At 50.5% G+C, this 117,452-nt stretch overlaps 8 protein-coding genes across 8 annotated transcripts; 5 read left to right on the forward strand and 3 right to left on the reverse strand.

Annotated features, from left to right (window-relative positions):
• Positions 1-5,973: 5,973 nt before the first annotated feature.
• On the reverse strand, positions 5,974-6,900 carry LOC311216345 (olfactory receptor 14C36-like; the record flags this gene model as incomplete). The annotated part of the gene is made up of 1 exon (XM_084297890.1): positions 5,974-6,900. The coding sequence occupies one exon, from the start codon at positions 6,898-6,900 to the stop codon at positions 5,974-5,976; it is 927 nt and encodes a 308-aa protein (XP_084154016.1).
• Positions 6,901-14,252: 7,352 nt separating this feature from the next.
• Positions 14,253-15,299, forward strand: LOC311216346 (olfactory receptor 14C36-like; the record flags this gene model as incomplete). Its single annotated transcript, XM_084297891.1, has 1 exon — positions 14,253-15,299. The coding sequence occupies one exon, from the start codon at positions 14,253-14,255 to the stop codon at positions 15,297-15,299; it is 1,047 nt and encodes a 348-aa protein (XP_084154017.1).
• Positions 15,300-23,805: 8,506 nt separating this feature from the next.
• Positions 23,806-24,738, reverse strand: LOC311216347 (olfactory receptor 14C36-like; the record flags this gene model as incomplete). The annotated part of the gene is made up of 1 exon (XM_084297892.1): positions 23,806-24,738. The coding sequence occupies one exon, from the start codon at positions 24,736-24,738 to the stop codon at positions 23,806-23,808; it is 933 nt and encodes a 310-aa protein (XP_084154018.1).
• A 14,554-nt stretch (positions 24,739-39,292) lies between these two features.
• Positions 39,293-100,105, reverse strand: LOC311216348 (olfactory receptor 14J1-like; the record flags this gene model as incomplete). The annotated part of the gene is made up of 2 exons (XM_084297893.1): positions 39,293-39,993; positions 99,868-100,105. The coding sequence occupies 2 exons, from the start codon at positions 100,103-100,105 to the stop codon at positions 39,293-39,295; spliced, it is 939 nt and encodes a 312-aa protein (XP_084154019.1).
• On the forward strand, positions 51,210-52,139 carry LOC311216614 (olfactory receptor 14C36-like; the record flags this gene model as incomplete). Its single annotated transcript, XM_084298146.1, has 1 exon — positions 51,210-52,139. The coding sequence occupies one exon, from the start codon at positions 51,210-51,212 to the stop codon at positions 52,137-52,139; it is 930 nt and encodes a 309-aa protein (XP_084154272.1).
• LOC311216615 (olfactory receptor 14C36-like) lies at positions 57,520-58,461 on the forward strand (the record flags this gene model as incomplete). Its single annotated transcript, XM_084298147.1, has 1 exon — positions 57,520-58,461. One exon carries the CDS (start codon positions 57,520-57,522, stop codon positions 58,459-58,461), a length of 942 nt encoding a protein of 313 aa, XP_084154273.1.
• On the forward strand, positions 67,784-68,725 carry LOC311216616 (olfactory receptor 14A16-like; the record flags this gene model as incomplete). Its single annotated transcript, XM_084298148.1, has 1 exon — positions 67,784-68,725. The coding sequence occupies one exon, from the start codon at positions 67,784-67,786 to the stop codon at positions 68,723-68,725; it is 942 nt and encodes a 313-aa protein (XP_084154274.1).
• A 12,642-nt stretch (positions 100,106-112,747) lies between the features above and the next one.
• Positions 112,748-116,361, forward strand: LOC311216349 (olfactory receptor 14A16-like; the record flags this gene model as incomplete). Its single annotated transcript, XM_084297894.1, has 2 exons — positions 112,748-113,125; positions 115,798-116,361. 2 exons carry the CDS (start codon positions 112,748-112,750, stop codon positions 116,359-116,361), a joined length of 942 nt encoding a protein of 313 aa, XP_084154020.1.
• Positions 116,362-117,452: the final 1,091 nt, after the last annotated feature.

Genomic DNA, 117,452 nt, shown 5'->3' on the forward strand with positions numbered 1-117,452 from the left:
CAGGGCGGCTGCTGCAGGGGCAGGGAGCTCAGCATGGTCCTTGCAGCCCCCTGCCCTGGGCCTGCCTCTGCCCTTGGGCTCGGCCCCGGCCTTGGCTCTGCTGGCAGGAGGGCTCTTGCCATGCACTTCCTGGCCTCCCCTCGCCTGCGCACAGCTGCTGCCCACTCCGGCTGCTGCCACAAACGTGTCCTCACAAGCAGCACCACCCCTTGGGCTGCTTCTGCTGGCCTCCCCCACCACGCTGCCTTGACTCCTTGTCTCTGCTGGGCCCCAATTCCTTCACCGAAATTCCTTCACTCACTGTCAGCACCCTCTCCCCTGCCATGGTGGGATGTGTTTCCAGTGGGCTGTTTACCAGACACAGTTATAAATACGACAAGCAGGTGTAGATGAGTCCTACTTCCAGACAGGGGCAGGCAGAAAGAAAAGCGACAAACAGATTTACTGGACTGTGTATATTTAAGGGCCTGGCACATCAGACCCATAAATGTATCAGGCTCTACTGGACACCGGTGCACAGTGTACCCTAATGCCATCAAGCTAGAAAGAGGTAGAACCCACCTGTATTTCTGGAGTGACAGGGGGATCCCAACAGTTAACTGTACTGGAGACTGAGGTGAGTCTAACTGGGAAGGAATGGCAAAACCACCCCACTGGGACTGGCCCAGAGGCTATGTGCATCCTTGGCATAGACTGCTTCAGGAGAGGGAATTCAGAGTTCCAAGAGGACACCACCAGTGGGGCTTTGGCAGAGCTGCCTTGGAGACAAAGGACATGAAACAGTTGTCTACCTTGCTTGGCCTTCCACAGAATCCTTCTGTTGGGGGTTTGCTGAGGGTTGAAGAACAGCAGGTGCCAATGGCTACCACGGTGGCGCACCTGAGGCAGCGTCGCGCTAACCGAGACTCCCTGATTGCCATCCATGAGCTGGGTCATCGACTGGAGAGCCAAGGTGTAGATGTAGAGCTTGGGAGTGTGCTTTAGTGAAGGACTTGTCAGCACTAAGGTAAAGTTGCCTGACCTGGGTTACACATCCCAGGGTAGTGTCAGGCACAGTGCAATTCTTTTTGCCTTCTACATCTATAGCACAGGAAGTAGGACTTTGCCCTACTCCATTGAATGGGCAGGTCTTTTCACTCTACCCAATGTAGGTTTCTGTGTCTGGAAGGGGCAATTTCCCAAAAGAGGCCAAGTTCATGGGTACAGCTACAGCCAATAAAGATATATTTTCTTTATTTTTCACCCTGAGTTTTCCACAGAAGACTCAAGAGAAACCATGGATGTCCAGGTGTGTACTGAGATTCAGGCTGAATTTCTCAGATTCCAAAATTCATTTCAATTTTATTTTATTTTATTTTATTTTATTTTATTTTATTTTATTTTATTTTATTTTATTTTATTTTATTATTTTCTAAGCACACCCCTGACTTATCTTATAAGGGTTTCATGTACTGGGCTGGACTTCAGTTACAGGGACAAAGACCACTGCTGGCAGTGGAGGTGTCAGACCAGCAAACTCTGCTCTTTCTCCCGATGAAGGTCTCCAAATAAGTCACCCTGGATGAATAGCAATAGGAGAATGATGCTCCAAACTGAAATGCAGCAAAATTCAGCCTTTGAAACAAGAAAATATTTTTATTGTTAACTCTTTGAAATCTTCTTCCTTAATTACATCATGCAAGCTCTGGAATTAGCTGCACAAGGTGTGAAGGCTTGAAGAATACTATGGAAGAGATGTTAGGAGTTTCTGCATTTTAATGAGTTCCATTTGGATTTTGGTACTGAGTCTATGAAGCTCAGGTACTGAGAGGTGAATGATGCAACTGCTAGAGAAAGTAAAGTCAGAACGAAAAGTTGAAGAGACTTGGAATATTAATGGGCCCCACTGAGGGCTGTTCCTAACAAAGCCTCCCCAGGGCCTTGTTAGGGCAGGTAATTGGAGGCCATGGTTACAGACAGGCAAAGCACTGTGCTGAGAAAAGTCTTGCTTGGCTTTGGTGAAGATGAAAAGGCCTGACCCCAGCTACCTGGAGGAGAGATCCTGCATTCCCATGTCTGCCTCAAGGCTGTTCCTGGGGTCTGTGGGATGGGGTGGTCAGTGTGATGCCATGAGAAGAATAATGGTATGACACCTCCGAGGTGCTGCACAGGGTTGCAAGGAATACATGAGGCCCCATCACAATGAATATAACATCTCTCCTCCTAAGCTCGAGCCAAGGGGACAAGAAGTTCACACATGTTGGGGCCCTCCCTTTTTACCAGCACACTCTGCCTTCTCCTCTGCAGGCTTTCCAATGCTTTCCCACACATTGCCCTATTGTCTTGAAGGCTTCAGGCACCCACCTCTGTTCACCATCTTGCTCTCATGCCTTGCTTTCACTGATGCCTCATCAGCCCTCACCAGCTGTTCCTTGAAACACAAAGCCAGGGTCTGATCAGAGGGTGACCTCTGGCACCACAGAATGACCCTTTGAGAGACATTTCTTCCTCCTCGTGACCAGTGCCAGCCTTCCATGGAACACTTTGTGGCAGTTTTTTCTTTCCCGCTCTTTCCTATTACCACAGAAATCTCCATCAGGGTGGAAACCCCTCCTGAAGTAGGCATCCCAACCCATCAGCCTTCTTGCATCCAGTCAGCCAAGCAGACACAAGTCACCTCAGCAGCGTCTTTCAAGCCAGGGGCCTGCTGCTGGCCTTGCAGCTTCTTGTGGAGACACAGCCAAGCCTTGTGCCTGCTGCTGTGCAGTCATGGACTCAAGCAGAAGGGACAGGACAACCCATCTGGGGGCCTTCTTTCTGCCTGGGTCGTCCTGGCTCTGGAGGCAGAGGGGATCCCCCAGTCAGCATGTCAAGCAGGTGCCTTCTGCTGGCCTAGCAGGGCCACTGCCAGATGTCAGCCCAAAAGTACAGATCTCAGGGAGAAGTCAAGGCTGACCTGCCACCTCCAGACACAAGTGACCTCACAGTCCCTTTCTGTGACACGTTCCTACTGCTGCCCTATCAAGTGCAGAGACAGAAGTGACCTCACTGTCCCTGCCCCAGTCACATTCCTGCTGCTGGTGCAGGAGATCCTGAGGCAGAGCTGAGCTCCTCAGAGCATTCCCACCCATCTCCTCCTTGTGGTCCACAATCTGATCAGATCAGGGTGAGCGAGAGAGTAAAGATAAGAGAAAGGGGCTATGGGCTGAGTTTTGGCTTGAAGGGATAGTTTTAGGTCAGGCATAAGAGTCGTGGATTCCTATCAGGGTGTGGAGTAGCATTTAGTTTTGAGGATTAATGTCACTTATTTGGGGATTAATGTCACTGGTTAGAGTAGGGGAAGGGCTTTACATGACTGTTTTAAGGCAGCGTTACAACAGAATCAACATTGCCTGATTGTTCTAAACTCACAGAAATCATTAATTTCTGCTGGCCAAACTCTTTTTCCCTCCCCCAAATCTCACATCTCTCCTGGCCAGGTTTCTCCTGATTTCCCCGTATCAGTCATTTTCTTAGGGGCAGCTTTCTGATAACTTTCATGATCTCAGAGTATCTGCATTATATCTGTTGGCTACTCCTTTCTTGAGACTGACATGGCACCTAAGTCAGGATGGAAAAGAACACAAAGGCTGTAGGTGAACCCTGCACAATGTGCCCAGCAGCTCTTGTACCACCCCAAAATTTGGTTTCCTGCCTCCAACTTTTGGATATGGAATGGCTTCTGTGCACGCAGGGTACCTTTTTCCAAACCCTCATGCATGGTTCAGTTTGCCCCAAGCATCTTGGAGGCAGTGGCCCCCTCTGTGTAGAAAACTGAAAGCAGTCCTAAAGAATGACTTCAGGCAAAAGCTGACACCTCTGACATGACAACCCCTACCCAAGACCTCTTCCTCTATGGGGCCTACCAGCTACTTAAAAAAAGCCGATCTCAGAAACCACATGCACAGCAAGTGCCTTCTGCTGCCCTACCATGGACACTGGCAGATGTGAGCCTAAAGGCACAGATCCCAGCCAGGAGTCAAGGGTGACCTGTCAGCTACTTCAGAATGCAGTCACCTCACAGGCCATTTAACAACCAGTCGCTTCCCGCTGGACTTAGTGCTTCTGATGCACCACTGAGCTTATAATACCACACCTACAAAACACCCCCTTTTTGGGCCAGGACCTGCCCAGGTAGAAGTGATCTGGTTGTGATCCACCAAGCTCATGACACACCTGCTGGGCTCCCATCCTCTCTGACACACAGGAGCCAGTTCCGTGCCAGTCCTGTGAGGTGCTACGGCAGGAGGGACCTTGCAGGCAATGTTCCAGCCCCATGCCTGTTGGCGGTCTCTCAGCTCCTTGTGCACAGTGAAGATCACTCTCAAGTCCAGAAGTCTGAAGCTGGCCTAGAAGACACTCATGTGAAGCATCCTTGAAGCCCCAGCCCCAGCTGGTGATGCTGCTCTGCAAAGTAAGGGGGCTGTGGTGCCTGGGGTATGGGGGCACTCTGCAGGACTGTGCTGGGCAGGCTGGGAGGCAGACACAGCTCATGGGGTCACTGCCATTGCCCCAGGGCTGCAAGGAATCACTTGCCAGGCTCCTTTGCTGGGGCTTTTTTGAGCCGTGGGGCTGCAGGGCTCTCCTCTGCCTGCTCACACAAGATTGAGCACTTGAGCTCTGGTCAGTCCACCTTGGAGGAGATCCCTCCTTAGGAAGGAAGTGCTGCAGTGGAGGCCAGCTGTGCCACTGCCGTGCCCACTGCCTGTCCCTGCCTGCAGTCCCAGCACAGCCCCACAGCAGCACTGGCACCAAGTGAGAGGAGCAGCCGGGCCTGACCCCACCAGCAGGGCTCAGCAGGACAGGGCGGCAGTGGCAAGAGAGCAGCTCTGCATGCCCCAAGCGCTGGTGCTCCCTGGCCGTGCTGTTGGGATGGGACTCTTTTCCTCTGCACCCCTGCACATGGGCACTGCCCCTGCAGAGCCAGAACAGGTCTCAGAGGAAGGATGTCAGACAAAAAAGCCTATTGAACTTTAACTTCCTGAAGTTTAAATTCATAGAGATCATGGTTTCACATGCACAGAGTCTATGAGCTATATTCAACAGGTACATCCATATCATTTTAATGGGTGTTATTAGCTGAATTGATGTAATAAGAATATACAGAAGCACAACCACGAAAAACAAAACAAAACAAAACGCCACAGGTATATTGGCTATTCATATAATTATTGACATTACAAGTCATGTGCAGAAGCAGATCAGAAATTTGCATCCAAGACACATCTAGCCATCTATTTCCACAAGGCATGCTTGAGCTCCTGGCTCCTCATGCTACAGATGAGGACGTGCTACACTACAGACACCACTGAGTACAGAACTGCCACCACCAGGTACAGGGATGGGGAGGAGATGGAGGGGGGCTTCAGGCAGGCAACCATGACAGGCCTGAGGAAGACGGACACCATGGCCAGGTGAGGGAGGCACGTGGAAAAGGCTTTGTGCTGGCCCTGCTATAGAGACGATAGGACTGTCACCTAGATCCACAAGGTCTAATCCAAGTACACTGTTCCTATGCGTGGCAGCTGGGCTCTTGGCCCTGAGCCCCTTCAGGATGCTGAGGATGCTCCCCCAGCTCCAGAGGAGATGGAAAGAGAAGGATACTGAGACTAATGAATTTCCACTGGTATCTTTATTGTCTTTAACAACAAAGGAAACATGATCTCTGTGTATATTAAATGATATGGTAAAAACTAAGACAAAATGTAACATTCAGAATGCTGAGAACTACACTACAAAAAAATAAATAAATAAATAAATAAAATAAAATATTAACAGAGAAAAATAATTTTTAAAATGTTGTGTCATTTTCCCGAATACCCTTTTATTTCTGTTAGGATTATTATTAATGAAAATGTTATGATAACACTAATAATGATAAAAATGATACGATATAGTATGAATCAAAATATTTGCATATTATTAAGAATACATTCTCTGAATACATAACAGATGCTAAAGAAGCAAGTATGGAAACAATTTCCTCACTGCATTCTTGAGCTCCTGATTCCTCATGCTGTAGATGAGGGGGTTCACTACTGGAGGCACCATTGAGTACAGAAATGCCACCACTAGGTCCAGGGATGGAGAGGAAATGGAGGGAGGCTTCAGGTAGGCAAATATGGCAGTACTGACGAACAGAGAGACCACGGCCAGGTGAGGGAGGCACGTGGAAAAGGCTTTGTGCTTGCCCTGCTCAGAGGGAATGCTCAGCACTGCCCTGAAGATCTGCACATAGGACAGCACAATGAAAACAAAACAACCAAAGGCCAAAAAAACACTAAAAACAAGTGCTCTAACTTCCCTGAGGTAAGTATTTGAGCAAGAGAGCTTGAGGATGTGGGGGATTTCACAGAAGAACTGGTCCACAACAGTGCCATAGCAGAGGGGCAGGGAAAATGTGTTGGCCGTGTGCAGGACAGCATTGAGAAAGCCACTGCCCCAGGCAGCTGCTGCCATCTGGGCACAAGCTCTGCTGCCCACGAGGCTCCCGTAGTGCAGGGGCTTGCAGATGGCAACGTAGCGGTCGTAGGCCATGACGGTGAGAAGGGAATACTCTGCTACAATCAAGAAGACAAAAAAGAAGACCTGAGCAGCACAGCCTTGATAGGAGATGACCCTGGTATCCCAGAGAGAATTGGCCATGGCTTTGGGCAGAGTGGTGGAGATGCAGCCCAGGTCGAGGAGGGCGAGGTTGAGCAGGAAGAAGTACATGGGGGTGTGCAGGCGGTGGTCGCAGGCTACGGCGCTGAGGATGAGGCCGTTGCCCAGGAGGGCAGCCAGGTAGATGCCCAGGAAGATCGCAAAGTGCAGGAGCTGCAGTTCGCGCGTGTCTGTGAATGCCAGCAGCAGGAACTCACTGACTGAGCTGCTGTTGGGCATTTGCTGACATTAAGCACAGCTGCCTGTTGAAGATGAGAATGCAGATCAAAGTTAGAACAGACTTAAATGAAGAAAACGTATTCCCTATCTTAGCACACCCCCCAGGCGATCTTCTCTCTTTACAGGAGAACCTGTCAGAATCTCATTGTTTCCATTCTGATCTCTCTGTGCAATACTCTGGGATTCTCAGTCTCCTGTACAATCCTGAAAACAAAGTACCCTCAAACTTGCCTCCTCTGCAGTGCAGGAATCGGAAAGCACTGAACCAAAAAAAAAAAAAAAAAAGCCTTCTCCTTCAGATAAACAAAGCCTCAATCTTCTTCTGAAACTGACCCCTTATAAATGCCATTCTCTAAAGCATCTTCCACTCCTTTCTGGAGAAACAGAGAGACCCATCCTGACAGATGCTATCAGCCATCAGATGTGCCAGCTGTAGGAGACCCCTCTGGCAACCCCACCTGCAGTGCCCTGCTGCCAGAGCCTCACGGTGTCAAGAGCCTGCAGATGTGTCCTGCCACACTCTGCCCTCTGTTGTTGCGCTCCTCAGTGCCTCCAAGCCCTCTCTCCTCTCCTCTCTGTGTGCCAGCTGCGGTCAGAGCCCCCAGCCCTGCTGCGCTGTGCAGAGGAGCTGCTCCTGGGCACAGCTCTCTCTCTGCAGCACTGTCCTCTTGCCAGGAGCTCTGCTTGGGCCCAAGAGCCCAGCCCAGCTCAGCAGCACAGCACCCAACCATGGCATAGCTTACTCTGTGCCCTTGGGCTCCCTCGAGGTGTCCCCAAGGCCTCAGGGCTGACAGCTCCCCAAGGCAGCAGGGTCTCTGCTGGGGTGTGCTGATTGAAGGAGACTGAAGTCATCACTGACCTCTTCTCTCTGTAGATGCCAGAGACTAATTTTTTAAAGTGTGATTTGTGCTTTGGATTGTGGTTGTCAAGCATGTCGTGCTTTGTCCTGGCATACAGCTCAGCACCACGTAGCTCATCCTCACCCCTGAAATGCTAATATGTTGAGATAAGGACGGTTTGATTGCAAAAGGAAAGGAAGAGATGTTGCTGCTGCTGCTGATGATGATGGTGATAATGTAGTTTAATAAATCAAGCGATGCACAGTGAAGTTGCTCACCACACACTGAACAATACACAGCCCGTCCCCAGGCAGGGGTCCCCCTGAACCTGGGCAGCCTGCCTCAGGATCTCCTGTGTAGGTCCTTTGATCTTGCTTTGTTTTATGTCAAAATCAGCAGTGGTGGGACTTCATTCAGTCCACAGACGTCCACCATTATCTTCCACTCCCCATTAGAATTTTGCACTGTCCGTATGGGACTATTAAAGGGTGAGAGAGCCTTGCTGATCACTCCTTGGCTCTCCAGTCAATGAACCAGCTCATGCAGGGGAGTCAGGGAGTCTCTGTCAGTGCAATACTGCCTCAGGTGCACTGTTGTGGTAGCGATTGGCACCTGCTGCTCATTGGCCATCAGCACCTCCAGAGCAGAAGGGTCCTGTGAGAGAGTGGGCAAGGTAGACAACTGTTTAAAGGTAAGCCTTTGGATCTTTGAAGTACCCTTTCCTGAAGGAGTCTATACTAAGGATGCACAGAGCTTCTGGGCCAGTCTCAAGGGGTTGCTTTTGCCACTCTTTCCCATTAGACTCACATCAGCCTCCAATACAGTTGACTACTGGGATTCTCCCATCATTCCAGAAATACAATTGGGTTCTGGCCCTTTTAGCTCAATGGCATTACACTACACTGTGCATTGGTGTCCTTTAAAACCTAACACCTCCTGTGGGTCTGTGTTAAGCAAGTAATCCTCAAAGTCCAATACACCCAGTTGCCTCCTTCCTCCCCCCGGTTGGAGGTAGAACCCCTCTAGTCCCGCTCATAGTATTCATTACTCTGTTTGGAGGACTGCCCACTAGAAACAGGAGCAGCAATTTTCTCAGAAGAACCACTTTTTGTGAATGTTTTTCCTTGTGCTTCATGTATCCATGCCTCTAGGATGGAGGTAGATTTTCCATCCCATTTACTCATGGCTTCTCCGTGATCACACAGTTAAAACCACAGAGCTGCACGTGGTATGTACCCACTATATCACCTTTCTTGAGTAGAGGGACACTTATACCTGAGAGCTGAGGTATTGGTTCGTACAGGTGGGGAGGAAGATGTATTCTCTTGTAGTTCTTGGACCTACTCAGACAGTTTCTCCATAGACGAGACACAGGTTTGTAGGGAAGAAGAGAGACTTTCTTTGTAATGCCATAGCTGGCTAGCCGATTCATCCACCATGGGTTCCTCTTGGTCTTTCCTGGTCATTACTGCCAACGAATTGGTATATGATTATGGTGCGCTCTCTACAAACTTCTGTCACATGGGTCATGTGCAGTTGACTTCATCGGGATCTTTGGACAGCTGTTAGTTTTCTAGGTTTCTACAAATCACCTTCAGCATGGGTAATTCCCTCAGGTACAGGATACCCCTGTGCATGGTGGTCCACTTGCCTGGTTGACATAGAAGATCTTCCTTCAAGGGATACCTTTCTTTCAGGCCTGAGAGGATTAAGTTCCTTGTGCCCTTTTCCACTGGCTTTCTCAATCACCCCTCACCTACAGGAGGATCCCAGCTGCTTGGCTTCCCTGCCCTCTAAATCCAGACTGTTAGCCCCCTTCTCTCAGCACTGGAGCAGCCAGCTGACAATGTGCTCACCGAGATGATGGCTAAAATATTTTCCCATGTCTCGTAGCTTACATTGGGATAGGGATCACATGGTTTCTGATGCTTATATGACCTCTTCTTCTTCGTCATCCTGCTTCCATGATGGCCCAGCTTAGGAGAAACCTGCCTCTTCTTCCTCTTCCTTTCTTGTCTCGGTGCCTGAGTTTCTTTCCTTTCTAAAGAAAAACTGACTTTTACACCCATTGTTTTCTCTTGCATAAAGAGGCAACCGATACTGGCACAGGCTGGTTCTCTGGCCCAGCCATGGGGCCCATTGCAGGTGCTGGAGTGGCTGCAGGGCCCATCACTGGAGTTGTTCTGGCTGCAGGGCCTTTTGGATGAGTTGGAGTGGCTGCAGGGCCTATCGCAGGTTTGGGAGTAGCTATAGGGCCTGTCACGAGTGTCAATTTAACTTTAGGCCCACCTCTAGGAGCTGGAGTGCCTGCAGGGCCTGTTGCAGGGTTTGGAGTGGCTTTGGACAGGCCATATGCCTGTCCTGGAGGAGAAGGGGGATGTGCAGGAGAAAGAGAGAGGGAAGAAGTGGTGAAAAGCATCCCCCACTGTCCATCCCAGTTCCACACACCCTGCATAGGTTTACTCCCCAAGGACAAAAGGCAAAGAGTTTAAAAGAGTGTAATTCTAAATAATTTCTATGAGATGAAGAGATGGTTCCTGAGGTATGGAGGAGCAATTATTTTATCCTGTCAGAAGTCAGCGTTATCCAATACAGCAAAACAGTAACCTTAAACCAGCCCCCAGAACGGATAAAGAGCACGCCATGGATGACAATTAGTAACGTGCTGTACAACACAATTCTGAAAACAAGCACCACAGACCCCGGATCAAAAATATCAATGCTGTGATCAGCAACTGTTAAACTGATCTAATGCTTATAACAATTTACTTTTAAAACGCTGTGGTCAGCTCTGTCATCTCAACCTTTGTGCTCCATGCTAGGCACCAAAAAGCCTTGCTGTGGTTTGACCCAGCAGGCAGCTCAGAACTGTACAGATATTCATCCAATGGACTGCAGGAGAGAAGAGGGAGAAAAAAAAAAGTAAAAGTTTATGAGTTGATATAAGAGCAGATTAATAGGACACAAAGGAAATAATAATAACAACAATAGCAATAAATTGTTGTTATTATATATTTCACTATTATTATTATTATTATTATTATTATTATTATTATTATTATTATTATTATTATTATTATTATTATTATTATAGACACAGATATAATTATTATTATGGCCTGGCACATCAGACCCACAAAATATACCAGGCTCTAGTAGACACCAGTGCACAGAGTACCCTAATGCCATCAAGCTAGAAAGAGGTAGAACCCACTTGTATTTCTGGAGTGACAGCAGGATCCCAAGCGTTAACTGTACTGGAGGCTGAAGTGAGTCTAACTGGGAAGGAATGACAAAAGCATCCCATTGGGACTCGCTCGGAGGCTATGTGCATCCTCAGCATAGACTGCTTCAGGAGAGGGAACTTCAAAGTTCCAAGGTAGGGCTTTGACATAGCTGCCTTGGAGACAAAGGACATGAAACAGTTGTCTACCTTGCTTGGCCTTCCACAGAATCCTTCTGTTGGGGGTTTGCTGAGGGTTGAAGAACAGCAGGTGCCAATGGCTACCATGGTGGTGCACCTGAGGCAGCGTCATGCTAACCAAGACTCCCTGATTGCCATCCATGAACTGGGTCATCCACTGGAGAGCCAAGGTGTAGATGCAGAGCTTGGCAGCGTGGTTTAGTGATGGCCTTGTCAGCACTAAGGTAAAGTTGCCTGACCTGGGTGACACGTCCCAGAGTAGTGTCAGGCACAATGCAATTCTTTTTGCCTTCTGCATCTATAGCACAGGAAGTAGGACTTTGCCCTACTCTATTGACTAGGCAGGTCTTTTCACATTACTCAGTTTAGGTTTGTGTGGCTGGAGGGGGACAATTTCCCAAAAGAGGCCAATCTCATGGGTACAGCTACAGCCACAGGAAGATTTTTTTTTTTTTTCACTTTTCACCTTGAGTTTTCCACAGAAGACCCAAGAGACACCCTGGATGTCCAGTTGTTTACAATATTCATTTTAAATTTCTCAGGATCCAACGGTCATTTCAAATTAATTTAATTTAATTTTATTTTATTTTATTTTATTTTATTTTATTTTATTTTATTTTATTTTATTTTATTTTATTTTATTTTATTTTATTTTTTATTTTTTCCCTGATTATCTTAAAAAGTTTTCCATGTGCTGAACTGTGCTACAGTTACAGGGACAAAGACTACTGCTGGCAGTGGAGGTGTCAGACCTCGGGAGGTTTTTCTTCCCGATCAAGGCCTCCAAAGAAGTCACCCTGGATCAATAGTAATTGGAGAATGATGCTCAAAACTGAAATACAGCAAAATTCAGCCTTTAAAACAAAAAAAAAAAGTTTTGTATTAGCTGTTTTTATGAAATCTTCTTCCTTAACTACTTCATCCAAGCTCTGCCATTAGCTGTACAAGTCTTGAAGTCATGAAGAAACCTATGGAAGAGATGTCAGGAGTTTCTGCATTTTAATGAGTACCATGGTGTATTTTGGTCTGATGCTATGACGCTCAGGTACTGAGAGGAGAACAATGCAACTGCTAGAGAAAGTGAAGTCAGGAGGAAAAGTTGAAGTGATTTGGAGTATTAATGGGCCCACTGAGGGCTGTTACTAATGAAGCCTCCCCAGGGCCTTGTTAGGGCAGATAATTGGAGGCCATGGTTACAGACAGGCAAAGCACTGTGCTGAGAAAAGTCTTGTATTCTTCTGATGAAGCAGAAGAGCCAAGGCCTCATCCCTGGAAGTGGGAGGGGAGATCCTGCACACCCACGTCTGTGTCAGGGCTCTTCCTGGGGTCTGTGGGATGTGGTGGGCAGTGTGATGCCATGAGAAGAACAGTGGTATGACACCTCTGAGGTGCTGTACAACGTTGAAATGAATCAATGAGGCCCCATCACAATGAGTATAACATATCTCCTCCTAAGCTCTAGCCAAAGGGACAGCTATGGCTGTTGTCTCTGTTACTCAGGTTTATGAGGACACTGCTTCTCATTAAAACACCAGGACCTCATTGCCTCCTTGCCGCCACCCATGAACCAGGCAGGGCTCGTACCATTCTCCTCACTTGGCCATGCACATCCCCATCTCCTACTGACCAGGAAGCGTCCTGTGGAAGGTGTGAAGGGAAAGGATCTCCATTCCCAGAGGACAATGGTCAAGGCCTGGCCCTTGTGCTTGCTGACACACATCCACTTTTCTTACACATAGTTTCACCTTCGCATTTGCCTTTGTCTCCTTGTCCTCACTGCCTCCAGGGTTCTGCTCTAACGAGCTCCAAGGGAGGCTGTGTCAGTGCTGACCCTCAGGGGGACACTGCAGGAAACTTGCCTCTGACTTGCACTTCTGGAGAGATGTCTTCAATTGTCTCTGAGTGCCTGAGGTTCGTGGGCTCATCAGCAAAGCCCCCAGAGGGGTGATTGCAGTGCCTTGGGCTGGTGCTGTGCTGCTGAGCTGGGCCGGGCTTGTGGGACAGAGAGAGCTCGTGTCAAGAGGGCCCTGGTGCAGAGAGACAGCTGTGCCCAGGAGCAGCTCCTCCGCACAGCGCAGCAGGGCTGGGGGCTCTGACCGCAGCTGGCACACAGAGAAGAGAGAAGGAGAGAGGGCTTGGAGGCAGTTGGCAGTGGGAGGATGCTGAGAGCTGCCTGCAGGAGAAACCTGCACAGCCCTTGACAAGGTAAGGGTCTGGCTGCAGGGCCATGCAGCTGCAGGTCCTGGAAGGGTCTCCTGCTGGGTCTTGTTTCTGGGAGGGCAGTGGGTAATGCAGTAGGCTTTGAGAGTCCTGCTGGGTTGCAGTGCGAGGTGAGGAAGTCTGGCAGAAACCTCAAGTATAGCCATAGGCCAGGTCTCCCTGGTCTGCCCAGAACACCCTGCTCGAGCAGGCCATGTCAGGCTCTCTGTCAGCTGCCTCATAGTTCTTGCAGCCATGGAAAAGAAGACAAGCTCCCAAGCTCTGTCTGGCTTTCTGTGGCCCTCCTCCCTCAGCAGCCTTCTCCAGTGTCTTCTCCAGTTTTTCAGAGAAACAGTCTAATGGGATGGTCCTGCAACTCACATAGGGGTGACACAGGGCAGGTAAGAACAGGACTGGTGGGCAGAGCTGCTCTGCTTGATCTTCACCAAGGGACACTCCCACAGGGTATCAAGAGGAATGCACAGGAAATGTGAGGACTTTCAGCAACCCAATACCTGTCCTAGGCATTGCAGGGCCTACTGGGATAGAATAAAGCAAACAAAATCCCTACAGCTCAGCTCAGCACTCAGATGAGTTGTTTGCAACAACTAACAAGAAGAAGGCACTTGAGGTTCCCTCATGTTCCTGCTTCCCTCCTGCTGCACAGGAGGAAGGAATGCTAGGGAGCCCACAACTACCCATTCTTCCAGTGCCACTCTCAGCTAGCACCAGCCACAGCTCAAGCATGAGAGCTGCAGAAAATGTCTTCACATACTGAGGCTTGGTCTGGGGTGTACTCTAAGGCTTGCAATAGTTCTTCCTCAAAGAAATATTTTCTAACTTTTTCTACCATTTTCTCTCAAATAGGCAGCCATGTTCAATGTCAGAAAATGCCCAACATCAGCTCTGTGAGCGAGTTCCTCCTGCTGGCATTCGCAGACACGCGCGAGCTGCAGCTCCTGCACTTCGCGCTCTTCCTGGGCATCTACCTGGCTGCCCTCCTGGGCAACGGCCTCATCCTCAGCGCCGTAGCATGCGACCACCGCCTCCACACCCCCATGTACTTCTTCCTCCTCAATCTCGCCCTCCTTGACGTGGGCTGCATCTCCACCACTCTGCCCAAAGCCATGGCCAATGCCCTCTGGGACACCAGGGCCATCTCCTATCAAGGATGTGCTGCACAGGTCTTCTTTTTTGTCTATTTTATTGGAGCAGAGTTTTCCCTTTTCACCATCATGGCCTATGACCGCTACGTTGCCATCTGCAAGCCCCTGCACTACGGGAGCCTCCTGGGCAGCAGAGCTTGTGCCCAGATGGCAGCAGCCGCCTGGGGCAGTGGCTTTCTCAATGCTGTCCTGCACACAGCCAACACATTTTCCCTTCCCCTCTGCCGAGGCAACTCTGTTGACCAATTCTTTTGTCAAATTCCCCAGATCATCAAGCTCTCCTGCTCAGATGCCTACCTCAGGGAAGTTGAGCTACTTGTTTTCAGTCTTTCTTTTGTATTTGGTTGTTTTATTTTCATTGTATTGTCCTATGTGCAAATCTTCAGGGCAGTGCTGAGGATGTCCTCTGTAGAGGGCCGACACAAAGCCTTTTCCACGTGCCTCCCTCACCTGGCCATGGTCTCTCTGTTTGTCAGTACAGACATCTTTGCCTACCTGAAGCCCCCCTCCCTCTCTTCCCCATCCATGGACCTTGTGGTGGCAGCTCTGTACTCAGTGGTGTCTCCAGCAGTGAATCCCCTCATCTACAGCATGAGGAACCAGGATCTCAAGGATGCCTTGAGGAGACTGATGACTAGAGATGTTTCAAAATCAAAAAAAATAGCCCATTTTCTTCTGCATATGACCCAGAATGCACTGCACAGATACACACATAGAGAGATGAACACGAGCGAGCACAAAAGCCATCAGCCATTCCTACAAGTCTCATGAAGGCCAGTGGGGCAGACAGTGTCACGAGGTTAATTAACATGCCTTGGGAAGTCACCTTTATCCAGCTCTGAGATGTGCTTCCTTGAAGCAAGGTCCCTGTGATCACTCCTCATGCCGTGGGGCATCTCAGAGGAGGGCAGAGCAGGGCAAAGCACTGCAGGGCTGAGGTGCCTCCCAGCCTCTGGCAGTGGCTGCAGGAACCAGAGGGACACTGCAGGCACTGCAGTGCACTGTGCGTGGTGTGCAAGGCAGAGACTCGTGTCTCGCAACAGCCCTGTGTGTATGAGGAGTGTGGGAGGCCAGCTCAGATGTGGACACCTCACAGAGCGCTGTCGTTGCCCTGTGTGACTCCAGAACCAACCCCCAGTGTCTCTGTGAGATTTCTGTAACCTCCCTCTCACAGGTTCATTACAGATACCCCTCTCTGCTATGTCACACTACCCTGCCTTTCTGGACCAGGCCATCAAGCGTTTGGATCAGAGAGATTTCTGGGGACTTGGAAAAAGCAGACAGCAAACTTGTCTTCAGGAAGGACAAGAAAAAGGACTGGGAGATTTGCAGTTGTCACCTCTGCCCATGGGAACATGATGGGGAAAGTCCTGCCGCAGGTGAAGCAGTAGGGGAGGGGAGAGAAGGGAATGTGGTGAACCTGGATTTGGCAAGGCCTTTGCCATAGTCTCCTGGAGTCTCCCTTTAGCCACATTGCTGATATTCACACTGAAGAAGGGGACGAAGTTGGGGAGGGGAGAAGTTGGCTGGACATTAGTAGTACAAAGTGCTCCTGCCAGCCAGTTACCAGCAGCACCCTTCAGTCATGGGCACTTGGGCCAACACTGTTGACCCTTTTTTATCTCCCTTTATGTTGGCATGGAGCACTTTTCCCAGTCTTGATCTTTTCAACATGAGTTGAAACAAAGGATCACTGAGTATTCTGAAACTCAATACCATGTTGTTGTTGTTGTTGTTATTATTATTATTATTATTATTATTATTATTATTATTACTTTCCCTCTGAAGCACAATCACAGAATCATACAATGGTTGAGTTGGAAAGCACCTTGACGATCATCTAGTTCCAGCCCCCCTGCCATAGGCAGGGACACCACCCCCTAGATCAGGTTCCTCAGGGCCTCATCTAACATGGCCTTGAACACCCCCAAGGATGGAACATCCACAGCCTCAGCCACTGCATTCCACTCCCTGGAATGCAAGTCATCAATCCCATAGACTTGTACTTCTTGAGCTTCTTCAGGTGGCCTCAAATCTTCTCTTCACTTACAACAGGTGGGAATTTGCACCCCCAGCCACCAACTATGGGTTCAGGGAATGAAAGACTTGTGAAGCCTGACTGGCAGGGAAGACTGAAGAAAAGAAGTTGTTGAGTCCCTCAGCCTTTTCCATGTCTGTCATTACCAGTTCACTCTTCTCATTCATCACAGGGGGTTCAATGTCCTTGGCCTTCCTTTTCTGAGCAAGGTACCTACAGAATCTCTTCCTGTTATTCTTTTCATCCCCTGCTAATCTCAGTTCCATCCATGCCTTGGTTTTCTTTATCCCATCCCTCCACATCTGAAACTGAAACATGTGAGAGGACCTGGAAAAAGTAGACTAGGATCCACAGAAGGCACTTGGGAAACAAAACTTGTACATAGGAAGCATGATTTTGTGGAGGTGCAGAGCTGATGGGCACATTGCTCAGGATGCGCCTAAAGACCTTTGTGCCCTTTTCCCTCCTGACTACAATGCTACTTCCTTCTCAGGAATGAAGGAGCCAACAGAGGTGAGACAGATACACTGAGATGTTAAATGTCATCAGAAAGCTGATCCCAACAAGATATGGGGAGGTCAGGAGCAGCAGTGAGATTATGGGGTGGGAAGAGGAGCATGGCCAGCAGAAATTAATGATTTCATAGAGGTAAGAGCATTCATGCAATGCCAGTAGTGCAGTAACACTGACTTAAAACAGTCACATATGGCCCTTAACTTACTTGAAACAGTAATTTTATTCCCCAACCTAAATACTAATATAATACTCTGAAATGAAGCAGTTTTCTCTCTTGATTACCCTAATCCCTTCTGTCAACACTAACATTAAAATGCTCTATTTAACCCTAGACTTCTTGGCAGACCTAAAACATCCCTAAACCACAGAGCTTGTCTGTACCTTAACCACAGAACTGTCACCACAAGCAGAACACCAAACACTCCCACTAAAACTTTGCTTAATCTCTAACCCAGAAAGTGAAAAAGAGGTACCGAGGAGACGAGAGTGAGCTCAGCTCTGTCTCAGGATCTCCTGCCCCAGCAGGAGGAATGTGACTGTGGCAGGGACTGTGAGGTCACTTCTGTCTCTGCACTTGATAGGGCAGCAGCAGGAACGTGTCACAGAAAGGGACTGGGAGGTCACTTGTGTCTGGAGGTGGCAGGTCAGCCTTGACTTCTCCCTGGGATCTGCACTTTTGGGCCGACATCTGGCAGTGGAAAGGGGACATTCAGCAGGGTCTATGTAATCAACATGAGTTTTGTGCCTGGAAGATGAGGGAGGGAGCACACCATGATAGAAAAGCAATGACAATGCAACTACAGGTGAACACCAGTATTTCTTCTCCTGGGATGAATATGCATCCTGAAAAATCACATTTCTTCATGATAGAAATTACACTTCACATGAGACATTTTACAGAAAGGATTGAGTCTTTTGAGCCGATGAGTTGTTGCTTTATCATTCAAGTACTGAAAAAAATACTGGGTATTCTGGCAGAGCTTTGCTGTCTGACCATAAGCAACCAGGGTGTGTTGGGTCTGTCTGAGCTGGAGTCACCTTTTCCCTGCAGCAGCCCACACAGTGCTGTGCTCTGCACTCGTAGCTGGAACAGCACTGATATCACTCCAGTGTTGTGTCTCTTGCTGCATAGTGCTGGCACAGCATCAGGACTCCTTCCAAGCCCCCAGGAGCCAGCAGGCTGGGGGTGGGCAAGTGATGGGGAGGGGACATTGCTGGGGCAGCTGACCTAAACCAACCAAAGGGATATTCCATAACACCTGAAGTCACACTCAGCAATAAAAGGGGGGCTCTCGTGGGGGAGGGGGCTGTTCCTCCTGAACAACCACTACGCGTTTGAGGCCCTGCTACCCAGGACGTGGCCAAACACCGCTCGCTGACGGGAAGTAGAGAATAATTTTTTCTCTCTCTGTGCTTCCGTGCAGATTGATTGTTTCTTTTGTCTCTGTTTTTCCTCCCCATTCCTTTTCCCTTTAATTAAACCTTTCTCATCTCTAACCTCTAGTTCTCTGTGTTGTATTTTCTCCCCCTTCCTCTTTGAGGAGAGGGGGAGTGAGAGAGTGGTTGTGGTGGAGCTCAGCTGCCCACCTGAGTAAAACCACCACACATGGCCAGCGGAAATTAATGATTTCATAGAGGTAAGAGCATTCATGCAATGCCAATGCTGCAGTAACACTGACTTAAAACAGTAATGTATGTCCCTTACCTTACTGGAAACAGTGATTTTAATCCCTAAACCTAAATGCTAATACAACACTCTGAAAGGAATCAATTTTCTCTCTTGATAACCATAATCCCTTCACTTACCACTAACATTAAAATGCTCTATTTAACCCTAAACTCCTAGGCAGATGTAAAACACCCGTAAACCACAGAGCTTGTCCATACCTCAACCACAGACGTGACAGAAAAAGCAGAACACCAAACAATCCCACTAAAACTTTACATAATCTCTAACCCAGAAAGTAAAAAGAGATACCAAGGGGGCTAGAGAAAGCTCAGCTCTGCCTCAGGATCTCCTACCCCATCAGCAGGAATGTGACTGTGGCAGGGACTGTGAGGTCACTTCTGTCTCTGCACTTGATAGGGCAGCAGCAGGAACGTGTCATGGAAAGGGACTGGGAGGTCACTTCTGTCTGGAGGTGGCAGGTGACAGTCCTGTGTCTTGACATAGAACTGGGATGTGGACTTTTGGTCTGACATCTGGCAGTGGCCCTGCTAGGCCAGCACAAGGCACCTGCTTGGCATGCTGACTGGGAGATCCCCTCTGCCTCCAGAGCCAGGAGGACCCAGGCAGAAAGAAGGCCCCCAGATGGGTTGTCCTGTCCCTTCTGCTTGAGTCCATGAGTGGGCAGTAGCAGGCACAAGGCTTGGCTGTGTGTAGCCAAGAAGCTGCAAGGCCAGCAGCAGGCCCCTGGCTTGGAAGCTGCTGCTGAGTATCTATGACGTGACCTTAGCTTCGTTTTTCAAGGAACAGCTGGTGAGGGTTGATGAGACAGTGAAATGATGGAAATGCTGGGATGAGAGCAAGGTGGTGAACAGAGATGGGTGTCTGCAGACTTCCAGGAAACAAGACAAAGTGTGGGACAGCATATGAAAATGTGCAGAGGAGAAGGCAGAGAGTGCTGTCAAGAATGGAAGGACCCAACAGCCCTGTCACTTTAGCTAGAGCTTATCAGAAGACGACATATAGTCATTGCAGTGCAGCCTCTTTGCTTCCTTGCAACCCTGTGCAGAGGCAGGGTGGTGTCAGACCAGTGTTCTTCTCATGGCATCACACTGCCCACCACATTCCTCGGACCTCCAGAAAAAGTCCTGAGCCAGACAGGGGGGTGCAGGATCTCCCCTCACAGTTCCAGGGGTCAGGCTTTAGACCTTTTGCTTCACCAAAACCAACCAAGACTTCTCTCAGCACAGTGCTTTGCCTGTCTGTAATCATGGCCTCCAATTATCTGCCCCAAGCAGTCCCTGGGGAGGCTTTGTTAGTAACAGCTCTCAGTGGGGCCCATTAATACTCCAAGTCACTTCAGCTTTTCCTTTTGAGTTTGCTTTTTCGCTCAGTTGCATCATTCTCCTCTCAGTACCCAACTTTCATTGACTCAGCACCAAAACATACAATGGAACTCATTAAAACACAGAAACTCCTAAGGAGCCATGTCTCTTCCACCGTTTTCTTCAAGTATTCAAGACTTGTTCAGCTAATTGGAGAGCTTTCATGTTGTAGTTAAGGGGGAAGATTTCAAAGAGTACCTAATAAAAATCTTTCTTCATTTTAAAGGCTGAATTTTGTTGTGTTTCAGTTTAGAGCATCATTCCCCTGGTTATATTGGTCTAGGGTTTCTCCTTTGAAGCCCTGCTTAGGTGGGAAGAACAGGAGTTTTCCTATTTCAAAACAAACAACAGGAAATCATGCTGCAATTTAAAAAAAAAAAAAAAGTTCAAGTTCCTTATTTTGTTGCCTCCAGTGATGTTTACCTTCCCAAAAGGATGACTGTACATGATGTATTTTACAGTGATTTAAATATCTGTGTTAATATTAATCCATATCATACTAATTCAATGATAAACGAGGAGGGTCTTACTAAGGAAACCATTAGACAGACTGCTGAGAGATGGGCGACCTTGAACTCACTGAAACTCCAAGCAGCAACTGGGTCACTGAGAGTGGTCTGAATGATTAAACGGTAAGAGGAGGGCAAACCAGGAGAATGATGGGAAGTGCATAGGTCCAGACAGGCAGCTGGAAAGGGGGCATTCAGCAGGGTCTATGTTATCAAGATGAGTTTTGTGCCTGGAAGATGAGGGAGGGAGCACACCATGATAGAAAAGCAATGCCAATGCAACTACAGGTGAACACCAGTATTTCTTCTCCTGGGATGAATATGCATCCTGAAAAATCACATTTCTTCATGATAGAAATTACACTTCACGTGAGACATTTTACAGCAAGGATTGAGTCTTTTGAGCTGATGAGTTGTTGCTTTATTATTCAAGTACTGAAAAAAATACTGGGTATTCTGGCAGAGCTTTGCTGTCTGACCATAAGCAACCAGGGAAAACCTCCAGTGGCCCTGTTGTGTTTGAGGCACTTCCCCGGACCAGCAGATGTCAGAAAAGACCTGCAGAAGGCCAGAGCCCTTTAGGAAAATCAGGTGGAGCCAGGTGGAGTTCCCAGGGCACCTCCACTGCCAGCAGTGGTCTTTGTCCCTGTAACTGCAGCCCAGCCCAGCACAGGAACACCCCTTCAAAGACAAAGCTCTTCTTCAGTGGGTTCCTTGGATTGACCTAGATTTGAAATGGCCACTGGAAACCTGAGATACTCTCCCTTACTTAAACTAGACACTTGAACATCTGTTGATGACCTTCCTGGGTCATCTTTAGCAAACTCAGGCTGAAAAACTCAAGTATAGCATGCTTCAAATGGCTGAGGCAGAACCCATCAGCTTGCCCCACTTTGGAAATGGCCCCCGTCCAACTAACATTTTGAAAGCAACAAATACGGAATGACCCTGCAGGTCAATGTGCAGAGTAAGGGAAAGTCACACATATTGTGCTGGAGTAGCAGAAGGCAAAAAGCATTGCATTGTGCCTCAGAATAATCAAGGAGACCTAATCCAGTTCATTCATGAGGAAAAGCAGAGAGAAGGACGTTGATTTTGGCCTAACATGAAGAAGGATGTGCATCATTGGTGAAGGAACCGTCATTTGTGCCATCACCAATGTGAGTTACACAAGCACCACTGCACCTAATGGTAACCTGTCCGCCCCAGATTAGTATTCCCACAGGGCAGGGGAAAGGGAGACAACAGCCAAGGGACACATCTGAGTGTTGAAGGTGGGGCCCAGCAGAGACAAGGAGTCAAGGCAGTTGGTTGGGGAGGCCAGGAGAAGCAGCCCAAGGGGTGGTGCTGCTTGTGAGGACACGATTGTAGCAGCAGCCTGAGTGGGCAGCAGCTGTGCGCAGGCAAGGGGAGGCCAGGAAGCGCATGGCAAGAGCGCTCCTGCCAGCAGAGCCAAGGCCGGGGCCGAGCCCAAGGACAGAGGCAGGCCCAGGGCAGGGGGCTGCAAGGGCCATGCTGAGCTCCCTGCCCCTGCAGCAGTCGCCCTGGCCCTCAGCAGATGTGCTGGCCGGCATGCACGGGGAGGTGCTGGCGTGCATCAGAGAGCAGCAAGGAGGGCGCTGGAGAGGGCTGGGGCCAGGCAGGTGGCAGAGCCACTTGCAGGGGCTGGCTGGGGGTCCCCTCTGCTGCAGCCAGCGCATGCAGCGTGGCAGGAGGAGGACAGGCAGGGCTCGTGGCCACAGGGCATAGCCTGGCCCTGGGCTGTTCCTGATATCCCTGCAGGTCCTGTCAGGCTGTGGTGAGGGGACGAATGCCCTGGGCCCACTTCCTTCTCTGCCCAGGCCAGCAAGGGCCCAGAGAGGCCTCCTCTCCCCTGCCCCTGCAGCTCTGGGCTCCCTTTATGCAGCCCTGGCTCTACAGCACCAAGCCCTGCTGGGACCCCTCCCCTTCATGCTGCCACTGCTCCCTGATGCTGCTGTTTCCCTCTGCCGGGCACTGCCCAGCCCAGCCCAGCCCCTGCCCACCTCTCCCCAGGTCCCTACCCTCTCCCCAGCCCAGCCCAGCAGCCCAGGCTGTGCTGGCCCCAGGGCAGTGCCCACCGCAGGCTGCTGCAGGGCTCTGGGCACGGCCACCACAGCCCCAGCCCCTCAAAGGCACTGCAGCTGCTGGCACAAAGGCGGCTCTGGACCTCCCCAGCAGCCCTGCATTCAGGAGATGGAGGTCCGTGAAGCTGCAGGAGCCCTGCTCTTTTGCCTGGGAGATCCCCAGCACACAGTGCCTGTGCCCCGCAAGGCCAACCCCACTCCCTAGGCCAGCACAAGAGGCCTGGCCCAGCCACAGAGCAGCTCCACATTCCTCTCCAGCATGCCATTTGCCATCAGATCCAACAGCAGTGGACACTCCCAGGCATGACATAAGCCAATTATTGTTTGCTGAGCCATGGCCAGCCAAGAAGGGAGCTGCCAGTGCAGCACTAAACTGAACACTCTGAAATTCTGATCCATGGTGAAGACCTGAAAAGCAAGAGGCCCATTCATGCAGCAGTTCCTTGGGTATATTCCTTCTACCAACTTTGGAAGAGCTGTGCAAAGAAAGAGATGCCCCTTTACAGACAATTAGACTGTCAGTAAGATGCATGAGATCTCAGTGGGAGAACACAAGCGAACAATGTGGAAGCCAAAAGACAACAGCAGTGAAAAGGCCACATCATGCTGCAGGCCATGGCCATGGCTCCAGGGAAGCAGCAGCCCCGACCCAAAGGCAGCAGAGAGGCAGAGCCCAGCAGGCAGTGAGGGGAAGCTCCAAGGGCCACCGGGGCTGCTCCTGCATGTGTCAGCTGGGCTCTTGGCCCTGAGCCCCTCCTGCGTGCTGGGGCTGCTCCCCCAGCTCCAGAGGAGATGGGAAGAGATGTCAGCTCAGACATCTCATGCATTCTCATGCATTTTTTTATTGTCTATATCTACTGAGGAAGCCTAGTTCTATAGGTAAATTAGATTACCTGATCAAAGTAATTAAAATAATAAACAGGTAGGCTGCTAAGATTAATATTTAACTCAAAATGTTATCATGTGTTTGCTAAACTAGTTCTAAAGTATATTAGAAATGAAAGATTATCTCAACTCTTTTTGGATATGCTAGAAGAATGGATAAATTGATGAGAACTTTAGTGATGCTTTAACAAATGTTTAAATTGTTTGTTTATAACATCCTTCAATTCCTGGTTCCTCATGCTGTAGATGAGGGGGTTCACTGCTGGAGGCACCACTGAGTATAAAAATGACACCACCAGGTCCAGGGATGGGAATGAGTTTGAAGGGTGCCTCAGGGAGGCAGACGTGCCAGTACTGACAAAGAGGGAGACCACAGCCAGGTGAGGGAGGCACGTGGAAAAGGCTTTGTGCCGGCCCTGGGAAGAGGACATCCTCAGCACTGCCCTGAAGATCTGCACATAGGACACCACAATGAAAACAAAGCAACCAAGGACTAAAGAAACACTAAACACAAGTGCCCCGACTTCCCTGAGGTAGGCATCTGAGCAGGAGAGCTTGAGGATCTGGGGGATTTCACAGAAGAACTGATCCACAACAGTGCCATAGCAGAGGGGCAGGGAAAATGTGTTGGCCGTGTGCAGGACAGCATTGAGAAAGCCACTGCCCCAGGCAGCTGCTGCCATCTGGGCACAAGCTCTGCTGCCCAGGAGGCTCCCGTAGTGCAGGGGTTTGCAGATGGCAACGTAGCGGTCATAGGCCATGACAGTGAGAAGGGAATACTCTGCTGTGATAAAGAAGACAAAGAGAAAGACCTGTGCAGCACAGCCTTGATAGGAGATGGCCCTGGTGTCCAACAGAGAATTGGCCATGGCTTTGGGCAGAGTGGTGGAGATGCAGCCCAGGTCAAGGAGGGCGAGGTTGAGGAGGAAGAAGTACATGGGGGTGTGGAGGCGGTGGTGGCAGGCTACGGCGCTGAGGATGAGGCCGTTGCCCAGGAGGGCAGCCAGGTAGATGCCCAGGAAGAGCGCGAAGTGCAGGAGCTGCAGCTCGCGCGTGTCTGCGAATGCCAGCAGCAGGAACTCGCTCACAGAGCTGATGTTGGGCATTTGCTTTGGACATGGAGACTGCAAAATGAGAAACAAATATACATATATAGAGTCTTATGATTAAAGTCTTTGACTAAAATTCAGTAAATTCCCAGTGAAAGCCTTACATTCCCTGTTTCCAAGAGCACCTTTATCTATCTCCTTGTCTGGAGCCCTGCTTTGTATTTGCTGAGTGTCCTGTACACAGCAGCCACTTCTGCCCATCAGCCCCCAGTGGGACACATGCTCCACTGCACTGACAAATGTCATTGCTGTGGGGGCAAAGCTCAGCCAGAGGGCACATCCAGGAGGGCTGCTCTGTCCATCCCCTGGTGCCCAGCTGTTGGCTCCTTGCAGCACTCACCTGGGGGATGGATGCACACAGAGGCTGTGTTGAAAAACCACATCCCCTTGTCTGCAGGACCTAAAGAAGAGCTCAGAAAAACCCTGGTGCAGTGTGTAAGCAGAGTGAAAAGAAGGGATATTCTCACGTTCATCACTAACCTGTTTGTGTCTCAGTTCAATGCAATAGGAAGCTCAGTCACCAGTGCAAATCCAGCTACCCCATTAACACAGAGCCTGCCCCACAATCAGAGCAGGAAGAGGCAGGCAGAGAGTGCCGAAAGTGCCTTCTCTTTGCAGGCAGCCCCTGCACTGCCCTTCCTTTGCCCAAGCCCCTGGGCTCCCAGGCAGGCTGAGTGCAGGGACCCTGCTCTGCACCACAGCCCTGGGCAGCCCTTCCTGCACCCCCGGCTTCTCCTTCCTCCAGGATCTACAGCTGCATTGCCCTCCAGCCAGAGACTTACCGGGTTCAGGGCTGGGAAGTGCTCTCCCCCAGTGAGCTCTGTGCATCCTGCCACTTCTGCCTGCCTTTAAGCACTCTGTCTCTGCAGGCAGTGCCCCCAGCACTGCTGCGCTGTGCAGAGGAGCTGCTCCTGGGCACAGCTGTCTCTCTGCACCAGGACCCTCTTGCCACGAGCTCTCTCTGTCCCATGAGCCTGGCCCAGCTCAGCAGCACAGCACCAGACCAAGGCACTGCAATCACCCCTCTGGGGGCTTTGCTGATGAGCCCACGAACCTCAGGCACTCAGAGACAATTGAAGACATCTCTCCAGAAGTCCAAGTCAGAGGCAAGTTTCCTGCAGTGTCCCCCTGAGGGCCAGCACTGACACAGCCTCCCTTGGAGCTCGTTAGAGCAGAACCCTGGAGGCAGTGAGGACAAGGAGACAAAGGCTATGTGAAGGTGACACTGATGTGTAGGAAATATGGATGTGTTTCACCAAGCACAAGGGCCGGGCCTTGTCCCTTGGCCCATAGGAAAGGAGATCCTTTCCCTTGACAGGTTGCTCAGGGCTCTTTGTTGGGCAGTAGGAGATGGGGATGTGCATTGCCAAGTGCAGGAGAATGGTACGACCCCTGCCTGCTACATGGGTTGGCGAGGAGTTAATTAGGCTCCGTTGCTTTGATGATTAGCAGTCTCCTTATAAGGCTCAGTGGCAGAGACAACAGACATAGCCATGAACACAAATATCTCATAAGGCAGCTCTGTAGGAAGCTGGCCTGGTTCCTGGTGAGCAGTCACCACTGCTTGTATGGCATCCCTCGTGGTGCCTAAGACCCTCCTCAACCTGCGCACTGCTCACTCAGCAGGGTCCCAGTCTGCCCCCATGTGTGGGGTTCCTCTTCCTCTGCTGCATGACTGGGCTCTTCTTCTTGTAAATGTCAAGAGGTTTCTCAAGGCAAAATCCTTCAGTTTCTAAAGATTCCCCCACACTGATTCTGTCAGCCATTCATGGCTGCAAGCAGACAGTTCAACCTTTGTGTCATTGTGCTATCTCTGAGAAGACAGCAGCATCAGGAGCTGCAGGAAAGTTTGGGTTATACAGGAGTAACCAATTGAATGGAATTGCAGCACAGAGTCACAGAAGGTAGGGGATGGAAGGCTGCCAGGTTCCACCTCTTCTGTGCTTCCTTCTCATGCATGCCGCCAGTTTGTCTGAAGCAGTGTCCAAAATGTTTGGGGCTCTGCAGGTGAAAATTGGAAGGGCCAAAGACAAGGTGGAGCTCAATCTGTATATGACTCTCAAAGACAAACACTGTTGAAAGAACTACTTTAAAAAAGGAGGATTAAGGAGAATCATCATCCTTTATTGGATGTGGGGGAAATCTGGTAAGGATCTCGAGATAAGGTAAAGGCTGAGGTACTTAATTCATTCTTTACATCTGACTCTACCAGCAAGACCAGTTGTTGCCTTGGACATTTCTTCCTCCTCATGGACAGTGCCAACATTCCAGGGCACGCTTCGTGGGTTTTTCTCCTCCCCTTCTCTTTCCTACTACCAAAGTAAACTCCATCAGGGTGGAAACCAATCCCGAAGTAGGCATCCCAACCCAGCAGGCTCCTTGCGGCCTCTCAGCCAAGCAGACACAAGTCACCTCAGCAGCAGCTTCCAAGCCAGGGGCCTGATGCTGGCCTTGCAGCTTCTTGGCTAGACACAGCCAAGCCTTGTGCCTGCTGATGCCCAGTCATGGACTCAAGCAGAAGGGACAGGACAACCCATCTGGGGGCCTTCTTTCTGCCTGGGTCCTCCTGGCTCTGGAGGCAGAGGGGATCCCCCAGTCAGCATGCCAAGCAGGTGCCTTCTGCTGGCCTAGCAGGGCCACTGCCAGATGTCAGCCCAAAAGTGCAGATCCCAGGGAGAAGCCAAGGGTGACCTGCCACCTCCAGACACAAGTGACCTCCCAGTCCCTTTGCGTGACACGTTCCTGCTGCTGCCCTATCAAGTGCAGAGACAGAATTGACCTCACAGTCACTGCCACAGTCACATTCCTCCTGCTGTGGCTGGAGATGCTGAGGCAGAGCTGAGCTCATCAAAGCATTCCCAGTCATTTCCTCCTTGTGTCCCACAAACTGATCAGATCCATGGCCCCTCACATTCAGCTTTGAATGCCATTTGACTACACAGCAACCTCAGTTCCTGCCTTGCCCCAAGGTGCCAAGCGTCTTAAGGTAAGGTTTAGGAGGGGTGTTGAAGCTGAGAAGGTTAATGCACAGGTACAGGGACTTTCAATGTTATTTGTACATGTATGGTATTAGGGACTATGGCTCACCTATCTGAATTAAAGATTAAGGAATAATTAGTTTTTTGTGTTACCGAGTGTTTGGTATTTTGTTTAAGGTGTGACATCTGTGGTTAGGGTATTGTCAAGTTTTGTGGTCTAGGGTTTGTTTAGCTGTGTTAAGAAGAATGAAGTGATCTTTAAGGTCCCTTTGAACCAAAACCATTCTATGATTCTGTGATCCGATGTTTCTGTGATTACCTGTGACACTGCTACCGTTGTCCTTACAAAGCTCATAATGTCTCTCCTCAGAGATTTTAACCAAGATTTTTGGTTAGTCCAGCTGGCATCCTCTTACAAGTAGTGTCCCCCAGGGGTCAGTACTGCGACCTATCTTGTTTAAGGTCTTTATTGATGACCTAGATGAGGGGATTGAGTGTACCCTCAGTAAGTCTGCAGATGACACCCGGTTGGGAGGTAGTGTTGATCTGTCTGAGGATCTGTAGGTGGCCCTTCAGAGGGACCTGGAGAGGCTGGATTGCTGGGTTGAGGTGAATGGGATGAGGTTGAACAAGGCCAAGTGCAGGGTCCTGCACTTTGGCCACAATAACTCCATGCAACGCTATAGGCTTGGGGCAGACTGGCTAGAAGACTGTGAAGAAGAAAAGGACCTGGGAGTGTTGATGGATGCTCGGCTGAACACGAGCCAGCCGTGTGCCCAGGTGGCCAAATAGGCCAAGGGCATCCTGGCCTGTATTAGAAATAGTGCAGCCAGCAGGAGCAGGGAGGTGATCGTCCTCCTGTACTCAGCTCTGGTGAGGCCACACCTTGAGCACTGTGTTCAGTTTTGGGCCACTCATTACAAGAAGGACATCGAGGCACTGGAACATGTCCAGAGAAGGGCAACCAAACTGTTGAGGGGACTGGAGCACAGGTCTTATGAGAAGTGGCTGAGGGAACTGAGATTATTTACTTTGGCGAAGAGGAGGCTCAGGGGACACCTCATTGCACTCTACAACTCCCTGAAGAGAGGTTGTGATGAGGTGGGGGTCAGCCTCTTCTCTCAGATAACTAATGATAGGACTCGAGGAAATGGCCACAAGTTGTGTCTGGGGATGTTTAGATCAGATATCATGAAAAACTTTTCTAGTCGGGAACTGGAATGGTCTGCTCAGGGAGGTGGTGGACTCACTGACCATCACAGTGTTCAAGAAGCACCAGGACAAGATGCTAGGAGATATGGCTTAGTAGCTTAGTGGGTACTCTTAGTGATAGGAAGGTTGGACTAAATGATCCTGTATGTCCTTTCCAAATTTGTGTTTTTATGATTTCTATGACTCTATCATAGGACAAGGGGAATGGTTTTAAACTTCAAGAGGGTAGATTTAGATTCGATAGTCAGAAGAAATTCTTGACTTGGAGGTGAGGCACTGGCACTTGTGCAGTGGGTCGAGAGGTCACCCAGAGGGAGTTTGGATCAGCCCATGCCCTTGTGTTTGAAGGAACAGCTGGTGAGAGTGCAGAGGCAGCAGTGAAATCATGGGAACACCAGAGTGAGAGCAAGGTGGGGAAGAGAAGTGTCTGTCTGCAGCCTTCAGAAAAGTGTGGGACAGCATAGGAAAGTGTGCAGAGGAGAAGGCAGAGGGCTCTGACAAGAATGGAAGGCTTCAGCTGTACTGACAACTTTTTCCCCTTGGCCTTGGCTTAGGAGGAGATGTGTTATACTCATGGCATTGGGACCATGTATTCTCCTTTCAACCTTGTGCAAACACCGGGAGGTGTCATATCACTGCCCTTCACATGATATTGTGGGCATCACACTCTACCCCACAGACCCCAGGAAAAGTGAGACATGGGGATGCTGGGGGTGCAGGATCTCCCCTCCCAGTGGCTGGGGTCAGGCCTTCACCTTCTGATTCACCAAAATAAACAGAGATTTTCTCAGCACAGTGCCTTTGTCTCTCTGTAATCATGGCTTCCAGTTATCTGCCCTAACAATTCCCACAGGAGGCTTTGTGAGTAACCGAATAAAATAGCCAACAGAGTATTGAGTATTCTAATACTACAGAATAGTGTAGCCAACAGAGGTGAGACAGGTACTCTGATATAATAACAGCCATCAGAAAGCTGATCCCAGTTAGGTGACTGATATGGGGAGGTTAGGAGTAGCCTGGGCAGGAGAAATGTAAGATTTGGAGGAGGGAAGAGGAAGGGAAGAGGAGCTCGGAAGCTTACCTTTGTAGAGGTAAGAGGGTTCATGTAATGTTGATGCTGCTGTTAAAACTGACTTCAGTCTTGTAAAGCCTGTAAACAATAACAATAATCCCTCAACCTAAATGTTAGTCTAACATCCTGACAGGAATCCACTATTGTAAAGCAGAACTCAAAATACCACGTGAAGAAAAACTCAGCGCAGAGCCCCTGTCCCTTCCCTTTACTCTCTTGCTCACCCTGATCCCTGCCCTTAACACTACCATTAAATGCTCTATTTATCCCTAGACTTCTTGCCAGACCTAAACAAAACCCTAAACCATAATGCTTGCCCATACCCAGACCACAGACTTGACACCACAAACAGAACACCAAACCTTCCAACTAAAACTTTGTTTACTTTCTAAACCAGAAAGGTAAGCCGCAGTCCATAGAGGACAAGAGAGAGGTGAGCTCTGCCTCAGTACTTCATGGCCCAGCAGGAGGAATGTGACTGTGGCAGGGACTCTGAGGTCACTTCTGTCTCTGCACTTGATAGGGCAGCAGTAGGAACGTGTCACAGAAAGGGACTGTGAGGTCACTTGTGTCTGGAGGTGGCAGGTCACCCTTGACATAGACCTGGCATCTGCACTTTTGGGCTGACATCTGGCAGTGGCCCTGCTAGGCCAGCACAAGGCACCTGCTTGGCATGCTGACTGGGGGATCCCCTCTGCCTCCAGAGCCAGGAGGACCCAGGCAGAAAGAAGGCCCCCAGATGGGTTGTCCTGTCCCTTCTGCTTGAGTCCATGGCTGGGCAGCAGCAGGCCCCTGGGTTGGAAGCTGCTGCTGAGGTGACTTGTGTCTGCTTGGCTGAGAGGCCGCAAGGAGCCTGCTGGGTTGGGATGCCTACTTCAGGAGGGGTTTCCACCCTGATGGAGCTTTCTTTGGTAATATGAAAGAGCGGGAGAATAATTTGCCACAATGTGTGCCCAGGAAGTTTGGCACTGGTCACAAGGAGGAAGAAATGTCCAGGGGAACAGTTGGTCTTGCTGCTAGAGTCTGAAGCAAAGAAGGAGTTAGGTACCTCAGCCTTTACCTTATCTCTAGATCATCACCACACTTCCCCCACATATAATAAAGGATGATGATTCTCCATAATCCTCCTCTATTTAAACTATTTCTATAAACAGTTTCTTATTGTCTTTGACATAAATATACAGATTGAGCTCCAGCTGGGCTTTGGCCCTTCTAATTTTGACCTGAACAGCCCCATAACATTCAAGACACAGCTCCAGACAAACTGACAGCATGCATGAGAAGGAAGCACAGAAGAGGTGGAACCTGGCAGCCTTCCATATCCTGTGCTTCTGTTACTCTGTGCTGCAGTTCCATTCAACTGGTTATTCCTGAATTATCCAAATTTCCCTGCAACTCTTGCTGCTGCTGCTATCTGGTCAGAGATAGCACAATCACAGAAAAGTTGAACTGTCTTCCTGAAGACACAAAGAGCTGACAGAATGGAGCATCAGTGTGGGGAAACCTCAAGAAGCTGCAGGATTTTGCCTACAAAAGCTGCTTCACATTTACAAGAAGAGCCCTGTCCTGCATCAGAGGAAGAGTAACTCCATACATGAGGGCACACTGGGACCCTGCTGAGTGAGCAGTTCTCAAGAAGGAGGAGGGCCTGGGAACCACAAGGGATGCTATACGAGCATTGGTGCCTCCTCACCAGGAAGCAGGCCAGCTTCCTACAGAGCTGCCTTATGAGATATTTGTGTCCATGGCTATGGTTATTGTCTCTGCCACTAAAGCCTATGAGGAGACAGCTAATCACTAAAGCAACAGAGCCTAATTGCCTCCTCGACCAACCATGAAGCAGGCAGGGGTTGTACCGTTCTCCTGCACTTGGCCTTGCACATCCCCATCTCCTACTGCCCCACAAAGAGCCCTGAGCAAGTTGTGAAGGGAAAGGATCTCCCTTCCCAAGCGCTTGGGGTCAAGACCTGGCCCTTGTACTTGGTGAAACACATCAGTTTTCCTACACATCAGTTTCACCTTCACACTGCCTTTGTCTCCTTGTCCTCACTGCCTCCAGGGTTCTGCTCTAATGAGCTCCAAGGGAGGCTGTGTCAGTGCTGGCCCTCAGGGGGATGCTGCAGGAGACTTGCCTCTGACTTGGACTTCTGGAGAGCTGTCTTCAATTGTCTCTGAGTGCCTGAGGTTCGTGGGCTCATCAGCAAAGCCCCCAGAGGGGTGATTGCAGTGCCTTGGGCTGGTGCTGTGCTACTGTGCTGAGCCGGGCTCGTGGGACAGAGAGAGCTCGTGGCAAGAGGGCCGTGGTGCAGAGAGACAGCTGTGGCCAGGAGCAGCTCCTCTGCACAGCGCAGCAGGGCTGGGGGCTCTGCCTGCAGAGACAGAGTGCTGAAAGGCAGGCAGAAGTGGCAGGATGCACAGAGCTCACTGGGGGAGAACACTTCCCAGCCCTGAACCCGGTAAGTCTCTTGCTGGAGGGCAATGCAGCTTTTGGTCCTGGAGGAAGGAGAAGCCGGGTGTGCAGGAAGGGCTTCCCACGACTGTGGTGCAGAGCAGGGTCCCTGCACTCAGTCTGCCCGGGGAGACGAGGGGCTTGAGCAGAGGAAGGGCAGTGCAGGTGCTGCCTGCAAAGAGAAGGCACTTTCTGCACTCTCTGCCTGCCTCTTCCTGCTCTGATTGTGGAGCAGGCTCGATGTTAACAGAGTGGTTGGATTTGCACAGGAGACTGAGCTGCTACTGCCTTGAACTGAGACATAAACAGTTTAGTGACGAACCTGAGAATATCCCTTCTCTTCTCTCTGCTTACAGACTGCACCAGGGCTTTTCTGAGCTGTTCTTCAGGACCTGCAGACAAGGAGATGTGATTTTTCAGCACAATCATTGAGTGCATCCATCCCCCAGCTGAGTGCTGCAAGCAGCCAGCAGCTGGGCAGCAGGGGATGGACAGAGAAGCACCCCTGGATATGAACTGTGGATGAGGTTTTACCCCACAGCAACGACATTTCCCACTGCAGTGGAGCAGAGGTGGCTGCTGTGTACAGGACACTCAGCAAGCACAAAGCCGGGGTACAACCAGGGAGAGACACAAACGTCACCTTGAAAGGAAGATGATGTAAGGCTTTATTGAGAAAATAAATGAGTATTTTTCAGGGAAATTTCCCCTAACAGTCTGTATTTTTCCTTCTTTGCAGTGCCCTTGATGAAAGGCAGGACATTCCCAACAGAAGCTCAGTGAGCGAGTTCCTCCTGCTGGCATTCGCAGACACGCGCGAGCTGCAGCTCCTGCACTTTGCGCTCTTCCTGGGCATCTACCTGGCTGCCCTCCTGGGCAACGGCCTCATCCTCAGCGCCATAGCCTGCCACCACCGCCTCCACACCCCCATGTACTTCTTCCTCCTCAACCTCGCCCTCCTCGACCTGGGCTGCATCTCCACCACTCTGCCCAAAGCCATGGCCAATGCCCTCTGGGACACCAGGGCCATCTCCTATCAAGGCTGTGCTGCACAGGTCTTTCTCTTTGTATTTTTGATGTCATCGGAGTATTCCCTTCTCACCGTCATGGCCTACGACCGCCATGTTGCCATCTGCAAGCCCCTGCACTACGGGAGCCTCGTGGGCAGCAGAGCTTGTGCCCAGATGGCAGCAGCTGCCTGGGGCAGTGGCTTTCTCAATGCTGTCCTGCACACAGCCACTACATTTTCCCTGCCCCTCTGCCATGACAATGCTGTGGACCAGTTCTTCTGTGAAATCCCCCAGATCCTCAAGCTCTCCTGCTCAGATGCCTACCTCAGGGAAGTTGGGGCACTTGCATTTAATGTTTCTTTAGGCTTTGGTTGTTTTGTTTTCATTGTTTTCTCCTATGTGCAGATCTTCAGGGCTGTGCTGAGGATGCCCTCTGAGCAGGGCCGGCACAAAGCATTTTCCACGTGTCTCCCTCACCTGGCTGTGGTCTCCCTGATGGTTAGCACTGGCATGTTTAATGGCCTGGCACATCAGATCCACAAATGTATCAGGCTCTACTGGACACCGGTGCTCAGTGTACCTAATTCCATAAAGCTAGAAAGAGGTAGAACCCACCTGCATTTCTGGAGTGACAGGGTGTCGTGGTTCCGCTCGAGTGGGCAGCCGAGCTCCACCACAGCCGCTCTCTCACTCCCCCTCCTCAAAGAGGAATGGGGAGAAAATATGTGAAAAGGGCTCAAGGATTGAGATAAGGACGAGAAAATCACGCAATAATTATTGTAACGGGCAAAACAGACTCGGCATAAGGAGATAGTAAGATTTATTGCCTACAACTAACAAGCGAGAGAAGTGAGAAAACAAAGGAAAAAAAAAACAAAAGCACCTTCCCCCCCCATCCACCCTCTTCCACCTCCTCCCCCCGAGCGGCGCAAGGGAACGGGGAATGGGGGTTATGGTCAGTCTACAGCACTTCTTCTCTGCCGCTCCTTCTCGGTCACTCTCGTCCCCTGTGCTGTGGGGTCCCACCCACGGGATGCAGTCCTTGATGAACTGATCCGGCGTGGGCTTCCCACAGGCAGCAGCTCTTCCAGAACTGCTCCAGATATGGGTCCGTACCACGGGGTCCATCCCTCAGGAGAAAACTGCTCCAACCTGGCTCCCCTACGGGCAGCAGCTCCTGCCAGATCACCTGCTCCTGCGTGGGCTCCTCTCCACGGGCTACAGGTCCGGCCCGGAATCTGCTCCGGCAGGGGTCTTCCACAGGCGGCAGCCTCCGTCGGTGCAGGGCCACCTGCTCCACTGTGGTCTCCTCCACGGGCTGCAGCATGGAACCCTGCTCCACCGTGGTACTCCATGGGCTGCAGGGGGACATCCTGCTTCACCATGGTCCTCACCACAGGCCGCAGGGGACTTCTGCTCCGGCGCCTGGAGCACCTCTCCCCCTCCCTCTACACTGACCTTGGTGCAAGGCTGTTCTCTCGCTCCACTGACTCTCCCGGCTGCTGTGTGGCGCAGCGTTTTTTCCCTGTCTTAAATATGCTCTCACAGAGGCGCAAAACAACATCGCTTATTGGCTCGGATCTGGAAAACAATGGGGCCCTTCCCAAACATGGGGCAGCTTCTAGATCTTTCTCACAGAAACCACCCCTATGGCTCCCTGCTACCAAAACCTTGCCACGTAAACCCACTACACAGGGGGAACCCAACAGTTAACTGTACTGGAGGCTGAAGTGAGTCTAAATGAGAAGGAATGGCAAAAGCACCCCACTGGGACTGGCCCAGAGGCTATGTGCATCCTCGACATAGACTGCCTCAGGAGAGGGAATTTCAAAGTTTCAAGAGGGCACCACTGGTGGAGCTTTGGCAGAGCTGCCTTGGAGACAAAGGACATGAAACAGTTGTCTACCTTGCTTGGCCTTCCACAGAATCCTTCTGTTGGGGGTTTGCTGAGGGGTGAAGAACAGCAGGTGCCAATTGCTACCATGGTGGATCACCTGAGGCAGCGTCGCAGTAGCCAAGACTCCCTGATTGCCATCCATGAGCTGAGTCATCGACTGGAGAGCCAAGGTGTAGATGTAGAGCTTGGGAGCGTGCTTTAGTGATGTCCTTGTCAGCACTAAGGTAAAGTTGCCTGACCTGGGTTTCACGTTCCAGAGTAGTGTCAAGCAAAACACAATTCTTTTTGCCTTGTGCATCTACAGCACAGAAAGTAGGACTTTGCCCTACTCTATTGACTGGGCAGCTCTTTTCACTTTACTCAATTTATGTTTCCGTGGCTGGAAGGGGCAATTTCTCAAAAGAGGCCAATCTCATGGGTACAGCTACAGCCATTTGAAGACATATTTTCTTTAGTTTTCATCCTGAGTTTGCCACAGAAGACGCAAGCGAACCATGGATGTCCAGGTGTCTACTAAGATTTAGGCCGAATTTCTCAGATTCCAATGGTCATTTCAACTTTTATTTTATTTTATTTTATTTTATTTTATTTTATTTTATTTTATTTTATTTTATTTTATTTTATTTTATTTTATTTTATTTTATTTTATTTTATTTTATTTTATTTTATTTGTATTTATTCTATTTTTTTCCCAAGGAATCCCTGACTTGTCTTAGAAAGGGTTTCATGTGCTGAACTGTGCTGCAGTTACAGGGACAAAGACCACTGCTGGTAGTGGAGGTGTCAGACCTCCAGAATCTTCTTTTCCTCCTAATGCAAGTCTCCAAAGAAGTCCCCTTGGATCAGTAGCAATAGAAGAAAGATGCTCTAAACTGAAATGCAGCAAAATTCAGCCTTTGAAACAAGAAAATATTTTTATTAGTTGCTCTTTGAAATCTTCCTTAATTACATCTTGCAAGCTCTGCAATTAGCTGCACAAGGCTTGAAGGCTTCAAGAAAACTATGGAAGAGATCACAGAATCACAGAATCACAGAATCACAGAATTTCTAGGTTGGAAGAGACCTCAAGATCATCGAGTCCAAACTCTGACCTAACGCTAGCAGTCCCCACTAAACCATATCCCTAAGCTCTACATCTAAACGTCTTTTGAAGACTTCCAGGGATGGTGACTCCACCACTTCCCTGGGCAGCCTGTTCCAATGCCTCACAACCCTTTCAGTGAAGAAGTTCTTCCTAAGATCTAACCTAAAACTCCCCTGGTGCAACTTTAGTCCATTCCCCCTCGTCCTGTCACCAGGCACGTGGGAGAACAGACCAACCCCCACCTCGCTACAGCCTCCCTTGAGGTACCCATAGAGAGCGATAAGGTCGCCCCTGAGCCTCCTCTTCTCCAGGCTGAACAAGCCCAGCTTGTTCAAGCCCACAAGCTGATCAGATCCATGGCCCCTCACATTCATCTTTGTATGCCACGTGACTGCAGAGCAATCTCATGATTCCTACCCTTCCTTATGGGCCAAGCACCTTAAGTGCTTAAGAGTAGGGTTAGCAAAAGGGTTGGATGTGAAGAAGTTAATGCAAAGGAACCGTGACTTTGGGAGTTAGGCTTTCATGTATGAGATTAGGGACTAGGGCTCACCTTTCTGTGATAGAGATTAATCAAATGCATAGTGGAAGGGTTTGGTGTTTGGCTTGTAGTGTCAGGGCTGTGGTTAGGGTATGTACAAGTTCTCTGGTTTAGGATTTTGTTAAGGTCTGCAAAAAATCTTGGGCTAAATAGAGTGTGTTAATCATGGCATTAAGGGCAGGGATCAGGGTGAAGAAGAGAGTAAGGGTGATGTAATGGGGCTACGGAGTAGTTTTGGCTTCAAGAGGTCTTGTGGTCAAATATTAGAGCAGTGGATTCCTGTCAGGGTGTGGAGTAGCATTTAGCTTTATGGACTAACGTTACAGGTTAAAATAGGCAAGGGCCTCACATGACTGCTTTAAGTCTGCTTTATGGTAGGATCAACATTACCTGAACATTCTTACCCTGCAAAATCATTAGCTTCTGCTGTCCACGCTCCTTTGCCCTCGCACAAATCTCACATCTCTGTTGGCCAGGCTTCTCCTGACTTCCCCATATCAGTCATCTTCTTAGGGGAAGTTTGGAGAATCAGCATGGAGAAGGAGAGAAACGTCTGTAGGAGCACCCTGCACAATGTGCCCAGCAGTTTTGCAACACCACAGAAGCAGGCCTGAAGGATGAGTTTAGGCAAAAGCTGATACCTCTGACATGACAACACCTATTCAAGACCTCTTCCTCTATGGGGCCTACCAGGTACTTAGAAAGAGGGGATCTCACAAACTGTTTGCAGAGCAGGTGCATCTGTTGTCCTGTCATGGAGACCAGCAGATGTGAGCCTAAAGGCACAGATCCCAGCCAGGAGTCAAGGGTTGAGCTGTTGGCTACTTCAGAAAGAAGTCAACTCACAGCCACTTAACAGCCATTAGCTTCCTACTGGGCTGACAGCTTCTGAGGCGTCTCTGCCATCATAATACCAGACCTACAAAACACCCCCTTTTTGGGCCAGGACCTGCCCAGGTGGAAGTGATCTGGTTTTCATCCTTCAAGCCTGCTGGCCTCCCAGACTCTCTGACACTCAGAAGCCAGTTCCGTGTCAGTCCTGTGAGGTGCTAGGGCAGGAGGGACCTTGCAGGCAATGTTCCAGCCCCATGCCTGTTGGCAGTCTCTCAGCTCCTTGTGCACAGTGAAGAACTTGTTTGTATCCAGAAGCCATGAGCCTGAAGCTGGCCTAGAAGACACTCAGGGGAAGCACCCGCCCAGCACCAACCCTAGCCCCAGCCCCAGCCCCAGCTGGTGGTGCTGCTCTGCAAAGCGAGGGGGCTGTGGTGCCCGGGGCACAGGGGCACTCTGCAGGGCTGTGCTGGGCAGGCTGGGAGGCAGACCCAGCTCATGGGATCACTGCCATTGCCCCAGGGCTGCAAGGAATCACTCGCCAGGTTCCTTTGGTGAGGTTTTTGTGTGTTCTGGGGCTGCAGAGCTCTGCTCTGCCTGCTCACAGCAGACTGAGCACTTGAGCTCTGCTCAGTCCACCTCGGAGGGGATCCCCCCTTAGAAGGGAAGTGCTGCAGTGGAGGCCAGCTGTGCCACTGCCATGCCCACTGCCTGTCCCTGCCTGCAGTCCCAGCACAGCCCCACAGCAGCACTGGCACCAAGATCCATTATCAGCCGGGCCTGACCCCACCAGCAGCACTCAGCAGGAGAAGCACGTGCTTTGCTGGAGGCACCACTGAGTACAGAACTGCCTCCACAAGGTCAAGGGATGGGGAGGAGATGGAGGGGGGCTTCAGGTAGGCAACCATGACAGGCCTGAGGGAGTCGGACACCATGGCCAGGTGAGGGAGGCACGTGGAAAAGGCTTTTTGCCAGCCCTGCTATAGAGACAAGAGGACTGTCACCTAGATCCACAAGGTCTAATCCAAATACACTGCTCCTACCCGTGGCAGCTGGGCTCTTGGCCCTGAGCCCCTCCTAGATGTTGGGGCTGCTCCCGCAGCTCGACAGAAGATGGGAAGAGAAGGAAACTGAGACCAATGAATTTCTGCTGAGTTCTTTATTGTCTTTCTCTACCAAGAAAGCCCGGTTCTGTATGTACAATAGATGATGTGGTTAAACCTTACTAAAGATGTAACATGCAGAATGGTAAGAATGAGATTATTAAAGACAAAATGAAATATTGTTAAAATACTAACAGAGATTAGTAACAGAGATTAGTAAAAAAATGTTGTGTCATTTTCCCAAATACACTTTGATTTCTCTTGGGATTCTTATTAATGACAATGTTATGATAACACTAGTAACGATAAAAATGATATGATACAATGTGAATCAAAATATTTGCATATTATTAAGAATACATCTTCTGAACACATCATGGATGCCTAAGAAGAATGTATGGAATCAGTTTCCTCACTGCATTCTTGAGCTCCTGGTTCCTCATGCTGTAGATGAGAGGGTTCAGTGCTGGAGGCACCACCGAGTACAGAAGTGCAACGACCAGGTCCAGGGACGGCGAGGAAATGGAGGGGGGCTTCAGGTAGGCAAATATGGCAGTGCTGACAAACAGGGAGATGACAGCCAGGTGAGGGAGGCACGTGGAAAAGGCTTTGTGCCTGCCCTGCTCAGAGGGCATCCTCAGCACTGCCCTGAAGATCTGCACATAGGACACCACAATGAAAACAAAACAACCAAAGCATAAAGAAACACTAAACACAAGTGCCCCGACTTCCCTGAGGCAGGCATCTGAGCAGGAGAGCTTGAGGATCTGGCGGATTTCACAGAAGAACTGGTCCACAGCATTGCCTTGGCAGAGGGGCAGGGAAACTGTAGTGGCTGTATGCAGGACAGCATCAAGAAAGCCACTGCCCCAGGCAGCTGCTGCCATCTGGGCACAAGCTCTGCTGCCCACGAGGCTCCCGTAGTGCAGAGGCTTGCAGATGGCAACGTAGCGGTCGTAGGCCATGACAGTGAGAAGGGAATACTCTGAGCCAAACAAGAAGAATAAAAAGAAGACTTGAGCAATACACCCTTGATAGGAGATGGCCCTTGTGTCCAACAGAGAATTGGCCATGGCTTTGGGCAGAGTGGTGGAGATGCAGCCCACATCGAGAAGGGCAAGGTTGAGGAGGAAGAAGTACATGGGGGTGTGCAGGCAGTGGTGGCAGGCTACGGCGCTGAGGATGAGGCCGTTGCCCAGGAGGGCAGCCAGGTAGATGCCCAGGAAGAGTGCGAAGTGCAGGAGCTTCAGCTCACGCGTGTCTGCAAATGCCAGCAGGAGGAACTCACTCACGGAGCTGATGTTGGGCATTTGCTGTCCATACACATGCTTTCCTGGTAAAGAGCAAAATGCAGAAGAATGTTAAAACAGAGTTCTCTGAGGAAAACCTATTGTGTCTCTTAAAGCACCCTGTAACCTGAGCCTCTCTCTTTGCACAAAAATCTTTTGGCATCTCTCCTGCTTGAGCTCCGGCTGGTGCTGGCTGAGAGTGGCACTGGGAGCAGGGGCTGCTGTAGGCTGCAGAGGAGTCCTCTCTGCTATACAGCAGGAAGGAAACAGGAACATGGGGGAAGCTCAAGTTCAGTTCACTGGTCAGATCAATGAGCTTTTCAATGTTATTTCAAACAACTCATCTGAATGCAGAGTTACACAGGTCACTGCCCACAAGTCATGTTCTAATCTACCCTGTATTTCCTATCTTTGAGCCACAGGACCATCCAACTCAGGTGTTTCCTTGAGAAGAAACTGTAGAGAACTGAGAGCAGAGAAGCCCCAGTCCAAGTGCAGCTGGACAGAAACCTCACCTGAGGTGAAGTTCTCACACAGACAGAGCTTGGGAGCATCTCTTTGAGCTCTACCTTCTCTTCTACCCCTGCCTGCCCCACAGCCCATGGGCTGCAGGGGGAGAGGAGGCCAGGGAGGGGCTGCTCCAGGGGAAGGCGTCTGCACTGCAGGGCATGGCCATGAGGTGCCCGAATCCCCCCTGCCACGGCGTTTCTGCCAACAGCTCCTTCTGGCCGCCTGCCCCTCTCTCTGCTGCCTGCAGCTGTCCCTGCCGGGAGCTGCTGCTCTGCGCCCACCTCTTCTTTCCCCCTGCCCGTGCTCACAGACCCCATCTCACTCGGCTGTGCTCAGCGCTGCCCTGCAGCACCCTGCCACCAACAGGGCCCTGCCAAGGGGCACCTCCATGGCTGCAGGAGCTACGGGGCAGCTGACAGAGAGCCCGGCATGGCCAGCCAGGGCAGGGTGTTCTGGGCTGACCAGGGGCACCTGCCTTAGGGCACTCCAAGGGGCTTCTGCCAGACTATCTCACCTCACACTGCAACCCAGCAGGACTCTCAAAGCCTACTGCATTGCCCACTGCCCTCCCAGAAACAAGACCCAGCAGGAGGAGACCCTTCCAGGACCTGCAGCTGCATGGCCCTGCAGCCAGACACTTTACCTTGTCAAGGGCTGTGCACATATCTCCTGTAGGCAGCTCTCAGCATCCTCCCAATGCCAACTGCCTCCAAGCCCTCTCTCCTTCTCTCCTCTCTGTGTGCCAGCTGCGGTCAGAGCCCCCAGCCCTGCTACGCTGTGCAGAGGAGCTGCTCCTGGGCACAGCTGTCTCTCTGGAAGAGGATCACTTTTGAAATGAGTTTTATCTGTCACAGGAGCCCAGCCCAGCTCAGCACCAGAGGCCTAGATCAAGGTACTGCAATCACCCCTCTGGGGGCTTTGCTGATGAGCCCACGAACCTCAGGCACTCAGAGACAATTGAAGACAGCTCTCCAGAAGTCCAAGTCAGAGGCAAGTTTCCTGCAGTGTTCTCCTGAGGGCCAGCACTGACACAGCCTCCCTTGGAGCTCGTTAGAGCAGAACCCTGGAGGCAGTGAGGACAAGGAGACAAAGGCAATGTGAAGGTGACACTGATGTGTAGGAAACCTGGATGTGTGTCAGCAAGCACAAGGGCCAGGCCTTGACTCCCTACTCAAGGAAGGGAGATCCTTTCCATTCACACCTTGCTCAGTGCTCTTTGTGGGGCAGTAGGAGATGGGGATGTGCATGGCCAAGTGCAGGAGAATGGTACGACCCCTGCCTGGTTCATGGGTGTGTGTGAGGAGGCAATGAGGCCCTGGTGCTTTAACGATCAGCTGTCTCCTCATAGGCCTCAGTGGCAGAGACAACAGCCATAGCCATGGACAGAAAGAGCTGAGTCCTGATGGGACTTACAGCCTTGCCACAGCCATTGCTTCTCTCCTCACCAGGCTGTCTGAGGGACTCCAGGACTTCCAAATCTTCCACTGCCAGATGCAGACCCTTCTGTGGGTAGTGTCACGTTCGATCTGAGCTGAGTCTGATAACTCAGATCTTCTTGGTGTTCCTGATCCTCAGAAGGGAGCTCTGTAGGAAGCTGGCCTGGTTCCTGCTGAGCAGGCACCACTGCTCGTATGGCATCCCTCGTGGTGCCCAGGCCCTTCTCCTCCTGGACACTGCTCACTCTGCAGGGTCCCAGTCTGCCTGCATGTATGGGATTCCTCTTCCTCTGGTGCAGGACTGGGTTCTTCTCCTTTTAAATGTCACGAGGTTTGTGTAGGCAAATCCCGCAGTTTCTCAAGGTTCCCCTGCACAGAAGCTCCATTCTATCAGCTGTTAATGTCTGCAGGCAGACGGCTCACCGTGATTGTGCTGTTTCTCACAAGATAACAGTAGCAGGATTTGCAGGACAGTTTGGATAATAGAGCAGGAACTAGTTGAATGGAATTACAGCACAGAATCAGTGAAGGGTGGGGGATAGAAGGCTGCCAGATTCCACTTTTTCTGTTCTTCATTCTCATGCATGCTGTCAGTTTGTCTGGAGCTGTGCCCTGAATGTTACGGGGCTGTGCAGGTGCAAATTAGAAGGGCCAAATGCTAGCTGGAGTTCCATCTCTATATTACTGTCAAATACAATAAAAACTGCTTATTAAAAACTGTCCCTCAAAGTGTCATGTTGTGGTGCCAGAGGTCACCGTCTGATCAGTGATGGTGAACAGAGATGGAGGTCTCCAGACTTCAAGAAAATAGGGCAATGTGTGGGACAGCATAGGAAAAGCTACAGAGGAGAAGGCAGAGGGTGCTGGTATAAAGGGAAGGCCCAATAGCCATCAAGGTTTTTCCCCTTGGCAGTAGCTTAGTAGGAGATATGTTATAGTCATTGCAATGAGGCCTCATTGATTTCTTGCAACCCTGTACAGCAGCTCAGAGGTGTCATACCAGTGTTCTTCTCATGGCATCACACTGCCCACCACATCCCACAGACCCCAGCAAGAGCCTTGAGCCGGACGTGGGGGTCCAGGATCTCCCCTCCCAGTGGCTGGGGTCAGGCCTTGGAACTTTTACTTCACCAAAACCAACCAAGACATTTCTAAGCGCAGTGCTTTGCCTGTCTGTAACCATGGTCTCCAATTATCTGCCCTAACAAGGCCCTGGGGAGGCTTCATTACTAACAGCCCTTAGTGGGGCCCATTAATACTCCAATTCACTTCAGCTTTTCCTCCTGACTTTACTTTCTTTAGCAATTGCATCGTTCTCTTCTCAGTACCTGAGCTTCATAGACTGAGCACCACAATCCACCATGGAACTCATTAAAATGCAGAAATTCCTAACATCTCCTCCATAGTTTTCTTCAAGCCTTCACGCCTTGTGCAGTTAACTGCAGAGCTTGCATGACATAGTTAAGGGAAAAGATTTCACAAAGCACATAATAAATATATTTTCTTGTTTCAAAGGCTGAATGTTGTTGCATTTCAGTTTGGAGCATCATTCTCCTATTGCTATTCATCCAGGGTGACTTCTTTGGAGACCTCAATCAGGAGGAAAAGCAGAGTCTGGAGGTCTGACACCTCTACTGCCAGCAGTGGTCTTTGTCTCTGTAACTGTAGCCCAGCCCAGCACATGAAACCCTTTCTAAAACAAGTCACATGTTTTTTTTGGGGGGGATAAAATAAAATAAAATAAAATAAAATAAAATAAAATAAAATAAAATAAAATAAAATAAAATAAAATAAAATTGAAATGACCATTGAAGCCAGAGAAATTCAGATTAAATATTAGTAAGTACCTGGTCACCCATGGTCTCTCTTGGGTCTTCTGTAGAAAACTCAGGATGAAAAGTAAAGACATTTACTTTTTTTACCCTACTCTATTGTCCAGTCAATAGAGTAGGGCAGTCCTACTTCCTGTGCTGTAGATGCAGAAGGCAAAAAGAATTGCATTGTGCCTTACACTACCCAAATACGTGTAACCTAGCACAAATCTTACAAGGAGCAGCTGAGGGAGCTGGGATTGTTCATCCTGGAGAAGAGGAGGATCAGAGATGACCTTTTTGCTCTCTACAGCTACCTCAAAGGAGGCTGTAGAGAGGTGGGGGTTGGTCTGTTCTCCCACATGCCCAGTGACCGGATGAGGGGGAATGGGCTAAAGTCATGCCAGTAGCTATGAACAGCCTATGTAGCTATCATGTAGCTATGAACATGCCAGTAGCTATCAACAGCCGTAGCTATGGACACAAAGACCTGAGTCCTGTTGGGACTTTCAGCATTGCCATAGCCCTTACCCTTCTCCAAACCATGCTGTCTAAGGGACTCCCTGACCTGCACCTCTTTACTGGCTAGTTGTAGGCACTTGTCTGTGTGGTGTCACACCAGGTCTCAGCTGAGTCTGATAACTCAGATCTTCTTGGTGGCCATGTTCCTCGTAAGGCAGCTCTGTAGGAAGCTGGCCTGGTTCCTGGTGAGCAGGCACCACTGCTTGTATGGCATCCCTCGTGGTGCCCAGGCCCTCCTCCTCCGGGGCGCTGCTCACTCTGCAGGGTCCCAGTCTGCCCAGATGTGTGGGGTTACTCTTCATCAGAGCAGGACAGGGCTCTTCTTCTTGTAAATGGCACGATGTTCCTTTAGACAAATCTTGCAATTTCTCAAGGTTCCCATGGACTGACGCTCCATTCTGTCAGGCGTTAATGTCTGCAGGCAGACAGTTCTAATTCCATGTGATTGTGCTATCTCTGACAAGACAGCAGCATCAGGACTTTCAGGAAAGTTTGGATAATACAGGAGTAACCAGCTGAATGGAACTGCAGCACAGAGTCACAGATGTGTACGCAATGGAAGGCTGCCAGATTCTACTTTTTCTGTTCTTCATTCTCATGCATGCTGTCAGTTTGTCTGGAGCTGTGCCCTGAATGTTACGGGGCTGTGCAGGTGCAAATTAGAAGGGCCAAATGCTAGCTGGAGCTCCATCTCTATATTACTGTCAAAGACAATAAAAACTGCTTATATAAATACTTCAAATAAAGGAAGATAAGGGAGAATCAACATCCATTATTGGATGTGGGGGGAAACCTGGTAACAAGAAAGGAGGTAAAGGCTGAGGCTCTTAACGCCTTCTTTGCCTCTGACTCTAGCAGCAAGACCAGTTGTTTCCCTGGACATTTCTTCCTCCTCATGGCCGGTGCCAACAGTCCAGGGTGCACTTTGTGGCATTTTTTTTCTCTCCTGCTCTTTCCTACTACCACAGAAAGCTCCTTCAGGGTGGAAACCACTCCTGAAGTAGGCATCCCAACCCGTCAGCCTTCTTGCATCCAGTCAGCCAACCAGACACAAGTCACCTCAGCAGCGGCTTCCAAGCCAGGGGCCTGCTGCTGGCCTTGCAGCATCTTGGCTACACACAGCCAAGCCTTGTGCCTCCTGCTGCCCAGTCATGGACTCAAGCAGAAGGGACAGGACAACCCATGAGGGGGCCTTCTTTCTGCCTGGGTCGTCCTGGGTCTGGAGGCAGAGGGGATCCCCCAGTCAGCATGCCAAGCAGGTGCCTTCTGCTGGCCTAGCAGGGCCACTGCCAGATGTCAGCCCAAAAGTGCAGATCCCAGGAAGAAGTCAAGGCTGACCTGCCACCTTCAGAGAGAAATGACCTCACAGTCCCTTTCCGTGACAGGTTCCTGCTGCTGCCCTATCAAGTGCAGAGACAGCAGTGATCTCACAGTCACTGCCACAGTCACATTCCTCGTGTTGGGGCAGGAGATGCTGAGGCAGAGCTGAGCTCCTCAGAGCATTCCCACCCATCTCCTCCTTGTGGCTCACAAGCTGATCAGATCCATTGCCCCTCACATCCATCTTTGAATGCCATGTGGCTGTAGAGCAGCCTCACAGTTCCTGCCTTGCCCCTAGGGAAAAAGAACCTAAATTTAAAGGTTAGGAAAAGGGTTAAAGATGAGGAGATTAATGCACTGGAAGACAGGCTTTGGATGTTTGTTGTTCATTTATGGCATTAGGAAGTACAGCAAACTTTTTTGGGTTAGAGATTAAGCAAATTTTTAGTAGGAGGGTTTGGTGTTCTGCTTGGGGTGTCAGGTCTGTGGTTAGGGTATGTGCAAGCTCTTTGGTTTAACATTTTGTTTAGATCTGCAAGAATACTAGAGTTAATTAGAGCATTTTAATGCTAGTGTTAAGGGCAGGGATCAGGCTGAGCAAGAGCCTAAAGATAATGGAAAAGGGGTTTGGACTAAAATTTTGGAAGCATGACTGACCTCATAATACCATACCTACAGAACACCCCCTTTTGGGGCCAGGACCTGCCCACCTACAAGTAATCTGGCTGTGATCCTTGCAGCATTGATGATGGGCTCCCAGCCTCTCTGAGGAGCCAGTTCCGTGCCAGTCCTGTAAGGTACTGTGCCTGTTGGTGGTCTCTCAGATCGTTGCTCTAAGCGAAGATCACGCTCACATCCAGAAGCCCTGTGCATGAAGCTGGCCTGGAAAACACTTGGGGAAGCACCTCCCAGCCCCAGCCCCAGCCCCAGCCTCAGCTGGTGGTGCTGCTCTGTAGGGCAAGGGGGCCAGGGTTCCCGGGGCATGGGGCACTCTGCAGGGCAGTGCTGGGCAAGCTGGGAAGCAGGCCCAGCTCATGGGGTCACTGCCATTGCCCCAGGGCTGCAAGGAATCACTTGCCAGGCTCCTTTGCTGGGGCTGCTGCATGCCCTGGGGTTGCAGAGCTCTCCTCTGCCTGCTCACACCAGATTGAGCACTTGAGCTCTGGTCAGTCCACGTAGGACAGGCTCACGCTCTGCAGGCTCCATTCACTGCTGTCTCCTGGGCTCACGCTGGCCTGACAGAGGAGGCCAGTGAGTGATTTTTTGGAGCCGTGGGGCAATGGCAGTGACATTTCTATGTTTCTCACAAACTTCACACAATTGTTTCTCCTAGCCCTCCCCACTGCCCAGCACTGTCTCTCGGGTGGCACTCGGTGACCCTTCAGAAGGGCCTTTGGGCTTCCTCAATTGTCCTGGTGCTTATTAGCACCTTCCTGGCCGCCTTCCAAAGCTTCTTATCCATTGTGGGGACACTGATTCTGGCTGGGACAGAGTTCTTCTGTAGTGCAGCCCCTGTGGTGCTGTGTTTTTGATATGTGACCAAAGCAGTGTTGGTCACCCACGGCTGTAGTCGCTGTTCCTGTGCAGTGTTTGCACAGCATCAAGGCCTTCTCTGCTTCTCACTCTGCCCCACCATCGAGTCAGCTTCCACTAGACAAGGTTGCTCAAAGCCCCATCCAACCTAGCCTTGAATACTTCCAGGGATAGGGCATCCACGGCTTCCCTGGGCAGCCTGTTCCACTGCCTTACCACCCTCTAAGTCAAGAACTTCTTTCTAATAGCTAATCTAAATCTACTCTCTTTCAGTTTAAAACCATTACCGCTCGTCCTATCATGACACTGATGAAGAGTCCCTCCCCAGCTTTCCTGTAGGCCCCCTATTGGTACTGGAAGGGCTCTTTAAGGTCTCCCCAGAGCCTTCTCTTGTCCAGGCTGAACAAAACCATCTTCCTCAGCATGTTCCTAGGAAAAGGGCTGCAGCCCATTGATCGTCCTCATGGCCCTCCTCTGGACTCCTTCTAATAGATACACATCCTTATTGGGGCCCCAGAGCTGAACACAGTACTTGAGTTGTGGCCTCACAAGACCCCCTAACAGATCAACATTCACTCCAAACTTGGTGTCGTCCGCAAACTTACTGAGGGTGCACTCGATCCCCTCATCCACATCATTGATGGAGATATTGAAGAGACCTGGCCGCAGTACTGGGCTCTGGGGGACACTAAGGACAGGCCTCCATCTGCATTTATTTGCATTTACCATGACTCTTTGGGCCAGTTTTTAACCCCACAAAGCGTACACCCGTCCAAGCCTTGATCAGCCAGTTTCTCTGGAGAATGTTGTGGGAAAAGATCGAAAAGCCTTACTGCGGTCTAGTTAGACCACATCCACAGCCTTTCCCTCATCCACTGCGAGCATCACCTTGTCACACCTTGAGATCTGATTTGCCAAGCGGGACCTGCCTTTGAGAAACCCATGCTGACTGGGCCTGATCACCTGGTTGTTCTGGAAGCGTTGTGTGATGGAATTCAAGATAATCTGCTCCAAGAGCTTCCCCAGGACCGAGTTCAGACTGACAGGCTTGTAGTTCCACGATCCTCCTTCCAGCCATTTTGTAGGTGAGCATCACAGTTGCTAGTCACCAGTTGACTGATAGCCAGGAGTGCCGATAAATGATGGAAGGCAGCTTGGTTGAGCACTTCTGTTAGCTCCCTCAGCACCCTCGGATATATCTCATCTTGCTCCATAGACTTGTGAACACCCTCCATGAGGGATGCCGTACGAGCAGTGGTGCCTGCTCACCAGGAACCAGGCCAGCTTCCTACAGAGCTGCCTTACGAGGGGCCTGGCCACCAAGAAAATCTGAGTTATCCGACTCAGCTCAGATGTGATGTGACACCACATGGACAAGTGTCTACAAATAGCCAATAAAGAGGTACAGGTCTGGGAATCTCTAGGCAATCCTGGTTTGGAGAGGATTAAGGGCTATGACAAGGCTGAAAGTCCCAGCAGGACTCAGGTCTTTGTGTCCATGGCTATGGTTGTTGTCTCTGTCACTGAGCCCTATGAGGAGACAGCTTATCATTAAAGCACCAGGGCCTCAATGCCTTCTCGCCTGCACCCATGAAACAGGCAGGGGTTGTACCATTCTCCTGTACTTGGCCATGTACATCCCCATCTCCTACTGCCCCACAAAGAGCACTGAGCAAGGTGTGAAGGTGTGAACGGAAAGGATCTCCCTTCTCACAGGTTCAGGGTCAAGGCCTGGCCCTTTTTTTTGGTGACACACATCCAGTTTTCCTACTCATCAGTGTCACCTTCACATTGCCTTTGCCTCCTTGTCCTCACTGCCTCCAGGGTTCTGCTCTAAGGAGCTCCAAGGGAGGCTGTGTCAGTGCTGGCCCTCAGGGAGACACTGCAGGAAACTTGCCTCTGACTTGGACTTCTGGAGAGCTGTCTTCAATTGTCTCCGAGTGCCTGAGGTTCGTGGGCTCATCAGCAAAGCCCCCAGAGGGGTGATTGCAGTGCCTTGGGCTGGTGCTGTGCTGCTGAGCTGGGCCAGGCTCTTGGGCCCAAGGGCAGCTCCTGGCAGACAATGCAGAGGGACAGCTGTGGCCAGGAGCAGCTCCTCTGCACAGCGCAGCAGGGCTGGGGGCTCTGACCGCAGCTGGCACGCAGAGAGGAGAGAAGGAGAGAGGGCTTGGAGGCACTGAGGAGCGCAACAACAGAGGGCAGCGTGTGGCAGGACACATCTGCAGGCTCTTGACACCGTGAGGCTCTGGCAGCAGGGCCATGCAGGTGGGGTTTCCAGAGGGGTCTTCTACAGCTGGCACATCCGATGGCTGATAGCATCTGTCACGATGTGTCTTATTTTACCTGTAATGTGGCACAGAAGATGTTTTAGAGAATGGTATTTTTGAGGGGGCATTTTAATAGGAAGACTGAGTCTTGGTTTATCTGAAATGGAAGACTTGTTTGGATTCTGTGCTTTCAGATTCTTGGTGTGGAGGAGAGGCAGGGTTCATGACAATGAATTGTCTGGATTTTACAGGAGACTGAGACTCCAAGAGTATTGCAGGGAGAGATCAATATGGCAGCAATTAACGTGATCAAATCCCTTCAGGCACCTCAGCCTAAAGACTGAAACAACAACGTTTGTTGTCTCCTCAGGGCTTATCAGGTCTTTAGGAGCTGCAAACCCTGTGATGTCCTTTATTCAGGAAGCACACAGCTTCTCAGATGGGGTCTGTGAGCAAGGACATGGCAGATACATGGGGACAGAGATCCTGTTTCCAGCAGGGACATAGGAAGGCAGTAGAGATATGAGCAGGGCAGGTGGTGAGAGGGAGCTGCTGTCAGAAATGCTTTGTTAGGGAGTGCTCGGGCACCTCCCTGTGATCCCCTGCAGGGTAGGTGTCTTCCCTGGGACACCCCCTGCTCTCCTCTCCCTCCAGCACAGCCTCTGCCCTCAAGCCCCAGGTGTCCCCTGCAGGAGCTGCCTTGTCTGCAGGCAGAGCTGCAGCACAGGAGGGTCTGCTGAGTGTCCGTCTGTCCCTCCCTGGCCTTGCCTCCCCTGGCAGCAGCACGCTGGCATTCCTCCTGGCTTCTCCAGCTGGCCGTGCTGCTGCTGGTCTTGTTCCCAGGCTGGCTGGGGATGGGGGTTTCACATTCACATGGGGAGAGCCCTCGGTGTGCTTGGGGGAAGGGGAATATGGGGACAAGGTGAGGCGTCTAGAGATGGGCACTTTGAGCCTGGATTCCTCTGCTCTCAGCAGTGTCTTTGTTCTTTTCAATCAAACGTGAGTAGAACTTTCCTACAGCTTTCATGGGGCAGCTGAGACTGTACTTGATGGACAGACTGGCTGTCCTCCCCGAAGAACACTGTGCACTAAAGTGACAGTCGCTTTTTCTCTGATAATGATCTACAAGGATTCCCTTTGAGTCCGGCAGAAATAACCAGGATCTGTGGCTTAGAAACACTCCTCAGGAGTTGTGGGACAGCGGAAAGAAAAAACTCAAAATACAAAAATTTAAAATAAAATTTAAAAAAAAGCATGCACAACTCTGCTCTGCAGATTGGTGAACTGGGAGCAACACTGTGAAAAACTCTCTGAGATCAGGAGGGAAGAGAAACTGACATTTCCCCATGTTCCTCTTCACCTCTTGCTGTAGGACAGGACTGACTCCTGCATTGCCCACAGTAGAGCCCCCTGTTCCAACAGACACCGTCAGGCAGAATTAATCAGGATGCATGAAAGGGATCTGCCAAATGTCTGCCAGAAAGTGCACAATATAGGCAATGATTTTAAATGAGAAATTGAATTTGTTTCCCTCTGATAAATTTATTGTACTTTATTACTCTCATCCTCTACTTTATTCAGGACCATATCCCGAAAAAAGCAGATGTCCAACAGAAGCACCATCACTGAGTTCCTGCTGCTGGCATTCGCAGACACGCGCGAGCTGCAGCTCCTGCACTTCGCGCTCTTCCTGGGCATCTACCTGGCTGCCCTCCTGAGCAATGGCCTCATCCTCAGCGCCGTAGCCTGCAACCACCGCCTCCACACCCCCATGTACTTCTTCCTCCTCAACCTCGCCCTCCTCGACCTGGGCTACATCTCCACCACTCTGCCCAAAACCATGTCCCTCTGGGACACCAGGGCCATCTCCTATCAAGGCTGTGCTGCACAGGTCTTTTTCTTTCTCTTCTGCATATCAGCAGAATATTATAACCTTACTATCATGGCCTACGACCGCTATGTTGCCATCTGCAAGCCCCTGCACTACGGGAGCCTCCTGGGCAGCAGAGCTTGTGCCCAGATGGCAGCAGCTGCCTGGGGCAGTGGCTTTCTCAATGCTGTCCTGCACACGGCCAACACATTTTCCCTGCCCCTCTGCCAAGACAATGCTGTGGACCAATTCTTCTGTGAAGTCCCCCACATCCTCAAGCTTTCCTGCTCAGATTCCTATCTCAGAGAAGTTGGGGCAGTTCTGTTTAGCATTTTTTTATCATTTGGTTGTTTTGTTTTCATTGTTTTCTCCTATGTGCAGATCTTCAGGGCAGTGATGAGGATGCCCTCTGAGCAGGGCAAGCACAAGGCCTTTTCCACGTGCCTCCCTCACCTGGCTGTGGTCTCCCTCTTTGTCAGCACTGGCATATTTTCCTACCTGAAGCCCCCCTCCATTTCCTCGCCATCCCTGGACCTGGTGGTGGCATTTCTGTACTCGGTGGTGCCTCCAGCCCTGAACCCCCTCATCTACAGCATGAGGAACCAGGAGCTCAAGGATGCAGTGAGGAAACTGTTTCCATACATGCTTCTTAAGCATCCATGATGTGTTCAGAAGATGTATTCTTAATACTGTGCAAATATTTTGATTCATACTATATCATATCATTTTTATTGTTACTACTGTTATCATGACATTATCATTCATAATAATACTAAAATAAATAAAAGGGTATTTGGAAAAATGACACAACATTTTTTAAATTATTTTTCTCTGTAAAAATTTTAACAATATTTCATTTTGTTTTTAATAATCTCATACCTAGCATTCTGAATGTTACATCTTGTGTTAGGTTTGACCACATGGTCTAATGCATATACAGAAGCAGGCTTCCTTGATAGTTGTCGTGGTTTAACCCGGCCGGCAGCTAAACACCACGCAGCCGTTCGCTCACCCTCCCCCCTCCCTCTCTGGGACGGGGGAGAGAAATGGAAAGTGAAGCTCGTGAGTTGAGATAAAGACAGTTTAATAAGACAGGAAAATAATAGTAACAAAATAATAATAATAATAATAATAATAATAATGATACAATGGTGATAATAGGAAAGTAATAATAATGTGCACAAACAAGTGATGCACAATGCAATTGCTCACCACCCGCTGACCGATGCCCAGCCTAACCCCGAGCAGTCCGGCCCCCTCCCCCCGGCTAGCCACCCCTATCTATTGTTTAGCATGACGTCAGATGCTATGGAATACCCCTTTGGCTAGTTTGGGTCAGCTGTCCTGGGTCTGTCCCCTCCCAGTTCTTACTGCACCCCCAGCCTGCCTGTTGGCAGGACAGAGCAAAAGGCTGAGATGTCCTTGGCTTGGTATAAGCACTGCTCTGCAACAATGAAAACATCGGCGTGTTATCAGCACTCTTCTCATCCTAAGCCAAAACACAGCATTCCACCAGCTACTAGGAAGAAAATTAATTCTGTTCTAACTGAAACCAGGACAGTAGTTAAAGACAAGAAAGAACTCAGTGGAAATTCATTGGTCTCAGTATCCTTCTCTTCCATCTCCTCTGGAGCTGGGGGAGCAGCTCCAGCATCCGGGAGTGGCTCAGGGCCAAGAGCCCAGCTGGCACAGGTAGGAGCAGTGTATTTGGATTAGACCTTGTGGATCTAGGTGACAGTCCTGTTGTCTCTATATCAGAGCTCTGGCACAAAGCCTTTTCCACGTGCCTCCCTCACCTGGCCATGGTGTCCACCTCCCTCAGGCCTGTCATGGTTTCCTACCTGAAGCCCCCCTCCAATTCCTCCCCATCCCTGGACCTGGTGCTGGCATTTCTGTACTCAGTGGTACCTTCAGCACTGAACCCCCTCATCTACAGCATGAGAAACAAGAACTTAAAGTATGGAGTGAGGAGACTGCTCCTATACATGCTTCTTAAACATCAATAATGGGTTTATAATATATAGTCATAATCATGTGAAATTACTGTGATTCATGTCAGTTCACTTTTATCATTATTTCAGTAATGTTATCCTTAGCATCCTGCCTGTTAATTAATTTATTTACTTTGACCAAATCATCTAATCTACCCATAGGACTAGTTTTCCAGTGTAAATAAAGACAATAAAGAAGCCATCAGAAATTCACTGATCTCAGTATCCGTATCTTCCCATCTTCTCTGGAGCTGGTGGAGCAGCTCCAGCACACAGGAGGGGCTCAGGGCCAAGAGCCCAGCTGCCACATGCAGGAGCAGCCCCGGTGGCCCTTTGGGGCTGCCCCTCACTGCCCGCTGGGCTCTGCCTCTCTGCTGCCTTCAGGTCGGGGCTGCTGCTTCCCTGGAGCCATGGCCATGGTCAACAGCAGAACGTGGTCTTGTAAGGAGTGGAACCTGAGCATGAAATAAATGGTATGGAATAAGGGGTGGATAGATATCCTAGTTTCAGTTAGGACAGAGGTAATTTTCTTTCTAGTAGCTGGTAGGGTGCTATGTTTTGGCTTAGGATGAGAAGAGTGCTGGTAAGACGCTGATGTTTAATTGTTGCAGAGCAGTGCTTATACTAAGACAAGGATGTTTCAGCTTCTCACTCTGTCTTGCCAACGGGCAGGTTGGGGGTGCAGCAGGAGCTGGGAGGGGACAGACGCAGGACAGCTGACCCAAACTGGCCAAAGGGGTATTCCATACCTTCTGACGTCATCCTAACAATATATAGGGGTGGGTAGCCATGGGGAGGAGGGCTGGACTGCTCGGGGTTAGGCTGGGCATCGGTCAGCGGGTGGTGAGCAATTGCATTGTGCATCACTTGTTTGTACATATTATTAGTAGTAGTACTATTATCACCATTATTGTTATTATTGTAATTGTTATTATTATTTTCCTGTCTTAATAAACTGTCTTTATCTCAACTCACAGGCTTCACTTTCCTGTTTCTCTCCCCCATCCCAGAGAGGGAGGGGGGAGGATGAGTGAATGATTGTGTGGTGTTTAGCTGCGGTTGGATTAAACCACAACACCTGGACATGAGAATTTTGATCTTTGGGGGTGGTAAGAGGAGCATGGGCAGCAGAAAATAATGATTTCATAGAGGGAAGAAGCATCATGTAATGCAGATTGTGCGGTAACACTGACTTGTACAGTCATATATGGCCCTAACACTATTTTAACCGGTAGTTTTAATCCCTAAATCTAAATGCTCCTCTAACACTCTGACAGGAATCCACTTCTGTAATGCTTGAACACAAAGTATCCCTTGAAGCAAAGCTCAGCCTATAGCCCATTTCCCTTACCTTTACTCTCTTGCTCACCCTAATCCCTTCCCTTAACATTAGTATTAAAATGCTCTATTTAAGCCTCGGCTTATAGGCAGACATAAAAATGAACTAAACCACAGAGCCTGCCCATCCTCTAAACACAGAAGAACACCAAACCTTCCCATTAAACCTTTGTTTACTCTCTAACCCAGAAAGGTGAGCCCCAGTCAAGTGGGAACTAGAAAGTAGTCAGCTCTGCCTCAGGATCTCTTGCCCCAGCAGGAGGAATGTCACTGTGAGGTCACTGCTATCTCTGCACTTGATAGGGCAGCAGCAGGAACGTGTCACGGAAAGGGACTGGGAGGTCACTTGTGTCTGGAGGTGGCAGGTCACCCTTGACTTCTCCCTGGGAGCTGCACTTTTGGGCTGACAGCTGGCAGTGGCCCTGCTAGGCCAGTGGAAGGCACCTGCTTGGCATGCTGACTGGGGGATCCCCTCTGCCTCCAGAGCCAGGACGACCCAGGCAGAAAGAAGGCCCCATATGGGTTGTCCTGTCCCTTCTGCTCGAGTCCATGAGTGGGCAGCAGCAGGCACAAGGCTTGGCTGTGTCTAGCCAAGAAGCTGCAAGGCCAGCAGCAGGCCCCTGGCTTGGAAGATGCTGGTGAGGTGACTTGTGTCTGGTTGGCTGAGAGGCCGCAAGGAGCCTGTTTTGTTGGGATGCCTACTTCAGGAGTGGTTTCCACCTTGATGGAGCTGTCAGTGGTGAGTGAGCAGTGCCCAGGAGGAGGAGGGCCTCGGAACCACGAGGGATGCCATATGAGCAGTGGTGCCTGCTCAGCAGCAGCTAGGCCAGCTTCCTACAGAGCTGCCTTACGAGGAGCATGGCCACCAAGATCTGAGTTATCAGACTCCGCAGAGATCCCGTGTGGCACTACACAGAAGAGGGTCTGCAGCCATCAAGAAAAGACATACAGGTCTATGAGTCCCTAGGACAGCCTGGTTTGGAGAGGATCAAGGGCTTTACCAAGGCTCAAAGTCCCAGCAGGACCCAGGTCTTTGTATCCATGGCTATGGCTGTTGTCTCTGTCACTGAGGCCTATGAGGAGACAGCTGATCGTTAAAGCACCAGGGCCTCATTGCCTCCTCGCCCCCACCCATGAACCAGGCAGGGGTCGTACCATTCTCCTGCACTTGGCCATGCACATCCCCATCTCCTACTGCCCCACAAAGAGCCCTGAGCAACCTGTCAAGGAATCTCCCTTCCTTGAGTTGGGAGTCAAGGCCTGGCCCTTGTGCTTGGTGAAACACATCCAGTTTTCCTACACCTCAGTGTCACCTTCACATTGCCTTTGTCTCCTTGTCCTCACTGCCTCCAGGGTTCTGCTCTAACGAGCTCCAAGGGAGGCTGTGTCAGTGCTGGCCCTCAGGGGGACACTGCAGGAAACTTGCCTCTGACTTGCACTTCTTGAGAGATATCTTCAATTGTCTCTGAGTGCCTGAGGTTCGTGGGCTCATCAGCAAAGCCCCCAGAGGGGTGATTGCGGTGCCTTGGGCTGGTGCTGTGCTGCTGAACTGGGCCGGGCTCGTGGGACAGAGAGAGCTCGTGGCAAGAGGGCCATGGTGCAGAGAGACAGCTGTGCCCAGGAGCAGCTCCTCTGCACAGCGCAGTAGGGCTGGGGGCTCTGACCACAGCTGGCACACACAGAGGAGAGAAGGAGAGAGGGCTTGGAGGCAGTTGGCAGTGGGAGGATGCTGAGAGCTGCCTGCAGGAGAAACCTGCACAGCCCTTGACAAGGTAAGTGCCTGGCTGCAGGGCCATGCTGCTGCAGGTCCTGGAAGGGTCTCATGCTGGGTCTTGTTTCTGGGAGGGCAGTGGGCAATGCAGTAGGCTTTGAGAGTCCTGCTGGGTTTCAGTGCGAGGTGAGGAAGCCTGGCAGAAGCCCCTTGGAGTGCCGTATGCCAAGTGCCTCTGGGCAGCCATGAGCAGAGTGGCCAAACCTCCCCCAGACTCTGCAACGCTGCAGCTGGGATATGGGACACTCCAGCTTTCAGATATCCAGCTCTGTCTGTGGGGCATCCTCCTGGGCTGCTCTTCAGCAGGATGCAGCTCTCTTGTGGCGTCCTTGTGTTATCCAGGTGCCCCAAGGAGAAGACACCTCCTTGCTAAGGCCATGTCCATGCTGCTGGATGGCTGTCTGTGGGAAGCTGCAATGAGGTGCAATAAGGGCAATGACCTCTACACCTCTTAGTAGTAGGGAAGAGCTGAGAACTTGCTCACAATGCACAGACAAGGTGAGGTTTCTGTCCAGCTGCACTTGGACTGTGGCTTCTTTGCTCTCAGCTTTCTCCAGTTCCATCTCAGGGAAACACTTAAGTGGGGTGGTTGTGCAGCTCACAGAGGGCTGACACAGGGCAGCTGAGAGCAGGGCTGTTCAGCAGTGGCATCTGAATCCGTGTTCTGCATTGAGATGCATTGTTTGAAACAACACTGTAAGTTCCAATGACCTGATCAGTGGACTGAAAGAGAGTTTCCCCCATATCCCTGCTTCCCCCTGCTGAACAGCAGCATGGACTCCTTTGCAAGGTCAAGCAAGAGAGCTGAGGAAAGGTTGTCCTGCAAAGAGAGCCTCAGGCTGGGTGGTGCTCCAAAACTTGCAATAGGTTTTCCTCAGAGAAGCCTCTTCTAACTTTGTTCTGTCTTCTTTCATCAACAGACAACTGGGTCTAAAGACAGCAAATGCCCAACATCAGCTCAGTGAGCGAGTTCCTCCTGCTGGCATTCACAGACACGCGCGAGCTGCAGCTCCTGCACTTCGCGCTCTTCCTGGGCATCTACCTGGCTGCCCTCTTGGGCAACGGCCTCATCCTCAGCACCGTAGCCTGCAACCACCACCTCCACACCCCCATGTACTTCTTCCTCCTCAACCTCGCCCTCCTTGACCTTTGCTGCATCTCCACTACCCTCCCCAAAGCTATGGCAAATTTCTTCTGGGACACCAGGGCCATTTCCTATGCAGGATGTTCTACACAGGTCTTTCTCTTTCTCTTTTTCATTGGAGCTGAATTTTATCTCCTCACCGTGATGGCCTATGACCGCTACGTTGCCATCTGCAAGCCCCTGCACTACAGGAACCTCCTGGGCAGCAGAGCTTGTGCCCAGATGGCAGCAGCTGCCTGGGGCAGTGGCCTTCTCAATGCTGTCCTGCACACGGCCACTACATTTTCAGTGCCCCTCTGCCGAGGCAATGCTGTGGACCAGTTCTTCTGTGAAATCTCACAGATCCTCAAGCTCTCCTGCTCAGATGCCTGCCTCAGGGAAGTAGGTCTTCTTGTGCTCACTGGCTGTTTAGCTTTCGGTTGTTTTGTTTTCATTGTGGTTTCCTATGTGCAGATCTTCAGGGCTGTGTTGAGGATCCCCTCTTTGCAAGGACGGCACAAAGCCTCTTCCACGTGCCTCCCTCACTTGGCAGTTATCTCCCTGTTTCTCAGCACAATCATGTTTGCCCACCTGAAGCCTCCCTCCATCTCCTACCCATCCCTCGACCTGGTGGTGGCAGTTCTATACGCAGTGCTGCCTCCAGCATTGAACCCCCTCATCTACAGCATGAGGAACCGGGAGCTCAAACAGGCTCTCAGGAAATTGATGATGAGATGTGTTTCAAAAGCAACAATCTGCTAATTTTCTACTGGAAAGAGTCCAGCAGAGGGCCACAAAGATGATACGGGGCCTGGAGCATCTTCCCTATGAAGAAAGGCTGAGACACCTGGGTCTGTTCAGCCTGGAGAAGACTGAGAGGGGATCTCCTCAGTGTATATAAATATCGGAGGGGTGGGGGACAGAAGGATGTAGCCAACCTCTTCTCACTGGTTTGTGGGGATAGGACAAGGGGCAATGGCTGCAAGTTACAGCACAGGACGTTCCGCACTGACATGCGAAAGAACTTCTTCATGGTGAGGGTGATGGAGCATTGGAACAGGCTGCCTAGGGGGGTTGTGAAATCTCCTTCTCTGGAGACATTCAAGGCCTGTCTGGACGCCTACCTGAGCAGCCTGCTCTGAGGAACCTGCTTTGGCAGGGGGGTTGGACCTGATGATCTTTCAAGGTCCCTTCCAACCCCTACAGTTCTGTGATTCTGTGATCTGCTCAACCTCTTCTGCATATGACTTGTAACCTGATTTATTACAGGACTACCAGTCTTCTGTTGCTTTTGTGGTTCTTTTGTTGTTGTTTTCCCTCTGTTTCATTTTGGTTAGGATTGGATTGTTTGTTTGTTTGAATTTAAATTTTCTTTCAGTGCTGCTAATGTTGCCCACAAAAATGTCATTACCATCCCACTCCCACTTCAGTACGAACCTTTCTAGAGTAGCCCAGAGGTTACACTACAAGAGGAATCTTTGTGAATATAAACCAAATAAAGATCCTTACATAGACTTGCTTGTCTGACATCCTTTTTATGAAACCATTTTCAGAAGAGCTGTGGGAGGCAGTCAGTGGCAGGGCCCCCACCAACTGGCTCTGCCCCCCAGCCTGCCCAGCATGGCCCTGCAGAGTGCCCTGTGCCCCGGGCACCACAGCCCCCTGGCTCTGCAGAGCAGCACCGCCAGCTGGGGCTGTGGGGAGCATGGCCAGGGGCTGCAGCAGTGGCTGGCCAGGCCAGCAGAGACGGGCTCACCTGGGAGAGGCTCCCTGGGAGATGGGGTGGCTCAGGAGAAGAGCAGGGCCTGTCCATGTACAGGGGAGACACGTTTCATTTGCTGCTGCTGCTGCCAGTGGGCACATGGTATGCACAGGAACACAAGTGAGCACAAAGGCCATCAGCTATCCCTAGGGGTGTCATGAAAGCCAATGGGGCAGAGAGTGTCCCGAGGTCCCTTCATGCTGAGAGAAACAACCACGGGGCATCTGCCTGAACAGCACGGAACAGTCCAGTTGGAAGGCACCTTCAGACACTGTCTAGTTCAAAGTGCTAGACCTAAATGCGGCTCTGGGATTTGCTTCCTTGAAGCTCTGAGGCCCCTGTGTACCATGTCCTGCCCTGTCTCTGCTGTCCTGCAGGTCAGGGGACAGGGTGGTGACAGGAAAGGGATTCCTTTGGCTGTGGAAGACACAAGGAGTCAAGGAAGAGGACAGGGCAAGGCAGCAAAGGCAGCACGAGCAGTGGTTTTGGTGCACGGCCATGTTTGTGCCAGGAGCCTAAGTGGGCAGCAGCTGGCAGGAGGCAAGGGGAGGCCAGGAAGCGCCTCCTCAGGCCGCTCCTGCCAGCAGAGACAAGGCCACAGCTGAGGGGAGGGGAGGGGGCTGGAAGGGTGGTGGTGAGGTCCCTGCCATTGCGTGGCCTGGCTGTCACACAGGAGATGTGCTGTCCAGAAGGCCTTGTGAGGTCACCCAGAGCCTCACAGAGCACCCCAAGGCAGCAGGGATGGCACTGGAGAGGTGGGTGGCAGAGCCCAGCCAGGAGCTGGCTGGAGGTCCCCTCTGCTGCAGCCGCCTGACGGAGCGTGACAGGAGGAGGGCAGGCAGGGCTTGTGGCAACCACACTCACGGTTGCCTTGCCACAGGCTGTTGCAGAGCTTGGGGCATGGCCACCGCAGCCCCAGCCCCTCACAAGGCACCGCAGCTGCTGGGACAAAAGCTCCTCAGCCTCCCCAGCAGCCCCAGGTCCAGGGTCAGCCACGGCACCAGGAAATGGAGGTCTGTGAGATGCCGGCACCCCTGCTGCCAGGTCCAACAGAGCCCTAGCACAGAGCGCCTGTGCCCCTCTGGGCCAGTCCCTCTGCCCAGGCCAGAGCAAGAGGTACTCAGTACTTGAGGGGTGGCCTCACCAGAGCAGAGTACAGGGAGAGAAGCCTTCACCTGGTCCTTCTGGTTACACTGCTGCTGAAAATAGCCAGAATGCCATTGGCCTTCTTGGCCACCTTGGCACACTTCTGGTTCATGTTCAGGTAAGTGTTGACCAACATTCCTAGATCCTTTCCCTCTGTGCAGACTGTAGTGCTGCATGGGTTTTAGGGCCGGTACTTTTCAATATTTTTATAAACGATCTGGATGTAGGAATAGAAGGTATTTTGAGCAAGTTTGCTGATGACACCAAACTTGGAGGAGTTGTGGACTCGAATGAGGGTGGAAAGGCCTTGCAGAGGGATCTGGATAGGTTGGAGAGCTGGGCGATCACCAACCGCATGAAGTTCAATAAGAGCAAGTGCCGGGTCCTGCACCTGGGACGCGGAAACCCTGGCTGCACGTACAGACTGGGCGATGAGACGCTGGAGAGCAGCCTAGAAGAGAGGGATCTGGGGGTCGTGGTAGACAGCAAGTTGAATATGAGCCAGCAGTGTGCCCTGGCAGCCAGGAGGGCCAACCGTGTCCTGGGGTGCATCAAGCACGGCATCGCTAGTAGGTCAAGGGAGGTGATTGTCCCGCTCTACTCTGCGCTGGTGCGGCCTCACCTCGAGTACTGTGTGCAGTTCTGGGCACCACAGTATAAAAAGGACATGAAACTGTTGGAGAGTGTCCAGAGGAGGGCTACGAAGATGGTGAAAGGCCTGGAGGGGAAGACGTACGAAGAACGGCTGAGGTCACTGGGCCTGTTCAGCCTGGAGAAGAGGAGGCTGAGGGGAGACCTCATCACAGCCTACAACTTCCTCGTAAGGGGGTGTCGAGAGACAGGAGACCTTTTCTCCATTAACACCAGTGACAGGACCTGCGGGAAGGGGGTTAAGCTGAGGCAGGGGAAATTTAGGCTGGACGTCAGGAGGGGGTTCTTCACAGAGAGGGTGGTTGCACACTGGAACAGGCTCCCCAGGGAAGTGGTCACTGCACCGAGCCTGTCTGAATTTAAGAAGAGATTGGACTGTGCACTTAGTCACATGGTCTGAACTTTTGGGTAGACCTGTGCGGTGTCAATAGTTGGACTTGATGATCTTTAAGGGTCCCTTCCAACTCAGGATATTCTATGATTCTATGATCACTGGAGGCAACAAAATAAGGAACTTGAACTTTTTTTTTTTTTTTTTTTTGAAAATTGCAGCATGATTTCCTGTTGTTTGTTTTGAAATAGGAAAACTCCTGTTCTTCCCACCTAAGCAGGGCTTCAAAGGAGAAACCCTAGACCAATATAACCAGGAGAATGATGCTCTAAACTGAAACAGAACAAAATTCAGCCTTTAAAATGAAGAAAGATTTTTATTAGATGCTCCTTGAAATCTTCCCCCTTAACTACAACATGAAAGCTCTCCAATTAGCTGATCAAGTCTTGAATACTTGAAGAAAATGGTGGGAGAAAAATGGCTCCTTACGAGTTTCTGTTTTTTAATGAGTTCCATGGTGTATTCTGGTGCTGAGTCAAAGAAACTTGGGTACTGAGCGGAGAATGATGCAACTGTGCAAAAAAGCAAACTCAAAAGGAAAAGCTGAAGTGACTTGGAGTATTAATGGGCCCCACTGAGGGCTGTTACTAACAAACCTTCCCCAGGGACTGCTTAGGGCAGATAATTGGAGGCCATGATTGCAGACAGGCAAAGCACTGTGCTGAGAAAAGTCTTGGTTGGTTTTGGTGAAGCAAAAGGTCCAAAGCCTGACCCCAGCCACTGAGAGGAGAGATCCTGCACCCCCCTGTCTGGCTCAGGACTTTTCTTGGGGGTCTGAGGAATGCGGTGGGCAGTGTGATGCCATGAGAGGAAAACTGGTATGACACCACCCTGCCTCTGCACAGGGTTACAAGGAAGCAAAGAGGCTGCATTTCAATGACTATATCTCCTTTTCTCATAAGCTCTAGGCAAAGCGTCAGGACTGTTGGGGCCTTCCCTTTTTAACAGCAACCTGTGTCTTTTCCTCTGCACGCTTAAATATGCTGTCAAACACTTTGTCTTATTTCCTGGAAGTCTGCAGACCCCCTATCTCTGTTCACCACCTTGCTCTCATCCCAGCATTTCCATCATTTCACCAGTGTCTCATCAACCCTCACCAGCTGTTCCTTGAAAAACAAAGCTACGGTCTGATCATAGACACTCACCAGCACCTTCCAAGCCATGGGCCTGCTGCTGGCCTTGCAGCTTCTTGTGGAGACACAGCCAAGCCTTGTACCTGCTGCTGCCCACTCATGGACTCAAGCAGAAGGGACAGGACAACCCATCTGGGGGCCTTCTTTCTGTCTGGGTCCTCCTGGGTCTGGAGGCAGAGGGGATCCCCCAGTCAGCATGCCAAGCAGGTGCCTTCTGCTGGCCTAGCAGGGCCACTGCCAGCTGTCAGCCCAAAAGTGCAGCTCCCAGGGAGAAGGCAAGGCTGACCTGCCACCTCCAGACACAAGTGACCTCCCAGTCCCTTTCCGTGACATGTTCCTGCTGCTGCCCTATCAAGTGCAGAGACAGAAGTGACCTCACAGTCCCTGCCACAGTCACATTGCTCCTGCTGGGGCAGGAGATCCTGAGGCAGAGCTGAGCTCATCACAGCATTCCCACCCATCTCCTCCTTCTGGCCCACAAGCTGATCAGATCCATGGCCCCTCACATTAATTTGGAGTTAGGGTTTTGTTTACGTCTCTTAAGCAGTTTTCTAGTGTTAAATAGACCATTCTAATGCTACTATTAAGGGCAGAGATCAGAGTGATTAAGAGAGTAAGAGCTAGGGGAAGCGGCTATGGGCTGAGTTTTGTCTTCTAGGGATACTTTGAGGTCACTCATTAGAGTAGTGGATTCCTGTCAGGGTGCTGAGTAGCATTTAGGTTTAGGAATTTAGTTTACAGGTTGAAGCCAGCGAATAGCCTCATATGACTATTTTAAGTCACAGTTACGGCAGCATCAGCAGAACCTGAACCCTCTTACCTCTACAAAATCCTTAATTTTGGCTGGCCAAGCCCCTATTCCCTCCTCTCAGTCTCACGTTTCTCCTGGGCTGTCTTCTCCTGATTTCCCCATATAACTTATCTTTTTAGGGGCATGCTTATGATGCCTTTCATGATCTTAGTCTATCTGTCAGTGATCTGTTGGCTACTCTATTTCGGAGAAATGTGGCACTTAAGACACGATGGAAAAGGACACAAAAGCCCATCAGAGCACCCTGCACAATGTGCCCAGCAGCTCAGCACTATCACAAAAGTGCGGTTCCTGCCTTCAAGTTTTCTTTCCAGAATGGCTCCTATGGCTCCAGGGTAACTCTTCCCAGGCACCCACTTCCCCAGTCCATACCACTCTTGCCCGCAGGCCCCACGGGTCTCTCCAAGCCTCCCCTCTTCCCCTGCAGTAGTGGCACCTCACCGCAGCAGGTTGGTGCATCTCCAGGCTCAGGGGTGTTTCCTGAGGGCCTGCCCCGTGTGGGGAGTGGTGGGGAGGAAGAGAGCAAGGTCATCTCCTGGGTCATGGCTGAGCACAGCCCAGCCATCCCACACCGTGGGCAGGCCCCTGCTCCCAGGCTGAGGCACACATGCAAGGTGGACACATCTCCATCAGCCCAGCTTCACGCAGGGCCCTTCAGCCCTGCCCCAGTCCCAGGACTGACCTCCTACTCCTACTCCATCCACAGACAGCAAATAAAGCCCTGAGTGTCTCTGTTTCTCACAGCCTTCACCCAAGTCTTTCTCCTGGCCCTCCCCATTGCCCAGCACTGTCTCTCAGGTGGCACTCAGTGACCCTTCAGAAGGGCCTTTGGGCTTCCTCAATTGTCCTGGTGCTTATTAGCACCTTCCGGGCTCCTTCCAGGGCCTTCTTGTCCCTCATGAGGACACTGGCTCTGGCTGGGATGGAGTTGCTCTCTGCAGAACAGTCCCTGCGGTGCTGTGTTTTTAATATGTGACCAGAGCAATGTTGGTCACCCATGGCTGTAGTCGCTGTTCCTGTGCAGAGTTTGCACAGCATCAAGGCTTTCTCTGCTTCTCACTCTGCCCCACCATCGAGTCAGCTTCCACTAGATAAGGTTGCTCAAAGCCCCATCCAACCTAGCCTTGAATACTTCCAGGGACAGGGCATCCACAGCTTCCCTGGGCAGCCTGTTCCGCTGCCTTACCACCCTCTAAGTCAAGAACTTCTTTCTAATGGCTAATCTAAATCTACTCTCTTTCAGTTTAAAACCATTACCACTACTCCTATCATGACACTGATGAAGAGTCCCTCCCCAGCTGTCCTGTAGGCCCCCTATTGGTACTGGAAGGGCTCTTTAAGGTCTCCCCAGAGCCTTCTCTTGTCCAGGCTGAACAAACCCATCTTCCTCAGCATGTTCCTAGGAAAAGGGCTGCAGCCCATTGATTGTCCTCATGGCCCTCCTCTGGACTCCTTCTAATAGATACACATCCTTATTGGGGCCCCAGAGCTGAGCACAGTACTCGAGTTGTGGCTTCACAAGACCCCCTAACAGATCAACATTCACTCCAAACTTGGTGTCATCTGCAAACTTACTGAGGGTGCACTCGATCCCCTCATCCACATCATTGACGGAGATATTGAAGAGAACTGGCTGCAGTACTGGGCCCTGCAGGACACTAAGGACAGGCCTCCATCTGCACTTGTTCACATTTACCATGACTCTTTGGTCCAGTTTTTAACCCCACAAAGCGTACACCTGTCCAAGCCTTGAGCAGCCAGTTTCTCTGGAGAATGTTGTGGGAAAAGATGGAAAAGCTTTACTGTGGTCTAGGTAGAGCACATCCACAGCCTTTCCCTCATCCACTGAGAGCATCACCCTGTCACACCTTGAGATCTGATTTGCCAAGCGGGACCTGCCTTTGAGAAACCCATGCTGACTGGGCCTGATCACCTGGTTGTTCTGGAAGCGTTGTGTGATGGAATTCAAGATAATCTGCTCCAAGAGCTTCCCCAGGACCGAGTTCAGACTGACAGGCTTGTAGTTCCGCGATCCTCCTTCCAGATATTTTGTAGGTGACCATCACAGTTGCTAGTCACCAGCTGACTGGGAACATCCCTGATAGCCAGGACTGCTGATAAATGATGGAAGGCAGCTTGGTGAGCACTTCTGCCAGTTCCCTCAGTACCCTCGGCTATATCCCATCCAGCTCCATAGATTTGTGAACACCCTCCATGAGGGATGGCATACAAGTAGTGGTGCCTGCTCACCAGGAACCAGGCCAGCTTATACAGAGCTTCCTTACGAGGAGCATGGCCACCAAGAGAATCGGAGTTATCAGACTAAGCTCAGATCCCATGAGACACCACAAACACAATGGTCTACAGGAACGGGGAAAAAGGTACAGGACTGCGATTTCCTAGGACAGCCTGCTTCAGAGAAGAGCAAGGACACTGGAAAGGCTGAAAGTCCCAACAGAACCAAAATCTTTGTATCCATGGTAATGGCTGCTATCTAAGCCACTAAAGCCAATGAGGAGACATACTGTTAAAGCACCAGGGCCTCATTGCCTCCTCACCTCCACCCATGAACCAGGCAGGAGTCGTACCATTGTCCTGCACTTGGCAATACACATCCCCATCTCCTACTGCCCCACAAAGAGCCCTGACCAACCTGTCAAGGAAAGAATCTCCCTTCCCAGGGGCTGGAGGTCAAGGCCTGGCCCTTGTGCTTGGTGACACACATCCAGTCTTCCTACGCATCAGTGTCACCTTCACATTGCCTTTGTCTCCTTGTCCTCACTGCCTCCAGGGTTCTGCTCGAATGAGCTCCAAGGGAGGCTGTGTCAGTGCTGGCCCTCAGGGGGACACTGCAGGAAACTTGCCTTTGACTTGGACTTCTGGAGAGACGTCTTCAATTGTCTCTGAGTACCTGAGGTTCTTGGGCTCATCAGCAAAGCCCCAGAGGGGTGATTCCAATGCCTTGGGCTGGGCCTGTGCTGCTGAGCTGGGACGGGCTCGTGGGACAGAGAAAACACATTTCAGAAAGTGCCATGAAGCAGAGAGACAGCTGTGCCCAGGAGCAGCACATCTGTACAGCGCAGCAGGGCTGGGGGCTCTGACTGCTGCTGGCATTGGGAGAGCAGAGAAGGAGAGAGGGCTTGGAGGCAGTTGGCAGGGGGAGGATGCTGAGAGCTGCCTGCTGGAGAAATGTGCACAGCCCTTGACAAGGTAAGGGTCTGGCTGCAGGGCCATGCAGCAGCAGGTCCTGAAAGGGTCCCCTACTGGGTCTTGTTTCTGGGAGGGCAGTGGGCAATGCAGCAGGCTTTGAGAGTCCTGCTGGGTTGCAGTGTGAGGTGAGGAAGTCTGCCAGAAGCCCCTTGGAGTGTCATAACCTAGGTATCCCTGGTCAGATAAGAGAGGAGTGGCCAAACCTCCTCCAGACCCTGCAACGGTGCAGCTGGGATATGGGACACTCCAGCTTTCAGATATCCAGCTCTGTCTGTGGGGCATCCTCCTGGGCTGCAGGCTGCTCTCCCGCAGAATGCAGCTCTCTCGTGGCATCCTTGTGTTATCCAGGTGCCACAAGGAAAAGACACCTCCATACTAACATCATCTCCATGGTGCTGGATGGCTGTCTGTGGGCAGAAGAAATGAGGCCTCTGCAGCCCTGTCTAGGAGGGAAGAGCTGAGATCCTGATCAGTCCCCTGGAAAAAAGGTGAAGATTCTGTCCAGCTGCACTTGGAGTGGGGCTTCTCTGCTCTCAGCTGTCTCCTGTTTCTTCTCAGGGCAGCACCTGAGAGGGATGGTCCTGTAGCTCATAGAGGGGTAGCCCAGGGCAGCAGAGAGCAGGACTGATGGGAAGAGCTGCTCTGCTCAGTCTTCCCCAGAGGACAAGTCCTTTACCTCTTGGCACCCACAGGATATCACCTGGAGTGTGGAAGTAGTGTAAGGGCGTTCCACTATTCAATACCTCTCCTATGTGTTATACGGGCAACTAGGATAAAATAAAGTGAGGAAAATAGTTGCAGCTTTGCTCCTCAATCAGCTCAGTTGTTTGCAACAATACTGCAAAGCTCATTGGTCTGACATTTTTCTGACTTTGAGTTATCCACCCTTCTGTTTTATTTCCTATTTTCCTCAGAGAAGTCTGTTCTAACATTGCTTTGCCTTCTCCACTTCAACAGACAAGCAAGTACAAAGTCAGCAAATGCCCAACATCAGCTCTGTTAGCGAGTTCCTGCTGCTGGCATTCGCAGACACGCGCGAGCTGCAGCTCCTGCACTTCGCGCTCTTCCTGGGCATCTACCTGGCTGCCCTCCTGGGCAACGGCCTCATCCTCAGCGCCATAGCCTGCGACCACCGCCTGCACACCCCCATGTACTTCTTCCTCCTCAACCTCGCCCTCCTTGATGTGGGATCCATCTCCACCACTCTACTCAAAGCCATGGCCAATTCTCTCTGGGACACCAGGGTCATCTCCTATCAAGGTTGTGCTGCCCAAGTACTTTTTTTAGTCTTTTTTTTTGATGCAGAGTTTTCCCTTCTCACCGTCATGGCCTATGACCGCTACGTTGCCATCTGCAAGCCTCTGCACTATGGGAGCCTCCTGGGCAGCAGAGCTTGTGCCCAGATGGCAGCAGCTGCCTGGGGCAGTGGCTTTCTCAATGCTGTCCTGCACACGGCCAACACATTTTCCCTGCCCCTCTGCCAAGGCAATGCTGTGGACCAGTTCTTCTGTGAAATCCCCTACATCCTCAAGCTCTCCTGCTCAGATTCCTATCTCAGAGAAGTTTGGGCAATTCTGTTTAGCATTTTGTTAGCTTTTGGTTGTTTTGTTTTCATTGTGCTGTCCTATGTGCAGATCTTCAGGGCAGTGCTGAGGATGCCCTCTGAGCAGGGCCAGCACAAAGCCTTTTCCATGTGCCTCCCTCACCTGATTGTCACCTCCCTGATGATCAGCACTTCCATCTTTGCCTACCTGAAGCCCCCCTCCATTTCCTCCCCATCCCTGGACCTGGTGGTCACACTTCTGTACACTGTGGTTCCTCCAGTATTTAACCCCCTCATCTACAGCTTGAGGAACCGGGAACTAAGGGATTCCATCAGGACTCTACTTGAATACACACATCGTCAGCAAATTCACCTATAATACTATGCCTAATATTAGAAATCCCAGCTATTCTCAGAAAGAAAATAATATGATGTCTTCTATTAATAAATGTGTGTATTATTATTTCCTCTCATTATTTCACTTCTGATTAAATATTATTCCTAGCCTCCTACAAGTCAATTATTTTCCTGTAGAAGATGGCTTCCTGCGTAGATAAACCTAATAAGAAAGCCATCAGAAATTCATTGGTCTGAGCTGCAATCTCTTCCAATCTTTTCTGGAGCTGGTGAAAACCCCCAGCATGCAGGAGGGGCTCAGGACCAAGAGCCCAGCTGACACATGCAGGAGAAGCCCCGGTGGCCCTCGGGGCTGCCCCTCGCTTCTCGCTGGGCTCTGCCTCTCTTCTGCCTTCAGGTCGGGGCTGCTGCTTCCCTGGAGCCATGGCCATGGCCAGCAGCAGGATGTGGCCTTTTCACTGCTTCTTTCTTTTTGGTTCCTCATTGCTTTCTTGTGCTCTTGTATCTGTCTTAGTCTCGAGGTCTCATATGCATTGATGACTGTCCTGTTGTCTTTGCAGTGTCTGTGGCTACAGGCAGCAGCAGGCACTGTGCAGCCCTGGTTCACAACTGGCCTACCTGCTAGCACCACAGTAACAAGAGGGTCTTTCTCAGTGCAAACCCAGAAGCCTGGACACCTCTTCCAAATGTGCTATCAGGAACACAGCCAAGGGGTTGCTCCCTGCTCTTCTGTTTCCTGGGGTTATTCATGGAGTGAGGGACAGAGGCTGAAAGTCCCAGGGTGGTCCCTGAGGAACCAAGGGCTGGGCCAAGAACTCCCTTTGTGGCAGCACATGCCCAAATAGACAACACTGCCCACTGCAGTCAGTCAGATGGCCAATGCCAGCCTGGAGATGTCAGGAGATCTGCAGGGACATGGTGCTCACTGGGTAGTGATTAGAACCTCATAACATGTATGAGCATCCAAAGACGGGTCTGGTAAAGGAAAAGAGGAATCTGAAGATTTGATGGGCTAAAGGAGGGCTCTGCAATGCCAGAAGACGTGGTGGAGAGCCAGCAGGTGAAGGCCCGTAATACTGCAAAGCAACAGTGGAGACCCTCCTTATAGGCTCCTGGGTCAGGTCTGGTGCAGCACTCGCCTGCCCTTTGTGCCCTCAGAAACACCCCATGGCCCTGCCCAGCACTGCCCTGTGCTGCTGAGCAATCAGGGCAGGTGGAAAGGGGCTCAGCAGCAGAGATCCCCAGGGACGTAGGTCTGTTGCCCACCCTGAACAGCATGGGCAGGGGGGGAGACCCGCGGGGGTCCCAGGGCACCACAGCCCCTGGCTCTCACAGCAGCACCGCCAGCTTGGGGCCCTGAGAGAGCACAGGGAGGGAAGCAGCAATGGCCAGCCAGGCTAGCACAAACACAGTGCCCTGGGCAAGGCTCCCTGGGAGCAGGGATGGCCCTGGGGAAGAGCAGGGCAGCATTGCTGGGCCTGCACTGATGGGGAAAGGAGAAAGGGAAAGCTCTTTGTGCAGGCCCCTGCTCGGGGCAGGCTGCTCTGTGGCTGGGCCAGGCCTCTTGTGCTGGCCTGGGGAGCGGGGCTGGCCCTGCAGGGCACAGGCACTGTGTGCTGGGGATCTGCCAGGCAAGAGAGCAGGGCTCCTGCAGCTTCACGGACCTCCATCTCCTGGCACCACGGACACCTCCTTGCTCCATGCATCCAGCAGATAAACACCTATCGGCCACCTGCTTTCTCTTCTTCTAGAGGAACTGGGGACAGAATAACAAAACCAAGTAAAACTCACAAATTTTGAGCCACAGAAGGACCTGATGCTCTGCAAACACTGCTCAAAAACGGCGACCAGAACTGTGGGTCACCAGCACTGCTCTGGTCACATATCCGAAACACAGCACCTCATGGGCTGCTCTGCAGAGACTAACTCTGTCCCAGCCACAGCCAGTACAGGTCCCCTGATGAACAAGAAGGTTCCCTCCGAGCTCTGGAAAGAGACAGGAAATTGCTAATAAGCACCAGGACAATTGAGGAAGCCCAAAGGCCCTTCTGAAGGGTCACTAAGTGCCACCTGAGAGGCAGTGCTGGGCAGTGGGGAGGGCCAGGAGAAAGACTTGTGAGAAGGCTGTGAGAAACAAGGAAATCCATGGCTTTAGCAGATCCTTAAAGTCCTGCCTGAGTCCCCAAATGGAAAGCAGGGTATGTCTGTGGGTGGAGAAGTAGCCAAATCTTGGGACTGGGAGCAGGGCTGAAGGTCCCTGTGTGAAGCTGGGCTGATGGAGAAGTGTCCACCTTGCATGTGTGCCTCAGCCTGGGGGCAGGGACCTGCCTGCGGTGCGGGATGTCTGCGCTGTGCTCAGCCATGCCCCAGGAGATGACCTTGCTCTCTTCCTCCCCACACAGGGCAGGCCCTCAGGAAACACCCCTGAGCCTGGAGATGCACCAACCTGCTGCAGTCAGGTGCCACTACTGCAGGGGCAGAGGGGAGGCTTGGAGAGACCCGTGGGGCCTGCGGGCAAGAGTGGTGTGGCCTGGGGAAGTGAGTGGAAAAGTTACCCTTATCCTGGGTAACTTATCCTGGGAAAAGTTACCCTGGAGCCATAGGAGCCATTCTGGAAAGAAAACTTGTAGGCAGGAAGTGCACTTTTGTGATGGTGCCGAGCTACTGGGCACATGTTCAGGGTGCTCTGATGGACTTTTATGTCCTTTTCCATCATGTATTAAGTGCCAATATTCTCAGGAATAGAGTACCCAACAGAGCAGTGACAGATACTCTGAGATCATGAAAGCCACCAGAAAGATGTCCCTAAGAATATGACTGATATAGTGAGGTCAGGAGAAGCCCTGGTCAGGAGAAATGTGAGATTTGGAGGAGGGCATAGGACTATCCAGCAGAAACTAAAGATTTTGTAAAAGGTAAGTTGGTTCAGGCTATGTGGAAGCTGCTGTAACCGTGACTTAAAACACTTATATGAGGCTATTCCCCAGCTTCAAAGAGCAAACTTAATTCCTACATTTAAATGTTACTCCACACCAAAACAGGAATCAACTACTCCTATGCCTGACATCTAAGTGTGCACTGAAGCCAAAACTCAGTCCATAGCCTCTTTCCCTTACCCTTACTCTCTTGCTTACCTTGATCCCTACCCTTAACACTAGATTTAAATGCTCTATTTAGGCCTAGAATTATTGGAAAAACTAAACAAACCCTAAATCACTAAGCTTGTCCGCACTTTAACCACAGACCTGATACGCAAAGCAGAACACCAATCCCTCCCAAAAAATCTTTCTTTAAATTCAAACCCAGAAAGGTGAGCCCTAGTCCCCTGATGCATGAGCACCTAACAGCTGATTCCCCTGTTCCTGTGCATTGACTTCCTCACCTTCAGCCCCTCTCCTAACCCTTACCTTTAGGTACCGTACTGGGTGTGGCCCTTAGTGCAGGCCAAGAACTGTGAGGTTACTCTGCAGTCACATGGCATGCAAAGATGGATGTGAGGGGTCATGGGTCTGATCGGCTTGTGGGCCACGAAGAGGAGATGGATGGGAGTGCTCTGAAGGGCTCAGCTCTGCCTCAGCATCTCCTGCCCCAGCACGAGGAATGTGACTGTGGCAAGGACTGTGAGGTCACTTCTGTCTCTGTAAAAAATGAACTAAACCACAGAGCCTGCCCATACCCTAAACACAGAAGAATACCAAACCTTCCCATTAAACCTTTGTTTACTCTCTAACCCAGAAAGGTGAGCCCCAGTCCAGTGGGAACTAGAAAGTAGTCAGCTCTGCCTCAGGATCTCCTGCCTTAGAAGGAGGAATGTGACTGTGAGGTCACTTCTGTCTCTGCACTTGATAGGGCAGCAGCAGGAACGTGTCACAGAAAGGGACTGTGGGGTCACTTGTGTCTGGAGGTGGCAGGTCAGCCTTGCCTTCTCCCTGGGATCTGCACTTTTGGGCTGACAGCTGGCAGTGGCCCTGCTAGGCCAGCAGAAGGCACCTGCTTGGCATGCTGACTGGGGGATCCCCTCTGCCTCCAGAGCCAGGAGAACCCAGGCAGAAAGAAGGCCCCCATATGGGTTTTCCTGTCCCTTCTGCTTGAGTCCATGAGTGGGCAGCAGGAGGCACAAGGCTTGGCTGTGTGTAGCCAAGAAGCTGCAAGGCCAGCAGCAGGCCCCTGGCTTGGAAGCTGCTGCTGAGGTGGCTTGTGTCTGATCAGACCTGGGCTTTGTCTTTCAAGGAGTACCTGGTGAGAGTTGGCGAGACATGGGTGAAACAAAGGATGAGAGCAAGGTTGTGGACAGAGATGGGTGTCTGTAGACTTGAAGGAAATAGGGCAAAGTGTGGGACAGCATAGGAAAGCCTGCAGAGGAGAAGGAAGAGGGTGCTGGTAAAAAGGGAAGGCCCCAACAGCCCTGAGGTTTTTGTCCCCTTGGCTAGAGCTTGTTGGGAGATATGTTATATTAATTCTGATGAGGCTTCATTGATTTCTTTCAACGCTGAGCAGCAGCTCAGAGGTGTCATACCACTGTTCTTCTCATGGCATCCCACTGCCCACTCCATCCCACAGATCCCAGGAAGAGCCTTGAGCCAGACATGGGGATGCAGGATCTCCTCTCCCAGTGGCTGGGGTCAGGCCTTGGCTCTTCTGCTTCACTAAAATCAACCAAGAGTTTTCTCAGCACAGGACTTTGCCAGTCTGCAATCATGGCCTCTAATTATCTACCCTAACATATCCCTGAGGAGGCTTTCTTAGTAACAGCCCTCAGTTGGGCCCATTCATACTCCAAGTCGCTTCAACTTTTCATCCTGACTTTACTTGCTCAAGTGGTTACATCACTCTCTTCTATAGTACCTGAGCTCCATAGCATCAGTGCCAAAATACACCATGGATCTCATTAAAATGCAGGAACTCCTGACATCTCTTCCATAGTTTTAGAAAGTCTTCATGGCTTGTGCAGCTAATTGCAGAGCTTGCATGATGTAGTTAAGGAAGAAGATTTCAAAAAGCAACTAATGAAAATATTTTCTGTTTATAAATCCTGAATTTTGCTACATTTCAGTTTTGAGCATCTTTCTTCTTCTGCTATTTTTCTATGGTGTCTTCTTTGGAAACCTTCATCGGGAGGAAAAGTAGAGTCTAGAGGTCTGACACATCTGCTGCCAGCATGTACTGGGTCTGGCTGGAATGTTAACTTTCCCGGCAGCAGCCCATTCAGTGCCGTACTCTGTACTTGTAGCTGGAACAGCAGTGTTATCACACCAGGGTTGTGTCTACTGCTTAGCAGCAGTGGCACAGCATTGGGCCTTTCTCTAACCCTCCCAGGGGGTGGGCAAAAAGTGAGGAGAGAAATATCACTAGGGCAGCTGACCTAAACCAATCAAAGGGATATTCCATACCATGTGGTGTCACACTCAGCAATAAAAGGTGGAAACAGGAAGAAGAGGGGAGGGGTGGGCTCTCGTGGAGAAGACGTCGGTCCTGCTCTCGAACACCGGCTGCGTGCGTTGAGGCCTTGCTTCAAGGACGTGGTCAATCATCGCTCATTTGTGGGAAGTAGAGAGTAATTTCTTTCCTCTGCACTTCCATATAGCTTTCATCTATTTTGTTTGTTTGTTTTCCTCCCTTCTTTTTATTTTTCCTTTTTTCCCCTCCCTTTTTCCCCTTTCCCTTTTATTTCCCCTTAGTTAAATTGTTTAGTTCATGGTAGTCTTTATTTAATTATTCTAATTATTTCCCTTTAATTAAATTATCCTTATCTCAACCCGTGAGTTGTTCTTTGCTTTACTTCTCCCCCTCCTCATCTGAAGGAGGGGGAGTGAGAGAGCGGTTGTGGGGTTTAGCTGCTCAGCACGGTAAAACCACCACAGTCCTTTTTGGCACCCAACGTGGGGCTCGAAGGGTTGAGATAACAATAGAATTGATTAAACGCATACAACTAACACACTTGCTTGCTAGTAACCATGTTCCTTGCCCTGTTAATAATAATGGCTTTGTTCATATGTCATGCAAGTCGTGTCATATTCTCCTTTCTCCTATATATCCGATCCGACAAAGTGCTACAATCTGTGTTCACTTTTTTTAATTCGCTGTGCTGCCAAGCACTGACCTTGGTTTTACTCTGGAATTCAGGCTCTGCACTGTTATCATTTGGGTCCCATGGAAACTATCTTTCAGAGAATATTCAGAACTACACTGCCTTCCTTTTCTCATCTGGACACCAGTTTATTAATAATATCAGGAATGGTACCTTTCCCTTCTTTCACAGTGGGCTAATTACAACAGTTTGGGAGTATTTTGAAGATCCATCTGTAACCCATGTATTGCTATTTCTAATTCTGAATAACAGGTTTCATTTTCTCTCTAAGATTAGTCGATTGTTTAGAAAACTTATTTGGGAATCTGTCCCGAAACAGTCTCGTGGTGAGTGGCACGGTGTGTGGGATGATGTTAGCAGATACCTGTCACGAGTGTCTCCTCCAATAGTTTTGAACTTCACCCCTGAGCAAGTGCTAAATCCTAAAAACTTGGTAGAATGTTTGAGAGTTGTATGTCCTGACCCTGATAATGCCGGAGAACAACAGCTTGCAGCATTGTGCTGGGTCCTGGTTTATTCCTATCAAACACTGTTTAACATCATCCAGCAACTTGAAGAGCGGGAGGAAGTCTCTGAATCTGATGACCAAGTAACACACGCTGTGGCTGACCCAGAGGACCAACCAACTATGGTATCAGTCGCCCCCATAGTCAAGTCAAAACAATGGAAACGGAGGTCAGCTCGTTTAGTAAGGGAAGAAGGCTCTCCTAAGAAGGAGGGAGAAGGGGAATTGGCAGGCACCTCTAAAGCAGAGCCGTCACAAAAACAGCAGGAAGACGAGACGGAAATCATAAAGGAATCAGAAATCACTCGATCCTTATCCCTGAGTGAGATGCGAGAAATACGAAAGGATTATGGTCGACGCCCAGGTGAACACATCCTCACTTGGCTGCTCCGATGCTGGGATGCTGGGGCCAGTAGCCTACAATTAGAAGGCAATGAAGCCAAGCAGCTGGGATCCCTCTCTAGAGAAAGGGTAATCGACAAAGTAATCGGGAGAGGAGCACAGGCCCTCAGCCTCTGGAGACGACTCCTGGCAGCTATCAAAGAAAGATATCCCCATAAGGAAGATATTGTATATCACATAGGCAAGTGGACCACTGTGGATAAAGGTCTCCAACATCTGCGGGAATTAGCTGTGTGGGAGATGATTTATAGTGATTTGGACAATGCCCAGACACCTCAAGACCCGATGAAGTCCAGTGCACAACATCCATGTGGCGTAAATTTGTGCGGAGTGCACCAGCAGCACATGCCAGTACCCTGGCAGCAATTCACTGGGATGAGGGGATGGGACCAACAATGTATGATGTCTCCTGCCAGCTTCAACAATATGAAGACAATCTCTCTGCTCCGCTACAGTCCTGTGTCTCAGCTGTGGAGAAACTGTCTAAAGGACTTGACAAGCTCGTGGAGAAAGTATATTCCCCCTCATCTAGACAGAGTGATACTTCAGCCACTAAGAATCAGCATTCGCCTGCTCAAGAGAGAGAGTACCCAAGACGTACACCACGTGGCACCTTGTGGTTTTATCTGCGTGACCATGGGGAAGATATGAGGAAATGGGATGGTGTACCTACTTCAACCCTAGCTGCTCGGGTACGTGAACTGAAAGGAAATACAGCAGCAAGAAGAGGGGCTCCTAAGAGAAATGCTGCTCCGGTTTCTATTGGGCAGTACCCCAGAGGCAGTAGAAGAGCTGATGTTATTCTTGACCATGATGAAGAGACCTCTACCTCTCATTTGCAAGAATCAAGTGGCAGACGCTCCAGCCAGGACTAGAGGGGCCCTGCCTCTGGCCAGGTAGAGGAGAGGGATAACCGGATTTATTGGACTGTGTGGATCCGATGGCCTGGCACATCAGAACCACAGGAATACAAAGCTTTAGTGGACACAGGCGCACAATGTACCTTAATGCCATCAGGCTACCAAGGGACAGAACTCACCTGTATCTCTGGAGTGACAGGGGGATCCCAACAACTATCTGTACTGGAAGCTGAAGTGAGTCTAACTGGGAATGAGTGGCAAAAGCATCCCATTGTGACTGGCCCAGAGGCTCCGTGTATCCTTGGCATAGACTATCTCAAGAGAGGGTACTTCAAAGATCCAAAAGGATACCGGTGGTCTTTTGGCATAGCTGCTTTGAGCACAGAGAAGATTAGGCAGCTGTCTACCCTACCTGGCCTTTCAGAAGACCCTTCTGTTGTAGGATTGCTGAAGGTTGAAGAACAACAGGTACCAATTGCTACCACAACGGTGCACCGACGGCAATATCGCACCAACCGAGACTCCCTGATTCCCATCCATGAGTTGGTTCACCGACTGGAGAGTCAGGGAGTAATCAGCAAGACTCGCTCACCCTTTAATAGTCCTATATGGCCAGTACGAAAGTCTAATGGTGAGTGGAGGCTAACAGTGGACTATCGAGGCCTGAATGAAGTCACGCCACCACTGAGTGCTGCAGTGCTGGACATGCTAGAACTTCAGTACGAACTAGAGTCAAAGGCAGCCAAGTGGTACGCCACAATTGATATTGCTAATGCATTTTTCTCCATCCCTTTGGCAGCAGCATGCAGGCCGCAGTTTGCCTTCACTTGGAGGGGCATCCAATACACCTGGAATCGGCTGCCCCAGGGGTGGAAACACAGCCCTACCATTTGCCATGGACTGATCCAGTCCGCACTGGAGCAAGGGGGAGCTCCTGAGCACCTTCAGTACATTGACGACATCCTCGTGTGGGGCAACACAGCAGAAGAAGTTTTTGAGAAAGGGAAGAAAATAATCCAAATTCTCCTGAAAGCTGGTTTTGCCATTAAAAAGAGCAAGGTCAAGGGGCCTACACAGGAAATCCAGTTCTTGGGGGTAAAATGGCAGGATGGACGTCGCCATATTCCAATGGATGTGATCAATAAAATAACAGCAATGTCTCCGCCAACTAGCAAAAAGGAAACGCAAGCTTTCCTAGGCCTCGTGGGATTCTGGAGAATGCATGTGCCAGGCTATAGTCAGCTTGTGAGTCCTCTATATCGAGTGACTCGAAAGAGAAACTATTTTGAGTGGGGCCCTGAGCAACAACAGGCATTTGAACAAATCAAACAAGAAATAGCTCGTGCAGTAGCCCTTGGGCCTGTCCGTACTGGACCAGCTGTGCAAAATATACTGTACACTGCAGCTGGGGAGCATGGGCTCACCTGGAGCCTTTGGCAGAAAACCCCAGAAGAAACTCGAGGTCGACCTCTGGGCTTCTGGAGTCGGGGCTATCGAGGATCAGAAGCCAATTACACCCCAACTGAAAAAGAAATACTCACAGCATATGAGGGTGTTCGAGCTGCTTCAGAAGTTGTGGGTACAGAGGCACAGCTCCTCTTGGCCCCGCGGCTACCTGTGTTACATTGGATGTTCAAAGAGAAAATTCCCACTACACACCATGCAACTGATGCTACATGGAGTAAGTGGATAGCGTTAATTACACAGCGGGCTCGAATGGGAAAACCCAATCGCCCAGGAATCCTGGAAGAGATTATGGACTGGCCGGAAGGCAGAGATTTCGGAGTGCCAACAGAAGAGGTAACCCGTGCTGAAGAGGCACCACCATACAATGAGTTGCCAGAAGACAGAAAGCAGTATGCGTTGTTTACTGACGGATCCTGCCGTGTGATAGGGAGCCATCGGAAATGGAAAGCTGCTGTGTGGAATCCCATACGACGAGTTGTGGAAGCCATGGAAGGGGAAGGTGAGTCGAGTCAGTATGCAGAAGTAAAAGCCATACAACTAGCCCTAGACATCGCCGAAAGAGAAAATTGGCCAGTATTGTATCTTTATACTGACTCATGGATGGTGGCAAATGCTCTGTGGGGGTGGCTGCAGCAATGGAAAGAGAGCAACTGGCAGCGCAGAGGTAAGCCTATCTGGGCTGCTACCCTGTGGCAAGATATTGCTGCCCGGGTAGAAAACCTGGATGTTAAAGTACGTCATGTAGATGCCCACATGCCCAAGAGTCGCACTACTGAAGAACATCAGAACAACAAAGAAGTGGATCGAGCTTCGAAAATTGAAGTGGCTCAGGTGGACCTAGACTGGGAACGTAAGGGTGAGCTGTTTGTAGCTCGATGGGCCCATGAAACATCAGGACATCTGGGGAGAGATGCCACTTACAGATGGGCTCGTGATCGAGGGGTGGACTTGACCATTGAGGCCATCACACAGGTTACCCATGAGTGTGAGACCTGTGCTGCAATCAAGAAAGCCATGAAGGTAAAATCTCCCTGGAACAGGGGGAGATGGTTAGGGTTTCAATATGGTGAGGCCTGGCAAATTGACTATATCGGACCACTCCCAAAAACTCGCCAAGGCAAACGGTACATACTCACCATGGTAGAAGCAACTACTGGGTGGCTGGAAACATACCCTGTAAACCATGCCACAGCCCGAAACACTATCTTGGGCCTGGAAAGACAAGTATTGTGGCGTCATGGTACACCAGAGAGAATTGAGTCTGACAATGGGAGTCATTTCCGAAACAATCTTGTTACCTCCTGGGCAAAGAGGCATGGTATTGAGTGGGTGTACCACATCCCTTACCACCCACAAGCCTCTGGGAAGGTTGAGAGGTACAATGGACTGTTAAAGACTATGTTACGAGCATTAGGTGCTGGGACGTGGAAACAATGGGACACAAATCTACCAGAAGCCACTTGGCTAGTTAACAATAGGGGGTCTGACAGCCGTGCTGGTCCTGCCGAAACAAAACCCCTACACACTGTGAAAGGAGCTAAGGTTCCCGTAGTGCATATAGGAAGGTGGATGGGGAAGGCAGTGTGGGTTGCTCCTGCCTCGGGAAAAGGCAAACCCACTCGTGGGATTGTCTTCGCCCAAGGACCAGGGTATACCTGGTGGGTCATGCAAAAGAATGGGGATATCAAGTGTGTGCCTCAAGGAGATTTGACATTGAGAGAAAACTAATCTATAATCTAAGTTATATGTTGTAGGAAGATGCTGTAGGATCAACGACAGGTCAACTTTGCAAGGAGCCGGGCAGTGCAACAAGGACTTGAGCTAAGCTGGTGCTGGTGTCCAGACATCCAACTCCGCCTGCCTTGAGTGGCCACTTTGGCAGATGAAGACCTAATCATCAACAGTTCTTATGAACATTTTCCAAGAAAGACCTATGGAATGAAAAGATACATCTGCCTATTAATCCTGTCCTGTTAAATCCTTGTCCTGTTAAAGGACAAGGGATAATGATGAGAATGCTTGTATGCTAAAGTATGGGGATCTGAGTGTGACACAAATGTTATGGAATAAGGGGTGGAGGTTGTACTGGGTCTGGCTGGAATGTTAACTTTCCCGGCAGCAGCCCATTCAGTGCCGTACTCTGTACTTGTAGCTGGAACAGCAGTGTTATCACACCAGGGTTGTGTCTACTGCTGAGCAGCACTGGCACAGCATTGGGCCTTTCTCTAACCCTCCTAGGGGGTGGGCAAAAAAGTGAGGAGAGAAACATCACTAGGGCAGCTGACCTAAACCAATCAAAGGGATATTCCATACCATGTGGTGTCACACTCAGCAATAAAAGGTGGAAACAGGAAGAAGAGGGGAGGGGTGGGCTCTCGTGGAGAAGACGTCGGTCCTGCTCTCGAACACCGGCTGCGTGCGTTGAGGCCTTGCTTCAAGGACGTGGTCAATCATCGCTCATTTGTGGGAAGTAAAGAGTAATTTCTTTCCTCTGCACTTCCATATCGCTTTCATTTATTTTGTTTGTTTGTTTTCCTCCCTTTTTCCCCTTTCCCTTTTATTTCCCCTTAGTTAAATTGTTTAGTTCATGGTAGTCTTTATTTAATTATTATAATTATTTCCCTTTAATTAAATTATCCTTATCTCAACCCGTGAGTCTTGACGAACCTGATCTCCTTCTATGACAAAGTGACGCGCTGGGTGGATGAGGGAAAGGCTGTGGATGTGGTCTACCTTGACTTCAGCAAGGCTTTTGACACCGTTTCCCACAGCATTCTCCTCAAGAAACTAACTGCTCTTGGCTTGGACTGGCGCACGCTTCATTGGGTTAGAAACTGCCTGGATAGCCGGGCCCAAAGAGTCGTGGTGAATGGAGCCAAGTCCAGTTGGAGGCCAGTCACTAGTGGCGTCCCCCAGGGCTCGGTGCTGGGGCCGGTCCTCTTTAATATCTTCATCGATGATCTGGACGAGGGCATCGAGTGCACCCTCAGTAAGTTTGCAGATGACACCAAGCTAGGTGCGTGTGTCGATCTGCTTGAGGGCAGAAAAGCTCTGCAGGGGGATCTGGATAGGCTGCAACGATGGTCTGAGGTCAACCATGTGAAGTTTAACAAGGCCAAGTGCCGGGTCCTGCACCTGGGGTGCAATAACCCCAAGCAGAGCTACAGGCTGGGAGATGAGTGGTTGGAGAGCTGCCAGGCAGAGAAGGACCTGGGAGTGATGGTGGATAGTTGGCTGAATATGAGCCAGCAGTGTGCTCAGGTGGCCAAGAAGGCCAACGGCATCCTGGCTTGCATAAGAAACAGTGTGAGCAGCAGGGCTAGGGAGGTGATCGTCCCCCTCTACTCAGCTCTGGTGAGGCCGCACCTCGAGTACTGTGTTCAGTTTTGGGCCCCTCGCTACAAGAAGGACATCGAGGTGCTTGAGCGGGTGCAGAGAAGGGCGACGAAGCTGGTGAGGGGCCTGAAGAACAAGTCCTACGAGGAGCGGCTGAGGGAGCTGGGCTTGTTCAGCCTGGAGAAAAGGAGGTTCAGGGGTGACCTTATTGCTCTCTACAGATACCTCAAAGGAGGCTGTAGAGAGGTGGGGGTTGGTCTATTCTACCACGTGCCTGTTGACAGGACGAGGGGGAATGGGCTTAAGTTGCGCCAGGGGAGTTTTAGGCTGGATGTTAGGAAGAACTTCTTTACCGAAAGGGTTGTTAGACATTGGAACAGGCTGCCCAGGGAAGTGGTGGAGTCACCATCCCTGGAGGTCTTTAAAAGACGTTTAGATGTAGAGCTTAGGGATATGGTTTAGTGGGGACTGTTAGCGTTAGGTCAGAGGTTGGACTCGATGATCTTGAGGTCTCTTCCAACCTAGAAATTCTGTGATTTCTGTGATTTAGGTCAGCTGCCCTGGTGATGTCCCCTTCCCACCTCTTGCCTATCTGCACCCTACTGGCTCTGGGGGATTTGGAGGTAGACTTGATGTGCCAGTATTGCTCAGCAACAGACCAAACAGTGGGATGATATCAGGGCTGTTCTAGAAAAAAGTGCCAAGCACAACACTGTTTGGGCCACTGCGAGGAAAGTTAACTCTAACCCAGCCAGACTCAGTACTTTCCCTCAGGTACCAGATACGCCTCTCCGTGGTGGTCCACTTGCCTGGTTGACATAGAAGATCTTCCTGGAAGAGATACCTTTCCTTGATGCTTGACAAGTGTCACCTCCAGAGGGTGAAGCTATGTGCTACTTTTCCAATCCCTCTGTCAATCACCCCTTCTCTACAGGGGGATCCCAGCTGCTTGGCTTCCCTGCCCTCTAAGTCCAGGCTACTGGCCCCATTCTCCCAGCATTGGAGCAGCCAGGTGACAATGTGCTCCCTGGACGAAGTCTGAAATCTTTTCACACATCTCATAGCTCACCCTGGGATAGGGATCGTGTGGTTACTGATGCTCTTAGGATCCCTTCCTCTTTGCCCTCCTGTTCCCACAATGGCCTAACATCAGTATAGCCTGCCTCAACTCCTTCTTCCTCTTTTCTTGTCTGGGTAGAAGTTTCTTTCCTTTCAAAACAACCTGACTTTCAAACCCACTGTCTTTCACAGTAACGGACAGATTGAGCTCCAGCTGGCCTTTGGCCCTTCTACATTCGTCCCTGTACAGCCCCATAACATTTAGGACACAGCTCCAGAGAAACTGAGAGCATGCATGACAAGGAAGCCCAGAAAAGGTGGAACCTGGCAGCCTTCCATCGCCTACCCTTCTGTGAGTCTGTGCTGCAATTCCATTCAGCTGGTTACTCCTGTATTATCCAAACTTTCCTGCAGCTCCTGATGCTGCTGTCTTGTCAGAGAGCACACAATCACACGAAGGCTGAACTGTCTGCCTGCACACGTGAACATCTGACATGATGTCGATGTAGAGCTTGGTAGCACGGTTTAGTGATGGACTTGTCATTACCGACGTAAAGTTGCATGACCGGGGCTACAGGTCCTCACCCTTCTATGTTCCCTCTAAACTCTTTTACATTCCCGATGGCCTCATCGTTAAGAGTTTGAACGTATCATCAACCATGAGGCTTGCAAACCCCCATGGCCACACCCTCACATGACCCCTTCTTTATATCAACCATCTTCTTGACACAAATATTACTCCATATATCACACACCCCAATGGGACTAGCCCAGAGGCTATGTGCATCCTCAGCTTAGACTGCATCAGGAGAGGGAACTGCAAAGTTCCAAGAGGGCACCACCGGTGGAGCTTTGGCAGAGTTGACTTGGAGACAAAGGACATGAAACACTTGTCTACCTTGCTTGGCCTTCCACAGAATCCTTCTGTTGGGGGTTTGCTGAGGGTTGAAGAACAGCAGGTGCCAATGGCTACCATGCTGGTGCACCTGAGGCAGTGTCGCGCTAACCGAGACTCCCTGATTGCCATCCATGAACTGGGTCATCAACTGGAGAGCCAAGGTATAGATGTAGAGCTTGGGAGCGTGGTTTAGTGATGGACTTGTCAGCACTAAGGCAAAGTTGCCTGACCTGGGGTACACGTCCCAGAGGAGTGTCAGGCACAATGCAATTCTTTTTGCCTTCTGCATCTATAGCACAGGAAGTAGGACTCTGTCCTACTCTATTGACTGGGCAGGTCTTTTCACTCTACTCAATGTAGGTTTCTGTGTCTGGAAAGGGACAATTTCCCAAAAGTGGCCAATCTCATGGGTAGAGCTACAGCCAATGAAGATATATTTTCTTTAATTTTCTTCCTGAGTTTTCCACAAAAGACCCAATAGAGACTATGGATGTCCAGGTGTCTACTGAGATTCCAGCTGAATTTCTCAGGATCCAATGGTCATTTCAAATGTTATTTTATTTTATTTTATTTTATTTTATTTTATTTTATTTTATTTTATTTTATTTTATTTTATTTTATTTTATTTTATTTTATACTTTAATTCTTTACCAAGGAACCCATGAATTGTCTTAGAAAGGGTTTCATGTTCTGGGCTGGGCTGCACTTACAGGGACAAAGACCATTGCTGGCAGTGGAGGTGTCAGACCTCCAGACTCTGCTTTTCCTCCCAATGGAGTCCTCCAAAGAAATCACCCTGGATGAATAGCAATAGGAGATTGATGTTCAAAACTGAAATGCAACAAAATTCAGCCTTTGAAATAAGAAAATATTTTTATTATGTGCTTAGTGAAATCTTTTCCCTTAACAACGCCATAAAAGCTGTGCAATTAGCTACACAAGGCGTGAAGGCTTGAAGACAACTATGGAAGAGATGTTAGGAGCTTCTGCATTTTCATGAGTTCCATGGTGTATTTTGGTGCTCAGTCAATGAAGTTCAGGTACTGAGAGGAGAATGATGCAACTGCTAGAGAAAGTAAAGTCAGGAGGAAAAGTTAAAGTTACTTGGAGTATTAATGGGCCCCACTGAGGGCTGTTACTAACAAAGCCTCCCCAGAAACACATTAGGGCAGATAACTGCAGGCCATGACTGCAGACAGGAAAAAGTAGTATGCTGAGAAAAGTCTTTGTTTGTTTTGGTGATGCAGAAGACCCAAGGTCTGGCCCCAGCCTCTGGAAGGGGAGATTCTGCACCCCCACGTCTGGCTCAAGACTTTTCCTGGAGTCTGTGGGATATGGTGGGCAGTGTGATGCCATGAGAAGAAAAGTGGTGTGACATCTTCACGCTGCTGCACAGGGTTGCAAGGAATCAATGAGGCCCCATCGTAATATATATAACATATCTCCTCCTAACCTCTAGCCAAGGGGACAAAAACTTCAGGGCTGTTGGGGCCTTCCCCTTTTACCAGCACCCTCTGCCTTCTCCTCTACAGGCTTTCCTATGCTGTCCAACACTTTGCCCTATTTTCTTGAAGTCTGGAGACACCCATCTCTGTTTACCATCTTGCTCTCATGCCTTGCTTACACCGATGTCTCGTCAGCCCTCCCCAGCTGTTCCTTGAAACACAAAGCCAGGGTCTGATCAGAGGGTGACCTCTGGCACCACACCACTATTCTTTGAGTGACATGTCCTCCTCCTCATGACCAGTGCCAAGTTCCATGGTGCACTTTGTGGCAGTTTATTCTCTCCTGCTCTTTCCTACTGCCACAGATAGCTCCATCAGGGTGGAAAGCACTCCTCAAGTAGGCATCCCAACCCAGCAGGCTCCTTGTGGCCTCTCAGCCAACCAGACACAAGTCACCTCAGCAGCAGCTTCCAAGCCAGGGGCCTGCTGCTGGCCTTGCAGCTTCTTGGCTACACACAGCCAAACCTTGTGCCTGCTGATGCCCAGTCATGGACTCAAGCAGAAGGGACAGGACAACCCATCTGGGGGCCTTCTTTCTGCCTGGGTCCTCCTGGGTCTGGAGGCAGAGGGGATCCCCCAGTCAGCATGCCAAGCAGGTGCCTTCTGCTGGCCTAGCAGGGCCACTGCCAGATGTCAGCCCAAAAGTGCAGCTCCCAGGGAGAAGTCAAGGCTGACCTGCCACCTCCAGACACAAGTGACCTCACAGTCCCTTTGCGTGACATGTTCCTGCTGCTGCCCTATCAAGTGCAGAGACAGAAGTGACCTCACAGTCCCTACCACAGTCACATTCCTCCTGCTGGAGCAGGAGATCCTCAGAGCATAGCTGACTGCTTTCTAGTTATGAAGGGAATAAGGCGCAACTTTCTGTGTTAGAGAGTAAACGAATGTTTAATGGGAAGGTTTGGTGTTCTTCTGTGTTTAGGGTATCATAGAATCATAGAATATCCTGAGTTGGAAGGGACCCTTAAGGATCATCAAGTCCAACTCTTGACACCGCACAGGTCTACCCAAAAGTTCAGACCATGTGACTAAGTGCACAGTCCAATCTCTTCTTAAATTCAGACAGGCTCGGTGCAGTGACCACTTCCCTGGGGAGCCTGTTCCAGTGTGCAACCACCCTCTCTGTGAAGAACCCCCTCCTGACGTCCAGCCTAAATTTCCCCTGCCTCAGCTTAACCCCGTTCCCGCGGGTCCTGTCACTAGTGTTAATGGAGAAAAGGTCTCCTGCCTCTCGACACCCCCTTACGAGGAAGTTGTAGACTGTGATGAGGTCTCCCCTCAGCCTCCTCTTCTCCAGGCTGAACAGGCCCAGTGACCTCAGCCGTTCCTCGTACGTCTTCCCCTCCAGGCCTTTCACCATCTTCGTAGCCCTCCTCTGGACACTCTCCAACAGTTTCATGTCCTTTTTATACTGTGGTGCCCAGAACTGCACACAGTACTCGAGGTGAGGCCGCACCAGCGCAGAGTAGAGCGGGACAATCACCTCCCTTGACCTACTAGCGATGCCATGCTTGATGCACCCCAGGACACGGTTGGCCCTCCTGGCTGCCAGGGCACACTGCTGGCTCATATTCAACTTGCTGTCTACCACGACCCCCAGATCCCTCTCTTCTAGGCTGCTCTCCAGCGTCTCATCGCCCAGTCTGTACATGCAGCCAGGGTTTCCCCGTCCCAGGTGCAGGACCCGGCACTTGCTCTTATTGAACTTCATGCGGTTGGTGATCGCCCAGCTCTCCAACCTGTCCAGATCCCTCTGTAAGGCCTTTACGCCCTCATTTGAGTCCACAACTCCTCCAAGTTTGGTGTCATCAGCAAACTTGCTCAAAATACCCTCTATTCCTACATCCAGATCGTTTATAAAAATATTGAAAAGTACCGGCCCTAAAATGGAGCCTTGAGGGACCCCACTGGTGACCGCCCGCCAGCCTGACGCAGCCCCATTTACCATAACCCTTTGGGCCCTGCCCGTTAGCCAATTGCTCACCCATCGTATGATGTTTTTATTTAGCTGTATGGTGGACATTTTGTCCAGTAGGATCCTATGGGAAACCGTGTCAAAAGCCTTGCTGAAGTCCAAAAAAATCACATCAGCTGGTTTCCCTTGGTCCACCATACGGGTGATCTTATCATAAAAGGAAATCAGGTTAGTTAGGCAGGACCTACCCTTCACAAACCCATGCTGGCTGGGACCAATGACTGCTCTGTCCCCCAGGTGCGCCTCAATAAGTCCGAGAACCAACTTCTCCATGATTTTACCAGGCACTGACGTGAGACTGACAGGCCTGTAATTGCTAGGGTCTTCTTTCTGACCCTTCTTGAAAATTGGCACAACATTTGCCAGCTTCCAGTCTACCGGGACCTCTCCAAATTCCCAGGATCGTTGAAAAATAATTGAAAGAGGTTCCGCGATGACATCCGCCAGCTCTTTCAGCACCCGGGGATGAATCCCATCCGGACCCATGGACTTGTAGGGATCCAGGTGGAGTAGCAAATCCCGCACACGTTCAGGGTCAGTTGGGAGTTTGTCATCCCCACCGTCCCGGTCCTCCAGCTCAGGGCACCCTCGGTCCCGAAGCCCATCATCGGCATTGAAGACAGAGGCAAAGAAGGCGTTAAGCGTCTCTGCTTTGCCTACGTCATCGTCTGTGAGGAGACCTTCCCTATCAAGGAGCGGCCCTATGTATTCTTTAGTTCTCCTTTTTCCATTTACATATCTAAAAAAACCCTTTTTATTTTCTCTCACAGACACAGCCAGCTTCAACTCTAGCTGTGCTTTGGCCACTCGAACTTTCTCCCTACAAACACGAACAGCATCCCTGTATTCTTTCCATGACGCCTGGCCCTCCTTCCAGTAGCAAAACACTCTCTGTTTCCGCCTAATCTCCATTAGAACATTCCTGGTCAGCCACGCCGGCCTCCTTCCCCGCCTGCCTGACTTGCGATATTTTGGAATTGCCTGATCTTGTGCTTCTAGGAGGCATCGCTTAAAGAGTGACCAGCACTGGTGGACATCGAGGCCTTCAAGAGCAGTTTCCCAGGGGACCTTGCTGACTAGTTCCCTGAGCAGCCTGAAGTCCGCTTTCCCCATATCTAGGGATGAGGTTTTGGTGGCACTTTTCCTTCTGTCACCATAAATATTGAACTCAACCACTTCATGGTCGCTATGGCCGAGGCGGCCACCAATCACCACATCTCCCACCAGACCCTCTCTGTTTTCTAGCAACAGGTCTAGGAGGACACCTTTCCTAGTTGGCTCCGTTAGCACCTGCACCAAAAAGTTATCATCTAGGTGCTTCATGAACCTCCTGGACTTGCTTGTGTCAGCTGTGTGGCACTCCCAGTTAACGTCCGGCAAGTTGAAGTCCCCCATAAGGACAAGGGGAGTTAATCTCGAGGCCTTTCTTAGTTCTGTAAAGAATAATTTATCGGCGCTATCGTCCTGGCCAGGCGGTCTGTAATAGACTCCCACAACGACATCCCCTTTATTCGTTCGTCCCTTGATCCTTACCCAGAGGCTCTCAACTTTGCCATCGCCGACCTGAAGTTCCACACAGTCCAGCCCCTGCTTCACATACATCGCCACCCCACCACCTCGCCTTCCCTGCCTGTCCCTCCTGAAGAGCCTGTAACCATCTATCGCAACACCCCAGTCACAGGACTCATCCCACCAGGTTTCGCTTATGCCGATGATGTCATAGTTGCGGGACTGGGCCAGGACTTCTAGCTCATCTATTTTATTCCTCATACTGCGTGCGTTCGTGTAAAAGCATTTCAAGTGCGTCTCCTTACACTCAGCACCTTGTGGATCTGACCAAAGGACCTCACTGGCACACAGCCCCTCTGATTCTAGCGTACCATCCCTTAGGTCTTCACCGGCGCGCCTGGTTTTAGCCCCTTCCCCCTTCGACTCTAGTTTAAAGCCCTATCTATCAGCCCTGCCAACTCCTGACCAAAGATCCTTACCCCTCTCCGAGAGAGGCGCATCCCATCTGGTGCCATCAGGCCCGGTGTAGCGTAGACCTTCCCATGATCAAAGAAACCGAAATTCTGCCGGTCACACCAGTCACGAAGCCACGAGTTTATGTGAACAGTACGTCTTTCAGCTTCGATCCCCCCTATCGGAAGGACAGAGGCAAACACCACCTGCGCCCCTGATCCTCTAAGTAGTCGCTCCAAATCCCTAAAGTCTCTTTTGATCGCCTTTGGACTTCTTGTTGCAACTTCATTGCTACCAGCCTGAAAGACCAGTAGCGGGTAGTAGTCAGTGGGCCGTACCAGGCGCTTGACTTTCTTGGCAAAGTCTCTCACCCGAGCCCCAGGGAGGCAACAGACTTCTCTGCGGGTTGGGTCCGGTCGGCATATCGGTCCCTCTGTCCCTTTCAGGAGGGAGCCCCCCATAACAATAGCCCTTCTTTCTTTTTTGAAGGATGATGTGGCAATGCGACGTGTAGGTCGCATTGTCTTAGGCGCCCCCTCCAACTGGGACGGGTGTTTGTCTACTTTGTCATTTAGATTGTCTTGCTCTAGTCCTTCATATCGATTATTTAAGGGTAGATGAGAAGGTGAGGTGGGCAGAGAGAGGGCTCGCCTACCACCCCGAATAGGCACCTGCCTCCATTCCCCCCCTTGATCTAGGTCTCCTCCCGCTGCCTGGCAGGAGGAGGGAACCTCCGTCTTCTGCGTAACAGGAGACGTCTGTGCTGTGGCAGTCTCGTGAGCCTGCCTCAGAGAGGGTAGAGCGCACCTCCACCAGTCAATTTCCCTCTCTGATTCCCTGATGCTCCTGAGCCTGTTCACCTCCTCCCGGAGCTCCGCTACCTGGCTGAGCAGTTCTTCAACCTGGGCACACCTCCCACAGGCATACCCACCACTGCTGTCGGAGACCGACAGAAGGCTGGGGCACACTCTGCAGCCCAGGACCTGGACGGCTGCGTGTTTCCCCGAGCCCTCCGTCTGAGTAGCCACGCTGGTGACCGTGGCTGGAGATGCCGCACGAGATGCGGAGGCCACGGTTTTCTGCCTGGTCGATACCATGGTCAGGTTCTACGCAAGCAGGTTGCAAGCACCGAAGGGAGAGGCAGCTGCAAAAGAGCGACGATGGGCCCCCCGCTCGCCCTGCCCGCGCGAACTGCCGCGCAAACTGCCACGCCCTTCGACGTGCCACGCCCTGTTTGCCCGTCCTGTTCGCCGCGCTCCTGGTCGCTCGCGCTCCCTAGGGGCAACTTTTAAACAGCCTGGGAGGGGGCGCTGCTGGCTCCACCCTCGCCTCGTCAGCCTCCCTCGCGAGCACAGCCGGGTCCCGGCGGCTCCCCCGAGTGGCCTCGATGCCGGACAAAAAGCCCTGCCCGCCTCGGTCCCCTGCTCCGCTGCAGAACACGTCTGCCCCGGAGCCGATCGCCTCAGCAAATGGCTCTAAAACGGTGGCAACGCCTGATTTAAATAGCCCGCCACTGACGTTGCTGGCTCCGCCCTCGCCTCGTCAGCCTCCCTCGCGAGCACAGCCGGGTCCCGGCGGCTCCCCCGAGTGGCCTCGATGCCGGACAAAAAGCCCTGCCCGCCTCGGTCCCCTGCTCCGCTGCAGAACACGTCTGCCCCGGAGCCGATCGCCTCAGCAAATGGGTATGTTTAGGGTATGGGCAGGCTCTGTAGTTTAGGTCATTTTTAGGTCTGCCTAGAAGCCTAGGGTTAAATAGAGCATTTTAATACTAATATTAGGGGAAGGGATTAGGGTGAGTAAGAGAGTAAAATAATGGAAAGGGGCTATGGGTTGAGTTTTGCTTCAAGGGATACTTTGTGTTCAAGCTTTAGAGAAATAGATTCCTGTCAGAGTGTTGGAACAGCATTTGGATTTAAGGATTAAAACTACTGGTTTAAGTAGTGTAAGGGCCATACATGACTGTACAAGTCAGCGTTGCTGCATAATCTACATTACATGATTCCTCTTACCTCTATGAAATCATTAATTTCTGCTGACAATGCTCCTCTTGCCACCTGAAAATCTCACATCTCTCGTGTCCAGGTTGCTCCTGACCTCCCCATATCTTATTGGGATCAGCTTTCCGATGACATCCATGACATAGGCAGTATATGTCTCACCTCTGTGGGCTACTCTGTTCTTCAGAGAGAAGTGGCATTGTAGTCAGGAGGGAAAAGGGCCTAAAGGAGCATCCTGCCCAGTATGCCCATCAGCTCTGCCTCTCTACAAAATTGCGCTTTCTACCTACTAGTTTTGTTTCCGGAATAGATTCCGTGGATCTCAAGTTCTTTTTCCAGGCCCTCACAAATACTTCATTTTTGGATGTGTAGAGAAGGGATAAGGAAAGCAATGCATGGATAGAACTGAGCTTAGCAAGGGATGCAAGGAATAACAGGAAGAGATTCTAGAGATACATCGCTTGGAAAATAAAGGCCAAGGAGAGTGTACCCCCTGTGATGGATGAGAAGGGTGGACTGGTAATGACAGACATGGAGAAGGCTGAGGGACTCAACAACATCTTTGCCTCAGTCTTCCCTGCCAGTCAGGCTTCACAAGTCTTTCATTTCCCTGAACCCATGGATGGAGGCTGGGAGGCAAAGTCCCACCTGCTCTTAGTGAAAAGCAGGTTTGAGACCACCTGATGGAACTCAACAAGTATAAGTCCATGGGGCATGATGACTTGCATCCCAGGGTCCTGAGGGGACTGGCTGATGTAGTTGTCAAGCCTCTGTCCATCATATTTGAACAGTCCTGGCAGTTGGGTGAAGTCCCTGCTGACTGGAAAAAGGAAAACATCACTCCCATTTTTAAAAAGGGTAGAAAGGAGGACCCGGGGAACTACCAAATGGTGAGCCTCACCCCTGTGCCTGACAAGATCATGGAAAAAATCCTCCTGGAGTCAGTGTCAAGGCATATGCAAGACAAAGAGGTGATCCGAGACAGCCAGCATGGCTTCTCCAGGGGGTAAATCTGGTAGCTTTCTACAATGGAGTGACCACATCGGACAACAATGGAAGACAGACCACCTACTTGGATTTCTGTAAGACCTTTGACACTATCCCACATGACATCCTGATCTCCAAATTGGAGAGATGCGCATTTGATGGCTGCACCATTCCGTGGATAAGGAGTTGGCCTGAAGGTCACACCGAGAGAGAGGTGGTCAATGGATCTATGTCCAAGTGGAGGCTGGTGATGAGTGGTGTACCTCAGGGGTCTGTCCTGGGACAGGTGTTGTTTAATATTTTTATTAATGACATAGACAGTGGGGTCAAGTGCACCCTCAGCAAGTGTGCAGATGACACCAAGCTGAGTGGTGTAGTTGATGCAACTGAGGAAGGGATGCCACCCAAGTGGTTCTGGGAAAACTTGAAATTTGGCCCCATGTGAACCTAAGCAGGTTCAATAAGGCCAAGTGCAAAGTGCTGCACCTGAGCCGGGGAAATCCCATACAGGAGGATAGGCTGGGTTAAGAATTGATTGACAGTAGCCCTGAAGAGAAGGTCTTGGGGGTTCTGCTGAATGAAAAGCTCAACCTGAGCCAGAAGTGTGCCCTTGTAGCCCAGAAGGCCAACTGTATCCTGGGCTGCATCAACAGAGGAGTGGCCAGCAGGTGGAGGTAGGTGATTCACCCCTTCTACTCTGCCCTTGTGAGGCTCATCTTGGAGTCCTGCATCCAGGACTGGGGCCGCCAGCACAAGAAGGGTGTGGGTCTGTTAGAATGGGTCTAGACGAGGGCCACGAAGATGATCAAGGGGCTGGAACACCTCTCCTATGAAGAAAGGCTGAGAGAGCTGGGGCTCTTCTGGAGAAGAAAAGGTTCCAGGGTGACCTCATTGCAGCCTTTCAGTACTTAAAGGGCTTTTATAAAAAAAAAGGAGAGTGACTCTTTGATCAAGGACATCACAGTCCCTGCCCTGCCCCAAGAGGACAAACAGCTGAAGTTAGGGATAGGAGTGGGTTTGAAGATGAGATGTGTTGTGTGTGTGGTGGAGGGTTAGGTGGTCAATTTAACATTTAGGGATTAGAAGTCAACTTCTAGGGCTAATGCAATGGAAGGGCTTTGAGGGAGGGATTGGTGTTCTGCTCAAGATGCCTGCTCAAGGTGTAGGATAAGGGCAAGCCTTGTGGGTTAGAGTTTTGTTTAGTTCTTGGGTGAGGGCTAGGGCTAACGCTGGCATTCTAGTTCATGATTAGGCTTAATCATCATTCTGCTTGACCTTTAAGTACAAGATGTGTTTGACATCTGCCTTTTCTCGAGGAACCTCTTTGGTCAACCTGTCCTTTCCAAGGCCTCTCAGATAGATCTTATGACAACGTCTGGAGCAGTTCCACCAGCATGTCTCTCACCCTTCCCACTCAACTGCTAAGCAAGCTGAGGATTGAGCAGGGGGATGATGAAGGTTTGGGAAAGGGCATGGTTAAAACCTCTGAGCACAGCCTTTATGGGCTTCACACAGACAGTGAGGGTGGTGTCACAGAAAACAGTGACACTCATGAGGACTAAAGAGCAGGTGGACAAGACCTTGGGCCTGCCAACACAAGACGCACACACATGAAAACTGTATGGGAGGGAAGAGGAAGATTGGATCCAAAATGTAGATTATGAAATCAAAGAGCATGAGTATCACCGTGACACTGCAGAAGAGCTCCAGCAATGGAACAAAACCACAGAAGGTGTCTATGACACTGGGGCCACAGAACTGTATCTGGGAGGAGGAGAAAGAATTCCTGTACATGAGAGAAATTGCCCTGGTTCAGGTACAGCTGCCTTCTGGAGTCAGACCTTCCACTTCTTGAGCCTTGCAGAGAACAGGGGTGGCATACAGCCCAGGGCTGACCGTAGGACATGGCCCCCAGCAGGAAGCACTGCGGTCATGCAGAAGGTGCAGGTGTCCTGGTTTCAGTTAGAACAGAATTAATTTTCTTCCTGGTAGCTGGTGGAATGCTGTGTTTTGGCTTAGGATGAGAAGAGTGCTGATAACACCCCGATGTTTTAATTGTTGCAGAGCAGTGCTTATACCAAGCCAAGGACACCTCAGCCTTTTGCTGTGTCCTGCCAACAGGCAGGCTGGGGGTGCAGTAAGAGCTGGGAGGGGACAGACCCAGGACAGGTGACCCGAACTAGCCAAAGGGGTATTCCATACCATCTGACGTCATGCTAAACAATAGATAGGGGTGGCTAGCCGGGGGGAGGGGGCCGGACTGCTCAGTTAGGCTGGGCATCGGTCAGCGGGTAGTGAGCAATTGCATTGTGCATCACTTGTTTGTACACATTATTATTATTTTCCTATTATCACCATTGTATTATTATTATTATTATTATTATTATTATTTTGTTACTATTATTTTCCTGTCTTATTAAACTGTCTTTATCTCAACTCACGAGCTTCACTTTCCATTTCTCTCCCCCGTCCCAGAGAGGGAGGGGGAGGGTGAGCGAACGGCTGCGTGGTGTTTAGCTGCCGGCCGGGTTAAACCATGACAGCAGGTGAGAGTGCTGCCACCTCTGTGAGCAAAGGGGGTGCTGTCCCCAGCCAGGAAGCTTGCCAGCATCTGATGCAGGGTGCTGGAACTGTGCAAGGAGGACAACTCTCCCCCAGAAAGAAGGCCACGGGCATCTGCAGGTGTTTGGTGTCAGGCACCAGCACAGTGATGAGGGTGTTCCACATCCCAGTCACCGTGCTGGTCAAGCAAGAGAGGAAGAAGATATTTGTGTATGGGTAGAGGATCTCCCAGGTAGAAAACTGATGAGCTGGTTCATCCACTGGAGAGCCGAGGTGTAGATGTAGAGCTTGGGAGCGTGCTTTAGTGATGGACTTGTCAGCACTAAGGCAAAGTTGCCTGACCTGGGTGACACGTCCCAGAGTAGTGTCAGGCACAATGCAATTCTTTTTGCCTTCTGCATCTATAGCACTGGAAGTAGGACTTTGCCCTACTCCATTGACTGGGCAGGTCTTTTCACATTACTCAATTTAGGTTTTCATGTCTGAAAGGGGCAATTTCCCAAAAGCAGCCAAGCTCATGGGTATAGCTACAGCAACTTAAAGATATATTTTCTTTCGTTTTCATCCTGAGTTTTCCACAGAAGACCAAAGAGATACCATGGATATCTAGGTGTCTACTGCAATTCAAACAGAATTTCTCAGGTTCCAAAAGTCACTTAAATTTTATTTTACTTTATTTCATTTTAGGATTCATTTTTTTTTATTATTTTATGTTTCATTTCATTTTATTTTATTTTATTTTATTTTATTTTATTTTATTTTTGGTTTTATTTTATTTTATTTGTTCTCAAGGAACCCGAGTTGTCTTAGAAAGGGTTTCATGTGTGGGCTGGGCTACATTTACAGTGACAAAGACCACTGCTGGCAGGGAGGGTGTCTGACCTCCAGACTCTGCTTTTCCTCCCGAAGAAGGTCTCCAAAGAAGTTACCCTGGATGAACAGCAATAGGAGAATGATTCTCAAAACTGAAATGCAGCAAAATTCAGCCTTTAAAAACTGAAAATATTTTCTATGAGCTGCTTTTTGAAATTTTCTTCCTTAAGTACGCCATGCAAACTCTGTAATTGGCTATACAAGGCATGAAGGCTTGAAGAAACTATTGAAGAGATGTTAGGAGTTTCTGCATTTTAATGAGGTCCATGGTGTATTTTGGTGCTGAGTCTATGAAGCTCAGGTACTGAGAGGAGAGTGATGTAACCGCTTGAGCAAGTAAAGTCAGGAGGAAAAGCTGAAGTGACTTGGAGTATTAATGGGCCCCACTGAGGGCTGTTACTAACAAAGCCTCCCCAGGGCCTTGTTAGGGCACATAATTGGAGGCCATGGTTACAGACAGGCAAAGCACTGTGCTGAGAAATGTCTTTGTTGGTTTTAGTGAAGCAGAAGAGCCAAGGCCTGACCCCTGGAACTGCGAGAGGAGATTCTGCACCCCCACATCTGGCTCAAGGCTCTTGCTGGGGTCTGTGGGATGTGGTGGTCAGTGTGATGCCATGAGAACAACACTGGTGTGACACCTCCGTGGTGCTGTACAGGGTTGCAAGGAATCGGTGAGGCCTCATCAGAATGAATATAACATATCTCCTAAGCTCTAGCCAAGAGGAAAGAAATTTCAGGGCTGTTGGGCCTGCCATTTCTACCAGCACCCTCTGCCTTCTCCCCTGCAGGCTTTCCTTTGCTGTCCCGTAGTCTGAACTATTTCCTTGCAGTCTGCAGACACCCATCTCTGTTCATCACCTTGCTTTCATCCCTTGCTTTCACCCATGTCTCATCAGCCCTCACCAGATTTTCCTTGAAAGACAAAGCGACGGTCTAATCAGAGGGTGACCTCTGGCAGCACAGCACGACCCTTTGAGGGACATTTCTTCCTCCTTGTGGCCAATGCTTAACATCCAAGGTACAGTTTGTGGATTTTTTTTTTTTTCTGCTCTTTCCTACTACCAAAGGAAGCTCCATCAGGGTGGAAATCCCTCCTGAAGTAGGCATCCCAACCCAGCAGGCTCCTTGTGGCCTCTCAGCCAACCAGACACAAGTCACCTCAGCAGCAGCTTCCAAGCCAGGGGCCTGCTGCTGGCCTTGCAGCTTCTTGGCTACACACAGCCAAGCCTTGTGCCTGCTGATGCCCACTCATGGACTCAAGCAGAAGGGACAGGACAACCCATATTGGGGCCTCCTTTCTGCCTGGGTCCTCCTGGGTGTGTAGGCAGAGGGGATCCCCCAGTCAGCATGCCAAGCAGGTGCCTTCTGCTGGCCTAGCAGGGCCACTGCCAGATTTCAGTCCTCACTTGGTTTTGAATGCCATGAGACCTCATGGCAACCTCACGGTTCCTGCCCTGCCTCAAGGGGCCAAGCACCTAAAGTTAGAGGGCTTGAAGGTGGGGAGGTTAATGCACAGGAAGAGGGGCTTTGGGTGTTAGATGTTCATGTATGGTGTTAGGGGCTAGGGCTCATCTTTCTGAGTTAGAGATTAAGGCAAATTTAGTGGAAGTGTTTGGTCTTCTGTTTAAGGTGTGCTGTCTGTGCTTAGGGTATGGGGAAGCTTTGTGGTTTAGGGTTTTGTTTAGGTCTGTAAAGAAGGTGTCTAGGGTTAAACAGAGCATTTCAATGCTAGGATTAAGGGCAGGGATCAAGGTAAACAAAAGAGTAAGGGTAAGGGAAAGAGGCTATGGGCTGAGTTTTGGCTTCAAGGGACACTATGAGTTCTGGCATTAGAGTAGTGGATTCCTGTCAGGGTGTGGTGTAGCATTAAGGGTTAGGGATTAAGTTTACAGGTTGAGACCTTGGAAGGGCCTCACATGAATTTTTGAAGTCAGTGTTAGAATAGCATGAACATTATCTGAACATTTTTTCATCTTCCAAATCATGGATTTCTGCTGCCCTAGCTCCTCTTCCCTCCCCTAAATCCCACATCACTCTTAGCCAGGGTTCAGCTGACCTCCCCATAGCAGTAATCTTGTTGGGATTAGCTTTCTGATGGCTCTCATGATCTCAGAGTATCTGTCTCACCTCTGTTGGCTACTCCATTCCTAAGACAGAAGTGGCGCTTAAGGCAAAATGGAAGAGGACACAAACATGTCTAGGAACACCCTGCACCATGTGCCCAGCAGCTCTGCACAACCACAGAAGTGAGCTTCCTGATGTTAAGTTTTGGTTCCAGAATGGATTCAGGCTAATTTTTTCCAGGCCCTCAGGCATGCTTCATTTTCCTCCAGGGATCTTGGAGGCACTGGCTGCCTCTGTGTAGAAAACTGAAAGCAGCCGTGGAGGATGACTTTAGGCAAAAGCTGAAATCTTTTGATTTTGACATGACAACCAGAGGTGCTGCTCTGCAGAGCGAGGGAGCTGTGCCCAGGGCACGGGGGCACTCTGCAGGGCCATGCTGGGCAGGCTGGGAGACAGACCCAGCTCATGAGGTCACTGCCACTGCCCCAGGGCTGCAAGGAATCACTCGCTAGGCTCCTTTGCTGGGGCTGCTGTGTGCCCTGGGGCTGCAGAGCTCTCCTCTGCCTGCTCACACCAGACTGAGCACTTGAGCTCTGCTCAGTCCACCTCAGACATAACATGGTGCTTGGCAGTAAATACTGGGGTCATCTTTCCAAGACAAGGTAGCAGTTTCTCAGAGACTGGCAGCACAGCAATCTGCTTGTGGGAACCGATGAGTTACTAAATATTCCTCATGTTTGGGGTTGCAATTCCTTTTTCTTTATTTTTTTCTTTTCCTTTCGCTTCGTTATGTGTCTATCTCTCTGTGAGTTTTTATGTCCTTTCACTTCTCTCTCTAGATGTGTTTCCTCCTCTCCCTCTAGAGGGGGAGGAAGCAGGCAGCTCACGCATGTGTAGTTTCTGGTTGAGGTGAGAAACGAGGAGGCTGGCTATGGTGCAGCTGCAGGAGCCCTGGTCTCTTGCCTGGGAGATCCCCAGCACACAGTGCCTGTGCCCTGCAGGGCCAGCCCCGCTCCCCAGGCCAGCACAAGAGGCCTGGCCCAGGCACAGAGCAGCTCCACATTCCTCTCCAGGATGCCATTTGCCATCAGACCCAGTAACTGCAGGACATGCCAAGGCCATGCCACTTATTACTGTTTGCTGGGCCATGTGCTATCAAGAAGTCAGATCCCAGTCCAGTCCTTTGTCCTTCAGTAATCACTATGGGACTGATCCATCCTGAAGCCCCGAAAAACAAGAAGCCTGTCGAGGGAGGAGCTCCTTGGGTGTATTTCTGACACCAGCTTTAGAAGAGGCATACAGAGATGTGGCAGAAATGCCACTGTAGGGACATCAAGACAGTCACCAAGGTGCATGAGATCTGACGGCTAACCCACGTACAAGAGCACAAGAGAACAAAGTGGAAGCCAAAAGAGAGTAGGAAGGAAAAGGCCACGTCCTGCTGCTGGCCATGGCCATGGCTCCAGGGAAGCAGCAGCCCCGACCCGAAGGCAGCAGAGAGGCAGAGCCCAGCAGGCAGTGAGAGGCAGCCCCGAGGGCCACCGGGGCTGCTCCTCCATGTAGCAGCTGGGCTCTTGGCCCTGAGCTCCTCCTGTGTGCTGGGGCTGCTCCCCCAGCTCCAGAGTACATGGGAAGAGATGGCAGCTGAGATCAGTGAATTTATGCTGTCTGCTTTATTGTCTATACCTACAGAGCATGCCTAGTTCAATAGGTTGATTAGAAGATGTACTCAAAGTAAAAAATTACTAAATAAATTCAGCCAATATCAGAAGTCATGAAAATAATAAAAAGAAAAGAAAAATGATATGAAAATCTGTCATGTTCGTTTCTCAAATACAATAGTAGTCCTGACAGGATTATTATTAATGTTTAAAATATGATAATAATACTAAGGATAAAAATAATATGATAAAAATCACAATAATATTAACAATATTGATGTTTAATAAGCACATACAAAAACAGTTTCCTCACTGCATCCTTGAGCTCCTGGTTCCTCATGCTGTAAATGAGAGGGTTCACTGCTGGAGGCAACACTGAGTACAGAAGTGACACCAGTAGATCCAGGGATGGGGAAGAGATTGAGTTGGGCTTCAGGTAGGCAAAAATGCCAGTGCTGACCATCAGGGAGACCACGGCAAGGTGAGGGAGGCACGTGGAAAAGGCTTTGTGCCGGCCCTGCTCAGAGGGCATCCTCAGCACTGCCCTGAAGATCTGCACATAGGACACCACAATGAAAACAAAACAACCGAAGGCTAAAGAAATACTAAACACAAGTGCCACAACTTCCCTGAGGTAGGCATCAGAGCAGGAGAGCTTGAGGATCTGGGAGATTTCACAGAAGAACTGGTCCACAGCATTGCCTTGGCAGAGGGGCACTGAAAATGTGTTGGCTGTGTGCAGGACAGCATTGAGAAAGCCACTGCCCCAGGCAGCTGCTGCCATCTGGGCACAAGCTCTGCTGCCCACGAGGCTCCCGTAGTGCAGGGGCTTGCAGATGGCAACGTAGTGGTCATAGGCCATGATGCTGAGAAGGGAATACTCCGATGACATCAACAAGACAAAGAGGAAAACCTGTGCAGCACATCCTTGATAGGAGATGGCCCTGGTGTCCCAGAGGGGACATGGCTTGGGCAGAGTGGTGGAGATGCAGCCCAGGTCCAGGAGGGCGAGGTTGAGGAGGAAGAAGTACATGGGGGTGTGGAGGCGGTGGTTGCAGGCTACGGCACTGAGGATGAGGCCGTTGCCCAGGAGGGCAGCCAGGTAGATGCCCAGGAAGAGCGCGAAGTGCAGGAGCTGCAGCTCGCGCGTGTCTGCGAATGCCAGCAGCAGGAACTGGCTCACAGAGCTGATGTTGGGCATTTCCTTGTTCTGGCCATGGGGTCCTGCCCAAGGAACAGAAAGACGGTGATTATTAACATTAGAATTATCTAAGGAAAAGGATTTCCATTTCTCATTTAAGTTTCACAAAATGCTTGCTCACTTCCATGAAGGTATTTTGCAGATCCCTTTCTTGCATGTGGATTGATGCTGCCTTAGGCTGTGCTTTGGAGCAGAGGACTCTGCTATAGGCAATGCAGGAGTCAGTCCTGTCCTACACCAAGAGGTAAATAACATAGGAAGACTTGTGTCTTTTCTTCTAGCTTAGCCACTACTCCTGTGGAGAATCTCTAAGGCAGAAATCCTGTAAGTTTCTTTCTTATTGCACGTGAAATACTGTGGATCCTGTGGATTCTATCCATGGATTCAGTTGATCTGTGCTGCATGAAAACTGCAATCAGAAGTTCACCTGAGAATAACCTGGACACTGCTGAGAGCAGAGACATCCAAGCTCAAAGTGCCCATCTCCACACCCCTCACCCTGTCCCCATACTCCCCTTCCCCCAAGCACACCGAGGGCTCTCCCCATGGGCATGTGAAACCCCATCCCCAGCCAGCCTGGGAACAAGATCAGCAGCAGCACGGCCAGCTGGAGGAGCCAGAGGAATGCCAGCGTGCTGCTGCCAGGGGAGGCAAGGCCAGGGAGGGACAGACGGACACTCAGCAGACCCTCCTGTGCTGCAGCTCTGCCTGCAGACGAGGCAGCTCCTGCTGGGGACACCAGGGCAGAGGCTGTGCTGCTGGGAGAGGAGAGCAGGGGGTGTCCCAGGGAAGGCGCCTGCCCTGCAGGGGATGGCAGGGAGGTGCCTGAGCCCTCCCTAACACAACATTTCTGGCAGCAGCTCCCTCTTACTGCCTGCCCATGTCCCTGCTATCTGCCCATATCCTTGCCAGGAGCCAGATTAGCGTCAGCTCAGTAAAAACCTGAGGAGTCCACAAACATGACGTTGGTGCAATCTTTAAGCTGAGGTGGCTGAAGACACTTTATGAAGTTCATTTCTGACATATGGATCTCTCAGTGCAATGCTCCCGGAGTCTCAGTCTCCTACACAATGCTGACAACAAATTACCATGAAACCTACCTGCACTCCACTGCCATAAGCTCAAAACACAGACTATAGAAAAAATCTTACCCTTCAGGTAACCCCAGTTTTAGCCTTCCTCTCTAAATGTCCAACCATAGATGCCATTCTCTAAAGCATTTTCTGCTCATTTCTGGAGAAACAGAGAGACCCATCCCGACAGGTGCTGTCAGCCATTGGATGTGCCAGATGTAGAAGACCCCTCTGGCAACCCCACCTGCAGTGCCCTGCTGCCAGAGCCTCACGGTGTCAAGAGCCTGCAGATGTGTCCTGCCACACGCTGCCCTCTCTTGTTGTGCTCCTCAGTGCCTCCAAGCCCTCTCTCCTTCTCTCCTCTCTGCGTGCCAGCTGCGGTCAGAGCCCCCAGCCCTGCTGCGCTGTGCAGAGGAGCTGGTCCTGGGCACAGCTCTCTCTCTGCACCAGGGCCCTCTTGCCACGAGCTCTCTCTGTCCCACGAGCCCGGCCCAGCTCAGCAGCACAGCACCAGCCCAAGGCACTGCAATCACCTCTCTGGGGGCTTTGCTGATGAGCCCACAAACCTCAGGCACTCAGAGACAATTGAAGACATCTCTCCAGAAGTGCAAGTCAGAGGCAAGTTTCCTGCAGTGTCCCCCTGAGGGCCAGCACTGACACAGCCTCCCTTGGAGCTCGTTAGAGCAGAACCCTGGAGGCAGTGAGGACAAGGAGACAAAGGCAATGTGAAGGTGACACTGATGTGTAGGAAAACTGGATGTGTGTCACCAAGCACAAGGGCCAGGGAAGGGACCCCAAGCACCAGGGAAGGGAGATCCTTCTCCTTGACAGGTTGCTCAGGGCTCTTTGTGGGGCAGTAGGAGATGCGGATGTTCATTTCCAAGTGCAGGAGAATGGTACGACCCCTGCCTGCTTCATGGGTGGAGGGGAGGAGGCAATGAGGCCCTGGTGCTTTACTGATCAGCTGTCTCCTCAGAGGCCTCAGTGACAGAGACAACAGCCATAGCCATGGATGCAAGGACCTGGGTCATGTTGGGACTTTCAGCCTTGGTAGAGCCCATGATCCTCTCCACACCAGGCTGTCCTAGGCACTCCTAGACCTGTACCTTTTTCCCCATTCCTATAAACCATTGTGTTTGTGGTGTCTCACTGTATCTGAGCTGAGGCTGATAACTCACATTTTCTTGGTGGCCATGCTCCTTGTAAGGCAGCTCTCTAGGAAGCTGACCTGGTTCCTGGTGAGCAGGCACCACTGCTTGTATGGCATCCCTCGTGGTGCCCAGGCCCTCCTCCTCTTGGGCACTGCTCACTCAGCAGGGTCCCAGTCTGCCCTGATGTGTGGGGTTCCTCTTCTTCTGGTGAAGTACAAGGCTCGTCTCCTTGTAAATGAAAAGGTTTTTCTATAGGCAAAATCCTGCAGTTTCTCAAGGTTCCTTGACACTGATGCTCCATTCTGTCAGCCATTCATGGCTGCAGGCAGACAGTTCAAGCTTCATGTGATTGTGCTATCTTTGAGAAGAGAGAGTTGTGGGAAAGTTTGAATAATACAGGAGTAACCAGTTGAATGGAATTGCAGCACAGAGTCACAGAAGGGTAGGGGATGGAAGGCTGTCAGGTTCCATTTCTTCTGTCTTCCTTCTCATGCATGCTGTCAGTTTGTCTGGAGCTGTGTCCTGAATGTTATGAGGCTGTGCAGGGAAAGTTAGAAGGGCCAAACCCAGCTGGAGCTCAATCTGGCTATGACTGTCAAAGACAATAAAAAAACTGTTTATATAAATACTTTAAATAAAGCAGGATTAAGGAGAATCATCATCCTTTATTGGATGTGGGGAGAATCTGGTGAATATCTAGAGATAAGGTAAAGACAGAGGTACTTAATGCCTTCTTTGCCTCAGACTCTAGCAGCAAGACCAGTTGTTCCCCTGGACATTTCTTCCTCCTCATGGCCAGTGCCAACCAACCTTCCAATGCACACTTAGTGGGTGTTTCTTCTCCAACCTGTGACCTAACACTAACAAGTCCTCCACTAAACCATATCACTAAGTTCAACATCTAAACATCTTTTAAAGACCTCCAGGGATGGTGACTCCACCACTTCCCTGGGCAGCCCATTCCAATGTGTAACAACCCTCTTGGAAAAGAAGTTCTTCCTAATATCCAACCTAAAACACTCCTTGTACAACTTCAGCCCATTCCCCCTCATAGAATCATAGAATCATAGAATATCCTGAGTTGGAAGGGACCCTTAAAGATAATCAAGTCCAACTCTTGACACCGCACAGGTCTACCCAAAAGTTCAGACCACGTGACTAAGTTCACAGTCCAATCTCTTCTTAAATTCAGACAGGCTCGGTGCAGTGACCACTTCCCTGGGGAGCCTGTTCCAGTGTGCAACCACCCTCTCTGTGAAGAACCCCCTCCTGACGTCCACCCTAATTTTCCTCTGCTTCAGCTTAACCCCGTTCCCGCGGGTCCTGTCACTAGTGTTAATGGAGAAAAGGTCTCCTGCCTCTCGACACCCCCTTACGAGGAAGTTGTAGGCTGTGATGAGGTCTCCCCTCAGCCTCCTCTTCTCCAGGCTGAACAGGCCCAGTGACCTCAGCCGTTCCTCGTATGTCTTCCCCTCCAGGCCTTTCACCATCTTCGTAGCCCTCCTCTGGACACTTTCCAACAGTTTCATGTCCTTTTTATACTGTGGTGCCCAGAACTGCACACAGTACTTGAGGTGAGGCCGCACCAGCGCAGAGTAGAGCGCTAATCTAATCATCTAATCCAACACCCCCGCTCAAACAGGGCAGCCTGTTCCAGTGTAAGAAACCTCTCTGGGTGAGAAAACCTCTCTGGGCAGCCTATTCCAGTGCTCTGTCACGCAAACAGTGAAGTTCTTCCTCATTTGGTGATGAAACCTCCTGTGGTTAAATTTGTACCCATCACCCCTTGTCCTACCACTGGCCATCACTGAGGAGAGTTTGGCAACATTCTCTTTACAATGTCCCCTCAGCGTGCTTAGTCTTTCCTCAGAGGACAGATGCTCCAATCCCTTAATCACCTTCCTGGCTCTATGCTGGACCCTCTCTAGAAGTCCTACATTCCTCAAATATACGACACATAGTGACAAGAGATGATGAAAAGGCTGAGGTACTTAATGCCTACTTTGCCTCAGTCTCTAGCAGGAAGACCAGTTGTTCCCCTGGTACTCGTCCCCCTGAGCTGGGAGGTAGGAAAAGGGAGCAGGATGAAGCCTTCATAATCCATGAGGAAATGGTTAGAGATCTGCTACTCCACGAAGATATACACACATCTATGGGGCCACATGGGATCCACCTGTCACTACTGAGGGAGCTGGCAGAATCACTTCCCAAGCTGCTTTCCATCGTTGATCAGCAGTCCTGGATATCAGGGGAGGTCCCAGTCAATTGGCAACTAGCAAATTTGACAGCCATCTACAAGAAAGGCCAGAAGGACAATTCAGGGAACTGCAGGCCTGTAGGTCTGACCTCAGTGACAGGGAAGTTCATGGAGCAGATTGTCTTGACTACCATCACGGAACAGTTCCAGGACCACCAGGTGATCAGGCCCAGTCAGAAGTTATTTATCAAAGGCAGGTCCTGCTTGACAAATGTGATATCGTTCTATGACAAGGTGATGCACTCAGTAGATGAGGGAAAGGCTGTGGATGTGGTCCACCTGCAATGCAGTAAGGCTTTTGACACCATTTCCCACAACATTCTCCCGAAGAAGCTGGCTGCTCAAGGTTTAGAGCTTCTTTGGATTAAAAACTGGCTGGGTGGCTGGGCCCAAAGAGTCGTGCTGAATGGAGCTAGATCCATTTGGAGGTCAGCCACTAGTGGTGACCCCCAGGGCTCAGTGCTGGGGCCAGTTCTCATCTTCATCAGTGATCTAAATGAGGAGATGGAGTGCACCCTCAGTAAGTTTGCAGACAACACCAAGTTAGGCACAAGTATTGGTCTGCTCGAGGGTAAGAGGGCTCTGCAGAGGGACCTGAATAGGCTGGACTCATGGGCCAAGGCCAAATGTATGAAGTTCAACAAGGCTAAGTGCTGGCTCCCGCACTTGGGGCAGCAGAGACTCCGTGATCAGGCAGGTTGTTTTCCCAGGGTGAGGCTCATCCCCTGCACATCAGGTGTGCTGGCCCCTGCAATGTGGAGGATATCCAAAATGTGGATTTCCAAATGTGGGAACCTTGGCTGCATACTTTGTGGTAGTGAGGGCCTGCATTCCCATGTTCCCTTGCAATATTTGAGCGCACACATGCAGAGTGACCAGGGAGGGCAGGAAGCAGATGGCTCTCTACTCTCTCTTCTGGGAGCAATATGGAGTGGCTTTGTAGTGAGACAGAAATGGTGTCCACCTGTTGCACCTGCCGGGCTGAGAAACCCAGACAAGGGGGCCACGACCCATCCTGGCAGATGCCTCTACTCGGACTGTCCTCCCAAGGACTGAAATAGCTGCCCAGACCTTCAGCTGAAGGAACTCCAGAATTTGGAGGTCCCCCTAAGGCCTGAAGGCAGAGGTTGTGTTTTGTGGGTGCAATCGTGACCAGATAGACACACTCTCTAAGCAAGTGGCCAGGTTGCAAGAGGAGCTCGGCAGGCTGCAATGCATCCAGGAATCCGAGCGAGAGATCGACGCGTGGTATCACAAGCTGGCATAGACTGAGCAACAGTGTTACAAACTTGCCTTAACTCCTTGCAATGGGGTGGTAAAATGGTTTCCAACCTGAAACCAGCAGAATTGATGGACTCACAAGAGGAGGAATACCAGACCCTTGTCTCTGCTCAGAGCAGACTGAGGAACCTCCCCCTTGCCTCTGACGTACCCCTACACAACAGATACGATGCTCTGGCACTCAAACAAGGAGAGGGTGTCAATAACAGCAATGGTAATGGTACCAAAGCACCAGAAAAGACAAAACAAACAAACAAACAAACAAAAAAAGATGGTGTTGGTGATTGGAGATTCCTCTCTGAGTGGCAGTGATGCACCAACTTTCTGCCCAAACAATCTCTCTTGAGAGGTTTGCTACCTGCCTGGGGCCGGTATTTGTGACATCACAAAGAAACTACCGAGCTTGTTCAAGCTGGCGGACTATCACCCATTCCTGCTCTTGCACGTAGGGACAACTGAGGCCATGACAAGGAGGCTCAGAAGCACCCAAAGGGACTTTCTGCCCCTTGGAAAGATGCTGAAGGGATCTGGATCACAAGTAGTGTTCTCCTCAATCCTCCCAGTCAGAGACTGGGAACTGAGGAGGAGGCAGCGTATGGATGCACCTGACCAAGTGGGACAATAGTGTTTTGGGCAGCAAGCTGGCCAGACTCATTAGCAGGGCTTTAAACTAGATTTGATAGGGGAAGGGGATTTACTTGTAAGTGACTCGGAAGAACCCCTGAGTGCCAATAACCTTAACAAGTATCAGGGAAACACCTGTGAATCATCCCATAGGAATTAGGAAGGGCTCCTCTAAAAAGGTGATGTGGCCCATAGCCCAGCTGATGGGCCTCTGCACCAACGCATGCAGAATGGGAAACAAGCAGGAGGACTTGGAAGCCATGGTGCAATTAGAAAACGACGATTTACTGACTGATGTCATCTACTTGGATTTCTGTAAGGCCTTGGACACGGTCCCATATGATATACTACTCTCTGAATGGGAAAGATATCGGATTTGAAGGGTGGACTACCTGGTGGAAAAGAAACTGACTTGATGGCCACAACCAGAGAGTAGGGGTAATGGTTCTATGTCTAGGTGGAGGCTGGTGATGAGCGGTGTTGTTCAGGGGTCTGTCCTGGGACCAGAAATGTTTAATATCTTCAACAATGACTTAGTAGGATTGAGTGCACCCTCAGCAAGGTTGCAAATGACCCTAAACGGTGTGATGCAGTTGATACAATAGAAGGAAGGGATGCCATCCAGAGGGACCTGGACAAGCTTGAGAACTGGGTCCACATGAACTTAATGAGGTTGAACAAGACCAAGTACAAGTTGTGGCACCTGGGTTGGGGTGGGGGCGATCCTGGACATGAGTACAGACTGAGAGAAGAACACATTGAGAGAAGCCTTGTGGGGAAGGACTTGGGGTACTGGTGGACAAAAGGTTTGACGTGAGCCAGCAGTGAGTGCTGGCAGCACAGAAGGCCAACTGCATTGTGGGCTGCATCAAGAGAGGAGTGGTCAGCAGGTGGAGGCAGGTGACTGCCCCCCTCTGCTCTACCCTTGTGAGGCCTCACCTGGAGCACTGTGTCTAGATTTGGGGCCACCAGCACAAGAAAGATGTGGACCTCTTACAGACAATCTAGAGGAGAGCTACAAAGATGATCAGCGGACTGGAGCACCTCTCCCATGAAGACCGGCTGAAGGAATTAGGTTTGTTCAGCCTGGAGAAGAGAAGGCTCCAGGGAGACCTCCTTGCATCTCATCAATACTTAAAGGGGTCTTTTTTAAAAAAATGGAGGACTCTTTACTCATGTAGATAATGACAGGAGGATGTGGGAATGGTCTTAAACTAAAAAGGGGAGATTTAGACTAGACATTAGACATTAGGAGGAAAATCTTCACTGTAAGAGTAGTAAGGTAGTGGAACAGGTTGCCCAGAGAAGTTGTGGATGCTCCATCCCTGGAGGCGTTCAAGGCCAGGCTGGATGGGGCCTTGGCCAACCTGATCTAGTGGGTGGAATCTGGGAGGACTTCAGTTAGATGATTTTGAAGGTCCCTTCCAACCCAAGCCATACTATGATTCTATGATGCTAGGATGAAAATTAATTAAATCCTAACCAAAACCAGGACACAAATAGGCTAAGGGCAAGATATCTCTGTGTGTATATCAAAAGACAGGAAAAGTGGTGATAGTTATTTAGAAAGTGTAAGACCTGAGTATGACATAGGAACAATGGTTCGGAATAAGGGCTGGATACAGTCTGAGTTTTAGATGGGATAGACTTAATTTTTCTTCCCAGTAGCTGGTATGGTGCTGTACAGAATCAGCGAATCAGAGAGTAGTTTGGGTATGAAAGGACCTTAAAGATCATGAAATTCCAACCCCTCTGCCATGGGCAGACACACCTTCCACTAGACCAGGTTGCTGAAAGCCCCATCCAACCTGGCCTTCAAAACTTCCAGTGAGGGGGGGTCCACAACATCTCTGGGCAGCCTGTTGCAGTGCCTCACCACCCTCTGAGTAAAGAACTTCTTTCTAATACCTAATCTAAATCTACCCTCTTTCGGTTTAAAACCATTTCCCCTAGTCCTATCACTACACTATTTGATGAAGAGTCCCTCCCCAGCCTTCTTACAACCCCCTTTAAGTATTAGAAGACCACTATAACATCTCACCAGAGCCTTCTTTTCTCCAGGCTGAACAACACCAAATCCCACAGCCTGTCTTCAGAGGAGAGGTGCTCCAGTCCCTTGATCATCCTCGTGGCCCTCCTCTGGATTCGTTCTAATAGACCTGTGTCCTTCTTGTTCTGGGGGCCCCAGAGCTAAACACAATACCTGATGTGTGGCCTCACCAGGGCTGAGTACAGAGGCACAATCACTTCCCTACTCCTGCTGACCACACTGTTCCTGGTACAAGCCCGCATGCTGTTGGCTCTCTTGGCCACCTGAGCACACTGCTGGCTCACATTCAGCTGACTATCAACCATTACTCCCAAGACCCTTTCCAATGGGCAGCATTCCACCTGCCATTCCCCAGCATTGCATCTGGTTGTCATGCCCCAAGTGCTGGACCCAGCACTTAGCCTTGTTGAACTTCATAGATTTGGACTTGGCCCATGGGTGCAGCCTATCTAGGACCCTCTGCAGAGTCCTCCTACCATTGAGCAGAGCAACACCCACTCAACTTGGTGTTGTCTGCAAACTTACTGAGGGTGCACTTGATCCCCTTGTCCAGATCATTGATGAAAATATTAAAGGGAACTGGCCTCAGAACTGAGCCCTGGAGGTCACCACTAGAGAACGGCCTCCATCTGCATTTAGCTCCATGTACCACAGTTCTTTGGGCTCAGCCATCCAGAGTGTTTTTAATCCAAGGAAACATATACCCATCCAAGCCTCAAGCAGCCAGTTTCTCTGGGAGAATGCTGTAGGAAACAGTGCCATAATCCTTACTGAGGTCCAGATAAACCACAGCCACAGCCATTACGTCATCTGCTGAGTGCATCACCTTGTCATAGAAGGAGTTCAGATTTGTCAAGTAGATCCTGACTTTGATAAAGCCCTACTGACTGGGCCTGATCACCTTGTAAGTGTAAGTCTTGTAAGTGTTGCCTGATGGTACTCAAGATAATCTGCTTCATGAACTTCCTCATCACTGGTCAGACTGACAGGCCAGTAGTTCCCCAACACCTCCTTCCAGCCCTTGTAGACGCACATTATATTTGTCAATCACCAGTCTACTGGTCCCTCTCCCGATAGCCAGGACTGATGATCAATGATGGAAAGCAACTTGGGAAGCGATTCTGCCAGCTCCCTTGGTAGTGACAGGTGGATCCCATGTGGTCCCATGGATGTGTGTAAATCTTTGCGCAGTAGCAGGGCTCTAACTATTTCCTCATTCATTATGAAGGCTTCATTCTGCTCCCTGTACCTATCTACCAGCTCAGGAGGCTGAGTATCAGAACAACAGGTCATGTTGCTGAAAACTGAGGCAAGGAGTACATTAAGAGAACATTAAGTACCTCAGCCTTTTCCTCAACTCTTGTGAATATGCTTCCCCCTACATCCCATACAGGATGAAGATTCACCTAAGTGCTCTTTTTTTTTTCTTTTTCTTTTTTTTTTCTTCTTATTTTAATGTATTTACACATAAAAATATGCAGCATAGGTCTTTGAAGGTAATAGTCAGATTGAGCTTCAGTTGGGATTTGGCCATTCTGAATTTGTCCCTGCACAACTTCATGACATTCAGGATTCAATTCTACACAAAATGACTGGATGGCATGGATGGAAAGAAGCAAAGAAAAGGTGGAACCTGGCAACCTTCCATCCTCTAACCTTCTCCAAGTTTGTGCTGGAAATCCATTCAACTAGTTACTCCTGTATTATACAAACTGTCCTGCAACTGCTGATGTTGTTATCTTGTGAGAGACAGCACAATCAGGGTGAGACATCTTCCTGAAGACATTAAATGCTGACAGAATGCAACATTGGTTGGGGGAACCACGAGAAATTCCAGGATTTACCTACAGAAACCTCCTGACATTTACAAGGAGAAGAGCCTAGTCGTGCAGCAAAGGAAGAGGAACCCCACACATCAGAGCAGACTGGGACCCTGCTGAGTGAGCAGTGCCCAGGAGGAGGAGGGCCTGGGCACCACGAGGGATGCCATATGAGCAGTGGTGCCTGCTCAGCAGGAACCAGGCCAGCTTCCTACAGAGCTGCCTTACGAGGAGCATAGTGACCAAGATGATCCGAGTTATCAAACTCAGCTCAGATCTGGTGTAACACCACACAGACATGTGTCTACAAATAGTCAGTAAAGAGGTACAGATCTGGGAGTCTCTAGGGTATCCTGGTTTGGAGAGGAGCAAGGGCTATGGCAAGACTCAAAGTCTGAAAAGGTCCAATGTCTTTGTGTCCATGGCTATGGTTCTTGTGTCTGTCACTGAGGCCAAAGAGGAGAGAGCTAATCGTTAAAACACCAGGGCCTCATTGCCTCCTCACCCCCCACCCATGAAGCAGGCAGGAGTCGTACCATTCTCCTGCACTTGGCCATGTACATCCCCATCTCCTACTGCCCCACAAAGAGCTCTGAGCAAGGTGTGAAGGGAAAGGATCTCCCTTCCCAGGGGACAGGGGTCAAGGCCTGGCTCTTGTGCTTGCTGACACACATCCAGTTTCTCCACACATCAGTGTCACCTTCACATTGCCTTTGTCTCCTTGTCCTCACTGCCTCTAGGGTTCTGCTCTAACGAGCTCCAAGGGAGGCTGTGTCAGTGCTGGCCCTCAGGGGGACACTGCAGGAAATTTGCCTCTGACTTGGACTTCTGGAGAGATGTCTTCAATTGTCTCTGAGTGCCTGAGTTTCTTGGGCTCATCAGGAAAGCCTCCAGAGGAGCCTTGGGCTGGTGCTGTGCTGTTGAGCTGGGCCGGGCTCATAGGACAGAGAAAACACTTTTTAAAAAGTCCCATGAAGCAGAGAGACAGCTGTGCCTAGGAGCAGCTCCTCTGCACAACGCAGCAGGAAAGAGACACAGAGGCAGACACACAGAGAGAAGAAAAGGGGCCAGGGGCTGAATTCAGTTGTGAGTGAGAGGATGCTGAGAGCTGCCTGCAGGAGAAATGTGTACAGCCTTTGACAAGGTAAGTGCCTGGCTGCAGGGCCATGCTGCTGCAGGTCCTGGAAGGGTCTCCTCCTGCTGGGTCTTGTTTCTGGGAGGGCAGTGGGCAATGCAGTAGGCTTTGAGAGTCCTGCTGGGTTGCAGTGTGAGGTGAGGAAGTCTGTCAGAAGCCCCTTGGAGTGCCCTAAGGCAGGTGCCCCCGGTCAGCCCAGAACACCCTGCTCTGGCTGGCCATGCCGGGCTCTCTGTCAGCTGCCCCGTAGCTCCTGCAGCCATGGAGGTGCCCCTTGGCAGGGCCCTGTTGGTGGCAGGGTGCTGCAGGGCAGTGCTGAGCACAGCCGCGTGGGATGGGGTCTGTGAGCACGGGCAGGGGGAAAGAAGAGGTGGGCGCAGAGCAGCAGCTCCTGGCAGGGACAGCTGCAGGCAGCAGAGAGAGGGGCAGGCGGCCAGAAGGAGCTGTTGCCAGAAACACCGTGGCAGGGGGGATTTGGGCACCTCGTGGCCATGCCCTGCAGTGCAGACGCCTTCCCCTGGAGCAGCCCCTCCCTGGCCTCCTCTCCCCCTGCAGCCCATGGGATGTGGGGCAGGCATGGCCAGCAGTACATGCAGAGCCCATACGAAGAGATGCTCTCAAACTCTGGCATGATTTGGCCCTCCTTGATTAGCAGTCATCTACATTTTTTCTCAGGGAAACACCTGAGAGCGATTGTCTTGCAGCTCAGAGGGGTGACAATTGCCTGCTGAGAACTGGTCTGATCGACAGAGCTGCTCTGCTCAGTCTTCACCAAGGGACCCTTTGCCTCCTGGCACCCACAGGGTTTCTCTGGAAGTGCACAGGAAATGTCAGGGAGCTCAACCATCCAATACCTCTCCTAAGTGTTATCGGGATAATAGGAACAAAACAAAGGAAACAAAATCCCTGAAGCTCTGCCTCTGTATTAAGATGATTTTTTTGCAACAACACTGCACATCTCATGGATCTGACCAGTGGACGGAATGTAATTTTCCCCCATGTTTCTGCCTCTCTCCAGCTGCACAGCAGGAAGAACTCCTATGGAGCCACAGCAGCCCCTGCTCCCAGTGTTCCTCTCAGCCAACACCAGCCACAGCTCAAACAAGAAAGATGCAGAAAGGTTCTCCTGCAAAGAGAGAGGCTCTGTTTGGGGGTGCTCTACGACACACAATAGGTTTTCCTCAGAGAAATGTGTTTTAACATTGTTCTGCAATTTCCTCTTTAACAGAAAACGGTTTTCAATGTCAGAAAATGCCCAACATCAGCTCTGTGAGCGAGTTCCTCCTGCTGGCATTCGCAGACACGCGCGAGCTGCAGCTCCTGCACTTCGCGCTCTTCCTGGGCATCTACCTGGCTGCCCTCCTGGGCAACGGCCTCATCCTCAGCGCCGTAGCCTGCGACCACCGCCTCCACACCCCCATGTACTTCTTCCTCCTCAACCTCGCCCTCCTCGACGTGGGCTGCATCTCCACCACTCTGCCCAAAGCCATGGCCAATGCCCTCTGGGACACCAGGGCCATCTCCTATCAAGGCTGTGCTGCTCAGGTCTTTTTCTTTCTGTTCTTTATATCAGCAGAATATTTCCTTCTCACCATCATGGCCTACGACCGCTACATTGCCATCTGCAAGCCCCTGCACTACGGGAGCCTCGTGGGCAGCAGAGCTTGTGCCCAGATGGCAGCAGCTGCCTGGGGCAGTGGCTTTCTCAATGCTGTCCTGCACACGGCCACTACATTTTCCCTGCCTCTCTGCAATGGCAATGCTGTGGACCAGTTCTTTTGTCAAATCCCCCAGATCCTCAAGCTCTCCTGCTCAGATGCCTACCTCAGGGAAGTTGGGGCACTTGTGTTTACTGTTTCTTTAGTCTTTGGTTGTTTTGTTTTCATTGTGTTGTCCTATGTTCAGATCTTCAGGGCAGTGCTGAGGATGCCCTCTGAGCAGGGCCAGCACAAAGCCTTTTCCACGTGCCTCCCTCACCTGGCCGTGGTCTCTCTGTTTGTCAGCACTGGCATTTTTGCCTACCTGAAGCCACCCTTCATTTCCTCTCCATCCTTGGACCTAGTGGTCGCACTTCTGTACTCAGTGGTGCCTCCAGCACTGAACCCCCTCATCTACAGCATGAGGAACCAAGAGGTGAAGGATGCAGTGAGGAAACTGTTTCAATACATGCTTCTTAAGCATTAGTAATGTGTTCAGAAAATGTATTTCTGATAATATGCAATTTTGATTCATATTATAAAATATCATTCTTATCATTACTAGTGTTATCAATACATTATCATTAATAATAATCATAAAAGAAATAAAATGTTATTTGGGAAAATGATACAATATTTTAAAAATTATTTTTCTCTGTTAGTATTATAAAAATATTTTATTTTGTTTTTAATAATATTATTCTTAGCATTCTAAATGTTACATTTTGTGTTTGCTTTGACCATATCATCTAACATACATAGAGAACGAGGCTTCCTTGGTAGAGAAAGACAATAAAGATATCATCAGAAATTCATTGGTCTCAGTATTCCTCTCTTCCCATCTCCTCTGGTGCTGTGGGAGCAGCCTCAGCAACCAAGAGGGGCTCGGGCCAAGAGCCCAGCTGCCACTTATTGTATTTCGATTAGACTTTGTGGATCTAGGTGACAGTCCTGTCATCTCTATAGCAGGGCCAGCACAAAGCCTTTTCCAGGTGCCTCCCTCACCTGGCCGTGGTGTCCGTCTTTCTCAGGCCTGCCATATTTGCCTACCTGAAGCCCTCCTCCATCTCCTCCCCATCCCTGGATGTGGTGGTGGCAGTTCTGTACTCAGTGGTGCCTCCAGCAGAGCACGTCCTCATCTGTAGCATGAGGAGCCAGGAGCTCAAGCATTCCTTGTGGAAATTGATGGCAAGATGTGTCTTGGATGCAAGAAATTTTTGATCTGCTTCTGTACATATATTGTAATGCAAATAATTGATGGAATAGCCAGTATACCTGTTTCGTTTTGTTTTGTTTGTCATTGTGTTTGTGCATTTTCTTATTACATTAATTCAGCTAATGAGCACCCATTAAAATGATATGGATGTACCTGTTGAATATAGCTCATAGACTCTGTGCATGTGAAGCCATGCTCTCTGTGAATTTAACCCCACTCCACCCCTATCTTCAGCTGCTTGTCCCCTCGGGGCAGGGCAGGGACTGTGAGGTCCTGCAGCAGTCCCATGGCATTGGAAGAGGCATGTGAGGTGACAGGTATGTGATCAGATCTCAGGCCACAAGGAGGAGCTGGCTGGGAATGCTGGGATGAGGTCAGGTGTGCCTCAGGATCTGCTGGACCTGCAGGAGGCACATGGCTGTTAGGGAGGCTGGGAGGCCACTTCTGTCTGTGCAGCTGACGGACCAGCAGCAGAAATGTGGCACTGATAGGGACCGTAAAGGCCAGAAGCATGTTCAAGGCACGGAAGATGATGGTGAGGCACCTTCTGTTCCGGTCAGGTGATAGACCACAGGAAGGCTGATGGGATGGGAGTCATGCTTGAGGTATAGCTAGTGAGACCATAGAATGAGAGAATGGCTCCTGTTGGAAGGGACCTTAAAGGTCACCTAGTTCCAACCCCCAGCCATAAGCAGGGATGCCTCCTACGAGATTAGGTTTCCCAGGGCCTCATCTACACTGCTCTTGAACAGCTCCAGGGATGGGGCATCCCTAAGGTCTCTCAGCAACCTGTTCCAGTGCCTCAGCTCCGTCTAAATGAAGAGTTTCCTCCTAACCTCTAATCTAAATCTTCCCTCTTTTAGCTTAAAACCATTCCCCCTTGTCCTATCATTATCTAATTGAGCAAAGAGTCACTCTACATCTTTTTATAAGACCCCTTTAAGTACTGAAAGTCACAAAGAGGTCACCCCAGAGCCTTCTTTTCTCCAGGCTGAACAACCCCAGCTCGCTCAGCCTTTCTTCATAGGAGACATGCTCCAGCCCCTTGATCATTTTTGTGGCCCTCCTCTGGACCTGTTCTACCAGATGCACATGCTTCTCGTGCTGGGGACACGAGTCCTGGATGCAGGACTCATCCTCAGCGCCGTAGCCTGCGACCACCGCCTCCACACCCCCATGTACTTCTTCCTCCTCAACCTCGCCCTCCTCGACTTGGGCTGCATCTCCACCACTCTGCTCAAAGCCATGGCCAATGCCCTCTGGGACAACAGGGCCATCTCCTATCAAGGGTGTGCTGCCCAAGTACTTTTTTTAGTCTTTTTTTTTTTGATGCAGAGTTTTCCCTTCTCACCGTCATGGCCTACCACCGCTACGTTGCCATCTGCAAGCCCCTGCACTACGGGAGCCTCCTGGGCAGCAGAGCTTGTGCCCTGATGGCAGCAGCTGCCTGGGGCAGTGGTTTTCTTATTGCTGTCCTGCACACAGCCAACACATTTTCCCTGCCCTTCTGCCAAGGCAATGCTGTGGACCAGTTCTTCTGTGAAATCCCCCACATCCTCAAGCTCTCCTGTTCAGATTCCTATCTCAGAGAAGTTTGGGCAATTCTGTTTAGCATTTTGTTAACATTTGGTTGTTTTGTTTTCATTGTGGTGTCCTATGTGCAGATCTTCAGGGCAGTGCTGAGGATGCCCTTTGAGCAGGGCCGGCACAAAGCCTTTTCCATGTGCCTCCCTCACCTGGCCGTCGTCTCCCTGATGGTCAGCACTTCTATTTTTGCCTACCTGAAGCCCCCCTCAATTTCCTCCCCATCCCTGGACCTTGTGGTCACAGTTCTGTACACCGTGGTTCCTCCAGTAGCAAACCCACTCATCTACAGCTTGAGGAACCAGGAACTAAGGGATTCCATCAGGACTCTACTTGAATACACACATCGTCAGCAAATTCACCTATAATACTATGCCGAATATTAGAAATCCCAGCTATTCTCAGAAAGAAAATAATATGATGTCTTCTATTATTAAATGTCGGTTTTATTATTTTCTCTCATTATTTCACATTTGATTAAATATTATTCCTAGCCCCCTACAAGTCAATTATTTTTCTGTAGAAGATGGCTTCCTGTGTAGATAAACCTGATAATAAAGTCATCAGAAATTCATTGTTCTGAGCTGCCACCTCTTCCCATCTCCTCTGGAGCTGGGGGAGCAGCCCCAGCATGCAGGAGGGGCTCAGGGCCAAGAGCCCAGCTGCCACATGCAGGAGCAGCCCTGGTGGCCCTCGGGGCTGCCCCTCACTGCCCGCTGGGCTCTGCCTCTCTGCTGCCTTTGGGTCGGTGCTGCTGCTTCCCTGGAGCCATGGCCATGGCCAGCAGCAGAACGTGGCCTTGTCACTGCTGCTCTCTTTTGGCTTCCTCACTGTTCTCTTGTGCTCTTATGTTTGGATAAGCCCTTAGATCTCATGCACCATGGTGACAGTCCTGTTCTCTCTGCAGTGGCATCCCTGTGGTAGCAAGCAGCAGCAGGCACTGTTCAGGCCTGGGTCACAGCTGGCCTTCCTACTAGCACCACAGTAACAAATGGGGCTGCTCACGGCAAACCCAGAAGCCTGGACACCTCTTCCAAATGTGCTATCAGGAATGGAGCCAAGGGGTTGCTCCCTGCTCTTCTCTATTCTGGGGGTTTGTCATGGAGTGAAGGACAGAGGCTGAAAGTCCCAGGGTGGTCCCTGAGGAACCAAGGGCAGCACTAAGAGCTTCCATTATGACAGAACTTGCCTAAGGAGATGACAACTGATCTTAAATATATCTGCATGGGACTGCACCCCCTGCAGCGGGGCAGATGGCAGATTGCAGCCTGTAGAGGAATCTGGAGTTTCCAGGAGATGTCAGGGGATCTGCAGGGACAGGGTGCTCAGTGGGTAATGATTATAACCTCATAAAATGTGTGACCATGCAAAGAAGGGTCTGGTAAAGGAAAACGGGAATCTGAGGATTCGATGGGCTAAAGGAGGGCTGTGCAATGCCACAAGAGGTGGTGAAGAGCCA

This window comes from Netta rufina (genome assembly GCF_964035555.1).
Source record: "Netta rufina genome assembly, chromosome: 18".
NCBI classification, from domain to species: Eukaryota; Metazoa; Chordata; class Aves; order Anseriformes; family Anatidae; genus Netta; species Netta rufina.